Below are 144,179 nucleotides of genomic sequence, written 5' to 3' on the forward strand. Positions count from 1 at the left end.
ACTGCAGGATTTATTTGACATGCATGTGTGTATTCTAGATTATATATGAGGCAGGAATGAAATGGCAAACTGACAGTTACAGTCAGAGCTGCCGGACCTGGGATTAAGTGCTGCCCGGAGGACTTAAGCCTTACCAGTATCAGAGTTCTGAAGATTACTAGTTAACTGGTATTCTTCCAAGGGTAAAAACATTACTGACTTTCTTCCTAGCAAAAATCCATAGGCAGAATCACAGAGTAAACTGAAATTAAGCCAAAAAAGTGATGTTGCAGAGATAAATATCCCTGGATTATTTTCATTTTCTCTTCATTAAAGCTACAATACCAACCATGTTTGCAATTCATAGTTTTCTAGTAAATAAGGAAGGCAAGCAAACCGCAGTAGTGTGCTAAATAACACCCATGAATCCCAAAAGAGTATGATTTATGAAGACCAAAGGAGGCTTGATGGAGCTGTGAGCAAGGAGACAGTTACAGAAGGCTGCAAATAGAAAGACAACCCTCCTCTTCAGCCCAGACACAGAGACGTGGAGGCGGAAAGAGTCAGTCCTCTATACCAGTCACTACTCAAGCGCTTTATTTTTGCTTTTAAAATTTATTATTTACAAGATGTAATATTACAGCCATAAAACATACTCATCTGTGCAAGATTCTAGATAAACACTCTCAGTAGTACCATATACTAAACCAATTAAGGTATTCAAAAGGCCACCACTAGATGACTGCAAACGTCAGCATAAAGGTCACAGTTTTTTCAAATACTTTTGCAATGTGTATTAAAATATTTAATCTCATTTACTTTTAATTGCTGAGTTTTATTAAACCTTATAATTCTTTCACAAATAATTAATTACACACTATTACTGAAGAAGATATAGTATTAAAAGGGATAATTAGCATCTCAAACTTCAGTTTTCACTATCCAATCCAACCCATGAAGGAAAACATGTTGTTCATATTTTCCTGTAGGTTTTAATTCCAAATTTTGGAATTCAGCACTGAGCATTTTGGTCCCAGTATCTGCCACATATAAATTTGTTTCAGGACTTTTATGATGAACAGCAAAGAGCAGGTACAGGATGACAACATTTGCTTATTACAGTAACCATTCTGATAATTTAGATTTATAATAAAAGTTAACTTATTCTGCTTTTACTCTGTGTATATAGTTTCTATTTTAACCACTAATTATTTAAATTACTATAAATTCAATGATGAGAAAAAAATAAATGTGTATGGCATACATATGTATTAAATTTATTTCACACTTTATAGAAATAAAGTAGTACAAGGAGACACAGATATGTTCTAAATGTATAGTCCAACAAGAAGCACCAAGAGAAAAAGATGTGATGTTTAAATTACTAGAAAATGCAGTTTGTTATATGGTCTTTTAGAAATATAATAATATATTTGCATTTTAGACTTTTTGAAAAATTATGCTGTCAGGAAGCTTATTTCACTCAGTCTAACCAAATAAACTGCCAATTCACTTAACCATAAAACTCCATCCCTTTTAAAAATCTATCATCAAGACATTTTGTGTTTTTTTTTAAACTTCCTCAGGTGTCTCCTCTCTGATCACCCTTCTAACAAAAGCGATCTGTGTTTCATTGCACTCTGTACTTGCCCTAATTATTAAACTCTATTGTTACTACTCATGTGATTACTTAGACCGGGGATCAGCAAACTACAACCACCAGGCCAATCCAATCCACTGCCAGTTTGTGTAAATAAAGTTTTACTGGAACACAATCATGTTTATTTATTTACATATTGTCTATCACTGCTTCCACACTACAAGGGCAGAGTTAAGTAGTTGCAACAGAGAACTCACGGCCAGCAAAGCCTAAAATATTTACTCTCTAGCAGTTCAAGAAAAACTTTGCTGACTCCTGACAATAGTTATAGAAAGTTTCTTGACTGTCCATACCTACTAGTAAAATATATTGTGATCTTCCAACTTTTATTTTAGGTTAAGAGGGTACTTGTGCAGATTTGTTACATGGGTAAATTATGTGTCACTGAGGTTTGGTGTACAATTGCATCATCCAGGTATTGAGCACAGATCCAACAGGTGGTTTTTTAATCATCACCTTCCTCCCACCCACCATCCTCAAGTAAGCCCTGGTTTCTACTCTTCCCCTCTGTGTTCATGTGTACTCAATATTTTGCTCCCATTTATAAGCAAGAACGCACAGTATTTGGTTTTGTGTTCCTGCATTAATTCACTCCAGTTGCATCCATCTTGCTGTAAAGCACATGATTTCATTCTATTTTGTGGCTACATAGTATTCCGTGGTGTATATGTACCAAATATTCTTTATCCAGTCCACCATTGGTTAGCATCTGGGTTGATTCCATGTCTTTGCTATTGTAAAAAAAAAAAGTACTACAATGAACATAAGTGCACATGTATCTAGTGGAATGATTCATATTTCTTTTGGTATGTACCCAAAAATGAGATTGCTGGGTTGAATGGTAGCTCTGTTTAAAGTTAGTTGAGTAATCTCCACACTGCTTTCTACACTGGCTGAACTAATTTACACTCCCATAAGCAGTGTTTAAGTGTTCCCTTTTCTCCACAGCCTTGCCAGGCACCTGTTGTTTTCTCACTTTTTAATAATGGACATTCTGACTGATCTGAGATGGTATGTCATTGTGGTTTTGATTCGCATTTCTCTAATGATTAGTGATACTGGGCATTTTTAATATGCTTGTTGGCTGTATATATATCTTCTTTTGAGAAGTGTCTGTTCATATCCTTTGCCCATTTTCCAATGGGGTTGTTTGGTTTTTGCTTGTTATTTAAATTCTTTATAGATTCTACATATTAGGCCTTTAGCAGATGCACAGTTTTCAAATATTTTCTCCCATTCTGTAGGCTGTCTGTTTTCTCCACTGCTAGTTTCTTTTGCTGCACAGAAGCTCTTTTGTCTAATCAGGTTCCACTTGTCAATTTTTGTTTTCATCACAATTGCTTTTGGAGTCTTCATGAAATCTTTGCCAAAGCCTATGCCCAGAATAGTATTTCCTAGGTTTTCCTATAGGATTTTTATAGTTTTAGGTTTTATATTTAAGTCTTTAATCTGTCTTAAGTTGATTTTTGTATATGGTGAAAGGAAGGGGTCTAGTTTCAATCTTCTGCATATGGCTAGCCAGTTATCCCAGTACCATTTGTGGAATAGAAAGCCTTGTTATTGTCAACTTTGTTGAAGAACAGATTGTTGTAGATGTGTAGCTTAATTTCTGGGTTCTCTAACCCATTCCATTGGTCTATGTATCTATTTTTGTACCAGTACCAGGCTGGTTTTGTTACTGTAGTCTTTTAGTATAGTTTGAGTCAGGTAATGTGACGGCTTTGGCTTTGTTCTTTTTGCTGAGGATTGCTTTGGCTATTCGGGCTCTTTTTTGGTTCCATATGAATTTTAGAATACCTTTTTCTAATCCACTGAAAAATGACATTAGTATTTTGACAGGAATAGCATTGATTCTGTACATTTCTTTGGGCAGTATGACATTTTAACAATCTTAATTCTTCCTATCTATGAGCATGAAATGTTTTTCCATTTGCTGTGTTTCTGATTTCTTTCAGCAGTGTTTTCTAATCCTCATTGTAGAGCTCTTTCACCTCCCTGGTTAGCTGTATTCCTAGGTATTTTACTCTTTTTCTCTTTTTGTGGTTATTATGAACGGGATTGCATTCTTGATTTGGCTCTCAGCTTGAATATTCTTTTATTTTATTTTATTTTATTTTTTGAGATGGAGTTTCGCTCTTTTGCCCAGGCTGGAGTGAAGTGGCATGATCTCGGCTCACTGCAACCTCCGCCTTCCAAGTTCAAGCAATTCTCCTGTCTCAGCCTTCCAAGTAGCTGGGATTATAGGTGCCCACCACCACACCTGGCTAATTTTTGCATTTTTAGTAGAGACGGGGTTTTACCATCTTGGCTATGCTGGTCTCGAACTCCTGACCTTAGATGATCCACCTGCTTCAGCCTCCCAAAGTGCTAGGATTACAGGCATGAGCCACCGCTCCTGGCCTGGATGTTCTCAGTGTGTAGAAATGCTACTAATTTTTGTACATCGATTTTGTATCCTGAAACTTTATGGAAGTTGTTTATCAGTTCTAGAGGCCTTTGGGCAGAGACTACAGGGTTTTCTAGGTATGGAATTATACCATCTGTGAAGACAGATAACTTCATTTTTTCTTTTCCTGTTTAAATGCCTTTTATTTCTTTCTTTTGCCTGATTCCTCTGACTGGGACTTCCAGTGCTATGTGGAACAGGAGTAGTGAAAGTGGGCATCCTTGTCTGGTTTTGGTTCTCAAGAAGAATGTTTCCAAAATTTGCTCATTGGGTGTGATGTTAGCTGTGGATTTGTTATAGATGACTTATTATTTTGAGGTTCTTTTGATTCCTAGTTTTTTGAGGATTTTTAGCTGAAGGAATCTTGAATTTTGTCGAAAGCCTCTAACTGCATCGATTGAAATGATCATGTGGCTTGTGTTTTTAGTTCCAAATCACATTTACTGATTTTGTATGTTGAACAAACCTTGCATCACAGGAATAAAGCCTACTTGATCATGGTACATTAGCTTTTTGATGTGCTGCTGGATTTGATTTTCTAGTATTTTGTTGAGTATTGTTTTGTCTGTATTTATCAGAGATACTGGCCTGATGTTTTTTGTTGTTGTTGTTGTGTCTCTGCCAAGTTTTGGTGTTAGAATAATGCTGGTCTTACAGGATGAGTTGGAGAGGAGTTTTTTTGAAATGCATTCCATAGGATTGGTAGCAACTTTTATTTATTTATTTATCCTAGAATTTGGCTGTGAATCCGTGTGGCTCAGCACTTTTACTAGTGGGTAGATATTTTTATTACTGCTTTAATTTCAGAACTCATTATTAGTATGTTCAGGAATTTAATTTCTTTCTGGTTCAATCTTGGGAGGTTGTATGTTTCTAGGAATTTATCTATTTCTTGTAGGTTTTCTAGCTTGTGTGCATAGAAGTGTTTGTAATAGTTTCAGTGAGTTTCTTGTATTTTTGTAGGGTTGGTATAATTTTTTTGTGTAATTTTTCATTGTGTTTATTTGAATATTTTCTCTTTTTTTCTTTTTCTTTTCTTTTTTTGAGACAGAGTTTCACTCCCGTCACCCATGCTGGAGTGCAATGGCATGATCTTGGCTCACTGCAACCTCCACCTCTTGGGCTCAAGCAGTTCTTCTGCCTCAGCATTCCAAATAGCTGGGACACAAGCGCATACCACCACATTCAGCTAACTTTTGTACTTTTTGTAGAGACAGAGTTTCACCATGTTGCTCAGTCTGGTCTAGAACTCCTGAGCTCAAGTGATCCACCCACCTCGCCTCCCAAAGTGCTGGGGTTACAAGTGTGAGCCACTGCACTCAACTTATTTTTTTCTTTATTAGTCTACCAATCTTATTCTTTCAAAAAACAAATTTCTGATATTGTCAATATTTTGTATGGCTTTTTTGTGTCTCAGTTTTCATCAATTCACCTCTGATTTTGGTTTTGTTTTGTATTATGCTAGCTTTGGGGTTAGTTTGTCCTCATTTTTTTAGTTCCTTTAGGTGTAATGTTAAATTGTTAATTTGAGATCATGCTTTTTGATGTGAGTTTTTAGCATTATAAACTTTCTTCTTGATACTGCTTCAGCTCTATCCCAGAGACCCTGTCATGTTGTATCTCTGTTTTCCTTCATTTCAAAGAATTTCTTGATTTCTGCCTTAATTTCATTATTTAAGCAGAAGTCATTAAAGAGCAAGTTATTTAATTTCCAAGTAATTGTATAGTTTTTAGAAATCTTCTTGGTATTGATTTCTATTTCCATTGCACTGTAGTGTGGTTGGTATGATTTGAGTTTTTTTTTAATTTGTTGTGAATTGCTTTATTGCTAAGCGTGTGTTTGATCTTAGAGTATATGCGTGTGCAGATGAGGAAAATATATATTTTGTTGTTGGGTGGAGTGTTCTGTAGATGTCTGTTAAGTCCACTTTGTCAAGTGTTGAGTTTAGATTCTGAATATCTTTGTGAGTTTTCCACCTTAATGATCTCTCTAATACTCTCCATGTGGTGTTGAAGTCTATTGTGTGTAGTTATCTACTATTAGTGGTAGTAATATTGTGTGGCTATCTAAGTTTCTTCATAGGTCTCTAAGAACCTGTTCTATGAATTTAGGTGCTTCAGTGTTGAGTGCATATGTATTTAACATAGTTAAGTCTTCTTGTTGGACTGAACCCTTTATTATTGTGTAAGGCCCTTCTTTGTCCGTTTTCATTATTGTTGGTTTAGTTTGTTTTGTCTGAAATTAGAATAGCAACCCTGGCTCTTTTTTCTCTGTTTGCTTAATAGACCTTTTTTATTCCTTAGCTTTGAGCCTATGGGTCTCTTGAAGACAGCCTACAGGTGGATCTTGCTTCTTTATCCAACTTGCCACTCTGTGGCTTTTGATTGGGGCATTATCTGATTTACATTCAAGGTTAATATTGATATGTGAGGATTTTATCATGACGTTGTGTTGTTGGCTGGTTGTAATGAAGACTTGATTGTATAGTTTCTTTATTATGTCAGTGGGCTATGTACTTAAGTGTGTTTTTGTGGTGTCAGGTAATGATTTTTTGTTTTCATGTTTAGCACTCCCTTAAGGACCTCTTGTAAGGCAGGGCTGCTGGTAATAATTTGCATTATCATTTTCTTATCTGAAAAAGATCTTTATTTCTCCTTTGCTTATGAAACTTAATTTGGCTGAATATGGAATTCTTGGTTAGAATTTCTTTTCTTTAAGGATGCTGAACATAGGTCCCCAATAACTTCTGGTCTGTAAGGTTTCTGCTGAAAAGTCCATTGTTAGTCTGATGGGGTTCCTTTTGTACATGACCTGCCGCTTCTCTCAAACTGTCTTTAATATTTTTCCTTTCATGTTGACCTGGAAGAATCTGATGACTGTGTGTCTTGGATATGTTCATCTTTTATATTATCTTAATAGGGTTCTCTGAATTTCCTGAAGTTTCATGTCAACATCTATAGCAAGTTTAGTGAAATTTTCATGGACAAGATACTCAAATACGTTTTTCAAGTTGCTTACTCTCTCTCTCTCTCTTTCTGGGACACAAATGCATTATAGGTTTAGTCTCTTTACATAATACCATATTTCTTGGAGGTTTCCATCCTTTTTTAATTCTTTTTTCTTTATTTTTGTCTGAGTTGATTAAATGAGCCAGTCTTCAAGTCCTGAGATTCTTTCCTCAGCTTGACCTATTCTGCTGTTGATGCTTCTGATTGTATTATGAAATTATTATTATTATTTTAGCAAGTTAGGATTTTCATTTCTTTTTATTATTATTATTATACTTTAAGTTCTAGGGTACATGTGCAGAACGTGCAGGTTTGCCACATAGGTATACACATGCCATGGTGGCTTGCTACACCCATCAACCCATCATCTACATTAGGTATTTTTCCTAATGCTATCCCTCCCCTAGGCCCCACCCCCCGGCAGGACCCAGTGTGTGATGTTCCCCGCCCTGTGTCCATGTGTTCTCATGGATCAACATTGATCAACTCCCACTTATGAGTGAGAAGATGTGGTGTTTGGTTTTCTGTTCCTGTGTTAGTTTGCTGAGAATGATGGTTTCCAGCTTCATACATGTCCCTGCAAAGGACATGAACTCATCCATCTTTATGGCTGCATAGTATTCCATGGTGTATATGTGCCACATCTTCTTTATCCAGTCTATCACTATGGACATTTGAGTTGGTTCCAAGTCTTTGCTACTGTGAACAGTGCCACAATAAACATACATGTGCATGTGTTTTTATAGTAGAATGATTTATAATTCTTTGGGTATATACCCAGTAATGGGATTGCTGGGTCAAATGGTATTTCTGGTTCTAGATCTTTGTGGAATCACAACACTTTGTCTTCCACAATGGTTGAACTAATTTACACTCCCACCAATAGTGTAAAAATGTTCCTATTTCTCCATAGCCTCTCCAACATCTGCTGTTTACTGACTTTTTAATGATTGCCATTCTAACTGGTGTGAGATGGTGTCTCATTGTGGTTTGGATTTGCATTGCTCTAATGACCAGTGATAATAAACATTTTGTCATATGTTTGTTGGCTGCATAAATGGCTTATTTTGAGAAGTGTCTGTTCATATCCTTTGCCTACTTTTTGATGGGGTTATTTGGCTTCTTGTAAATTTGTTTAAGTTCTTTGTAGATTCTGGATATTAGCCCTTTGTCAGATGGATAGATTGCAAAAATTTTCTCCCATTCTGTAGGTTGCCTGTTCACTCTGATGGTGGTTTCTTTTGCTGTGCAGTTCTTTAGTTTAATCAGACCCATTTGTCAATTTTGGCTTTTGTTGCTATTGCTTTTGGTGTTTTAGTTATGAAGTCTTTGCCCATGCCTATGTCCCTAGTGCTTTGCCTAGGTTTCATCTAGAGTTTTTATGATTTTAGGTCTTATGTTTAAGTCTTTAATCCTTCTTCAGTTAATTTTTGTATAAGGTGTAAGGAAGGGATCCAGTTTCAGCTTTCTGCATATGGCTAGGCAGTTTTCCCAACACCATTTATTAAATAGGGAATCCTTTCCCCATTGCTTGTTTTTGTCAGGTTTGTCAAAGATCAGATGGTTGTAGATGTGAGGTGTTATTTCTGAGGCCTCTGTTCTGTTCCATTGGTCTACATGCTGTTTTGGTTACTGTAGCGTTGTAGTATAGATTGAAGTCAAGTAGCGTGATGTCTTCAGCTTTGTTCTTTTTGCTTAGGATTGTCTTGGCAATGCAGGCTCTTTTTTAGTTCCATATGAAATTTAAAGTATTTTTTTCCAATTCTGTGAAGAAAGTCAATGGTTGCTTGATGGGAATAGCATTGAATCTACAAATTACTTTGGGCAGTATGACCATTTTCATGATATTGATTCTTCCTATCCATGAGCATGGAATGTTTTTCTATTTGTTTGTGTTGTCTCTTATTTCCTCGAGCAGTGGTTTGTAGTTTTCCTTGAAGAGGTCCTTCACATCCCTTGTAAGTTGTATTCCTAGATATTTTATTCTCTTATTAGCAATTGTGAATGGGAGTTCACTCATGATTTGGCTCTCTGTCTGTTATTGGTATATAGGAATGCTTGTGATTTTTGCACATTGATTTTATATCCTGAGACTTAGCTGAAGTTGCCTATCACCTTAAGGAGATTTTGGGCTGAAATGATGGGGTTTTCTAAATATACAATCATGTCATCTGCAAACAGAGACAATTTGACTTCCTCTTTTCCTAACTGAATACCCTTTATTTCTTTCTCTTACCTGATTGCCTGGCAAGAACTTCCAACACTATATTGAATAGAAGTGGTGACAGAGGACATTCTTGTTTTGTGCCAGTTTTCAAAGGGAATGCTTCTAGTTTTTGTCCATTCAGTATGATATTGGCTATGGGTTTGTCATAAATAGCTCTTACTATTTTTATATACGTTCCATCAATGCCTAGCTTATTGAGAGTGTTTAGCATGAAAGGCTGTTGAATTTTGTCAAAGGCCTTTTCCACATCTATTGAGATAATCATGTGGTTTTTTCATTGGTTCTATTTATGTGATGGATTACATTTATTGATTTGCATATGTTGAACCAGCCTTGCATCCCAGGGATGAAGCTGACTTGATCATGGTGGATTATGAAATTCTTGCAGTGAGTTTTTCAGTTTTAGAAGATCAGTTTGGCTCTTTCTTAAAATGATTATTTTTGTCTTTCAGTTCTTGTATAATTTTACTGGATTTCTTAGATTCCTTGGATTCGGTTGCAACTTTCTCCTGAATCTTGATTATCTTTGTTGCCATCCAGATTCTGAATTCTATTTCTGTCATTTCAGCCATTTCAGTCTGGTTAAGAACAATTCTTGGGGAGCTATTGCAGTCATTTGGAGGTAAGAAGATACTCTAGCTTTTAGAGTTGAAGAGTTATTGTGCTGGTTCTTTCTTGTCTGTGTGAACTGATGTGCCTTTGATGTTTCAAATTGCTGTCCTTTGGATAGGGCTTTTTGATTTTATATTATTTGGTGCTCTTGAGGATTTTACTATGTTATAAGGTTGAGTTTAGTTGATTGGCTTTATTTCTGGATAATTTCAGATCTCAACTCTGAAGGCTCAGCTCAATACTCCTGTGCTGATGAGCTGAGTACTCTAACTCTGGGGACCAGGACTAGGCTCACAGTTTTTTTGTTTGTTTTTGGTTTGTTTTTGTTTTTGTTTTGCCCCATAAGGTTAAGCATCTGCCATGCTGGAGGGGACAAGGTGTTGCCAGTCTGCTGGCAACAATACTCTGATGGGGGGCTGCTGGCAAACGCACTTCAGTGGGTGGCAGCAGAGCAGTTGGGGTCCCCATGCACACGTGCAGCAGCAGTGGGTCAGTGGTGGAGTTAGTGTGTGCATGTGTCAGCAAAGCAGCAGGAGGAGGCTGTGGGAAAGCATGCATCAATAAAGCAGTGGGGGGGAAGCTGTGAGTGAGCACATGCCACAAAGCAGTCAGGGAAGCGCTGTGGGCAGGTGCATGAGGGAGGTAGACTGCAAAAGCTCTCTGATAGGCAGGGTCTTCCAGCAAAAAGGCTACGGCAGTGGCTGATGGCAAGTAACTCAGCTGAGCAGCCAAGGCCATGCTGCAAGTTCTTGTGCCCCGGCAGACTCTGGGATAAGCCGGAAGACAGGGGGCTACTCAGATCAGATTGGCCTGTCCCACGTGAAAAATACCTCTGTTTTGTCCAGTTCTGGCAGCCAAAAAAAGGCTAAAGCCAACAAGAGAAGTATAGTGAGTCTTGGGGCTTGGGCACTTATGGCTATGATCTACTGCAGCCATTCCCCGTGCCAAACCCTCTGGGCTCCATGCAGCCTGGAGTTCTGTCTCTGCCAACTCTCTCTGCATTTCTCCCTGCCAACTCAAATGTCTGTGGGGGTCATGGGGTCTCCTGCAGCTAGGATTCCGGAGGTCCATGATGAGAGTGGGCTACTCCACACCTCTTTCATTCATTCCTTCCCCAGAAACCGCTAGGGGCCAGGAGTGAGTCCTGATGCTCAGCAACTGTGGAGGGTTTCTAGCTTCCTCTCCTTTCAATGCGGGGTCTGTGTCTCCTCTCTACTCACTCTCAATGCCTCCTTTCCAAAGATCTGTTTGTAGTGCACCAGTCTTCTTGATGGTCCGGTCCTTCCATGGGAGAAGCTCTTCCTTTCCTTGTCTAGTCAGTTATCTTGCCTCCAAATCTGTAGCATCAAGACATTTTGAAATGTTCATCTAATTAATGGCACTTAAAATATTTATATTGACAGGGACCTCAAGAAAATGTTTAACAGAGAAAATGCTTATAGATTATTCAAACATATAATACACAGTCCTAAATGTTTTATTGGACTTATTTTGAGTCCATTGAAATACTTCTCTTTTGACTTAAGATGCTTATATAAAACCATACTTCACCTATACATAATCCCAAGTACCCGGTGTTAAAAAGAAACAATTCACAGAGACATCAATAGAGGAAAAATGGATAAAGGAACCACATTGAATAAACTTTTCCTTGATCACTGTTCTTTCAAACCATCAATTTATCTAGAGCAGGAAATACCACATAATTAGCAAGGCAACCAAAGCATATTTTGCTTATTGCCAGTAATGCCTCTTCCAGTTATAAGTGGAAAACATCTAATCACTATTTATATTCCACAAAATCCCATTCATACCTTAAGGAACTAATATAGTCTTCTATGCAACAGTACTCATAAATTACAATTCTTGTACTGAATTTTAATTTTGAAACTTATTTTAACCAAAATAGCTCACTTGCACTTTAAATTGTCTAATAATTAAGTTCTCAAAACACGACTCTAAAGAGTTCAGATATTATCTTCAGAAAACCTATACACCATCTGTGATTTTATGCAATTGTATATATATGACATATGAATATTTTTTGTAAGAGGGCTTACATTTTAATAGCATCGGAGTTTAAGAAGACCTAACAAATTACACTAGTATTCCATGTGTGCATATGTTCAGCAGCAACAGAGAGATACACAAGAAAGTCAGGCAAATTGACACTCCCAAATTATTACCGATGAAGTTGTCTGGAAAATGAGAAAGTTGGCAGTCACATGAGAATCAGAAGTCTAGGCTTTGAGACTGTGCAAAATGGTGCTCTGGAATTTGATTTCACTTATTGAAGGAGTAGATGGAAAAATTTCATCTAACAGTAAGGAGAAGAGGTAAGTAACACACTTTCCAGGGCTCTAGATAGAAAAGATTTATGATGATGATGGTAACAGTAAAAATACTAATGAAAAATCTCCTCTCGGTGTTTGCCATTAAAACCTACTCTCTCTAGAGTTTACCAACACCACAGTTGGTAAAAACTCAAAGTGACAAAAATAAAATGGTCTCAGATTCTTTACATACCCTGGTGCCCAGCAGAAGAAAATGCAAATTCTCATTGAAAATATATTAATATAATATATTAATATAATGTAATTAATATAATACCTTCAACCTAGACCCCAAATGACTACATATTAAGTAGAGCTCACAATCAAAACTTACCAAATACATAAGAGGCCACCATGTATAAAAGTAGGAAGAAACCATGAAAAACAGTTTTAGATTCCTCCAGTGACATCAGAAATTTTAAATATAAGATACAGAATGTAAAATAACCACCTATTGAATCTTTAAAGAATATTAATCTCCTCTGATTTTTCCACTCCTTTATGCCCCTCTTTTACCTAATAAAATTCATCACAGTATCTATAATGAGGTTCAGAGGTTGGCAAACTACAGCCCCATAAACCAAATCTGTCTGTGCCCATTTATCTACATATTGTCTATGACTTCATTAAAATGACAGATATATATATATATACACACACACTTTTTTTTTTTTAATTTCGTTGTTGTTTTTTAGGCAGAGTCTCGCTCTGTCACCCAGGCTGAAATGCAGTGGCGTGACCTTGGCTCACTGCAACCTCCACCTCCTGGGCTCAAACAATTCTCATGCCTCAGCTTCCCAAGTAGCTGGGATTACAGGCATGCACCACCATGCCTAGCTAATTTTTGTATTTTTAGTAGAGATAGGGTTTTGCCTTTTTGCTCAGGCTGGTCTCAAACTCCTGGCCTTAAGTGATCCTCCTGCCTCGGCCTCCCAAAATGTTGGGATTACAGGCATGGGCCACTGCGCCCAGCCTGAAATGACAGATTTGAGTAGATGTGACAAAGAATGCATTCTCTTCAAATCCTAAGATACTATTATCTGGCCCATTACAGGAAAAACAAAAGGCAAACTCTGGATTAAACAAATACTTAAAGAGAAGTAATAAAAATACTAAGAACAGAGAGATCCCCACATTTGATTATAAACCCCTCTATTATACCATACACCTCCAGAAAAATTATAATTCAAAGTGTAAAGTATCAAAGAAATCAAAACCTCCTAAAACCTTCCAGAATGTGTTTTGTCAGATACGGGCATAGCAAGTTTTTACATTGACTCTGCAGTTGCCTTCAATTATTGTTAATTCTATTATTTTATTAAAAAATAGATTATCCTTTCAAGAATTATTTTAAAGTAAAAAATATGTTTCATATATTTACCTACATATTTACAATTACTGGCACTCTTCATTCCTTTGTATAAATCTGAGTTATCCATCTGGCATCATTTTGTTTTTCCCTGAGGAATCTCCTTTAACATTTCTTGTTGTCCCGGTCTTCTGGTAATAAAGTAGATAACATTTTGCTTGACTTAAAACATTTTTATTTTGGTTTCATTTATTAAGGATATTTTCACTGGATATAGATTTCTAAATTGACAGTGTTTTGTTGGTCCCCTACCTGCACCGCCCAGTACTTTTTAAATGTTATTCTATTGCTTTCTGACTTGCATTGTTTCTGATGAAAAGTTGATAATTAATTCTTCGTTTTGATGTCTTTTTCTTTTTTTTTTTAGATGAAGTCTCACTCTGTTGCCAGGCTGGAGTGTAGTGGCGCCATCTCAACTCACTGCCACCTCCACCTCCCAGATTCAAGCGATTCTCCTTCCTGCCTCAGCCTCCCGAGTAGCTGAGACTACAGGCGCCCACCACCATGCCCGGCCAATTTTTGTATCTTTAGTGGAGATGGGGTTTCACCATATTGGCCAGGCTGGTCTCGAACTCTTGACCTTGTGATCCACCCACCTCGGCCTCCCAAAGTTCTGGGATTACAGGTGTGAGCCACGACGCCCAGCCTCGATGTCTTTAAGTGTTGAACTTTGTAGGTAGGCAGTCAAATAACTTGTGGTTCAGCTTTATCCTTCTGAGGCTTGTTTCTAACCTTTGTTGGGACAAGTTTAGTATATCCTTTTACTCCAGATTTTATCACTATGAGTGAGCTTCACTCTTCAAGGATCTTTATTGGACACTCCATATGTTCATTTATGTGTTTCCAATCTATCTGGTCAGAACTGGAACATCTCTCAGTCCTGTGTAAATTTGGGGAATATTCAAGTGGCAACTCCCAAGTAGTTTTTGCTTGGCCTCATACCATTTTACTTAGGCATTTCCAGATTAGTACAGATTAGCATTTTGCAATAGCATCAAGGAGAATCTTCTCCACATAGCTCCTTCCTCTCGAGTACTCTGCTCTGTAAATTCTCGTCGACTCAGTCATCTGAACTCCATCTCTATCTTCTCAACTCAGTAAGTGCACTATATTCTGCTTGGCTCTCACAACCTCCACCCCCAACCACACACACACACACACACACAACACACGGCACTTTCTAGAAAACTAAACTAAAGTTAGTTACCCATTAACTTTGAGTATATTTCTAAAAGTACTTTGAGGGTGGATTATAACTTTATGCCATAAAAGCAAATTAGGGTTACATGTGAATGTAACCAAGGTAAACTGTAAAGATAATCTGTGATCCTTCACCTTAAAAATTCTGTGACCTCTTCCTGGAAATGGAGTGAAGGAATAACGTTGGCAAATCTGCTGTGACAATTTGCTTTATGGGTAGGCACAATATGCAAACCAAAGAATTATTGGAAGGCAGGAGATGACTGAAAACAGCTACTAAAGGTAGATACTACAAGCAGACCTAGAACATCTATTGTTTGAACAAATCTTATTCATCTTCACCTTCTTCAGTATAATGGTGGTTAACTGCATGGACTGGAAGCCAGACCCCTCAGACTTCAGCCCTACAATGTACTATCTGCATTGCCTTGAACAAATTACTTAACTTCTCTGTGCCTCAACTTACGCAGTTATAAAATACAAACAATAACAGCATATCCGCCATGTAGGATTATTGTAAAGATTAAATGACTCAATATATAGAGAATGCTTAGAACAAGATCTGACACATAGTAGGCACTCGATAAGGACTGGCTATATTTATTGTAATCCTAGGCAGGAGGTGTTCTATCAGAATAACAGCTTACCCAGTCCTAGGCTCTATCTAATATAGTCTCACCATGCCCATTCCATATATCTCATCTTCACTGTATCTTCCCTTAGAACCTTTGTCCTCAAAGTGTGTTACCTGAACCAGCAGCATCAGCTTCAACTGAAACTTATTACAAATTTAAATCTTGGGACTCATCCCAGACCTACTGATTACAAACTCTGGGGCTGGGACCAACCAAGCTGTTTTAACCAGCCCTCCACATAATTCTGATGCATAGTCAAGTTTTAAAACCACTGCCTTAGATTCCTAATTCAATAAATCTCTGGACTATGTGAGCAAGCAGTAGCCCTGACTATAGTAATTTTATCACCTTGAAAAATATGCATTTTTAATCTTCTGTTTATTTTCCCAGTCTTCCGCTTTCAAATCTGTTCAGATTCTCTGAAACCACTTGGTTAGCTGTCACACCCTTCTATGAGGCAGTTTCCCAGTTACTCATTCTGACACTTGAATCCCACTTTAGAAATTATGAATTAATTGGTCTAAGTGTGCCTCGGCCATCAGAATTTTTAAAATGCAATCAAGGTTGGGAGAACTGATCTATATATCCTTGTTTAGGCACAAGTGATTCTAAATTTCCTTTTTCTAGATCTTAACACAAGAACAGTATTTTCTAGCCTCCACCGATAATTTAAATTATTTAGGTCCTTGGAAAAAATACAGATTCCAAGGCCTCATTTCAATCCCAGTAAATCAGAATCTTCAGAGAAAGCCCCAGGAAGCGGTATTTTTAACAAGTACCTCAGGTGATTCTTTTCATTATGGAAATTTAGAGAAGAGTGATACATAAAAAATAAATAAATATGTGTGATTCTTGCCACGTTTTATTAAGGGACAAGAATACTGTCTAGATTAGTGCACTGAACCCAGAATTACACCTCTTAGTTTTCCATTATTTTTATCTTTTTTCCATTAATTGTAATGTCCTAAACCAAAAAATTATTATAGTTAGAGTCTCAAGGGACCAAAGTATGTGACACGGACTTAAGTTTTAAAATGGCGATACAACTTCAGGGCAATTTTCAGAAAGAACAAAACCTAAATTCCTTGCTGATCTTGAAAGACAGTTACTTGCTTGCTCAGAGAGTAAACCAAGTTTACTATCTCGTGAAAAACTATCAATCACTGATACTAATCTGAAAAAAAATTTACATTAAAATGAGCATTTATTTTAAATGAAATGAAACTTCATATAGAGATTATAATCTCATTGGTTATATGATAATTAAATACCAATTAATTATTACAAAGCTAGCATTTGTGAAGTTAAATGATTATTTGATAAGAAAGATTATGAAATCCAAATTAAAAACACTAAGAAACTTAATTTGTCAAAATTACCATAAAACTTGCACAATGTCTCTTTAGAATTAATGAGACAGAACTCTGTGTGGTAGTCACATTACAGGGTAACTTTATGTATTTCTAATGTAATAAATGTGCTTTTATCAATTAAATACACAGCTTTTAGTATTTAGCTGGTAACAGTTATCTTGCTAAGTGACAAGAAATATATTCATTAGGTTATGTGATTCAATTTATTATCATAAAATTTATTCTGCATGGTAGATGTTCAAAATAGCTGAACTCATTTCACCACATTTAGTACTCATTCAGAGAATACAGCTCCTATGTTTCGCTTGAAACTTTAATCTTAATTGAGATCATTTGGTTCAGGAAAAATGCATGTGTAGCCAGGCTTAAAGATCGTGGCTACCTGAGGAATATCAGATATTTTCCCCTTGAATTATTCAGTAACTATGACTGTGTCAATCTGTACACATTTTCAAAACAGGGAGGGTTTAAAACTGTCTATCTGTTCTAGCAGTCAAATACTAAAGCACAATGAGTAGACCATAATAGCAATTTGTCAAAACTGCTTCATGCAGAATCCAAAGTATAAATGAATTACATGTATGTAATATTGTTATGTGCTTTAAGTTTATTGATATATAGTAGTTTCAATATTTGGGAGATACATGAAATATTTAATAAATATCTATGTACAATATATAATGGTCAAGTCAGGGTAATTAAGATATCTATCACCTCAAACATTTATCTTTTTTATGTTGGAAATATTCCAATTATCCTTTTCTATTTTGAAATATGCAATAAATTATTATTAACTGTATTCTCTCTGCTGTACTTCAAATACGAGGACTTTAAATAGAATATTTGTTGGTGGTTGTTGTTGTTGTTGTTGTTGTTGTTTGAGACAGGGTTTCTCTTCTGTTGCCCAAGGTTGTGCAATAGCGCAATCTCAGCTCACTGCAACCTCCACCTTCCGGGCTCAAGTGATTCTCCTGCCTCAGCCTCCTGAGTAGCTGAGACCACAGGTGCATGGCACTATGTCTAGCTAATTTTTTTTGTATTTTTCATAGAAATAGGGATTTGCTATGTTACCCAAGCTGGTCTTGAACTCCTGAGCTCAAGTGATCCACCTGTCTCGGCCTCCCGAAGTGCTGGAATTATCAGTGTGAGCCACACCTGGCCTAAATAAAATGTTTTCAAACTAAAGATAAGAAATACAGGATAGCACTTTTTAACACAGGGCTGAAGGGCCCCTGGAATCATTGTGAAATCTGCCTCACAAGGCTTAATTGCCAGTTCTGTTCCCATATTTTTTCCACCAAACCGCCTCAAGTCTTCCACCACCATCTTCCAAACCAATGCTCACCTTTCCATCCAAACTTACTCTTCTACCTCCTACTCTCCCTTCTCTAGCCAATGTAACAGCTAATCTAATTAACTATACAGCAGGAACTATATCCTATGTGTTTACTGAAGTGGTGCTTCTCACATTCTAATGTGTATAGGAATCACCTGTGGATCTTGTCAAAATGCAAATTCTGATTCTATACATGGTGTGAATCTGTGATTTTGCAGTTCTGTCATGCTCCTGGGAGACTCTAGAATTCTGCTTGTGCACAGTTTATACTGGAAATAGACAGAGGTTTTTATAGTTTGGTTTGTTTGACCCCTCAAATCTCATGTTGAAATTTGATTCCCAGTGTTGGAGGTGGTGCAAAGGGGAGGTGTTTCGGTCCTGAAGGTGGATCCCTCAAGAACGGCTTGGTGCTGTTCTCATGGTAATTAGTAAGTGAATTTTCACTGTAGCTCTATTAGTTCCTCAGTCCCTGTGAGATCCGGCTGTTAAAAAGAGCCTGACGTTTCCTCCAACCCCAATTCTCTCTTGCTTCCTCTCTTGCCGTGTGATCTCTGCACACACCAACTCCCCTTCACCTTTTGCTGTGAGTGGAAACACACCAAAGCCCAGAATAGAAGCAGAAGCTGGTGCCATGCTTCTTGTACAACCTACAGAACCATGAGACAAATAAACCTCTTTTCTTATAAGTTTCTCTGTCTCAAGTATTCCTTTATAACAACACCAATGGACTAAGGCAGAGGCTAAAAGATAGCTTTTTTCAAATTAGAGTGGTATCTTTCCTATCTGGTCCAAGGTCTCAGTGCTTCAGAAAAATGAAGATTGCTCTGCTTAATTCCAAACCTACTGAATTTGAATCTCTGAAGGCTGAGTCCAGGAATTTGTAATTTTAAGAGTCTCTATAGGTGATTCCTGTATACCCTGAAAGCTAAATTACAGGTTCATCTTCAACCCCATTCCTAGGTCTTTATCTCGTAGCTATGTGTTTTGAGAGTTACCCTCTATAGATAATATTGTCATCCAAAGGAGCAAACCAAATAGTGGAGGTAGTAAAATAAAATGACAAGTTAGGTAAGAAATAGTTTTGGAAGAGTAGGGCATTCAATCAATGATGTTATATCTTTGTTCCAAACAACAACAGCAACAAAGTAGCCGTTTTCTTTTCTCTGATGTAGGGCATTTTAAATATTACAAAAGCATTTCTTGTAAATAAAGTTCTCTTGTGCTGCTAGCAACGGTGAGAGTGTTTGCCAGAGTACGTGAGTCTCTGCGTTATCTCAGCATTTCCAACTTGCCAATCTTCTCTTTCTGACATTGCTTCCATTTACCATTACTTGGCACCACATGGCAGATGCAAAGTCATTGCTGGTAATTACATGCTCCAGTCGAAACTTAGATCCAGCATGCTCAGGAGAGTGTAAAAGCTGTCATGAAAATTTAAAAATAGAATCTCAAGCATGTGGCCTCTCAAAAGATCTACATGCAGCTTTCAACATCAACATTTCAAAAGAAATGCACAAGCTCCAAACTGAGCAGGGTTCTTCTGAAAATGTAAAGATTAAATGTATCCAGGTTATTTTGTGCAAAAACACCAAAAAAGCCATAAATGAAACGACTTTTGGAAGAACAGCTGCTGAAAATACCCCCAAACATATACAGACTTCATACAGCATTTACTCTGCATTTACACTGCCACCCTTCTTCCCACAGGCAAGTCACTGACTAGTATCAATTGTATTCACTTCCACAGCTTAGAAGTTTGCTGTTTTATAGATAGGTATGTTGAGTATACTGAGATATTTCTGAGGAAGTGATATGCCGAGTAGTATTTTTTGACATTACTTTGTGTTCTCCAGATGAACTCAATTTTAAGCATGGTATGTTTTGTTGCTCAAAGCAGAATCCAAGAGTAAGTCAAGATTTCATAAATTCTATACAGAGTTATGCAATTTAAAACTTTGACATTTGTAGAAATGTGTAAGGATTCATGTCAAATTTGGTTTATTCTAAATCACTCTGCCTAACCCTAGGGAAAAATCAAATAGAGAAAAAATCCTTTGATATCAGGGAAGAGAAATAGTCACACTGTGTCTACACGAATACATATATAGCAAAAATGAAAGAACGTAAGGGAGAGAAGGGTTAAAAGAGAAAAATAATCTAAATAAAATAGAACTCTGGTACATTAAAAACTAGAACAGCAAATTTTCTTAATATATTTGATCATAACTAAACACCTCTTTCACTCCTACTTATTTCAACTATATGCTTCATTTTATAAATGAAATGCTTTTTTTATTACCTGTCAAAAATAAAAATTCAATTTAGTTCTCACACACATATGAAAAACTAGTAAATAGCATTGTAAGATGCAAATTAGGCAATGTGGAGAATGAAATTATAAATAAGAAACTTTACTCTTGTCAAGAGAGTACAAGGTCATTCATAAGACAACCCTACAAATATGTACATTAATAATCAGGATATAAGTGATATGGAGGGGTAGAGAGTGCTAACAGGGCTCAGAGGAGTGACATCATCAGGTAGGAGAGATCAAGGATTGCTTCCTGAAGTCAATGCTTTGTGAATGGGACCCTGATCCTTGATGAATGGGACTCTGATGCTTGATGAATAAGACCCTGATATTTGTGTAAGGTTTTGAAAGAATGAATTTGAAAATGAAGATCTAGCAGAAACTACAACAAAAAAGACAAAGGCTGAAAAAGAAAGGATGTGTTTGGCTGTATTGTGGATTTGAGCTCCTTTTGGGTTCATGGAAAGAAGAAGTCGAGATGTTGCTATTCACATGGTAGGAAGCCACATTGCAGAAGCACTTTAGTAAGCAGAGGACCCTTTTCATAAATCAACAATGGAAAATATTTTAATGCTTTGAAGTAAAATGCACAATTAATCTTTATATGTGGGGCATTTAATTGAAGAGAAGACTTGTTAGGATAGTCCTATGAAGGGCTGTCTTGGAGAAAAAGACAAAGACAAAGCAAAGAAACAATTAGATGTATAGATACTGAGGAGACAGAAATTATAGAGCTTGGTAATGGGTTACATGGAAAGTTTAGTAGAGAGATAAGCATGGGCTATAGTAGAGGCAGCTCAAAACTGACTTTAGGGGTTACAGTTTAAATGACTAAAAAAATATTTTTCCAAAAATGACACAAAAGTTAAAAGTTATATACATAACTGTTTTTCATCTCAATTCAAATATAAAATGTTTTGCCTCAGATGATCACTTGCTCTGCTTTGCTCATCTAAATAATTGTTTTAATTACCTACTTTCTTTAGCTAACATATATGTAGCCTTTTTAAGTTAATATGGATGAATCAATTGTGAAGCACATACATAAACTGAACATAAAGATAGCTCCTGTGCTGGCAGATCATTCCTGACTGGTGGAGAGGTCCAGTGAGGCAGCCCCTACTGGTGCATCCCAGACTACCCGCCCCCTCCCAGCACATGTCACTTTGCTAGTGATTGTCTGCACAGATGGGTTTTCCTTACCTAGCCCAACAGTGCACACAAGTGAAGTCCAGCCACAACTCCACTTCTGTGACCACCATTGCAGACTGAGCCTTGCTGGGCACAAAGCCAGCAAATTCTGACTTTTCCTCGTGACCTGCCCTTGCACTAACACTACATAGAGAATTGCAGATCCTCCCCCTCTTTGAGCAATCACTCTCGCTTGCAGGGAACAGAGAAGGCATCCAGACCTGAGCCAGCCAGCACCCAGCCCCTGAGCCAACACCATCTCTAGCATGACCATGTACAGTCTCCAGAAGGGGCTCTCTGCTTACCCCTCCACAGCTTCGTCACCTCTGCCACTGTGGTGAATTCTCACAGGAAGGCAGGCACCCCAGCACCCACTAGCACTCTGCCACAGCTGCAGTACCTTGGATACCCAGCACAGGGAATTCCAAACCTCAAGGAACCAGAGAACAAAGTTGGGGCCCAATACAAGTCCCCCAGAGTTACAGCACATAGTCTAAGACTTTGTAGCTGAATGTTGGCCCCCTAAAATGTCCCAGAAATAAAGCCAGTCAGCTAAACCCACCTTATAGCAAAATCAAACCCTCAAGGTCATCAAATAGGATACAAGAAAAAAAAAAAACTTCCAAAGGTCAACAATCTCAAAGATTGAAAGTACATAAGCCCACAAAGATGAGAAAGAATCAGTGTAAGAACAATAAAAACTCAAAAAGCAGAGTGGCATCTTTCCTTCAAATGACTGCACCACCTCTCCAGCAAAGGTTATGAACCAAGCTAAGACGGCTGAAATGACAGAAATAGAATTCATAACATATATAGGAACAAAAATGATTGAGCTACAGGAGTATGTTGAAGCCCAGTGCAAGGAAGCTAAAAATCATGATAAAACAATTCATGAGCTGACAGACAAAATAGTCAGTATAGAAAAGAATGTAACCAACCTGACAGAGCTGAAAAACACACTACAAGAATTTCATGATGCAATCACAAGTACTAAAAGCAGAATAGAACAAGAGAGGAAAAATCTCAGAGCTTAAAGATTGGCTTTCTGAAATAAGACAGGCAGTCAAGAATAGAGAAAAAAAGAAAAGGAATGAACAAAATCTCCAGGAAACATGGATTATGTAAAGAGACCAAATCTATGATTCACTGATGTCCCTGAAAGAGATGGGAAGAATGGAACTGACTTGGAAAACATATTTCAGGATATCCTCCATGAGAACTTCCCCAAACTAGCTAGAGAGGCCAATATTCAAATTCAGGAAATGAAATGAACCCCAGTAAGATACTTAACAAAAAGATTATCCCCAAGACAAATAACCATTAGATTCTCCAATGTTAAAATGAAAGAAAAAATATTAAAGGCAGCTAGACAAAAAGGGCAGGTCACCTACAAAGGGAAGCCTATCAGACTAATAGCTGAAACCTTACAAGCCAGAAGAGATTTGGGGCCAATATTCAACATTCTTAAAGAAAATAAATTCCAACCCAGAATTTCATACCCTTCCAAACTAAGCTCCATAAGCAAAGAAGAAATAAGATCTTTTTCAGACAAGCAAATGCTGAAGGAATTCATTATGACTAGACCTGCCTTACAAGGTCTGAAAGAAGCACTAAATATGGAAAGAACAACCATTACCAGCCATTACAAAAACACAATGAAGTACAAAGACCAGTGACACTAGAAAGCAACCACATAAACAAGTCTGCAAAATAACCAGCTAGCATCATGATGATAGGATCAAATTCACACATATTAATACTAACCTTAAATGTAAATGAGCTAAATGCCCCAAATAAAAAATACAAAATGGCAAGCTGGATAAAGAACAAAGACCCAATTGCTAAGCTGTTTTCAGTAGACCCATCTCACATGCAATGATACACATAGGCTCAAAATAAAGGGATAGAGGAAAATCAACTAAGCATATGGAAAACAGAAAAATCAAGACTTACAATCCTAGTTTCAGACAAAACAGACTTTAAACCAACAAAGATCAAAAAAGCCAAAAAAGGGCATTACAGAATGGTAAATGGTTCAATTCAACAAGGAGATCTAACTATCCTAAATATGTATGCACCCAACACAGAAGCACTCAGATTTATAAAACAAGTTCTTAGAGACCTTCAAAGAGACTTAGACTCCCACACAATAATATTGGGAGACTTTAACAGCCACTGACAATATTGGACAGATCATTGAGGCAGAAAATTAATGAAGATATTCAGAATCTTAACTCAGAACTGGACCATATGGACCTCATAGTTATCTACAGAACTTTCCACCCAATAAGAACAGAATACACATTCTTCTCATCATCACATGGCAGATACTCTAAAATTGATCACATAATAGAAAGTAAAACATTCCTCAGAAAATGCAAAATAACGAAAATCATAACAATCTCTTGAAGCACAGCACAATCAAATTAGAAATCAAGACCAAGAAATTCACTCAAAACCCTGCAATCACATGAAAATTGAATAATCTGCTCCTGGATGACTTTTGGGTAAATAATGAAATTCAGGCAGAAATCAAGAAGTTCTTTGAAACTAATAAGGACAATGATACAACATACAAGAATCTCTGGGACACATCCAAGGCAATAATAAGAACAAAATTTATAGCACTAAATGCCCACATCAAAAAGTTAGAAAGACCTCAAGTTAACAACCTAACCACGCAACTAAAAGAACTAGAGAAATAAGAGCAAACAGAACTAAAGACAAAAACCACCTGATTCCTCAACAGATACAGATAAAAGCGTTCAATAAGAAACAAATCTCCATCATAGCAGAAGACAAAAAATAACCAAACTCAGAGCTAAACTGAAGGAAATCAAGACACAAAAAACTATTCAAAAGATCAATGTATTCAGGAAGTGGTTTTTTTGAAAAAATTAATAAAATAAATAGACTACTAGCTAGACTAACAAAAAGGAAGAGAGAGAAGATGCAAATAAACACAATCAGAAATGACAAGGAGAATGCTACCAGTGACCCCATATGAATACAAGCAACCATCAGAGACTATTATGAATACCTCTATGCACATAAACTAGAAAATCTAGAAAAAATGGATAAATTTCTGGACATGTGCACCCTCCCAAGACCAAACCAGGAAGAAACTGAATTCCTGAACAGACCAATAACAAGCTTTGAAATTGAGTCAGAAATAAATAGCCTACCAACCAAAAAAAGCCCAGGACCAGATGGGTTCACAACTGAATTTTACCAGATGTACAAATAAGAATTGGTACCATTCCTGCTTAAACTATTTCAACAAATTGAGGAGGAGGTACTCTAACTCATTCTATGAGTCCAGCATCATCCTAATGCCAAAACCTGGCAGAGATACAACAAAACAAGAAAATTTTAGGCCAATATCCTTGATATACCTCAATGCAAAAATCCCTAACAAAATACCGGCAAACTGAATTCAGGAGCACATCAAAAAGCTTATCTACCTCAATCAAGTAGACTTTATTTCTGAGATGTAAGATTGGTCCAACATATGCAAATTGATAAATGTGATGCAGTGCATAAACAGAACTAAAGACAAAATCACCTGATTACTCAATAGATGCAAATCAAAGCTTTCAATAATTTTAACATCCTTTCATATTAAAAACTCTCAATAAACTAGTTATTGAAGAAACCTATCTCAAAATAATGAGAGCCATCTATGATAAACCCACAGCCAACATCATACTAAATGAACAAAAGCCAGACATTCCCCTTGAAAACTGGTGCAGGAGAAGGATACGCTATCTCAACCTTCCTATTTAACATAGCATCGAAAGTCCTGGCCCGTGCAATCAGGCAAGAAAAAAAAATAAAGTGCACCCAAATAGACAGATAGGAAGTCAAACTATCCCTATTTGCAGATGATATGAACTTATATCTAGAAAACCCCATAGTCTCAGCCCAAAAGCTTCTTAAGCTGATAAGCAACTTCAGCAAAGTCTCAGGATAGAAAATCAATGCAAAAATCACAAGCATTCCTATACATCAACGATAGACAAGCAGAGAGCCAAATAATAAATAAACTCTCATTCACAATTACTACAAAGAGAATGAAATACCTAGGAATACAGCAAACAAGGGAAGTGAAGAACCTATTCAAGTAGAACTACAAACCATTGCTCAACAAAATCAGAGAGGACACAAACAAATAGAAAAACATTTCATGCTCATGGATAGGAAGAATCAATTTTGTGAAAATGGCCATATTGTCCAAAGTAATTTATAGATCCATTGCTATTCCCATTAAACTACCATTGAAATTCTTCACAGAATTAGAAAAAACTACTTTAAAATTCTTATGGAACCAAAAAACAAACCCTAATAGCCAGGGCAATCCTAAGCAAAAAGAGCAAAACTGGAGGCATCACACTACCAGACATGAAATCATACACAAGGCTACAGTAACCAAAACCACATGGTTCTGGTACAAAACAGACACATAGACCAATGGAAGAGAGTAAATAACCCAGAAATAAGGCCACACACCTTCAAATCTTTGACAGTCTTGATAAAAACAAGCAAGGGGGAAAATATTCCCTATTTAAGAAATGGTGCTGGAAAAACTGGCTAGCCATATACAAAACATTGAAACTCAACATCTTTCTTACACCTTATACAAAAATTAACTCGAGATGGATTAAAGACAAATGTAAAACACCAAACTATAAAAACCCTCGAAGAAAATATAGGCAATATCATTCAGGACATAGGCATGGGCAGACATTTCATGATGCAATTGCCAAAAGCAATCGCAACAAAAGCAAAAACTGACAAATGGATCTAATTAAAATAAAGAGCTTCTGCACAGCAAAAGAAACTATCATCAGAGTGAACAGACAACCTACAGAATGAAAGAGAATTTTTTTCAATCTATCCATCTAACAAAGGTGTAATATCCAGAATCTACAAGGAATTTAAATAAATTTACAGGAATAAAACAAAACTCCATTAAAAAGTGGGCAAATGATATTAACAGATACTTTTCAATAAAAGGCATTTATGTAGCAAACAACGTATTTTTAAGAAAGCTCAACATCACTGATCATTGGAGAAATGCAAATCAAAACTATAATAGGATACCATCTCATGTCAATCAGAATGATGATTATTAAAAAGTCAAGAAACAACAGATGCTGGGAGGACTATGGAGAAATAGGAACACTTTTACACTGTTGGTGGGAATGTAAATTAGATCAACCATTGTGGAAGATAGTTTGGAGATTCCTGAAAGACTTAGAACCAGTAATACCATTTGACCCAGCAATCTCATTACTGTGTATATACCCAAAGGAATATGAATCATTCTATTATAAAGAAACATGCACGTGTATGTTTATTGCAGCACTATTCACAATAGCAAAGACGTGGGATCAACCCAAATGTCCATCAATGATAGACTAGATAAAGAAAATGTGGTACATATATACCATGGAATACTATGCAGCCATAAAAAGGAACAAGATCAGGTCCTTTGCTGGGACATGGATGGAGCCGGAAGCCATTATCTTCAGCAAACTAATGCAGAAACAAAACCAAACACCACATGTTCTCACTTATAAGTGGGACCTGAAAAATGAGAACACATGGACACTGGGAGGGGAGAAACACACACCAGGGCCTTTCAGTGTTGGGGGTTGGGGGAGGCAGAGCATCAGGATAAATAGCTAATGCATTCAGGGCTTAATACCTAGGTGAGGGGTTGATAGGTGCAGCAAACCACCATGGCACACGTTTACTTATGTAACAAGCCTGCATTTCCTGCACAGGTATCCCAGAACTTCAAAATAAAATAAAATATGTTTATATTTGGAAAAAAAAAAAAACCCCTTTGTACATGGCTATCTTTTCTTCCTGTGTTCCTAAAGGATATTTGTAATAAAGGTTCTGATTCCATTTAAAATAAATACATAAATATTAAAATTAAATTTTAAAGACACCCCTAAGTGAAACAATTGGCTTTAAGAAATACAAGTAATGTTTTTCTTTATGGGAGGAAAAAAAATAAGGGATTCAAATTTTTTTCTTAGCCAAGAGATTAGTTTTCCATTGCTGTATAACAAATCATTACAAACATAGAGGTTCAGAATCATGCAAATGTATTATCACACAGATTTGATGAATCTGGGCACTGGTTAATTGCATCATCATCTCAGGGTCTAACCGAGTGAAGTCAAAGTGTTGGCTGGGACTGTGTTCTTATCTGAGACTCAGGGTCCTCTTTCAAGCTCACTGGTTATTGTCAAAATTCATTTCCTTGCAGCTGTAAAACTGAGATTGCTGCTTTATTGCCGGCTGTCAGCCATGTATTGTTCTAGCTTCTAAAAGCCACCTACTGTTCCTTCCATAGCACCCTCTCCACACAATGACAATTTGCTTCTTTAAGGTCAAGAAGGGAACATCACTGTTGCTTCAAATCTCTCTAACATCAGGAAGACCTCAGTCTCTTCTAATGGCTTGACTGATTAGATCAAGCCTACCCAGGATAATTTTCATGTGATTATCTGAAAATCGCCTTATTTGCAGGCTTAATTCTACCAGCGAAATTTCCTCACCTTTCTCATCTAATGGAACATAATCACAGGAGTGACATTCATTCTATTATCACTCAAGAGGAGTGAATAATACAGGACATGTACTCTAGGGTATGGGGGATTTTTGAGGGTCATATCAGAATTCTGCCTACCACATCAATAGAGAGATTGTTCTGAATTTAAATGTTTTTCTTTTCATTCCTAAAGGGAGATTTGTTTACTATTCACTCAATATGTGGGTTCCATCTCTCAAATAAAGAATAACAAAAAAAAGACAATTATTTAAACTCTCTTAGTCCATTTTGTGTTTCCATAACGAAATACCAGACACCAGGTAATTTATGAAAAAAGAATCTTAGTTGACTCATGGTCCTGGAGGCTAGGAGGTCCAAGATCAAGTGGCCATGTCTGATGAGGATCTTCTTGCTGCATCATCCCATGACAGAAGGTAGAAGGGCACGTGAGAGAGAAAGAGCAAGAGATTACACTTGCAGTCTCAAACCCTTTTATAATTAGCATTAATCCATTCATGAGAGTGGAGACCTCATGGCCTAAACACCTCCCATTAGTCCACCTCCCAACACTGTTGCATTGAGGATTAAGTTTCCAACACATGGTTTTGGAGGGACACATTTAAACCATAGCACTGTCTATGACAACTCTCCCCACTTTCCTTGAAGAAATAGTCTTTGGGAACTTTTGCTTCAGATTGACACCAACTGCTGTCCCACTTTTGGGCAGTGCAGGCCTAGTGCTTGAAGCAGTACTTTCACCATTCCCTAATGGTATGGTTTCCATAAGCTCACTTGCTTCTGAACGTTCTCAGAGCATTCAGCACCATCACAGAAAAGAAACAGCAAAGTGCTAGGGACTCTTTGCACTTTAAATTCTGGATCTCTTCCTGAAACTAGCAGAGATTAATCAGGTGAGAGTTAACCTAGTCAGGCTAGAGTTATGAATCTATTTATAATAGAAACTGATTCTACTCAGTATCAGCTCTCAAAAGAAAATTCATTTTGCTTTTGGTAGCAGACACCTGTAATCCCAGCTACTAGGAAGGCTGAGGCAAGAGGATCATTTGAGGCCAGGAGTTCTAGACTAGCCTGGGGAAATACATATTTTCTTCAATATTGTGGCACAAATTAATTGCTACTTCTTTCATTTTTCCAGTATTGTTCAAAATTAAACTATAATATGATTCAAATGCCAAAATGGAGAAATTATTCAATGAATGTGTCTTTTCTTGTATGCAATGTATACTGGAAATTACAATACTTGCAAAAAAAAAGAAAATACATAATATAGTATCTTCCTCAGCAAATTTATAAGATAATCAGATTCAAAGGCTATCTAAACATGGTAGCATACAGCACTATAATCAATTAACTTTGTCTTCCATGGACATAGAAAAAAAATGGCCATGGAGCTGCAAACAAAATTAAGAAATATTTGCCATACATTTCCAAGAAAAAAAAAGTAGGATAAACTGGATTAGAGAGAAGAGTAGCAACTATCAGTTATTGAATTCCCACTTCATTATAACCATTACAGTGGATATTCTATATAGATTATCACAGAATTTCACTCCTGTCTTGCAAAGTATCTATATCACCTTTTAGAAATCATACAGTACAGAGAGACAGAAAGGTTAGTAAACTTACCCAGGGACACTGAAGGGAGTGAATGAGCTGCAATGTGTCCCCAAATTGAGCTGAGCTGAAAGCCAGGTCATTTTCTCATATATCGTGTTGTCTCTGGTAGAGAGCAGTGTCACTGAGAAGTCTGATGTTATATGTCTCCACAGCACTGGAGTGGCACTTGCTCAAGCAATGTTAGACTCTTCTGGTTGCTCAGTGACAGGTTTTTTTAAAAAAAAAGAGTCACAAAAACATAAATAATAATGCCCACTACCCTGCATGTTATGATATTATGTCCTTTAAATTGTTTTATTTTCATAACAATTTTTAGTAACAGATTTTTTTTATCTTATCCATAAAAAAATTTTCAGCACAAATCTCATGGCTGATTAAATTCTTGGATTTGGTCATTTCTTTTCTTCTAGTTAAAAACAAACAAAAAACCCAGCTAATAATGCTCTACATTCAGAATATTCAGTTACTTAGTTTCTCAGGCTGCTTCCTGTGTTTCAGCTTGCACAAATCTGAACCAGTCTCCCTGAAAAAATAAATGATTGTTTGAGTGGGAAAGAGTCATACTACTTCAGTAACATACATATGAGTACGGGGAACAATTCTGTAGCTTTTGTATTATTATATATTGATCTAATTGCTGTTTCCTCTAGTGTTGCTCTCCTTCCCCATTGAGAAGCCAAAGTGAGAGACTTGTGCTTGCATGTCCAGAGCCAGAAACATATTACGATAGCAGCCCTGCAAGGCAGCGCTGGGAACCAAACTGTGAAATTGTGTTTCCTCCAGCGGAGTGTGAACAGCACTATGTTCTTCTAGTTTCAAATGGATTAAACCACACAATCATAGCAAATAATCAGAAAATCCTGAACGCTGATTTTGTGTGTGTGCGTTTATTTTAGCAGTGTTCAAGAGAAAACTAATCAAAGAGGAAAATTTATTCAAATAAACGTTTCCTTGGCTAAGCAATGTTTGAGCTAACATTTGCTTTTCATTGGTGTTTGGCATGTATTTTGACTAGTTCTTTAATTTTTTATTTCCTGAAGAATCCATTTTGACAGAGAATATGAGGGAAGAAAGATCAGTGGAATGATAATAATAATAATTTTATAATAACTAGAAAACAGATTTAGACACATATCTACAGCAAATTTTACATTCCAAAGACCATATCTATATTGTATAGAAATCTTGTACAAATTGGTGTTTAAAATAATACTAACATTTGAAGAAAGTATATGAGTAATTGGAATTAAAGTTAGTAAGATAGTATTTAATATATATGTATAAATGTTCAACTCTGCCAGTTATCAAAAGAACACATTGAAATAAGAGTAATGTGGCTTTTTAAAATAAGAATATTTGGTAATCAAGCAGACAGTGTCATATCTAACTAATAAAAGTTATGAAAAATACACAATCACTAATGAAACAAAATGACAAAATTGGAAGATTCTTTTTGGAATAATATTTTTTTCTTGTGTTTCAAGACATGCAAAATTATCATAGCCTTTGATCCAATTACCCTACTTTTGGTAGACACATAGATTAAGAAAATTATCCTAAACAAGGAAAAGTTAATATACATGAAAATGTTTATTGCAGCATCTCTAAAGCCCTTAAAATTATGAAGATTACATAACAACCTAGAATGCTACTTATAACACAAACTGAAAAAGAAACAATTATATCTGACTGCTAATTGTAACAATATAAAAATCATGCCTAGATAAGGATTTTATGATGGAAAACTATGAAAGCAGTTTAATCTGTTACGTGTTAGACTGCAGATCATTTTAATATATTTTATTTTAATTTCAGTAAATGTTACACTTTTATTTGTCTAGCAAAAATAATTTCTTTAAAGCAAAAGTCTTTGGCAAGGAAACTAACAAGAGCACTAGTAGTCCTCCAACATCCATTCCCTCATTCTTCCATTTCAGCTGGGCACATGGCCACCAGAATAAAGATGACAATATCCAATCTCCTGTGTAGCCAGGTGTGGGCATGTGACTAAACCCTGGCCAAATGTGCTATGAGTCAGAGTGCAATGTGGCAGCTTTCTAGATACCTCCCTTAAGAGGCAGCTGTCACATGACCATCTCCCTACTTCTATGTTCCTTCCTTTTGCTACTTAGGCTGTAGAAGCCAACTTGGACAAGGGCCACTTCCTAGAGTTGGCAAAGCAGTGTAACTGAAAGTAGTCTGGGATCCTTCCAGACAGCACTGAACAGAGGAGTCATACTCCCAGAGTGAGCAACAAACTCTTGTGGAAACCACTGTTTTTACTTTTCTCTTACTCGCAGAAGTATCTCAGTCTACTAAATGCAGAGGTATAACACCAATGCCAGTTAGTTGCAATCTTTAAGCCATAATCAGATTTTTTAAAAAAAGGCTGAAATCAAGGAAGGGAAAACAATGTGAGGCCACTCTGGCACAAAAAGGTTGCCAAAATTGACCCTAGGGGAATGAAGTTAGTTGACAAGATCTAGGCATGCTAGTACTACGATGTCAGGCATTCTCAGTGGGGGTCATACTGCCACAAACAGATAAAAACTGGTTGTTAGAGGATGAAAAAACTGTAGATATTAGAGAGGTTTGTAGCTCTTCAACAGACCACCATACATAAAGGGACATTCAATATATCTGTGGTATTGACATTTTATCGGGAGCAAGTGCTAGTGTTTAGAACAAGGCTCTGAAAAGTTTCCTTAGGTGGGTAATAATGAAAGAGAAAGAAAAAGAAAGAAAGAAAGAAAGAAAGAAAGAAAGAAAGAAAGAAAGAAAGAAAGAAAGAAAGAAAGAAAGAAAGAAAGAAAGAAAGAAAGAAAGAAAAGAAACTACTTCTCTGAGAAACACTGCTCAATTTGAAATGTCCTCTCCCTCCTGTTCTACCAAACATATCCTACGTATTCTTTTAGACTCTGGAATTTCCCTAATTAACCACTACTTGTCACATGGTTTTATTAGTAATTGTTTATTTTTATATCTCTCCCACTAGATTTTTTAGCTGATTATAGGAAAAAGATTATGGCTTTCAGTTCTGAATCCATAACACATTGCTTGGCATGTATTAACAGCACAAGAAATCTGAATGGCTGAATGGTTCAGAACCCCAGGGGCATTTTTTCTTTTAAGTCTTCATCTCTGGCAATTTCCACTTCTTAACAATGGACACAATTCTCCCTCTGCTTGAGTGGTGACACATTGAGACAACATGTGGCGATCTCACTTCATTGAGAACACATGCCCTTTCTCAAATAATACGTGGAATAAATTGTTAAAAGAACCCAGTTCACTGCAGTAACATCCTCCTCCTCCTTATTTTTACCAATTTAGATTTTCCTGTAGAAAAAAAACTAAAAGTAAAAATATTTAACCTTCTTTATATTCATTAATACTTAGCATTTTCCTTTTTAGTTTCAAACACTAAGTTGACTTGACGTCTGAAATAGTTTCACAATAGTGCAGAGTTTGATATTTGGAATTTGCACAAACGTTTCTGAAAAGGCTACTGCTAAAGAGAATCTAAGCTTTTCCAGTTTACAGGAAATATCACAAACATTAATTATGAACTGAAATCTGTTTACTAGTGGTTTGTTTTATCAGTGTGGCTCAACTGTGTAGAATAATTTAAACAATAGTTACTAAGCACCCACCTACTGCATGTGAAGTGTTGTGCAAGATCTATGGGGGATACAGAGTGAAAAGAAGTATAGTTCTTGTCTTCACAATTTTTACATTCTATTTGAGAAACTATCGTGCCAGGTAATATAGTTAAGTGTCATAAAGAATATACCTATAGATGGCCGGGCACGGTGGCTCACGCCTGTAATCCCAGCACTTTGGGAGGCCAAGGTGGGTGGATCACAGGGTCAGGAGTTCAAGACCAGCCTGGCCAACATGGTGAAACCCTGTCTCTACTAAATATACAAAAATTAGCCAGGTGTGGTGGCAGGCATCTGTAATCCCAGCTACTCGGGAGGCTGAGGCAGGAGAATCGCTTGAACCCGGGAGGTGGAGGTTGCGGTGAGCCAATATTGTGCCACTGCACTCCAGCCTGGGCGACAGAGTGAGACTCTGTCTCAAAAAAAAAAAAAAAAAAAAAAAAAAAAAGAATATACCTATAGATGTTTGGGAATTTGGAAAATAAAATTCATGCAAATAAGATTTGATGGATAGGTTGATTGTGAGATGTGTTTTGGTTTATAATCAAGGGAGACGTAACAGCAAGGCATTGCAAACAGTGAACAGCACAGAATCAAAAAAGCAAATAAAACTTTCCAAGGACAGTGAATGACCTACATTTGATTTGTATGCACCTTAAATCTGAGAAGCACTTATGTAGAGTATTTGTTGAAAAGTGAAAGAAAAAACAATGGCAATGTAGTTTGAAGCCATTTCCCACAAAATCTACTACGTTTTGATGAAAACCTTTATAAGTCAGTAGGGACCATTGGAAGCCTTTGAGCATGTGATCTGAGGCTGTGTTTTAAGCAGATTAACATCACATATGTTTACAGGGTAATTTGCTAAGACTTTCAAAAGCAGGGAAACCAACAGGTAACTCTTTTGGAAGTCTGTAAAGAGTTAATGAAGACATAAATGAAGATTTAAGAGAGCAATACGAGACTGAGGATAAATGGGAGAACATTTCAGTAGTAAAATCTGCCAAGATGAAAACGGTCTTAGTCCGTGCAGTCTGTCACAACAACATACCTTTGAGTAAGTAATTTGTAAACAACAGAAATCTATTGCTCGCAGTTCTGGAGGCTGGGAAGTCCGGGATCAAGGTGTCGGCAGGTTTCATGTCTGGCGAGGGCCTGTTTCTCATAGATGGCACCTTCTATGTATCCTCATATGGTGGAAACCAGCTCCTCATTTTTTTTTCATAAGGGCACTAATCCCATTCGTAAGGAATCTACCCTCATGAAATAATCACCTCCCAGAGGCACCACCTTGGAGATCAGGTTTCAATATAGGAATTCTGGGGGACATAAACATTCAGACCATAGAAACAACTCTTTTAAGGTCAGGGATAAGGAATTGATATAGGGAAAAATTATTCCTGGTGTTGAGCCTGAGCAACTAAAGAGAAGCAGCTGAGAGAAATGTGGTGTTACACAGAAAGAGGAGAATAAAGAGGGCAAGTGAATTGCAGGATGTTGAGCAGATAAGGAGTCCCCATATGGCCATATTGAACTTGCTATACCAGCAAACATCAAAGTGAAGATATTTAACAGGCAGTATCGGTAGTTGGAAAAATGCTGAAGCTGAAAGTATAGTACTTGAAATCACATAAACAGAGATGGCTATTGAAGTTGTGAAAATATTGGACAAAACAGAGTGTGTGGATAGCAATGAAAAGAAACAAGAGAAAACACTTGGAGTTTGCTAAATTTAAGAGATAAAAGCAAAATAGGAGGGAACAAAGGGGACAGAACGAAAGTCCCACAGGATATTTGGGGAAAACCATAGCAGCATATACCGTCAAGACAAGAAAAGTCAGCCAGACACAGTGGCTCACGTCTGTAATCCCAGAACTTTGGGAGGCTGAGAAAGAAAGATTACCTGAGGTCGGGAGTTCGAGACCAGCCTGACCAAAATGGAGAAACCCTGTCTCTACTAAAAATACAGAATTAGCCAGGTGTGGTTGCATATGCCTGTAATCCCAGTTACTCAGGAGGCTGAGGCAGGAGAATAGCTTGAACCCGGGAGGCAGAGGTTGTGGTGAGCTGAGATCACACCATTATACTCCAGCCTGGGCAACAAGAGCGAAACTACGTCTCAAAAAAGAAAAGAAATGTCGACCTTTCCAAGAAAGAATCTGTGAGCACAGCAAGGGTACCAAGAGACCAGGAAGAAAGATGATATTTTCTTATGATTAAAATCAATTTTGGTAATCAAGTGCTCATTACTATTTTAATTAAAGCTCTCTCTAAACTCTGTTTTTCAAGGATTTCTAAGTACATACAATACAAGTAGTGCAAAGCAAACACGAATGTATTATAGAATAAATATCAATGCAACAATATTGAAATGTTTCCATTTATTTAGCATTATATCCATGCTTCTAGAAAATCAATTATGCAAACAGCAATATGTATTTTCTGCATACAACTTTAGAGGATTTGTATTGCTAACTTAGTCTTTTTGAAGCCATTCATAAACTAGGGAATTATTTTCATTGTTGTCACAAGACTTACAATGTAAACTAATCCACAACATGAGTTGAGTTACAAAAAATATCAGCTGTGAACTTGCTTTGTGAACCTTGAAAAGTCCTAACTTCACTGATCTCCATTCTCTCTTCCTTCATATAAGCTGTAGGTGCTGAATAAATCTCCAATGCACCTTCCTCACTTTCTACATTTTCTAATATATTCCTGAAATGCCTTTTAACTAATTAGCTTGTTTAATATATAATGCTGGATCTGATGAAAGGAATGAAAACAGGAATATAAAAGAGAGGAATATGAAGAACTACAGGCCTTCCATACACAGAAAGAAAGTTGTATTAGGTTCAAAATACTATATTGAAGAGAAGCTTCAGTTATATGATAAGAGACAGGAAATGTAACATTGGATGCTCAGCCATGCTCTTTTGCTCCAGGGAGTGACAGATTAAAATAGCAAGGACTGTTGTTTTAAGAAAAATATTAGGCAAAAATTGAGCTCTTCTACTGGGGAATATCCGCAAAGATTAAAAAGAGACTATCGGATCTCAGCCTCTGTTAAAAATTGATATTTAATCCTTTTTAAAAAAATAAATACACACAGCTAGGTCCTTCAAGATCCCCTTGCTCCTAAGAGACTGGGGTGAATTCCACACTCAGGTACTTAGGAGTCACTTAAATGAATCTCTGCCAGGAAGATGAATTGTTGTCCGATCCCAGTGGCACCACAGCCATAAGACAAGGGACTCCATTTTAGAAATCTCCCATCCCACAGCAGGTTACAAAATCCACTTTAAGTATGTATCAAAGGGGCAATCTGCTATTTATTCTCAAATGTGTTCAGTAATTTTCAGAAAAATATTAAACCAAAGCTGGATTTTTTTTTCTTAACTTCTACCTCTTAATAGCACAAGCAGATATAGAGGCTAATTGGACCAGTTCATCAGAATAAATGTACAGCTACTTTTTTAAATGCAGTATCTGTCTCATTCATAGGAAAATTTGAAAAAGCTGATTTTCCTTAGTGACTGATAAATTATTTTTAGCAAATAAATGAGGCTAGATAAGATGATGTATTTTATTTAATTCCATATTCATTTTTTAAGTTTTCGTTTTACGAGCTTTTGCAGTATTTAAAATAGTGGAAAGTTTCATTAAGGTTTCATTAAAGGCATACAAACACAAACACCAAAGACTTACAGGGAAATAATAAACGTGTCATATTCTGATATAATAAGAAACATATATATTCATCTCTCCCCCGCCCTAGGTCTTCACATAAGAGCTCCTAACCCTCGTAGATAAGGGCACTAGGAGGATCTTTGGTTCCAATATTTAATCTTTAACTCAGTTCTTGAATGTGTGTGTTCCTCTGTGTGTGTGTGTGCATGTGTGTGTATGTGTGTAGTATTTTCAATATGTGGTTAGTTGAACCCAATTTGGAACCCACAAATACAGAGGGCAAACTGTACTTAAAGAAACAGCAGGCATATGGAGGACTGCACTCTACTGATGGACACGTAGGCTAATAAACTTTTCTGAAGGACAATTTGACAATTTGTGTCCAAATTGTTAAAAATATGTGGCCGGGCGCGGTGGCTCACGCTTGTAAACCCAGCACTTTGGGAGGCCGAGGCGGGCGAATCACGAGGTCAGGAGATCGAGACCACGGTGAAACCCCGTCTCTGCTAAAAAATATTAAAAAAAAATTAGCCGGGCGTGGTGGCGGGCGCCTGTAGTCCCAGCTACTCAGAAAGGCTGAGGCAGGAGAATGGCGTGAACCCGGGAGGCGGAGCTGGGAGCGGCGATAGTGCCCCACCAAACTCCAGCCGGGGGGAAAGAGAGAAACTCTTTTTCAAAAAAAAAAAAAAAAAAAAAAGTTTAACTAATAATTATACTTTGCTAAAAAATAACTATGATTACAAAAAAATTTTTACTACAAAAGGAGCTGAGGAAGCCATATGCATAATAGAAAATAAACACATAGGACAACAAAGTAAATTTTGAATAAAAATAGCCTGTTATTTAAATTATGAACCTGATATTATATACTCATACACTAGACTATTATATAGTCATTGTAAATGTTGTAATGTCTGCTAAATGGATGCTAAAAGAGGGAAAATGTTCATAATACCCTAATTTTTTTAAAAGATGAGAAGACAGCATGAAAGTCTTATTCCAGCATGTATATATTTCATACGTGCAGACAGACAGAGAAGAAAGTCCTGTCTGGTAAGCTGTGAGAGAAGCTACCAGTTCACTTCACATTCTGGGTAAAAATCATTCATGCTGGAGCATATTTTATGGTATAAAATGCTGATATTCTAATTTTATATTTTTTAATTAGCTGAAATAATGTTATACACAGATACTTCTCTTATCTAGCGTTTGGTTACCCAAGAGTACAGTTTATACAAGAAGGCAACATAAATGCCTATTCTTTCCTGTTGCATACTATTTTTCAAGATACCTATTAATCCCTTTACATTTTCAAAAGTTGACTAATTAATTTTTATATCATTTTAAACTCATGAATTTAAACATACTGTATGGGTTTCACAACGTTGTATCTCTCATTCTATTGACTTTCAAATTGTCCTACATTTGGTCAGCTGGAGATACTTCAAGATAGTACATAATTCTTTTTGACATCATCCTAAGGAGTCTCTGTTAGCTGTCTTGTCACCCAGTGTGACAAGATTTTCCAAATTTATCCTGTACATTTGTACCCCTATATGTAGAACCAGCCATTTCTCCATAAAGCCCCTGGCATTTCAAGGCAATTTGGTCACCAGAAACATGCACTGTTCCTGGTTAGTCATCGTTTCCAGCCACTTTCAGTGGGTATACTCAGTATATACATATAAATAATTAGCTTTAATTTTATATATAAATATACAATGTATAAATATATGCATATATTTATAACCGCATTGATATTATGTAATCTCCTCTATATTGTATTTGTATCTTTTGTCTTCCACACTATGAATCTTGGTTTTCAAATATAGAAAAGATACCCTTGCTTTATCTCACATTATACACAGAATGATCCTGGAATATTAATACTAACAAAGCTACCACCAGTAATAATTATTAGAACCTATTTTTAAAAATTTTACGTAAGCTAATCCTTTATTCCTACTGCATTTCTAAGCTTTTACTCCAGATATATTTTCTCCTTTTTAACTTCTTTATTTCTAGTTTTATAAGTACACATTCTCATCACCATTCCACATGTAATGTCATAGTAGTCATCTGAAGTTTGCTCTCCAGCAGATTGCTCTGAGAAGGGCTCACAACAGCAATTTTCTCTGAATTCCTGTATATTTAAGAGTTTGTAACTGTTTTACTGATAATTTTGCTGCATATAAGTTTCTCACTTTATGATTTCTCTCCTTGATGTATTAAACATATCTCTTCATTCTTTTTCTGGCATGAAGCATTACTGCTGAAAATTATGAAGATGATATAGTTTTTGCCTGTAAGTGATAACTTTTTTACCCACTCAGAAGTTTATGTTTTTTTCTCTCAAGCTCAGGAGTTTCTCTAATATATCTTAACATTAGCCTTCCTGGGTTGACATTCTTGAGCATATGAGTATATGATGTGTTCTTTCAATAAGTTTCAAATCTTTGTTTAACCGCATAAGCTTTCTGGAATTACGGTTTTGAGCATTTCTTCTTTTTTCTGGCTTTAGTTTTCTTCTTCAGACAATTCTGTTATTTGTGTTGCATATCTTTTTTTGTTTATCTCCAATGTTCCATTTTTTTTCCTTTGGCTTTAATTTTTAACCTTTCCTTTTCCTTAAGACATTATTAATTATGTTTATTTTCTCTTTTTAATATGATTTTTCCTTATATCTAATTCTTTCTTGAGTTCTGTCACTTAATTTCTGATTTTTCCTAATTCTCATGCGTGTTATTCATTTATACTTTGTATCACATTTGAATGATGCTGAAGTTGCTTTGAAATAGCAGGTTATAATTTTGATCTGTTTTACAGGCATATCGTTATGGCATACTTTCATTGTCAGTGCAGATGTTATTCTGCTCCTTATTCTCTTTGTATATTGGTAAGTTTTAATGGGATTTAACCTCGACACTTTTTTGTTGTTTATTTTTGTGTGAAATTGTATTCTTGAATTTTTAGAAGGGATCTTGGTTCAAATGACATTTTTTAACTGCACAGAGCTCCTTCTTGTAGTATTTCTGTGTAGCATTAAAATATATAATGCTTCTTACTGAGCTTTTCTCGTTGTTTCTTTCTCACTGTTACTGGGACACCATGTTTCCTTCCTTGCTATTGTCTCCAGCCTGATCAATTTTGATTTTATTCTTGGCAGTTTGGTACTCTGTCTTGGAAGGTTGATCAGTTTCAAGAGTTTATAAAGTCTAGACAGCTCCAGCTCCTTACGCCTTAGTGTAAGCCTTACATTCACTCATCATATAAATAGGTAAGAACTCTCACCATATAAATAGGTAAGAACTCTCACCATATAAATAGGTAAGAACTCTCATCATATAAATAGGTAAGAACTATTCACTCATCATATAAATAGGTAAGAATTCTCCTCCTTTGTAGCTGTTGTTCTCTGACAGTTTCATGTTGGCTAATTTGGAAGTTTGTATTCTCAAGTCTTTTAGTCATTCATTGCTTCCTTCTTGTTTTTTCTAATGAAGATATTGGTATAATGCAGAATTTGTGGCTATTGGTGAGATATTTCTATCTGCTTATATTTTGAGGCTTAAAAAAACACTTTGAGGCCGGGCGCGGTGGCTCACGCTTGTAATCCCAGCACTTTGGGAGGCCGAGGCGGGCGGATCACAAGGTCAGGAGATCGAGACCACGGTGAAACCCTGTCTCTACTAAAAATACAAAAAATTAGCCGGGCGAGGGGGCGGGCGCCTGTAGTCCCAGCTACTCGGAGAGGCTGAGGCAGGAGAATGGCGTGAACCCGGGAGGCGGAGCTTGCAGTGAGCCGAGATTGCACCACTGCACTCCAGCCTGGGCGACAGAGCGAGACTCCATCTCAAAAATAAAAAAATAAAAAAAAATATTTTGTTACCAAGTTTCATTATAAATATTAACTTCATGGATTTTTGATTTTTGTTTTCCAGCTGTCACTATATTCCTAGAATTTCCTAGGACATACTACTTTTCAATACAGATATAAGTACAGCTATAGCTACAGATGTAGCTGCAGATGCAAAATAGAATTTCAGGTGTAGGTAAAAATATGGATACAGCTACAGACATAGAAACAGACAGAAATGAACATGCATGGACAAAATGACTAGTAGAATGAGCATTGAAATATATATTATTGGGTAGAATTTTGAGTGATTTTTTTTTTGTTTTGATAATAGTGGTTTTTTTAAAGCACGTAATAAAAACAAAAACCAAAGCTGGTACTTACAGATCTATGAGAATAACTTTCAGCTGCTCAGGGACATGTGGCAATGGCCACTTTGAGGAATCCATCAGCATCTAAATCCCAGTCACATCAAATTCAATTATCTCCCTCAGTTCAACTAGTTGTACTTTTATTTTCCTTAGGGTAAAGAAAATAGTTCACTGTTTATTTCCTCCCAACCCTTGGGTTCTTGGTATAAAATCTATTTTGAGTGAGAATATTCAAGACCAACTTCTGCCATTCCATTACAAGCTTCTTATGTCTTAATAGTGTTTAGCTTTTACTATTTAAACATTCTCAGCTTTCAGACTAATATCTCAAATAGAATATTACAAAAGCCTACTTAGGAGCTATAAAGTCAAGAATTTGACACTCTTTGGAGTTCTTTTTTGTTTTCTTTTTCATTTTGTTTCCCCTCCCACCCCACCCAGGGCAATAGATCTCACATTCATTTCCTAGTTTAATCATGAAGGCTGCAGAGTTAAAAGACAATTATCAAGAAGGAAGACCAAAGTAGATAGTATTTCAAAATGTTATCCATTTTTATTTCTATATATAAGTCATTTTCTCTGGATAGTAGATTATCCTTGTTTACAATGTTGACTATAAATCTCTTGTGAAAATTAGTTAATTAATTAGTTATTTATTAATGATTAAAAATTGAACATTTGGTTATTATCAGACCTCTTCGTAGTAATTTAGAATCCTCATTACAGTATCTTTATACTTGTTGTTGTTAAATTTGGCTGTTTTTGCTCTGAAAGAGCAACTAAGAGAAGTAACAGTTACTGCTAAAATAAAGCTTGCATTTTAAGGTTCTCTCTTTTCTACTGACGTTTTGAAAGGAATTATACAGCATAAAATGCCCTGGAAAAAAAAAGTCCCTTTTTCCTCTTTGAGTTCTCCCGACACCACCACCCTTACCCCAATTTTCCTATAGGTTTAACCATGTAAGATTACTGATATGCACGATTAGATGGGTAATCGTAAGTGGATGTTCTGTAATTCTCAGCTGAAGGGATAGCAAGTGCAATGACACTTTTTTCTGGGCGGTACCTCCCATCATGCCTCCAGGGCCATGTTACCCCAAGTCTTTCAGAGACTGAAATAGATGAGAAAAACTCCATCCTAATCTTGCTCTGAAATTAAGTTTCTATAAATGAGTTCTCTTCTTTATGGCCACCCTTTAGCAAGTTTAGTTTTTGATTGATTTAGCTAATGACTGATAATAAAAACCACAGTACATCAAATGCTACTCCTACCCAGTGGCATGGTCTTTGAAGAAAGCTATCATGATAAAGTTGCTTTTTAAATAATCCGAATAGTTTATGGATAAAATGTATTTCCATATCACGGGAGAGAATAACAAGGTTAATAAAAAGATAGTAGGCCCAAAATGGAGTCACTCATGCTAAAGTTCCATATTACCTATCCAAGAACTAAATTATTTATTTGTATGACTCTGACCTTCTGAGAAATTAGAAGAAAGATGAGAACCAAATCCCCAAACAGGGTAGTTTTCAAAGAAAAAATAATAGAAGATTTTCAGCAACCAAACAAAATGGGATCAGTAAATCTGAGCAGGCAAAACAGGGAAGTCCTCTCGGCTTTAACCCATACAAGGAAAGTACCTGAGGACAACCAATCCACTTTCCACCCTTTTCGGTTTGTTTGTTTGTTTGTTTTCTACTAAATCTGCCTTACAAAAGCCAATCCTTCTGCCACTCCTGGCAGAGCTGCTTCTACTTTGTGGACTGAAAAATACTGCCTGGTTCATGAATTGCTAATAGAAGCCAATTAGAGCTTTAAAACTCAATTTATTGAAATTTTGTTCTTTGACAATAATAATGCTTGTATTTGTATAGTAATACACAATACTTTTACATACTTATTTCATTTTATTTTTAATTCTATATTTTACTAAATAAGTATTTACTGAATATCTGTCACATCTGGCACTGAGTTGGTCATAATGGGTACAATCAAGTATAAGAAAAAATCCCCAATAGCCCAGTGGAGATGGAGGCAGTATCATTGCTGTTTAAAGAAGGGAGAAACAGTCTCAGAAAGATTAAGCAATTTTCCAAGGTCACTGGTAGGTAAATTGATAGCTGAATCTAGTATTCTCTCACTGAGAATATGATTTTGTATCACCCACTAATAATCTCCATTGGATCATTTACACTAATAACCTGTATGTGTATATTTATATTTTCCTTAGTCACCATAAAATAAAAAGTAACACTTCTGGCTACAGAAAAAAAAAAAATCAGCTTTATTTGAAACCAAATTTTCATGCAGATTTGTGTCTCTAGCATAAAACATTTTACGCCGCAATCAAATGAACGCAAAATCCGAATTCTAAACTGTCAACCTTTTTCTGTGTAGAGTTCAGATATTCTGGAATGCAAGATAGTTGAGGGAAGAGAGAATTTTATCCCGGAACTAGATTTGTTAAGCCAAAACACTTCTAGGGCTTATTACCTATTCAGTGACTCACTAGCCTATCAGTCTACTGTAGAAATAAAAGCTGCATTTACTTTTCTTTCTTTAATCTCAACGTTCTTAATTGCCATATTGACAAAAAAGAAACAGTTGTTTACCTTCCAAATTCTCTGGAGCACCAGCCAAATTAATCCTTTTAAGCAGTGTTGCTTCAGCTCCAGAAACAAGTAGAATGCAAAGTAGCAAGAGGCTCCCTTAACAGGCAACAAACACGAGATGCCTAGACATTAACCTTCACTGGGAGACCCCTGAAGGCATTTACTTCTTACTTTGGAAACAGCCCTGAGGTTGGGGAGGGGCTGTATGCACAACTAGAGCTGGATGAAGCAGTAGGCCAGCTAGGCAACTCCCTATGATGTCAATCTGCAAGGGAAAGCCTGGTAAATACTGTTGATTGCCTCCCCTTAGGCCGTTTTCCCTTCTTTCTTGATAAGAGGATCCCAGTTATGTTCTCAACTATAATTTGTTTGGTCTGAGTGATGAATCGTGATCTGTTTGAACCAATGTTGCTATCTCATTTCCTTTGAAAGATACTTTTATTCCTAGCCTCCCTTGCCTCTACAGGTGGCTATTTGACCCCAATTCTGAAAAACACTGTGAAAGAAATAATATGTTAGAATAGTGCTGGCTGACATCACTCCTTCTTCCTTCTTGTTTCGGACACTGCTGTGATGCTGTGCCCACAACCCAGAGGTAGGAAGAAAGGCTCACTTCCAGAGGAAGTGAGACCTAAATATGGAGAAATGATCAGGTTAAAGAGGATGGTAAATAGGGCTCCAAGAAGAAAAAGTACGCTACATAAAAACCCAGGCAAGAAACAGCATGGAAACTTATAAAACATTTAATAGGACCATTATAAAGTATGAGGCTAGGAGTGGTAAGAAACAAATTAGAGAGATAATGATTATATGTCCGGAATTTATTCCTTCCGGTAGGTTCTTGGTCTCTCTGACTTCAAGAATGAAGCCGCGGACCCTCGAGGTGACTGTTACAGCTCTTAAAGATGGTGTGTCCAGAGTTTCTTCCTTGGTGGGTTCGTGGTCTGGTGAAGCCGCAGACCTTTGCAATGAGTGTTACAGCTCTTAAAGGTGGAGCGTCAGGAGTTGTTTGTTCCTCCCTGTGGGTTGGTGGCCTCACTGACTTCAGGAATGAAGCCGCAGACCCTTGCGGTGAGTTTTGCAGCTCATAAAGGTAGTTCGGACACAAAGAGTGAGCAGCAGCAAGATTTATTATGAAGAGCGAAAGAACAAAGCTTCCATGGTATGCAAGGGGACCCAAACGGGTTGCCGCTGCTGGCTCTGGTGGCCAGCTTTTAGTCCCTTATTTGGCCCCGCCCATGTCCTGTTGATTGGTCCATTTTACAGAGAGCTGATTAGTCCATTTTACAGAGTGCTGATTGGTCCATTTTACAGAGTGTTGATTGGTGCGTTTACAATCCTTTAGCTAGACACAGAGTGCTGATTGGTGCATTTTTACAGAGTGCTGATTGGTGTGTTTACAATCCTTTAGCTAGACACAGAGTGCTGATTGGTGCATTTTTACAGAGTGCTGATTGTGCATTTACAATCCTTTAGCCAGACACAGAGCACTGGTTGGTGCATTTTTACAGAGTGCTGATTGGTGCGTTTACAATCCTTTAGCTAGACACAAAAGTTCTCCAAGTCCCCACCCAATCCAGAAGCTCAGCTGGCTTCACCTCTCAATTATGCAGGACACTCTGAGCCACAGTAAAGGATTTATATTTTAAACTACAAGCAAACAAGAGCTATTGAAAGCTTGTAATTAAGGTGACAGAATTAAATTAGCACCTTAGAAGAAGAATGCATGGTATAACCAAAAGGCAGTTACAGTCACTCACCACTTGTTAACTCCCATTAACAAGAGTGACGTCTGTTATAAATGACTTTATTCCAAAGCTTAGCTTAGGGGAAGTAGTACAGGCTCCTGCCTTTAAGGGTACCACTTCATTTTGGGGGCAGAATGCAGCAGCTTTTAAAGGGGAACTTGGCATGAATGGCATGCAGGGGAGGAAGCAAGCAGATGCGGGGCCTACATGACTCACTTCAGTGCCTTATCTACCAGGTGGTCCAGCTGGCATCACCGCAGGTAGAGCTAGGTTTTAAAGTGGCCATAATCTGAGATACTCTCCAGGTGGGATGGAGTTCTATCATGGGCATGCTTGAGGATGTAAATCAACTGCTGTCAGCTGAGGCAATCTCCTGGGCAGAGAGAGTTTCAGTTCTGGAGCTTCTAAGTAAGCCCGTAATTAGGTAAGCTTGCCATGTAGCCAGTGTCTGGTGAAGGGAAAGTAAAGGTTATAATTGCATTTCTAAAGAGCTAAGTGGGAAGTGGAAAACAGGGGAGAACAAGGAAAGAGAGAAGAAATTAATTTAAAAAATAACTCACTCTCTTCCTCTTAGAAAAATGGGGGTACTCAGTTACAATAGGACTTTAATAGAGACAGGGGAAACGTGAAAATTACAGTTATAATAATTTCAATGAGAGATGATGTGGGCCAGACTAAGGCTAGTGACAGTGGTACTATTGAGAATTGAGTGGAATGTGGATATTTAGAAGGCAGAATAAACAGGAGCTCATGAGTGAATGAATACAGTGGGAAAGAACAGAAATGGGGGTTACCTCCCGGTTTCTGGTTCTGGCAGCTGTCAGGTGCAATGCCAATCATGGAAAGAGGAAAATCAGGAGGAAGAGTAGGCTCGAGAGGCTTTGAGGTATTTGTGAGTCCTCCAAGGGGAGATAAAAGTCAGAGAGTCAGGAATGAGATTGGAACTGACTCAAAACATAGAGACCAGAAGTTCAATGCCCCTTTCAACAGCAGGGATAAATTTGGTGTGTCTGAAACAGATGTGTGCAGGAACCCTGAAGTAGCTCATCATTTCAGGTAACAAATCTCAAACTGTACTGTGCATAAGGCTCACTCAGAGAAAATTTGCTACAAGGTAGATTCTTGGGTTCCTCACTAAGAGACTTCACTTTAAGAGGCCTGCCCTCAGTCTGACAAAAATTTTGTGTTTATTTAAATAGGAATCCTATTATGATTGTTATGCATGCAGAAGTTAAAGACAGAGAAGAGTTCAAAGAGATGGGAAAAGAATGGAGAACACTGAGCTCTAAGGAAGGAGTGGGAATTTCTTTTTTTTTTTTTTAACTCTGCTTACTTTTCAGCAAGTAGAGAAGACCAGCTGTGCCAAAATTAGGAGGAGCTATGCTAAATTTTACTTTAGTTCTTTAAGCAAGATTGGGAATACCATCAATGCAAAGAAGTCACCAAATAGAAGAGATACATGTTTTCTTGTTTGTTTTTCTGACATTTAGTTACAATTCACTAGTTACTATTAAATATTTAAGCCCACTTTCTCAAATGTCCTATATATAGGATTTTTTTCTTATAAATTTTTTTAAGTTTTGTTGATAATACTTCAGTTATTTTCCTTTAATTATAAAAAATAACAATTATAAATATCAAAACAAAAAGTTGCGATTAATATTACAGATAAGTAGCAACGAATTACATAATCCATTGTTGAGAAAAGGATATATAATTGACCAAAGGACATGCAAAGTGGTTATTAAATAAGTTTTTTGTTTGTTTTTAGAATCCCATAATTGAGAATGTTAGGACAAATGGATCATACATTTTTGTTTTAATAGGTATTGTCAGATTACTTTCCAAAAATGTTGTGGCGAACCTTTCTGTTCTAACAGGACATGAATTTCTCCATATACTTGGCACTCTTCAATCTTATCAATTTTCTAATTTTTGCCAATATGATAGCCTAAAAAATATTTCTTAGTTGGTGCTTTAATTTTCATTTCCCTAATGATCAGAAAGATTTCTATATTTTTATTGGCAATATGTATTTTCTTTCAATAGATATCCTGCTTATAATCATGGTTTTTCAATATTTTATTTTATTTTATTTTAGGTTCTGGAATACATGTGCAGAATGTGCATGTTTGTTACATAGGTAAACATGTGCCATGGTGGTTTGCTGCACCTATCAACCCATCACCTAGGTATTAAGCCCCGCATGCATTAGCTATTTATCCTGATGCTCTGCCTCCTCCCACCTGCCCCACAGGCCCGGATGTGTGTTTTTCCCCTTCCTGTGCCTATGTCCATGTGTTTTTATTGTTCAGTTCCCACTTATGAGTGAGAACATGCAGCGTTTGGTTTTATATTCCTTTGTTAGTTTGTTGAGGATGCTAGCTTCCAACTTCATCTATGTCCCTGCAAAGTGAGAGACAGGACTAGCTGGATTTCCTAGGCTGACTAAGAATTCCTAAGCCTAGCTGGGGAAGGTGACCACACCCACCTTTAAACACAGGGCTTGTAACTCAGCTCACACCCGGCCAATCAGATAGTAAAGAGGGCTCACTAAAATACCAATTAGGCTAAAGGCATGAGGTAAAGAAATAGTCAATCGTATATCACCTGAGAGCACAGGGTGAGGGACAGTGATTACGATATAAACCCCAGGCATTCAAGCCAGGGGTGGGCAACCCCATCTGGGTCCCCTCCCATTGTATGGGAGCCCTGTTTTCACTCTTAAATCTTGCAACTGCACACTCTTCTGGTCCGTGTTTTTCCGGCTCGCGTTGAGCTTTCACTTACCATCCACCACTGCTGTTCGCTGCCATCACAGACCCGCTGCTGACTTCCACCCCTCCGGATCCGACAGGGTGTCTGCTGTGCTTCTGATCCAGTGAGGTGCCCATCACAGTTCCCGATCACACTAAAGACTCGCCATTGTTCCTGCAGGGCTAAGTGCCCAAGTTTGTCCTAATCAAGCTGAACTCTAGTCGCTGGGTTCCACAGTTCTCGTCCATCACCCACGGCTTCCAATAGAGCTATAACACTCACTGCATGGCCCAAGGTTCCATTCCTTGGAATCCGTGAGGCCAAGAACCCCAGGTCAGAGAACAGAAGTCTTGCTGCCATCTTGGGAGCAGCTGACACCACCTTGGGAGCTCTAAGAACAAAGACCTACCCGTAACAAAAAGACATGATCTCATTTCTTTTTATGGCTTCATAGTATTCCATGGTGTATATGTACCCATTTTGTTTTTTCAGTCTATCCTTGATGGGCATTTGGGTTGGTTCCAAGTCTTTGCTATTGTGAACAGTGAACAGTGCTGCAGTAAACATCTATGTGCATGTATCTTTATAATAGAATGATTTGTAATCCTTTGGGTAAATTCCCAGTAATGGGAATGCTGGGTCAAATGGTATTTCTGGTTCTAGATCCCTGAGGAATTGCTACACTGTCTTCCACAGTGGTTGAACTAATGTACGTCCCCACCAACAGTGTCTTCTCCACAGTCTCACCAGCATATGTTGTTTTTTGGCTTTTTAATAATCGCTATTCTGACTGCTATGTGACGTTATCTCATTGTGGTTTTGATTTGCATTTTTCTAATGATCAATGATGTTGAGCTTTTTTGTCATGTTTGTTGGCCACATAAATATCTCCTTTTGAGAAGTGTCTGTTCATGTCCTTTGCCCACTTTTTTATGAGGTGTTTTTTTTTCTTGTGAATTTGTTTAAGTTCCTTGTAAATTCTTAATATTAGACCTTTGTCAGATGGGTAGATTGCAAAAATGTTCTCCCATTCTGTAGGTTGCCTGTTCACTCTGAGGATAGTTTCTTTTGCTGTGCAGAAGCTCTTTAGTTTGATTAGATCCTGTTTATCAATTTTAGCTTTTGTTGCAATTGCTTTTGGTGATTTCATCATAAAGTCTTGCCCATGAGTATTTCCCAAATGGTATTGCCTAGGTTTTCTCCTAGGGTTTTTATGGTTTTGGGTTTTACATTTAAGTTGAGTTAATTTTTATATAAAGTGTAAGTTTTCTGAATATGGCTAGCCGGTTTTCCCAGCACCATTTAGGTTATTTAATGAGTTTTGATAGAGAAAAAGATATACTTTAAATATGTCTGTTGGTTATAAAACAAAAACGTTATTCTTGTTATAAGGGGAAAATATCCAAGGCCATATAAGGATCACAAAATCAAAATCTATTCTCAATATACTCCCTATTCATGAGGTGAAATCCATGAACTAGAGCATTAAGATTATATCATATGTTAAATGGGGAAAAAAGAGGAGTTATGAGGAAGATTATGAGACTTTCTACTTCAAAATAATTGAGAAAATGCATAGAATGTCATTGAGCAAATTTTTAAGAAACAGAACTTTCTGGTCTCTTGTGGCTTATGGAATGAAAAAATGTGGGCAACAATGCATTAAAAAAATGTCAGAAAGGAGTTGTGGGATATAGTCTATTTCTTTTGGAGATTAAATACATCAAGTATATGTAAGTGTTAAATATAAATGACTGAAACCTGAAAGATAAAAGTAAAATCATAGAGCCCTGCTTGGGCGATTAAGCCAAATAATACTAGCCTCTATGATTTTCATGGTGTAGCAAAGGAAGGAAGGGTGGGAGAGAGGCAGGAAGGGAGGGAAGGAAGGAGGGAGAGAGTGAGGGCATATTATTCTGCTAGATTGTCATATAGTCTAGAAGCTGTGCAATTGCTTTTTTTCCACTACAGAAAATCTAACTTATGAACCCAATTGTCTTTGAAAAAGACATTTTGCCAATTTTTCTTTCTATTTCATAGTGTAGCCAAGCCAATTTGTTGGCCACACTGTTCTGATTATTTTACCATACTATATAACTGTAGTAAGAAACAGATCTTAATGTCGTTCAGTTTGATAATCAAATTGAGTACATTGTTCTTACATTCTACTTCCAGTTAGTGTTGCCATCATTTCTGAACGTCTCTAATAACAAATACCCTTTGGACAACTTTATTTTTAATGCCACCCCACAAGAAACTTCCATTATTTGGCTGAGAAACAGTAGTAGGTTATCATGACTTGACATCCACTGTATCATGACTCCAACATAACAGGGTCATTCAGATCAGAATGACATTACAACAGCAATTGTACTGGTCTCTCCCTTGTTACAGTCATTATCTTTGGTCATTCAATTTAAATGCATCATTTAGTTTGACAGCACATTGTATGACAGAATAAAAGAGACCTTAGAGGTGAAGAAAACATCCCTAAGTAAAACTGATTTAACATCAAATAACTTCAAGGTTAACTCTGTACAATCAGTTGCTACCTTGCCATATCTCCTTTACCAAGAAGAATGCTGTCATAGCGAAACTGGGCCATTTAACCTTGAGGGTTAGAGAAACAAAGGAATAGGCTACAAATGTCTTTAAAGACACATGTATAGAAAACTCAGCAATTATAAAACAAAACAAAACCTAAATGGTTTGCAAAAAATGTACTTCAAACACAGAAAGTAGGGTCAAGTAGTGGTTAGGATTTGAAACTTATTCTTAAGAGCACAGGCTTTAAAGTTATACAAGCTTGTGCTTCAGTCCTGGTTTTGTTGTTTACAAGTGATATAATTTTGAGGTGGGCAAATGATTAAATTCACTAGTACAACTACCCTCGCCTGTAATATTGAGACTGTAATATCTATTCACGGAGTGATTTGGGGGGATAGAGTAAAATAAAAAGCTCTACTTAACACTGAAAATAACAAATGAGGGAGGGTAGTTTTTATCTATGGTACAATTGTTACTTAACTCGTAAGAGAAATGACAACCTCTAATTAATTTTAAAGTTTAAGTTGAAGATTAAGTTTAAAGAATAGATGATTACTTCCATATTCCTTCCCAGTTGTCTTATAAATCCAGATGTGTCTTCAATTAACATAAAAAAATACGTTTTTTTAATGTCATAGCTCAAGGTTAAATGGCCCAATTTAGCTATGACATAAAAACATATTTTTATGTATTTCCACTTCCTCTCCTTTAAAATTGGAGTATGTAATGCAAATTTCAAAAAATAAAGCAAAATAGCACATATATATACATGTGCTTCCTTACAAATTGACCTATTGTGTTAACATGAATATACAGCTTAAATTCTGAAAGCATATAACTAAATATTATAGCTCCAGTTCTTCCATTAGGAATGTATCTCTTGCATTAATAAACCATTGTTTTCAAAAGTGAGACACAACACATCCATAACCATCAAACACTCATATTTCAATGTAAACAAATGAGGCATTTCCACTGTCTTGTGGAGAACAAGGGAGGAGAGCCCAGAGTGACACAAGACATCAATAAAGCAGCCTGAGTGAGGTTGGTACTTTAGCAAGCATGGGAATAGGGTTGCCAACAGACATGTAAGTAGAAAGAAAGGATATATATATATAATAGAAAGAATATATATATCTATTCTTTCTTATATTCTGTATTTGCTGTATTACAGTTTTGCCTAGAGGTTTCATAAGCTTGGGCTGTAGTAAAATCCTTATGTGCTGAAACTTGCTGTAAAATATTTTATTCACATAAGGTGTGAGTTAATCTGTGCTGTGTCTACTGAGGGCCAAGAGACTCCCACCATCTGGGATACCACATAACTGAGGATGTCCCATTGAGCCATTTAGAAACATATGGCAGAATTGGCATTATCTGCAATTTCTTCCTAATCCTAATTTTTGTCTAATCTAGTTAAATTTAGTGGATTCAATTATTCAAGTGTCTCTTTGCGGTTAACTCACTCATTTTCAGGTTATAGCTCCGTTCTTCAGATTCCTCTGTTTCTCCCTAGGCTACTTTCTAACGTGTTGTATTACGAGAGCGGGCAAACTTTTTCTATAAATACTCAGATACTATATTTTAGTCTTAATTGGCCATATGGTCTCTATTGCAACTATTCAATTCTGCCGTTGAAGCAGGAAAACAATCATAGATAAGATGTAAAGATGTAAATGAATGGGTGTGGCTATGATTTAATAAAACTTTATTTATGGATATCTCATATATAGTCTGATTTTCACACAACATTCAAGTGTTACAAAATATTTTTATTGTTTTTCAATCATTTAAAAAATGTAAAAAAAAAAAAAAAAAACCCACACGTTTTAGCTTCTAAGACACACAAAAAGAGTCAGCAGGCACTATTCAGCTTGTGGACTACAATTGGCTGACCCCTGGGTATATCGTGTTCTTGGTGTGGATATTTGAATGATCTTGGGACCTGCGAGAGGGAGACTCTGTAGCTTCAAGCTAATCTTTGGGTGTGTTAGCTGGTGATCATTCAGCCATTGTTAGCCTATTTATTGTGTGGTCATACCCCGTGATCCAAAATTTCTCAGCTTGGTCCATCCCCTTACCCCTCCAAGCCAATGCAGCTTCCTCTCTGCTCCCTGCTTCTGCAAACCCCTGAGTCTCTGCCACACCTTCCATCTCATCTTTATTCTCAGGTTGTTCCCACCATACCAATGTCCTTAAACTAATGCCCATGTCCAATGTCCATGCACTCTGGAATTGAAAGAGACACGCTTCCGGGCGCAGTGGCTCACGCTTGTAATCCCAGCACTTTGGGAGGCCGAGGCGGGAGGATCACGAGGTCAGGAGATCGAGACCACGGTGAAACCCCGTCTCTACTAAAAATACAAAAAAATTAGCCGGGCATGGTGGCGGGCGCCTGTAGTCCCAGCTACTCGGAGAGGCTGAGGCAGGAGAATGGCGTGAACCCGGGAGCTGGAGCTTGCAGTGAGCCGAGATTGCGCCACTGCACTCCAGCCTGGGCAACAGAAAGAGACTCCGTCTCAAAAAAAAAAAAAACAAAATGAAAGAGACATGCAGATGTAAATGAGATCCACTCTCCATCAGATCAAACCAGTTGCTCTCTTAATTGTGCTGGTCTGGTGCTTCAGGTTGGCCAGACAAGCTCGGAACATCACTTTCCTACTGGAGAGCCAAATGCTGAGCAAGGCTGCAGGCCCTCTGCCTTAGTTTTCTATCTAAATGTGCAAGGAACTTCCTCCTCACTCTGGGGCTTTGAAACATTAGAAGGGAGATTACAAATTCTATTACAGTATTCCCCAACATCATATTCTCCTCTCTTCAGGAAGAGCATTGTCATTTTCCCTTTCTTGATGCCAAAAGTGTGGAAAGCTAACTGATAAACAAATACTTTAGTAAGTATTAAAATTACTACACCTTATATGTTAAGTGTAGTAATTTTACACCTTAATATATAAGGTGTAGTAATTTTCGGAGCTATAACCTGAAAATGATTGAGCTAATATATAGGGTTTTCACGGGCAGAAATGAGAAGGTTAAAAATTCTAGTGAAAAAGAACATTATGACCAAAGAAGAAAGCAAACATAAGATTGTCTACAGACACATTGCTTTCACTCAAAATCATAATGCTTATTCTGTAATTTGGTTCTGAAACCATCCTAAGATTAAGAAACCATTTACAGTGAGGCAAAATAATCTTTATGCTAATTACTAACAGGAATTTTTACAGATAGCATTGTGTTTAGAAAGTGTATTTTCTAGGAGAAAAGTACTTTATCTTGTACTCTGGGTTGAAAAATATTTTATACTTTTATTGTATGCAAACTTGTATTACAGAAGCAATTTAATAATGGATTTTTTTCCATCTGCAGGATGATGGATGAGAAATACTAGATTTGGCATTGAAAAAGAATAGAATACATTCTAAACATTCTGTTAATGAATAGTTTTATTTCATATGACCATAAATTATTAAATAAAACTAGAAAATAATCTGCTGATAGTTTAGTAAATACTCATTTACTTACTCAATGACCATTCAACAAATATTTGTCGAGGACTTACCATATGTCAACCACTATTTTAGGACCAGACATAATATAGTGAACAAGACACTGTCAAGCACCATACAGACAATAAGCAAAATAAATAAAACATGTAACATGTAAATAAGTGATGTGTGCTAAAAAAAAAAAAGAGAGAAATTATTAAACAGGAAAGAGCTCTGTGAAATGCAAACTTAGGTATTGAAATTTTAGATAGAATGGACAGAAAAGTCCTTACAAAAATATAACTTTGGGCTGGGTGTGGTGGCTCACACCTGTAATCCCATCACTTTGGGAGGCTGAGGTGGGAGGATCACTTGAGCCGAGGAGTTTGAGACCAGCCTCGGCAACATAGTGACTCTGTCTCTACAAAAAATAAAAAATTAGTCGGGCACACCTATAGCCCCAGCTACTCAGAAGCTGAGGTTGGAGGATCGCTTGAGCTCAGCAGATCAAGGCTGCAGTGAACCTTGATCAAGCCACTGCACTTCAGCCTGGGTGGCAGAGTAACACCCTGTCACAAACAGAATTAATAAACAAACAAAGAAAAAAACCCATAGAACTTTGGAATAAAAATCAGAAGAAAGTGAGGGAAGTGAATATTAATAACTATGACAATATAATAGAGAAGAACATTCTATTGAATGTTCTTTGAGAGCAGCAAGTACAGAGCCCTTGTCTTGAGAGTATGTTGGATAGGCTGGGAAAACAGTAAGTAGACAGAGTTGCTGAGGTCCTCAGAGGAAGAAATGAGGGTTGAGAGGTAACAGCAGGCCAGATCACATGCAGAGAGGTTATAGTGTGGATCTTGACTTTTACTCTGAGTTTTAAAGCTACGGAAATAGTTGTCCAGAGGAGAGACCTGATCTGATTATAATTTAAAAGGCTCACTCTGGCCACTGTGTTAATAACAGGCTTGTCTTAATCTCTCAGGCTGCTATAACAAAATATTTTTTACTATTCTGGTTGCTGGGAAGTTCAAGATCAAGTAGACACCAGAAGATTCAGCTTCTAGCGAGGGCCCACTTTCTGGTTCATAGATGATACTTTCTTCTTGTTTCCTCACATGGTGAAAGGGGCAAACAAGCTTTCTTGGATCTCTTTTATAAAGGCATTAACAAAAAGCAGATTCACTCTTGTGACCTAATCATCTACCAGAGGCTTCACTTACTAATACCATCACCTATGGGTAAGAATTCCAACATGTGAATGTTGAGGGAACTAAACATTGAGTCCATTGCAAGGCTATAGAAGGGCAATGGTAAAAACAGAGGTCAGATAGGAGGCAAGAGAGGATGGTGGCTTAGACCTGGATGACAGCAGTAGATGTATTGAGAATGGTCAGATCCTAGATACAGTTAAAGATTCAGCTGCTAGGTTTCCCTGAGGACTTGGATGTGAGGTCCAAGAGAAAATCAGTAGTCCAAGATGACAACAGGGATTTTGGCCTAAGATACTGGAAATAGAAAATTGTCATTTACTAATATGGGAAAAAGCTGATAAAGGCATTGGCTTTGGGGAGAATATAGAGCTCAAGTTAGAACATGTTAAGTTTTAAAAGCCTGTTAGACACCTAGATACAGAGGTCGAGTAGGCAGCTGGAGCTAAAGAGAGAAGTGTGGAGCAGATAGATGTGCATATAAATGTGTGAGTCATTAGTGTGCAGAAGAATTTTATAGCCTAACGATTGAATAAGATCAAGGAAGGAGATGTCAGCAAAGAGATTGAGTAGGACTAGACAAATAGGAAGAAAACTAGATGAATAGAGTGTTTTAGAAACCAAGTGAAGATAGTACTTCAAGCAGTAGCAACAACAGTTGTTGAGACTGGTTCTGTATGTGCTCAAGCCATGATGGCCTTATGGTTTGCTTCTCTATTATGCCTTCTTTGTATTAGCTGATGTTCATTGTAGTTGGTTATATCAGATGACTCATTGAATGAGTAAAAGTACTTGAGCACCAGAGCTAATAATGATATATGAGTAAGGTGGTTACCAAGACAATTTACTAGTGGGAATGTTTTGGATTAAGCTATTCAATACAATTGAACAAATATATATTAAGTTCCTACTATTTTTAAGATGCCTGGAAATCAGAAAAAGAGAGGCAACCACTGTCCTATAGAAACTCACCATCTAATAGGATTTATTAAAGCTGGCACACAAATAACAAATACAAATTGATATGGTTTAAATGTCTCCTCCAAGACCAACACTGAAATTTAATTGCCATTGTGATGGTGTTAATAGGTAAAACTTTTAGAGAGTGATTAGATCATGAAGCCTCTGCCCTCGTAAATGGATTAATGCCATTATCTCAGAAGTTTGCCCCCCTTTTCCTCTATCTGTCTCAAGTACTTTGGCCTCTCTAGCCCTTTCTCACCATGTGATGTCTTTCATCATGTTATGAAACAGCAAGAAGGCCCTCACCAGATGCAGCCCCTTGATCTTGGACTTCCCAGTCCCAAAAACCATAAGCCAAATAAGTCTCTGTTATTTATAAATTACTGAGTGTGTGGTATTCTGTTATAACAGCAGAGAATGGACTAAGACATAAACTGTAGTGGGTATGAATGTCATTCCACAAAACTCAGGTGGGCAAAAAGTATTTGTTTGTTTTCCTATATCTTAAGTTAATTTTGTATTTTTGGTTCCCATTTGTTCAAAATGAAATCTTAAGTCAAGAGAATCACCTTTGTTCCAGGGGTTTTGTCATAAATCGAGGGTTCTTAGGTGATGCCTCAATATAAGGGAATGAGAAGATGGTATTGTTCCTTATTCAAGAGCTCCTCCTGCTGCATCCTCTGAGATAAACATGTTAGGACCTAATAGTTACCGATGTAAGTTGCCTTCAACTTTTCCCTTGCTTCCTCCTGTAGGAACCCTCCAGGTTTGGTGCACTCTCTGTCTCTATTTCTCTCTCTCTTTCTCTGTCTCTGATGTTTTCAACATCTCAGAGGGAGAGAAAACAACCAGCTGCTTTCCCTTGCCACTGTAAGTTGTGAGAAATTCTGTGAGTGTGTAGTCAGCTGCTCTACGCGCTCTCATTTCAGACACGACACTGAAGCCTTCCTTTTGCTCTCACATGATACTGGGCACCAGGGGGAGGTCTGGTCTTGGGATTTTCTTGGTTATTCACTGGGAAGAAGAGAATGGATCTTGCTTTCAAATCTGGGATTTGTCTGTGCCTCTCCAGTTTTCAAGCAACTATGGAGGGGCAGAGCACAGCAGCTCTATCACACATAAACGTTCTTGCTTATCTTTGATTACTTCTTTCTTCTCAGTCCAAGCAAATTTTATTGAGTCACTAGGGATGGGAAATACTAATTCTCTCTGATCATGTGTTTTTCCAACTTGATTGTTTGTTTATTTTAACTTTAAGCTTTAGAAATTCCAAAGTCTTTCACCCAACTAGGAGTTTGAAAAGTCTTTTCAAATGGCCTTTCAAAAGTTGGGATTTTTTTCTCTATCTCTCTCTGTTTCTGATTCTGGTCATATTTATTCCATGAAACATAGATGTGGAATATTTTAGCTACCTTCTCTACAAGAAAGATTATAAAGAACTACCGTCCATGTCTCAAAGTATTATCCTACTACATTTCTCCCACTGTCAAATACTTGCATTCTTTAACAAAAACCCTTATTCCAAAGCTCCCTCTGTGCTAAAAAGGTGAAGATTTACTTGAACTTGTTTCTACAGAATCTTAATTCCTTCATGCAAACAGCCATGGGTACTGTCTTAGTCTGTCATGTGCTGTTGTAACAAAATATCACAGACTGGTTAATTTACAATAAACAGAAATTTTTTCCTCATAGTTCTGGAGCCTGAGAAGTCTAAGATCAAAGTACCAGCATCTGATGAGGGACTTCTTGCTGTGTCATAACATAAGAGAAGGACAAAAAGATGGTGAGAGATAGAAAAGGGGGACAAAATTGTAGTTTTACAAAGAATCCACTTTCATAATAATGAGCCCACTTCCATGATAACAGCATGAATCCATTCTTTATGGTAGAGCCTTCATAGCCTAATCACCTTTTAAGAGTCCCATCATTTAATACTGTTACAATGGCAATTAAATTTCAACATGAGTTTGGAAGGAGACAAACATTCAAACCATAGCATCTATGGTTTTCACCACACCCTACCAGGTTGTGTTATAAGCTTAGAAGTTAGGAGAAGTTTTCACCTCACTGTATTGCATCTTCACTCACTGTCTCAGGTGTCTCTCCATTCTCAGAAACAACTTTATCTCCTTCCATCTACAGGAGCTGAGCCATGGGTATAGGTAGAGCTTCTGTATCCTCCTATCACCATAGTTACCTGAATCTAGCCCCTAAGAAACCTCACACATTCCATTCTGGTACAATGATGGTTCTCAGTTGTTTTTGTATAAAGTCATCAGTGATATAAACTGACTCCCTACTCAATCTCTACCCATGCCTTCTTTCTACCAGAGTTGCATCTAGCAACTGAACATCAGCTATCTGGCTCAAGAAAGAAAATAAATTCTGTCCATTTTCTTAAAGAACCATAGTGTTTCCGTAACTTTTCGACTCTGGTTTCCTCCTGCAAGTCCTCAAGACCACCTTAGTTTCCACCTAACCAGTGGTGAACAGGTTACAGATACAGTCCACCTGCAGATCGGTTTTCTTATAGGAAGACAAACAGAAGAAAGTCGATGTGTGTGAAGCTTTTAAATACTCTCCTTAAAATGTCTCCCGAGCTCTACTCTTCCACAATTATTGAAGATTAAAGAGTTTCTATAATTCACTTGCAAAATTATATGACATGTTGAAATAATTCAGTTAAAACTTTATTTCTGTAGTTGGTATGCTAAGTTTTCAATTTCTTAGCTATTTTCTCTTTTACTAAAAAAAAAAAGAGCATGGTAGCAGAAAGTTAAACGGGAGTAAAATAGCTAAAATAATGTACTTTAAAATCTATTAAAATCTATTTTGTTTATGCTAAAAATATCTTCTGAAAGGCCGTATTAATATTTACTTTATTTTACATGTCTAATCTTTTTTTTAATTCTGGGGTTATGGAATTTGAAAATTGTTTGATTCTAATTAATCGGAATTTTCTTTTATTTAGTTCTGAAAACCCATAAAAAGTTATTAGCTGTCAGCAGCTTTAATGCCAGTTTATTAGAGGCCCTGACTCAGTGCCTGCTGATAGTTATTGTGAAGGCTGAAAGGTTAACAAGAATGGGCTGCTACCAACCGCCTTGCCAGGTGTTTTTCCCTGCAGTTAATGGACTTGAGCCAATTGAAATTATTACTCTAGAACAAGTTGCAGACACTCTTAATCTTCCCATAGAAACATTGCTAGGGAAAAAAAAATCTGGGATTTGTATTGTTGCTTTTCACCATTGTAAAATTTGGAACAATTAAAATAAACTATAGTTAATCTTCTATTTGTAAATGAAGGCTTGACAACTCTAAAAAGAAAGAAATCTTTAAAAATAATGTGAGTGTGTAGCATGTTTCATTAAACTAATAACAGTCCCTTCGATGAAACAATGTCTTGTAAAATCTTTCCTAATTTTTCTTTTGAGGCATGGTGGTTAAGGGCTACATAAGTATTAACATGTCTAAGTTCTTTTAAGTGCTGGGTTTATAAATCTGAACAGCTGTAATGAAATAATCAGAAACAACCAGATGGAATTGGAGCCAGTCACCATGGGTATTTGAGAAGTGCATGCTGTTTGGGGAGACTGAATATGTACTGATCCAATCTAAAATGGAGCAGATGGCAAAGCAAACAGGTAAGCATTTGCTTTATCTTCCAGATATTGTGATTCACTGATTACCTCTATTTACTTTTGGAACTTTAGAACATCTGTAAAAATCAGATGAAAGACAAACAGAGGTGACTGTGAAATACTTGAATAACGTGTGGAGTTTTAGAGCTTTCTCATTGTCAGATGAAGATGGAGAGATTCTCACCACTTGCCAATCTTTAGGAATCACATAGAATTTTAGGTAGAAACACATGAAACTAACTGCTTAGTTACAGAAAATACAAAGGAAGGAAATGCTTTAGTTGCATAAAATCCAAAATTAGGTAAGTGGGAACAAGAGGAAGAGGAATGGAAATGGACCAGATATAGCAGAAGTGGAAATTGGTCATGCCCACCCTAACATTGATGTGCTCATCTGGTGCCAACATCTTAGTTTCTAAATACCATTCTCCCCATAAAGGAACTTGAGTTCCTTAGAAAAATGGCTGAGGGCAAGAAAAATCACTGATGAATTTAAATGTTCTTATAATGTCAGAAAACAAGAAGGTCCTCAGTGATTAATGGGGACATAACAAAAAGGCATAAGGACAAGCTTGAAAGATCTAGCTGACCAAATTTGAGACAATTTGAGCATTAAAGAAAAAAAATCATAACGTACTGCATTTTAAGTCAACAAAATGTAGAGGGGGTAGCCGGAAAAAAAAAAAAAAAAACCTCAAAAAAAGTATGCCAGCTACTATAAGTGGAAGAAATGATACAATTAGAAAATAACTATTTTGCAAACAATTTCAGAATTGATTTAGGCAACAATCATCAAATATTACTTAAAAACATGGAGTAAAATGACCTCCACATTGTCAGCATTTCACCCAACAGATTATTATGGATTATGAAGGAAAAAAAGGGAAATTTTGCAATAGTGAGAGCATCTTAGCCCAGGGATCAAAGTAAGCATCACCAATAATAGGACAAATTACCATTATGTACCTCCTGATATGATACAATGGGAAGCCACAATACCACCTTGCTGTCATATTCCTGAACAAAATGTTTAACCTGATGTGTTCCAAATTGTGGAACGTTTTCCAGAAAAGTTTACCTGAATTTGTCAAAACTGTCAAGATATGAAAGGCCAAACAAATTAACAAACAAAACAAAAGAGATGATTGTAGATTAAAGGAAACTGAGAAGACATGATAACCAAAGGCAAATTGTGAGCCCTGGTTAGATTCTAAAAAGTAAAAATATTAAAAACCACATTCACACAACTTATGGGGAAACACATAAAACAATTGGAGAACTTTGAATAGAACTGTATGTTGAATAATATTATTAATGTTCAGTTTCTCAGATATGAAAACTAATGTTCCTGTGGAAGCATGATGCTGTTCTTATAAGGCATGTGCTGAAGCATTTAGGGTAAAATAGCATGATGTCTGCAACTTACTTTCAAATGTTTTAGAAAAGAAAAAGGCAGCAGGGCGGGGTGGGGGGAACATAACAGTAAGTCTGAAGGCCCTGTGGAGGTAGTTTGGATGGAATGTAGCAGAACCTGCAAAATGACATGGCTGGTTGAAGTGGAATGAGGAAGAGAATTATGGAACCAGGGCCAGCTTTGGCATATGTGGTGCCTTTGTTGTATTTTTTAAAGGTTTGCCACAGGTGAGCATGGAATTGTGCAAAGAAGAAGGTATCTCTTCTCCAAGGGACATTCGTGCATTTGCCCAATTGCCCTCAGTTTAGCACCTTCTACAGACACAAACTGCACATTCATATGCAATGATCCCCAGTAGAATGCCAAGGAAAAAAACAGGAAGAAAAAGTCAATTCAAACATATAACGGAGATGAGTCTCATCTGAAGTGTTCATTGTCCAATGCTCTAGTAGGGAGAATAACATAAAGGTATGCACAGTAAACTTATCACTTGCAGTTAAGTCTCTACTCAAACATTTTTCCCCATTGGACATTATCTACTACAGCTCTTTAGTTCAACATGTTTGCCTACCAGTCTCTCAATGAGTATTAGCCTAAAATGCAAACGTAATACTAAGTACTTTAAAAAGATATTACATTTCTAGTAAAATATTATGATATTAATGAGAATGACATTGGAGATTACTTGAATCACAAGAACAATCACTAACAAACTAGGAAATGGCCAAGTCTAGACATTTAATAGTTGAAGATGAGATGTCTTCAAGAGTAATAATGCTATTTGCAATTTTAAAAGGAATAATCGATATCAAGAGAGTTAGAGAATGTTTAGGAAAATCGATGAATAGTTTTGCAAAGTTAAGAGGAAAATTCTTTGAACTTTTTTTGTTCATTCTAATAGAGTATAGTCAAATATTAATTATATTAAATGTAAGAAAAAATAAACTTACTTTCACATCCAAAGATAACCAAATTTTTAATAGCATTTACTTATGAAATTTTGGTCTTCTTTTACATTGAATTAACTTTAATTAGCCTTTCTAAAATACCAATTATTATCCTATTGAACCCTCTATTCTCTTATTCTTGTTCATCAGACCTAATTCCACAATTCCAAAACAGATCAATTTAACACTCCCCAGCATAGTCTCCTTCCAGAAGGATACGCTATTTCTCTTGCCCTCAAGGAACTTCCAAATGGCAAATATATAAATATTTACAGCAAAAATAGAACTTGGTTTATCTTGAACTTAGTATTATAAGAGAAGCACAAAGTATTAAGGGATTCAGAAGAAGAACAGATCATCTTTATTTGGAGTCATCAATCAGTACTTCATAAAGGAAGTTGCATCTTAGAAGAATAAGAAGGATTTCTACAAGCAGAGTTGAAGAACTGAAAATATAGCAAATATCCAGGAATCAATGTACAATCCATTTTGGTCTTGCATAACATACATATAGAAGAAGGTGGACTTAAGACTCAGAATCATATTGGGGCTAGCGCTTGGAAGACTTGAATACCAAACCAAGGTGTTTGGAATTTAGACAATGAGAAACAGGTATGGTAATCAGTCTTGTATTCATTTTCTTCAAAGAATGTGATACTATATACTAAAGTTTTGTCCATTCACTTTCTCCAAATCTCAAAGAGAAAGCAGTTTAATTTTTTACAGCCCTTATTTTTATTGATTACCCTAAAGGAAAAATATATATTCTCATTATTTGTAAAACCTGGGAGCACTGGTCCCAAATCCTTGCAAAAGACGCACTGTTGAATTGGGACCACAACCTGATTTCCTAAAGAAAAATTGCCATGACAGCAGGTTCTAAAGTTGTTCTTCCAGACAGCAAGCAGAGAAGATGACTGCCTCTTGAAGGAGTTATCCTGCTGCCCAGGTGAATGTTTGTTTCTGCTCAGTCAGCTCAGGGCTTTGATTCCATGCCCTTTAACTAGTTTATCTGTCAAGAGGATGTGAATGAAACCAAAGGTGGCATAAACATGTTTTTAATAGAAAAAAATAACATGGAACATGGATGATCCATGTACTAACAGGCAACAATGCAAATCATTAAAATCAGACTCTGTAGATAAGCAAATATCCGCATGGCAATGCTTTAATATAATTGAAGACAATAAGGAAATACAATTATCCTAAATGACTCAAGCACGAGCACTTCCTCTGTATTTTATTATTGGTTCATTTCTTCATTCATCAAACATTTACTGGAGCACCAGCTAAGTAAAAGGCATTGCAATGAATTCAGAAGCAATGGCCATAATCACTCCCACTTTCTCATCAGAAAATTATTATAATTAAATGTCATTTGATAATTTTAAAATTAAAATTCTAAATTCTAGGTTAGCTGCACAATCTCTAGCATCGTTATTATATATGGAGCCTCTGGACTCAGGTGAGTTTTCCACTTATAAGCTGTGCATTCCTGGACAAGTTATTTATCTCTCTGGGAATCATTTGTTCATCTATGAAATAAAGATAACAAGAGCACATGTTCTATAAGATTGCTGAGAGGATTAAGAAAGTTAGGCTAATACTTCTTTTTTTTTTTTGAGATTGAGTCTTGCTCTGTCACCCAGGCTGGATTGTAGTGGTGCGATTTCGGCTCACTGCAACCTCTGTTCCCCGGGTTCAAGCAATTCTCCTGCCTCAGCCTCCCAAGTAGCTGGGATTACAGGTGCCTGCCACTGTGCCCAGCTAATTTTCGTAATTTTTGTTTTTAGAAGAGATGGGGTTTCACCATCTTGGCCAGGCTGGTCTTGAACTCCAGACCTCGTGATCCACCTGCCTCGGCCTCCCAAGGCTAATAAAATATTTAGAGTCTAGTACTTAACAATAACTCAATAAATGTTAGTTATGACTACTATTTGTAATTATTATCATTAGACTAAAGAGGCCACACCGTTATTGAAAGTATTATTGTTAGAATCTCAGAGTGAAGTTCTATATATTTGAATTATTCTGAAAAACACAAAGATTCAATATCTATGTGTTTGTCTTATAGTAACAAGGGAAAAAACTGTTACACTGCAATGTAATGTCATGCATTTATAGCTTCAAGCTACAGAAAGGAATGGTTGTTAAATGAAGGGAACCAGAAGGACTCAAAACGCCTAATCACCTCCTCTTTGGGATTAGTGTTGCATCAAGTCACTTTTCCTGATCATTAGAGGGGACAGTTCACCCATAAGGACTGACCAAATCAACAACAATCAGATCAATGGACAGACACCTTGAGATATAAGGTTATTCAGATGTTTAGGCTGGATACCTATGACAGAGAATATATTTTGTAAACTCATCATAGTTGTGCTGGCAATAAAATCTCATTCTTTTTTTTGTTTTATTATTTTTTCCTTTGGAAGTTGTGGTCAGCTATGGTATGTGCTCTTTTTTCCTGTGTATTTGATGCCCTCAAGGCAAATGTTTTTAGTCTGCACAGTGGAAGATGTTGAAACATTTCTTTTGGAAACGCTTTATGACTGCCTGTAAAGCAGTTTAGGACTTCAAGGAACCATTAAATAAAGTCAATTTACGGGCTGGGCATAGTGGCTAATGCCTGTAATCCTGGCACTTTGGGAGGCCAGGCGGGAGGATCCCTTGAGCCCAGGAGTACATGACCCAGTCTGGGCAACATAGGGAGAACCCATCTCTCCAAAAAAAAAAAAAAATTATCCGGATATGGTGGCATGTGCCTGTGGCCCTAGCTACTCAAGAGGCTGAGGTGAGAGGATGGCTTGAGCCTGGGAGGTTGAGACTGCAGTGAGTTGTGATTGTGCCACTGACCTCCAGCCTAGGTGACAGAGTGAGAGCTTATCTCAAAATAAATAAATAAATAAAGTCAATTTATACAGGAAAAAAACATCATTTTTATCCTTTCACCTCCACAGAGTGACCAGTCTAAACATCCTGATAAGCATATGCAACTATTATCACATCGTCAGCAAAGGCAATGTCTCATCATTGGCTTTTCTCATTTCTATATAGCTGCTAGTACTGGAATGTTCTAACACACCAAAGAGAATGATAAGTTTGACCTTTTGAGAAACATTGATGTTAAGGTGCTGGGGGTTTCTGGTGTGTTTTTATTCCTACTGTCTTATTTGTATTTAAAAAGCTCTAAATGAAAACTGTCATCAGAGTGAACAGGCAACCTACAGAATGGGAGAAAATTTTTGCAATCTGTCCATCTGACAAAGGGCTAATATCCAGAATTTACAAAAAAACTTAAACAAATTTACAAGAAAAAACAACCCCATCAAAAAGTGGGCAAAGGATATTAACAGACACTTCTCAAAAGAAGACATTTATATGGCCAACAAACATGAAAAAAAGTTCATCATCACTGGTCATTAAAGCAATGCAAATCCAAACCACAATGAGATACCATCTCACACCAGTTAGAATGGTGATCATTAAAAAGCCAGAAAACAACAGATGCTGGAGAGGATGTGGAGAAATAGGAACTCTTTTACACTGTTGGTGGGAGTGTAAATTAGTTCAACCACTGGGGAAGACAGTGTGGCGATCCCTCAAGGACCTAGAACCAGAAATACCATTTGGCCCAGCAATCCCATTACTGGGTATATACACAAAGGATTATAATCATTCTACTATAAAGACACATGGACACATATGTTTATTGCAGCACTCTTCACAATACTAAAGACTTGGAACCAACCCAAATGCCCAACAATAGACTGGATAAAGAAAATGTGGCACATATACACCATGGAATACTATGCAGCCATAAAAAAGGATGAGTTTGTGTCCTTTGTAGGGACATGGATGAAGCTGGAAACCATCATTCTCTGCAAACTAACACAAGAACAGAAAACCAAACACCGCATGTTCTCACTCATAAGTGGGAGTTGAACAATAAAAACACATGGACGCAGGGAGGGGAACATCACACACTGGGGCCTGTTGGTCGGCGGAGGGCTAGGGGAGGGAAAGCATTAGGAGAAATACCTAATGTAGATGACGGATTGATAGGTGCAGCAAACCACCATGGCACGTGTATACCTATGTAACAAACCTGCACGTTCTGCACATGTACCCCAGAACTTAAAGTATAATTAAAAAAAGCTTTAAATGAAGACTATATGACACTGTTTATAGGAGTAGAACAAGTTGTTTCATCACAACTTCCTCTGTTTAACTGTCTTTTATAATCTCAAGGCTATTCCAGATCATCAGTAAGATAGAGTACCTATGCCAGAATTCACTGGAATTAGGTACATCCATTTTCCTTCTCCTGAGACCATTTGCCTGGGACTTTATCCTGACATATGTAGCAGTTAAGTGGGGAAACATCCAGCTGGACATTTCCAACACCTACATAGTTATATGTGTATACTTTTAGAATCATCATGTTAAGATGGCAGGGTAGACAACTCTCATAAGTATAGATGAAAAGTGGAAAATTGTTTTCATCGTTGGGAACAAATTGCTTGGATTTAGACAAAACCTGGATACTAACTCCAGCCTTAAAGTTTTAGCTGAGTTACCTTGGACAAGTTAGCCAACTTCTTTAGACTCCATTTATCCATCTATAAAATGGGGGTATGAATACCTCACAGGATTGCTGTCATAAGGATAAACGTGGCAATTTGATTCTAAATGTGTTAGAACGTGTTAGAATGTTAGATTCTAAATGTGTTTTTGGTGATGCCTGACATTTAGTAAGCATTCACTAACTGGTGGCTGTTATTCTACAGCTTTCTTCATTGTTTGATGTTTCAATTTAAACACAGACTTTCAAGTTGGTCAGATCTCGGTTCAAAGAATATTATGTATAAAATCTTTGTAAGGGACTTCATCTTCCTGAATCGCGGTTTATTTATTTTCTCAAAGGGTATTTTGGGGAATAAATAAAGTAATGGCCATAAAGTGCCTAACATACAGTGTTGAAGTTAATCGTTACTCTGCAAGTGGCAGTTTCTTTACCCATTTCCAGTAATATATACCCTAGCTTCTGTATAAATGTGGCCTAAATATAATAAGCATTAAACAAAATAATACTGTTGACTAGCCAAAGTCCATTTACAACTCGCTCTCCACTGCCTGTCTACCCTAGAAAACCACGTAGACAAGATGGTGACCCTGGATCTGGCAAATGAGATATTCACATGTGTGTGCTGAGGTTTTCTAGAAATGCTTTTGCTTTTCCTGATAAAAGGGACAGAAGAGGTTAACACCATTCCCTTCCTCCTTCTTCCTGCCTTGACCGAGGTCATAATTTCTGGTCCTCCGATAACCATCTTGAGACCATGAGAGAAAGGGCAATAAAATTTCAGAGACAGCAACCTTGGCATGATTAAATAGATAAACCAATGCCAACAGCTGCTTATTAAGTATTTTTTCTTAACCAAGGTAATAACTGCTTAGTTTGGAGAGTCAAATGTTGATAGAGTTTTCTGTTACTTTTTAAGTGGTGTACTCTGATAGATAGTAAACCTCCTGTCTATAAATTAGTCCCAAGAAACCAAAAGAAAATATAACCCATACTCCTGCTGATGATTTGAATTTGTCTTTTGATTTTGCTCTTTATGCTCCTGGCCAGATGCTTCCTTATTGTCTATTCTAATATCCCTAAGAATTAGAAAATAAAGTGACATGTGTAAGTAATATTTTATTTAGTCATTCCTTCTAACTCTTATACTGAACGAATTCCTTTGTTCCTATATATACAAACATTAAAATGGGTGAAGCTAGATACATGTATTATAGATGACATTGAATCCTGGAATGACCCTTTAAGGTAGGTTCTATTACCATCCCCATTTTACAGGTGAGAAAACAGAAGAATCAAGAGGCCCAAATTTTCATAGTTTGTAAGAGGTGAACTCAGGCAATCTGGGTTCTACATCATATTCTTTGGGCCTCATGTTCTTTATCAGTAAAAGGAGATGGTTTAACTAGATGGCTTCTAAATTTTCTTTCACCTCAAATTTTATACTTCTTTCAGAATATTAACCCCCAAATTTCTGCTAGTTCTGCTGTCCCCACCCAGTACTATAATTATAATTCCCTTGATGCACCATAAGTGGGAAACAGTTTAACATAGACTGGATTTGAAGAATATTGCCTTGGTTTCAATCCTGTCTTAGTCATTTTTATTACCTGTGTGACCATGGGAAAATTACTTAACTTCTGTAAGCCAAGTTCCCTCATTTGTGAAGTTGTGTACCATACCACATAGATAGTAATTTGATCTAAGGATTTCAAAAGATTATCCATATAAAGCACTTAATGCACAGGGCTTAGTGTATAATTCTCAGCAAACGTTAGTTATCTTTTTGTTGTTATTGCTGTTATGTTTACCTCTGAAAACTTGATTTCCAGCAAGGTGGTAAAGATTTTCCTGTGACCTTAAATCTATTGTCCTGAGAAAACCATCTCTCACAAGTTTGGTAAATTTTATTAATCTGTATTTATAATATCATAGTATTAAGTGTTTTTCTTAATATGCATGTTCTTTCTTCCCAGAAATAAAAAATTTATAAATTTAAAATCCACTTTTATTTTACTAGTCTTTTAGCGAAAGAAAAAATAGGATACTTTAAAAAGCAATTTTCTTTTGTCAACACCTACCAATCATCAGATCCTGATAACATGTATCTCAAAGTAGTTAAGGAATTGACTAAAGTAATTACTGAGCCACTAAATATTATTTATCTTTCCTGGAGGACACAGTGCCTCTGATAGTAGTAACTCATCACCTTTCTTTCTGAATGATTAAGGGCAATTCTACAAGTGATATGCCAATCATTTTGACCAGTGGATTTCCAATCATGTGCCTTAATTTCTTCCTCATGCTTATTCACATTCCTCTTTTAACTTTCATTAAATTATACATAAACACACACACACACACACACGTTGAGTATCCCTAATCCAAAAATTTGATATCTGAAATGCTCCAAAATCCCGAACCTTTTGAGTGCTGACATGACATCACAAGTGGAAAATTCCATGCCTGACCTCATGTGAAGAGTTGCAGTCAAAATGCAGACACACAACAAAGTTTGTTCAGCATCCCTAAGGGAAAAAAGACCATCCCAGCCCTCTTCAGCTGTGATATATCTTTTTTGTGCATGCACAGATTCCCCTACACAAGCACACCCACAAAGGGTAATAAAATGGCACATGTGCAGGTGGGATGTGCCAACCGCAGCTTCCCCAGGGTACCCCAGATGAGGCCAACACCTACAGCAATACTCACAAAATAGAACACAAAATACTATGTTTCTTTGCTTGTTCTCTGTTCTGTGGTGTAAAAGTATTATTGAAAATTTCAGAAAGACCTGTAGATACCCCTATGGATAACAGTGATAAGAAAAAGAGGAAGCACAGAAAGTCAAGCTGTTGGAGAAACTAGATGCTGGTGTAAGTGTGAAACATATTACAGAAGAGCATAATGTCAGAATGACCAGCCTAAATCACCTGAAGAAACAGAAGGATAAATTGCTGAAGTTCTGTGCTGAAGGTGATGAACAGAAGTTAATAAAAAGTAGAAAAACACCACATGAAGCTACAAATGGAGATCCTGATTGTGTATTGAAAGAGTTGATCTATCAGCTTTGCAGTGAACACAAGCCACTTAATGGTATGCTGACTATGAAACAGCAAAGATCATGATGAACTGAAAATTGAAAGAAGCTGTGACTATTCAACAGTCTGGTTGTGGAAATTTTAAAAAGGACACGACATTAAATTTTTTAAGATTTGTGGTAGTAATGCATCTGCTGATCATAGGGAAATTCAATTAAGAAATTCATTAACGGCCGGGCACATTGGCTTACGCCTGTAAGCCCAGCACTTTGGGAGGCCAAGGGGGGTGGATCATGAGGTCAGGAGATCGAGACCATCCTGGCTAACATGGTGAAACCCTGTCTCAACTAAAAATACAAAAAAATTAGCCAGGCATGGTGGCGGGCGCCTGTAGTCCCAGCTACTTGGAAGGCTGAGGCAGGAGAATGGCATGAACTCGGAAGGTGGAGCTTGCAGTGAGCAGAGATCCTGCCACTGCACTCCAGCCTGGGCGACAGAGAAAGACTCCGTCTCAAAAGAAAAAAAAAAATAATAATAATAATGTGTGACTTCCTTACATACACACAAAAAAATCTACTTTCAGAGTCCATCAGTAAGCTGGAAGAAGTGAAGCTTGAAAAAAATTGTAACATAGATATTGAGGCTCCCATTGTTCATTCATTGACTAATGGTGAAATAGCCAAAATGGTGACAAATCAAAGTGACCATAATAATAATGATGATGAAGATAACATTGTTAACACTGCAAAAAATGTGCCTATAGACAACATGTTGAAAATATATGATGGGCTTATTGAAGGACAAAAGCAATGTATTTTCATAATACAACAAGAAATTATATCCGTTTATAAAATCACAGAGAGACTTCTAAGAAAAAAACATGGTTAATGAGGTGAATGACTCTGAAGGAAACACTTACAAAGCCATCCAGCAGAATGCCTCCTTATCCCTAGAAGACCCACTTCCTGGTCTCTTAACTTTTCTGATGTTTCTTCTCACATAAAAAAATAAAATACAGTGTCCAGTAACCTTTTAATCAAATTGCAGCATCATGTATGGAGACTGAAAGCCTGTTGCTGTTTGTTGTTGCTGTTGTTTCACAGCTGATACAAGTATTCTGGAGATGCTACTGTGTTGCTTAGTTGCCTTGAACATATTATTTTTTCATTGTATTAATGGTATGTCATATTTTTACACTTATGTACTTATGTGTAAGTGTAAGAAAAGGATTGCTTTTCCAGAGTCAGGAATGAGGGTGATGCCAAACAACCAGGTTGTTCACATGAGTGCTTTAGATAGTGACATCTTTGTTTTCTGATGGTTAGATGTAGGCAAACTTTGTTTTATGCAAAAATTATTTAAAATATTTTATATAATTACCTTCAAGCTATTTGTATAAGGTTTATATAAAACATAAACAAAGTTCGTGTTTAGACTTGGGTCCCATCCACAAGATATCTCATTACATACATACAAATATTCCAAAATCTGAAAAAAAAAATCTGAAACACTTCTGGTCCCAAGCATTTCAGATAAGGAATACTCAGTCTTTGTGTGTGTGTGTATGTGTGTGTGTGTATGAAAAGATTGAGTATCCCTTTATATATATGAATATTGCAAAGTATATACACACACACACACATATATACACACTTTATATACATATATATACTTTGCAATTTACATATATACACTAAGAATACTCACTCGTGTGTGTGTTTACACTTTGTTTTTAAGAAAGGTTTTAAAGGCTCAAAAGCAAAAACAAACAAAATTTTGAATTATTATGACTGAAAAGACACAAGAAGAAAATCACCAAATTATTTAAAATCAATAAAATTATTTTTTATTTTCAAGGCTTTTGACTCACAAAAGGGTGTTGCATATTGGAAGTGGGATTTTAATCTCTGCTCTTTAAATTTCCCATTCAGACAGAGTATAAATGGTTAGCTAATATTGAAATCCACAAAGTAAAAAGTTGGGATTATCTAGTTAACGAGAATGAGCTAAGGGGCATTCACACCATGATCTCCAGCCTACAGAGGGTACCTACCACAGAGCTGTTCAAGGACACTAATGACCCTTCACCAAGGTATTTTTAAACGCCTGATTAAGAGAGTTTCTCTCTCCCTCTGGACAGGTATGGTTAGAGAAGTATCTGAACAGTTTGCAATATTAAATGAATTCAACACAGCTATCTCCCTGGACCTTTTAACTCCTTCTACATTATGCCATGGAAGTTGCAGTATTTCTGCCTTATTGATGGTAGGCCACCAATGACTCACCTATAATTGGACAACCTAATTGATTAAATCGTTTGTAGATGCATAAGCCAGCACATTAAATTCTGTGATCTTTTTGGGCATATCAATCATTTTATCCAACATCGTCCAATCAAACAATGTTTTTCATCTTCCTTGGTCTAACACCCATAGAATCCAATCTTATACGTATTCCTGATTTCTGCTAACACAAACTGGGGTGGTCCTACAAGCCTTTGGGCATACAACCTATATTTTTCCAGAGTAGACCTTGAATGTCTCCATCTGTGCCATGTTGAGATCCAACTTCCATTACAGGCATGAGAGCCATGAAGGATAGTGAAGGTGGGTAACACAGAGAATTGGCGTTTCTTTGCGAGACAATTCACACCAATAGCAGTCATTAAAAGTTTCATTCAAGGGAATTCTTATTCACTCAGCTGAGGTTGGGAGGTAAGATTCTTCTATGCCCAGGAGATTAAGCTTTGAATTGATACTGTAACTCTGCAACCCTTACAATCAGATCCTAGGTGTGGTTTTCGGCCATATCTGTCATGTGACTACAGGAAATGAGAGGCTTCCTCAAAGACGCCCTTGAACATTTCTGATTTCCTCTTTGTGTTCTGGATTGTATTTTCATTATCTAAAATTGTCCCTTTTACCATGTATGATTTCTAGAGCCTATGGAAATAGCCAGGTGATCCACAATCATTATAATCAATATTGTTACTACAGAACCAAATGCCACAGCACTGGATTTTCCAGTCCCTCACCTTCTAACTGCTCTTTAGCCTGTGCCACACAAGTGAAAATTTGAGGAATTATAAAAACTCTGTAAGTTATGGGTTACTAGTGTCCTATCCCTACTTCTAAGAAGACTATCTACGTGCTCATCAAATGTGTGGAGCTATTCAATTCAAGAAACAATTTCTTAGGTCACTCCTACCACCAGATACTTTATTAGTCAATTTCCTTGCAGAAAAGAGATTGCACATGCAATCTGGCTAACTTGTGAAAAGTTTAATTAAGGCTACTTAAGAAGAAGTGGACATGAAGTTCAAAGAAAAAATAAATGAAGATTTCATAACTCCAGAGCTAGCAACAGCTGGAAACTACTATTGTTCCTGGGCCTAAAGGAGAGTGAGCAGTATAAGAATGTGAAGTTACTAGTTGTCCACCGAAAAGAAGCTAGGGCAACCAACTGTAGGAAGAGAATTACGTGGGTAATGCCCCGAAATCGCTCTACTCCTAGATTTCTGGATCAGCAGACACAAATCAAAATTGTTCATCATACATAGTCTTAGTAGGGAAAACATTTCCACTGAGGCCTTGTAGCCAAAAATTAAAAGTTTAGACATCATTCTAAATGTCATGTAAAACCACTTAAAGTTTTTAAGCTGGGAAATAACGTTGGATTCAAATGATGATTTAAACATAATTCTCTGGCTGTTCTGTAGAAAACAGATTGGAAAGAGTCAAGAGAGAAAATGAGAAGATGAATTTGGAGGTTACTACAATGGTTCAGACAAGAGATGATGTTGGCTTGCATTAGAAAGGTGGCAGCAGAGATGGATATAAAAGGTATGGATTGAGGTACATTTTGGAAGTAAATTAGGAGGACTTAGTGGCAAATACAATATGGAAAATGTGGTGAAAAAAATATGTCAAATATGAATCCCAGTTTTCTGAACTCACTAACAAGCTACCACGTGTTATAATTTACCAAGATTTGTTCAGTATTAGGTAGCTGAGAATTAATTTTGAGAAAAATCCCTGAAGGGAGAAGGAAAAAAAAATGTAGTGCATAAAGAGTCACAAAAGCTGCATAGTTTTCTCGGAACAAAACACACTTTCTTATAGTCTATTTCAGCATTTTGGACTCTAACCACAAATAGAAAAGTCAGCTTTATGGCTGTCTTCTGTCACTGGTAAGTGGGAGCTTTCAGCGATGTCTGCTCACCTCTTTGAGATAAATGAGATTAGTAACTGAAGACAATAAAGTTATTTGTGACAAGCGAATTGAATATTGATTTTATTCTATTTTCTTCTGGTAACTTTGTAAGAAATATTCATAAGAAGTGAGGTTTCAATCCTAATCAATTAAAAATAACAATAGGATCAATTTATTGTTAAGTAACCCATTCCCAATATTTCCAGCTTCTGCATTTATTTGGCTTTAGTTTATATATCCTCCATTAGTCAAAATTTTATTAACTCTTTCCAGAATTGTGCACTCCACAGACACTCTAAGGGATGAAATGGAATTTAGTTTCAGTGTCTGCTTTATCCTCTTCCCAAAATATCTGAATAACTTATTAGCTTTCCTAATAGGGAGCTAATCATACCTGCAATGAGAGAATCTTGAAAGAATTCTTGGGGGAGCTTTTTTCCTTTTTCATGCTAGTAAAAGTAACTCATTCTGTCAGACTGGGCAGCATGGCAAAACCCTGTCTCTACAAAAAATACAAAAATAAGCCAAGCATAGTGGAGTGTTCCTATAGTCCCAGTTACTCAGGAGGCTGAGATGGGAGGATTGCTTGAACCCAGGAGGTCAAGGCTGCTGTGAGCTGTGACTGTACCACTGCACTCCATCCTAGGTGACAGAGGAAAACCCTGTTTCAGAAAAAAAATTACATATCTCAAAAAAAAATCACACTGGGATATCAGAGGAGTTTAGAGACCCTCAAGCCTCACAATCCAGCTGCTTCCTATAGGGGATCCTTCCGGTACCCACGAGTAGGTAATTTTGTAAGGACTTTTGCAGGGCCTTAGCAGAGAATCTGGGTGATTGTAGTGCCACCTGGGATGGGTCTTAGTTCAGGTTTACAATGGTGTCTCTCAGTGATACCCAGAAACAGTGTGTAGAGTCTACTGTAGGCGGCTATGATAAGCCACTCCAACAAAGACTACTGCCTAGAACTGCTTGGCAAAAAATGTCCATAAATTCGTAGGTCCGGAAAATACACAACATAATAACATTTTGCTTCCTTAGAGGTTAGAAGGATATAGGACAGTTTAATTCCCTCTATTTAAAGTTTCAGTACTGAATAGTCCATGATGCTTTGACAGCTAACCCCACCAAAAGCCACCATCTGAGAACAGAGCTAAGGGCTGGTCCTTTAGAAGTGATGGTCATGATTTTCTTATGTGATCCGAAATACTGGCAATCACCGAATAGACGAGGAGTGGATGCCGGTCCCTAGAGCCTTACCAATAAAGGCACTCTGTGGGGTTTTTACTACTACATCAAATCAGAGCCTCTTTCAGAGTTTGTGAGACACAAAGAGGAATTCAGACAATAAAGTAGACAAATCACTGAATCAGCTGTTGTTGGTAACAGCATAGAGGTAGACAGAATCACAATAGATAAGACAGAAAGCAATTAGTCCAAAGCAGGACAGTCTTCTAGAGCTGCCTTTGGGACATTATAACTATTCTTGTGGGCTGAAAAAGAATCTATTTATCCAGAATACTAGTTCTAAAACTCTAGAGCCTGGTTCCTGTTCTTCCTTATTTTCCAGTACATCTTTCCTATGATTTATTACCCAAAGTTTTCCAAGCATATCTGGATTCCTGACACCTAACTCCTTAACATAAATCCTCATTTTGAGAATTATTTTTGAAAACTTATCAACAAGCGATCGCTTTTAATGTAGTAAGTGGGTGAATTACCTTTGAAATAGAATGTCTGTAATTCAAATTTCGGCTTTTCTATTAACATGTGTGACTTTCACGAAGTTATTTAACCTCTCTGATCTTCAGGTTTCTTATCTGTAAACTGGAGATGAAGCCAGTGTCACAGTTGTAAAGTTTAAACAAAATGTTGCATTTATAGTATTTAACAAAAGATAATTGTCCATTGTATAATATAATGTTGTAGAAAATTATATTTTCTACAGATGGATAGGCTATATATATCTTCTAAAAATGACTAGAAAATGTATGCTATATATAAAGTTTCATACCACGTCGTCTTCTTATAGTTCTTATAGTTGGTATTCCTCTATCAAACGGTTGATTCTACTTCCCCTTGAAACTGAGTAAATTTTTGTAACTGCTTCAACCCAATGAATGTAATAGTGACACTACTTGACTTCTGTCAAGATCATAAAGACTAAAATGGAAGGGGCTTAATATAAAATAAAATAATAAAGATCATAAAAGACAATATGGCTTGTGCCAGCTTTTTACTCTCTTAAAACTCTCACCCTTTGAACCCAGCCACCATGTTGTGGGAAAGCTTAGGACACTCGGAGAGCCCAAGTGTAGGTGTTGGCTGTGATCTAAATGTTTTATGTTCCTCAAAAATATTTGTGATGAAATCGAATCTTCAATGTGTTGGTATTAAGAGGTGGGGCATTTGGGACACGCCTAAGTTATGAGGGCAGAACCCATAAAACAAAATGGGATTTGTTCCCTTATAAAAGATGCCTGAAGGAGATATTTTACCCCTTCTGCCATGTCAGGACATAGAACAGGTGCTGTCTAGAAGGTGCTGCTTTTGACTAATCACTTTCTGTCATGTCCATTGTGATTCTGTCTACCTCTATGCTGTTACCAACCCACATCAGACTTTCCAGCCTCCAAAACTGTGAGCAATACATTTCGTTTTTATTTTTATTTTTTTCTGAGATGGAGTCTTGCTCTGTTGCCCAGACTGGAGTGCAATGGCACCATCTCAACCCACTGCAACCTCCACCTCCCAGGTTCAAGCGAGTCTGTGGCCCACCTCAGCCTCCCAAGTAGCTGGGATTACAGGCATGCAACACCACACTCGGCTAATTTTTGTATTTTTAATAGTGTTGGGTTTTCACCATGTTGGCCAGGCTGGACTCAAACTCCTGACCTCAGGTGATATTTGAATGGTTGAAAATTGTGTTCCAGCTGAAAGTGCTAAGGCCTTAGTTATAGCCATCATTAACCACTAGATATGTGAGTGAACAAGTCTTCAGATCATACCACCTCTCAGTCTTGGAGTCTTCCAGTTGAGACCCCATACATTACAAAACAGTGAAAAGTCATCTCTACTGTGCCCTTTCCAAATTCCTGATCCAGAGAATCCATAACATAATAAATGGTTGTTTTATACCATTAAATACTGGAGTTATATATTACACAGCATTGTAACCAGAATTTTTGATAAATGATAGGTCTTGTAATGTCAGAACTCCTCAAATATAATGGAATAATATTACAATTACCAAGAACTTCATTATTAACATTATCATCATACTCATCACCATTATTAAAATGACAGTATTTCATAGGTGTCCTAAATATTTTCTCTAGGAAAATACAAAGTCAAGGGAAAAGCATTGCTCAATTTATTCAAAGATTCTCTAAACTTAACTTTCCCGTAGTACATATTTCTTGAAATGAAGAGTGCCTATAATGTTTATAATGTGTCCTTGCCACTGAAGGACTGAGTCAGGAGAAACTTTCAGAAGTGTTTGACAAGCTGTATGTGTTTGTGTTTATTTTAATTATGCTGAACAATCAAGAGAATTGAAATAGAGTACTGTGAAGACAAGCATTTTTTTGCAAGTTCCCAAACACAATGCATGTTTAATGTGCCCAGCTTCTTATACTAGCTATAGGGGAAAAATGACCTAAACAAGCCCTTTCAATAGGAAGTTGATGCTTTTTTTTATGGTAATTGGCAGCAAGATAATTTGCTCTTGTTTATTTCTAGTGAATTTATAGAATTGATTTTAAAAAGTATACCTTTCACTCTCAGTAGAACCTGTACACAATACTATTGTCATATGGGTACCAGGGAGTGACAGATGCTGGTAATGTGGTTGGCTGCCTGGCTGGTTCTCAGCAATTCCTTGGGTTAATGAGACTTTTATGGTTATATTTTATTCTTCCATCTTCTACCCTCACTTATCTCTAATTTCCACCTTCTTTCTGAAACTTATAAAGGCAAAATACCTTTTGAAATATGTGAAAGAGCCCTGTGTCTTCAACGGAAAAGTGCCAGTGTCAAAAAGGAAGGATAAAAAACAGCAGTAAAACTAGAAACTATGGAAGTTTCTTTATACCTTAAATTACACAATATATGCAGTTCTTAGAAGTTAAATATAACTTGGACTTTGGTAAATTATACTTTAGATATACTATTAGAGTTTTAAACTGAAAAAAATTTTGTTAAATCTCTGTTTTGTAAATGTAAATGTTCTAAGATTATTATTTAAGATAAATAGTGCCTAGACTTGAAAATATCATATACAAATTGAGTTAGAGATGAATAAAAAGTCTTAATGCAAAAGATAAAATAAAAACCACAAAAGTATATTTCAATATAAAAAATATCAATCTGATTTTGATTTTTTAATCTAAAAAAACCAGAATTTTTTAAACTCTGCAACTGTGAAGAGATCTTTAAAAATGAATTTATAAATTTAGTTTCATAAGTATTTGAAACTTAGATCTATAAAATATAATTCAAATTAATTTAAAAGGCAAATGAAAAGTATAAAAATAACTGTGATATGTACCATAAATAATTTCATATATGCATACATGTAAATATACATACATTTGTAGAGAGAGACATAGAGCTCCTGAAAATCAAACACAGTAATGAAGAGGTGTGTCAAGATGTAAAGAGGCAATTCAATTAAATAAACCAATAGCCCAATTAAATTATGTATAAATATATATATATCACAAAATACACAAATAACAAATCAAAACAATTAGTTTTTAAAAATCTAACCAATTGTCAGTCACTGAAATGGGGAAACCAAAATACTCATACACAATATCATCCATTGTTTTTAAAAGTGTAAGTGGGTACCACCATTTTGAAGGGCAATTTTGCAATATCTACCAAAAAATGTATGATGGTTCACATCATTTGACTCATCAGCTTCACTTAGGGAATTCTATAAAACTGAGATATTCTCACAAGTGAGTGAAGGTGTATGCATAAGATATTCATTAGAAAAATGTAATAGAGAAAAACTAAGGAAATACCAACAACAGAAGATCAGAGGTATACATATATATATATATATATAAAAAATATATATATAGCCATTAAAAAATTAAAGTTGACCTGTACAAACAACTATGCTTAAATAGGATATAAGTAAAAATGCAAGTTACAAATTAGTATTTATACCATGATTTAATTTTTTACAAAGTAATATTAAAAATTATAGAAAAATTGAAAACTGCACTGTTTAAAAATGGTTATCTCTAGGGATGAGATTATAGGAACTTTCTTTAATACTTATTTCTATAGTGATCAGACTTTTAAATAACAAACATGTACTGTTTCCTAATTAAAAATTTGAAAATGCAGGCTGGGCACGGTGGCTCACACCTGGAATCCCAGCACTTTGGGAGGCCAAGGTGGGTGGATGACTTGAGGTCAGTAGTTCGAGACCAGCCTGGTCAACATGGTGAAATCCTGTCCCTACTAAAAACACAAAAACTAGCTGGGCATGGTGGCAGGTGCCTGTAATCTCAGCTACTTGGGAGGCTGAGGCAGGAGAATCACTTTAACCCGGAAGCAGAGGTTGCAGTGAGCCGAGATCACACCACTGTACTCCAGTGTGGGTGACAGAGCAAGACTCCATCTAAAAAAAAAAAAAAGAAAAAAAATCAAAAATGCAATAAATTGCAATAAGAAAGAAGTAAAACTTAACAGAAGACTCAATTTTATCTGTTTTTGTCCAACCTACAGAACAAATCCATTTAAAACTCCAAAGGCTCAACTAGCATTAAGGCTCACATGTAATAACCTTGTCACTGATAAGAACTTGTTATATTAGGATTTAATCCATGTGTGATGTAAATATATGATCTTCAGCAGAACTCTGTCATGTACTTCATAACTATGAATATATAAGTGAAAGAAAAAACTAAAGTAAAGATACATTTTGAAAGTGTGTTAAAACAGTCTTTAATACAGATTCCATAGGCTCAGATTCTTGGCACTTAGAACAAATCTTTTCCTTGACAGCTCTAAAAATAAAAGGATTGACTAATCAAATTCACAACATTTAAAAATTTAAATTACTTCAGAGGGAAGCTTTCTGAGCATATTTAAATAATTCATTTACAGATAAAGTAAATTTTAATGAAACAAGAACTTCAAAATGTTGTAAATGTACTCTGCATATATTCAGTACTTAGAACTTGCTGCTAGTTTGTCTGGCCTCCTTAATCAAAGTCAACTCTTGCTTGTTTGTGTTTTTTAAGAGCACTGGTCATTCAAACACTGTATCTAAAGGCAGATCCCAGTTTTATGTGGTTTATACAATTTAAAGAGCCCTCTCAAAGAATAAGAATAAAAAGGCACGTGTCTGTGAAAATGTACTGCTAGTGTCCCTCTCCGGAGCATCATTATCTTCATGGGATGCCTGCTTCTCACTGTCCCTCATTTTATAATCAAGGAAAAGTAATTTTCCTCTGCCTTGATTGTAGATGTACCCTCTTTGAAGAATTAAGAATGCTTTCCTTTTCCAACAGAACTTAGTTTACTTTCCAGACTTTTCTTTTTCCCCAACAGAGGTTTGTTGGCCTTCTTTCAGCAGCCTACTGAACCCCTTTCCACTTTGTACTTTCAAGAACAAAGACCACAATTCACTTTTCCTCACAAAGATTTGTTCTAATGACTGCAGAGATTCCCTTCGTATTGTATCATCGTTTTCTCCCAATTTTATAAAATGAAGATCATAAGGAAAGAATAAATCAAATGTTTCTATTCATTCTTTCCCAAGGAGAAACAAGTTCAGCTTTTTCTGAGATGATTACAAGGGGAGAAAATAGCCTTTCACTGTGTTAACATGTCAGGATCAAGAACTTTACTACCTTGTTAAAATACTGTTAGTAATCAGGATACAAAAATGGATCAGATTTATATTTCTTCTTGAATAGCTATAAATGGCAGTAGGCTATGCACAATAATTACTCAAATAATCTGAAACACAAGGGAGGGTATAAAATCAAGAGAATATAAAAGCAAGTGCAACCAGATTACTGCTTGCAACTTGCCTTCAGACTCTAGTTGTAATATCATAAAAAAGGGAGATATAAACAACAAAGAATGGAAAGAAATAGAAAGGATTAGAAAAATACTAGCAAATATTGTTGATAATTCCTTTCATTTAAATACAAATTATTATTACATTTAAGCAAGAGAACCACATACAATACATTCTGAATACTCAAATCCATGAAAAATGAATATAAACTCTCCTTCTTTACCCAGCATTTTTTTGTAAGACAGCTTTCATGGGAAGTCTGGCTACATATTTCCAATTACTTAGCATCTCACCTAGCAATAAGGAGATATACTCATTAATTTTAAACCATTTATTCCAGACTAACAATGAGCTGACATACTGTTTGTGCTGGAAAGGTTGACATGGAAAGAGCTTTATTCAATATTTGTTTTTATTATTATCTTCATACCGTCTTACTAAATAGATTACTTATGCATATGGTAATGAATAATTTGGACTCATAGTTTTCTTTGTTAAACAAAGCATCAGCATCTGCCTCAGGAGAATCTCTTACTTGAGTCTTAGCTTAAAACATTCCTGCCACTTGGTGTTAGACACCAAGTTACCTCCAAGCCCCTGAAATGAAACCTCATCCAAAGCTTTGTCATTTTCTTCAGAGACAAAGAGGCCACCTTCTGAGAAATCAACTGTAAACAGTTGATCAAACTATTGCTACCTTGTAATACTACATCATGATTCATGATCTTAGGGCTTATGTTTTGAAGATAACATCTGAACTGATGTATCAGCCCAAATTCATAAAATCCAGAGGAAAAAACATAATGTGTACCATCTACTTCCTAGGAAAAAATAAAATAATTAAAAATAGAAATAAATACTGCCTCTGTCACTCTAAAAATGTACATGAAAGCCCAAATGCAGATCCCATAGCATATGCATGGGAGCCATTTGGGACTATCTGATGCAAACAGACAGCGACCTCTCCCTGGAGTAACCCAATAGGAATAATAAACTAATTACTTATTTCAAACCAGAGGCCACTGAACATCCCTTCTTATTTCTTTTCCTCTCATTCCTTCTCCCACAAAGAAAAAGAGTACAACTTTTAAATCAATATCTGGATTCCACCAAGAAGTCAATAAATTCTAGTCTTTTAAGTGTAGTGTCAATTTATATTTTGATTCCTCCTAGTCAATCTTTGGAAAATCAAGTCAGTTTTTCTCCATGTCTTAGTGAGTTTGGACTACTATAACAAGATACCATGAACTGGGTAACTTATAAACAGCAGAAATTTATTTCTCACGCTTCTGGAGCTTGGGAAGTCCAAGATCAATAAACCAGCAGATTTGGCATGTGGTGGGTCTGGTGAGGGCTTGCTTCCTCATAGACAGTACCTTCTCATTAGGTCCTCACATGGTGGGAAGGAAAAGGCAGCTCTCTGGGGTCTGTTTTACAACAGCACTAAACTCGTTCATGAAGGCTCTGGCCCCAGGACCTAATAGCTTCCCACATTTTCCACCTCTTAATACCATCACCTTGGGGGTTAGAATTTCAACATACGAATTTTAGCAGCACACAAACATTCAGGCCATAAACTAGAATAATTATGAAAAAGATTTTTCAGGGTTAAGAGGATCTACTTCCTTGGACTCTTCCTTCTTCAAGAAGTATTTGTGACTTCTTGTGCTCTATGCTACGATATGAGAAACTTTGTCCACCATGGTTCACACTGTATTGTGTAAGGAGGCAACTTCATGTGGTATTTGAGAGTGTGGGCTCTTCACACTGATCTCAGCTGTGGTGCATGCTGTGTTATAGTCAATAAGCTACATTACTTCCCATACCTCAGTCTTCTCATCTATGAAATGGGAATAATAATAGAACAAAACTCAGGCTGTGATGCTGGGAGGATTAAATGGGTTAGTTCAGGTAAAATATTTAGGATAGTGGCTTCTGCAGTGTAAATGCTCAATAAATGCTAGCTGTTGTTCTTAGAGATTTTTCTAGGAAAAGTGTATGGCCTATGAAGTTTCTCTGCACATTCAAAAAACCCCACTATGTGCCCATCCCTCTCACTGTGATATTCAAATTCTTGCCCAATTTTTCAAATTATCAAATTCACCATGTGTTCTTCTCTGAATTCCCAAAACCCCTTGATATCCAAAGACATCCAGTAGTTAAACAAAAGCTTTAGGCTAGGTGATTTTAAATTCTTTTATTTATTTGTTCCTAGAGAAAACAATTTTTAACACAGACTTTGTGCATGCAATGTGCTAGCCATTAGAATAGTGTAACAAAAGAATTGAAAGATGTGTCTCAAGTCTCCTAATTGGGTGGGAGGGGCAGTAAGGAGGAAAGAAACAGGTAAATAAGTAAATGAATAACTACCAGTTTTCTGCATTACTTTTCCTTTAATGTACAAATTATAGTAGTCCAAGTCATTATCCAATCTGTGTCTATTCAATTTTGTTGTTTATGATGTTGGGGATTCCCAGTAAGTTCTGATGCACTTCACAGTTTATTTCTGACTGCCACCGTTTGTCTTTAAGAGTGACAACCTGCCCTGGCTTCTATCCCGCTAGGCTAGGATCTCCTGGGATTCTCTCTGAAACACTTAACTTTCTATGGCCTGTTCTCTAATTTTCTTCACCCCCAAGCATGGATAGAGGTAAAACTAAAGGGTCTAAGAAGGCATGGGTCATATCCGGGGGATTGAACCTTATTATAACCTCAGAACATAACACAGTGCCTGGCATACAGGAGAGGCACTATAAATACCTGTCGAATGGATGAATGAATATTTGAAAGAATTCATAAGCAAACACATAAAATAAGATTTTTTTTCTTCTCTTCTCCCCCAAGTCCTAGGCCTCTTCCTCCATATAAGGACAATCAATATGACTCTTTAAAATTTCTACAATGATACCTTCAATGATAGAATGAAAAAAAAACTTTATATTTTGTTTCAGAAAACTCTCAAACCATTTTTTTCTATGTGTTCACACTACAACAACTACAATCAACACAGAAGAAGACTTCTGTGACCAAATGTGTGGGAGGTTTTCCCCACACACTAAGCGATGGACACCACGTGGGTGGCCTCCAATTTAAGTCCATCACTGTCTACTGGGAGATTGGCCAGATACCACAGGTTGAGATCTTAGTCCCCATTGCCACCTCCCTACACACACACCAGTCACAAGTCCAGGCCTCCAGAACTTCTGACTAACCAGTTTCAAGTTGGGGTTCTCATAACCCCATCTTTGGGGTTTGATTTGCTGGAATGGCTCACAGAACTCAGGGAAACACTTATGTCTATTGGTTTATTATAAAAGATATTGCAAAGGCTACAGACAAAGAGATGTGTAGCGCAAGGTATGGAGGGAAGGGGGCAGAACTTCCATACCCTCCCTGGGCACACCACCTTCTAGGAACCTCCATGTGGTCAGTTATCTGGAAGCTTCCTGAACCCAGTCGTCACTGGTTTTTAATGGAAGCTTCATCATATCAATATTCCTTCTACCAGGGTATGGGGCAGGACCCTCTTTGAGTCTTAAAACCTTCAATCATAAAGGCGGGGAAGATTTGATTCCTGCCTTGAGGCAGGTGAAAGGAGGATAGGAGAAGGTCAGAGAAATTCTATTTCCTGAGGCCTTCCCCTGAAGCCTAACACACCCAACTTTATAACAAAAGACTGTAACAAGGGTTATAAGAGTTATGAACCAGGAACTGTGCATGAAAATCAATATATATAACACCACATTTTCTTACATTATTCTAATATTAAACATCTCAGTGGCCTCATATCTGCATAATTCAAAAGGCTCCCCAAGCAGTCCTTCTCAAAATTAAGAGAGCACTCTCCTCCCCTCCTTGTTTTGCCCAGGTAAGACATGAAAATTCCATAACTTTTACTTTTATATGTAATACTTTTCCTCACATCCCTCTCTTTTGCTCATTGTTTATACTCTTATTTATTTTTGAACCTATCTCTATAATCTCCATACTCTGTAACGCAGTAAATTGCAAGATGAGATCTAGGCAAAATTATCCTGTGGGCTTTTGGACATAGGAAGTGCACCAGGTCTACACTTATAAAATAAAACAACACAAAATTTGAGAATTGCTTGCTGTAAAAAAAAAAATCCACAGAAATATTATATGCATCTGTATTTAGATATATCTTGGGGTAAAATGCAAAAATGACATAATCCTTCACTCCATTCTGAATCCACATGCCTTGTGATTGAATTTGCACCTTCTTCCATCAAAAATGAGACCAGGTGGATGTGGTGGCTCACTCCTGTAATCCCGGCAATTTGGGAGGCCAAGGCAGGTGGATCATTTGAGGTCAGCAGTTTCAGACCAGCCTGGCCAACATGGTGAAAACCAGTCTCTACTAAAAGTACCAAACAGCTAGCCTGTAATCCCAGCTACTCGGGAGGCCGAGGCAGGAGAGTCATTTGAACCCAGAAGATGGAGGTTGCAGTGAGCTGAGATCGCCTGAGCAACAGAGCAAGACAGAACCTCAAAAAAAAAAAAAAAAAAAAAAAAAGAATGGAACCAGTTTCTCCTCTTCTTGTATTTGTACCAGACTATGGATCTGCTTTGGCCAATAGCATGCAGCAGAAGTAATGATGTGTCAATTCCAAGCCTAGGCCTCAAGAAGTCTTGCATACTTCCTCAATTTCTTTCGGAATCCTAACTAGACACCATGGAAAAAAAAAAAAAAAAAAAAACACTGGTAAGCTCATTGGAGAATGAGAGACCATCTGGAGCAGAAATGAACCACAGCAGCAGAAGTTATCCCAGATGAGTCGGTCCCCAGATAACCCAGCAGCTGATCACATACACATGCATGCACTCAGCTAATACTAGAAGAACCTCCCTGCTGAGCCAACCCAAGTTGTTGACCTGCAAAAAAACCATGAGTAAATACTTTTTGTTTAAAACATAAATTTCAGGCTGGTTTGTTATGTAGCAAAAGCTAACAGACTCGTGGAAGCTACCGATTGTCTACGTTCTTTAAGCAGTCTTGGATCTATTTCCTGTGAACTAAGGAAATGTATCTTTGTCACCACTGGTCTCTTCCCTCAAGTCTGAATTGTCAGGAGGCCAAAAACTACAAGGCAGTGGCTAATAGACCTAGGTTGAGAGGACAAGATTTACAGTTTTCTTCCGCTATCCTGAAACCTCAAATGTTACAAAGACAACTATTGATAATGTCTTTGTAACATTGACAACCAATAATAATGAGTTCTGCCTGTACTAGAAGATTCTGGTTTTCCTTTCATTTGGGTTTTCATGGCCTGGAATTTCATATTTGTTTTCTGTCAAGTCTCAACTTCTGTGGCCCAAAACCCCACTGGGCAAAGCCAAGAGGGGTCTTGGAAGAAGCAGGAGCCTCTTTCCCAAGAGAAACGATGACAAATCTGGTTTCAACAGGGGCTTTGTGAAACATGGGCCAACGTGCTGACTGTGTCCCCAGCACCAAAGTTTGGTTCAAAATAAGGAGAAAAAGACATTCTCCCGACTTTGGATAGGACAGACCAATGTGTAAATCAAGGCCAATGCCTGGAAGCAGTGACAGAACACGAGGCTGACACTGATGTCCCACTAAGGAGGCAAAGGCTCTGCAGAAAAGGTGGGCACCGTGGTGTTCAGCTGTGATGGAGTCTGTTAGTGAGCATGTGTAACGAACTTCCTGAGAACACCAAGAAATAACCAAAGGCAACAGTTGCAGAAGTTCAAAGACCTGGGGGTTTTGAGCAGTAAACCCTGAATAGAACAATTAAAATGCATAGGCTGGAGGTAAGTTGTGAAATTTGCATGACTTTAAATATTATGACATGTTTCATTTGGTGAATTTCTCTCAAAATAATTTTAAATATTAACAAAGTCTGGAAAATAGGTTGTGATGAGGTTTCTCATTTTCAAGATCAACAACTTGCCAGCAACAGTGAGAAAAAGAGTAATTTCTTGCCTCTTGAGGAAACATGAACTCTGTCTCCATTTCCTCCCAGCCACTGCAACCCCTCCCGGCTGCCCCTGTCAGTCTCACTAATAACACCACAGTCGGTAAAGTAAGCCGATGTCCCCCACGGTGAATGCTTTCTTCAGTTTTTAATTGGGCCACTGGCTAGCTCGTCAGTGCTCCTTTCGCGCTAAAGCAATGGTTGAGCAGTCCAAGACTCCCACTTTTCACATTGCGTGACTTGACACCCAACAGCAAGAAAGCAACCCTCACAGATGCCTAACAAATGCTCTCAACCTGAAAGAGACACGAGTGTTTTCAGTGGCCTCTGCAATCCGCTTGTCAAGTTAGAGGAGGAGAAGCGGAAGAAAAAGAGAAAGGCTGCCAGAGCACGGTCCTCCCTACCCTCTTGTCAAAAGAATTATAACCACTCCGTTTGTTTACTAACAAAGATGTCAAAGTCCTTTTCAAGCCTAGGGTTTTACATACTGATCATATCAAATAAAAAAGCAAAGGAAAAAAGACTGGGACTTTTTTTTCCACCTCCCCCGCCCCCCAGCTTGTTTGTCAAACAGAATATCATCAAAGAACTCCCGGACTCTGGAAGATGAAGGCATTGCCACCATGGCCTGAGGAGATTTTACTCTTGTCAGTAATCACACCTAAGAGATGTCCAGGGTCTGCTTGGGTGTGACATATGCCACTTTCAAAACATGGGTAGAAATGCTCTTTTAAAAATACACAAACGTTGGCAGCTGAAAAGATTTGGGGTTTCTCTGCTTTTGCAATACATAATCATATTTTTCAACATTCTTCAACATTGGACTCCAGAGTGATTTAAAACACACTATGTTCACGGATTCCTTTGGCCAGTACTGAAATGCACAAATAGGACAGACACGCATGTATAGAAAGATTATTACAGTTTCCGATCAAGAAGTAGGATAGGTGGATTTAAATGTTGTCACAGTCAATGTGGTTGCAAATGCACAGAGGATTCCTGGCTTGGTTTAAGATTCGGTTGACCTACACCTTTCAAAATTACTGAGTTCAAGGAGGGACAGGATAAAATGCAGATTCTCAGGCCCAGTGTAAATCCGCATTCCCATGGATGGGTTATAGTTATCACTATTTTAAGCAAGTCTCCTAGAAGTGTCTTACTTAATAAGCCAGATGCAGTCTGCTGTATCTGCAACTGGGACTAGTGCCTAAGGATTCTTCAGATGCCAAGATGTTATAATTAGGAGTTTCTTTCTGTTTGTTTGTTTTGCATTTTTAAAAATAAATTGCCTACATTTGCAAGACCTACATGAGCTGGAGAAAACAGCATCCTCGCCTTCTAGAAGCCTTATAGTAGATACCTCTAATGTACATGAAGACAAAGTAAAGCGCATTTGCCCACATGCAATAGTGAAACTCCGAGACACTGCAACTGAAAAGAATTGGCAGTTGGTAGAGGAAAAAAATGAACTGTGATTTCGCTTTCCCTAGTGAGGGACTAATTCCCCCAAGAGTACTTCAGTGTCCTTTCCAAGGTAATGTGAAAGTGTGCTTGACAGGCTTAGCCATTAAAAGGCCTGCAAGATGTGATGGACACAAGGACAGTAGGCTCACAGAAAGAGTCTCAAAAGGTGGACAAAGGGCGGTAATCTCCAGAGAATACAGCAGCTCTTCCCTGTCTGGGACACGAAGCGCTGCAGGGAAACATCCCACAGTGGAGCGGGATCGCAGGAAGGGTCAGAAGACTGAGATCCTGTGGCAATTCCCAGGGCAGCCTGAGGGAGTATTAGTGCTTCTACCCAATTTCTACCACCCTGTTAAGCTGCCCAAAGTGTTTTTAATAATAACAACATCCTTTAATATGAACAATTAGTATTTCTCTACCTTTCAGAGTAATAAGTTATCTTAAGAAAACTTTGCTATTTATATGGGTCTGTAACATAAAGGTAATTTTGAATATATTTTTGCTGGGCACACAAACCAAGCTTCTTCATTCACCTTCCCACTGGCTAAATCCTCCCTAAATAGGAATAACGGAGCAACTACTGCTTTTGCTCTGGTCCTGGCTTGGAAAAATTATTCATTCTCTTTGGAACTTTTTTTGCAGCATTCAGGATCAGCCTATGTGATTTCTATGTTCACGTAGCTAAAACACTATATTTGTTACTATTCTCCAGCTATAAAATATTAGAAATATTAGAACACTGTTTTCATCATACCAAAACCCCAAATCATCTTGTGCTTTTCCTTAATTTGGCATGAGGCTCTGCTTGTTCTGATTTGATCTCTTGAAACTTGCTAATCTTCTGATGGAGGAAAAAATTAATTCCGTAAATGGCCCTCTGGTGATCAGGGGATCTTAGATGCTAAGCTTTGTTTGTAGCAACTTCATTCTTAGCATGAGTCCTTTTCTCCCTTTGCACATACCACAAATTCCATCTCTGCATCTGTGCCAGCTCCTGGCAAGCACTCACACCCCCCTCGCTCACTACAATCAAGTTGGAGTGTGTACCAAAATAAACCCTAAACATTGTAAAGCCTAATAGAAAATTTAATCCATCTCTATTTTTATGAGTTCTGCTAATACTATAAATTTTGTTTTTAACTGATGGATGCCATCCTGTGGGGAAATTTGGTAATACCGAGCCATTGCTAACTTGCCTCTGGTTAGCTCTGATGCAATTAGCAGCAGGTAAATGTGCATTTTGCACCTCACAAGCCCTGAGATTGAGCTAAAATAAGCCCAGGATGGTCCCTACCAAAACCTCCAGCTCCCATTAGTGATAGCTGCCTAAATCATTTATTGAAAGGCTGCTAGCAAACTCAATAAGGGAGACAGTTTTGTTCCACAGATGATTATGTCTCCTGCTACACATATAAAACCTCGTTGCGTCTTCACAGCGTCCTCCTGAAAAGTCTGCGTGACTACCTCTTTCCTTCAAAAAGCAGAAAGAAAAAAAATGTGTGGTGTTATATCTCAGTGAGGTAAGAACTCAATTCTGCTTTATAACTGAGCTTACTGCCCACCTCACCAAATGAATCAACCTGATTAGCTGTCGAGTACAAACTGCTGAGAGCCCACCACAGAGCGGCCAGCTTTACACTTAACAGCACAGGAAAATTACAATTTCAAAACAAAACAAAAAAAAATTTAGTCACTTACTTTAAAATAGCAAATCCAGTCATTGTCATGAATGTTGCTTAACACAATTTCATGCCCTCTCGGCCTTGCTGAGCAGCGTTTTTCTCCTCGCTCTCTTTGCACAGGGAAAGGTGAATGATTAAAGCTGGCAGCCTCACCACAGGCAGTTGCCTGTGAGCTTCTAAAAGCACTGAAGAAGTCTGTGGTCCTAGGGATGCCACCAGAGGAAAATGGCAAGCTGAGAGTGGCCTTAGAGATTGGCCGTATTTGTCCAGCAGTGTTCATTCACCCCAGGAGTAGCTGACATTAGGGCAAGAGAATTCTCTCCTCTATGGAGGTTCAGTATTTGAGAAATAAACGGACAGTAGATAGATTAACAGGAGAAAAGGCATATCAATACATTACATGCATGGGAACAACTCAGGAGAGTGAGGACCCAATAACACAATGGGACTTCGAAGCTTATATGCCTTCTTCATAGGGGAAAGAGAAGTGGGAAATGTAGGCGATTGTAGAGGAAGAATAAAAAATTTTTAGGGGAGATGAACGGGCCCAAAGAACCAACCACAGCATGGGACAAAGTCTATCTGGGCTCTGGTGTGGTGTGTCAGCTCTGCTCTTTCTTCCTGTGATATGCGCCATCTTCCCTCCTGGTCGATGGGCTCTCTGGGAAAGGGATTCACAACAGTTGAACTTCTGGAGGACCCAGCCTTTAACGCAGATAGAGCAACTTCACAGAGAGAGCCCTTTCCTAAATGCGATGCTGCCCAGACGCTCTCAGTTTGAAGTACAAAGCAGCACATTTGGGGGTAATATTTTTCTGGGCCCCAACAGTAACTTATTATACATGAGAGGTACTCCCTTGTACTGAAGTAACTTGAATGTTTTTCCCATTTCCGCTACTAGATTGTGAGCTCCTGCAAAGCAGGAAAAATCTTACACAGTGTTGAATCTTTAAAACATAATAATAATAAAAAATAACTGAACAGCACCTTGTAAACATTAATTACAGTACTTAGAAACTTACTTTAAAAGCAGTGGGGGTGCAGCTAAATAAAACCTGCTCCCACTTACTTAGGTAATAGTCCTTTTAAATTACCTAACTGCACCATAGAAAAAATATTATGCCAATTTTCAAACTTATCTGTTTCTCCCAATAACAAAGAATAACGAAAACCTTAGCTAGAATAATTGTAAACACCCAGCTTACCCAGCACACATGAGAGAGAAAATAGAAGACTGAGACAGAGTGTAACACATGATTGCAGCTAGACCACCAGTGTTTTACTACCTTATTTAAGCTTGGTATTATTAACATTTAGGGCTAGAAAATTCATTGTTATGGGTTATCCTGTGTATTGTATTTTGTTGGTGCAATAGTAATTGTGGTTTTTGCCATTGAATGTAACGGCAAAACCGCAATAATTTTTGCACCAACCTAATAGGTTATTTAGTAGCATCTCAGCCTCTCTACCCACTAAATGCTGGTAGCATCTCCCCCTAGTTGTGACAACCGAAAAACAGCTTCCTCCAGATACTGTCAAGTGTCCCGGCTAAGGCACAGTTGACCATGTGTGAATCATTGATTTGAAGTTAACTTGAGTACTTAGGATGAATTTCCCAAAAGAAACAAAATGTGCAATAGATTTTACCTAGCATATTTTTATGTCTGGGTCATATATTATTCAGCCAATCACTTAGAAACAGTAGTTAGAAACCTATCCTTAATGATTGGCTCTACAGTTGACTCTACAGCTAAAGCAATTGGGACCCAACACATTTCCCTAGAACAGTCATTCCCTAGATCTTTTTGAGTTTCACCCTGATTTTTGCGATGAAATTAAGAATGTAAAGCAGAGGCCGGGCACGGTGGCTCACGCTTGTAATCCTAGCACTTTGGGAGGCCCAGGCGGGCGGATCACGAGGTCAGGAGATCGAGACCACGGTGAAACCCCGTCTCTACTAAAAATACAAAAAATTAGCCGGGCGTGGTGGCGGGCGCCTGTAGTCCCAGCTACTCGGAGAGGCTGAGGCAGGAGAATGGCGTGAACCCATGAGGCGGAGCTTGCAGTGAGCCGAGATTGCGCCACTGCACTCCAGCCTGGGTGACAGAGCGAGACTCCCTCTCAAAAAAAGAATGTAAAGCAGAGGACTGGTCTGACCCAAGATATTGGATCCTCAATATCACAACCTCTTAAGCCCGTTAAACCATTCCTAAGAACTGGGGACAACCCTACTCAGCTCAGACCTCTGACTCACCAGGAAACTTGGACCAGATGGAGCTGCAGTGGGTGGCAATCATTAGATTGAATCAGGGCATTCAAAAACTGAGAGAGGCCTCTGCCCTTCAAGATTTTGAGGACCTCTGGATATTAAAAAGGTAAAAAATTACATATAAGGATAATAGAAAAAACATTAAGACTGTTTATGCGATAAATAATAGAAAATTTAATTCAAAATTTGATTTGATTTCAAAAGAGGGGAGAACTTTTTATCATAAACATGAAAGTTCCTCAGCTACATCAGACCTCAAATTGGCAGATCTATAATGATATTGTTGGAGTCAAAATAAAAATGTAGAGATGACTCTCTAAATTTAACATTTTAGTTGGGAAGAAACAGTTGCAATTTGGACATACAGGCAGATCAGGTGGTCTTCAGTATGTCTGAAGTACAAAGAGAAGGTTGGGGAATTTATACAAAAGAAGAATGTTATGTGTGGTGCTAAGAGAAGGTTCTTTTTCATTATTAAAGTTTTGGGGAGCTGGCAAGATCTGCTGGGTGGGCGATGGCAGTGGGCAAAACTAGTTCTAGAGTTGCAGCAAGTTATCTCAGCAGCTATAGATCAAACTGGTCTCAGGTTACAACAGGCAGTTTCAGCAGCCAGACTTGCATAGCACTTGCGGAGAATTATATTTCTACAGCAGTGTTATGTACCTGAGTGCTATTTCTCCTGGTCCTTCCGATTGGGGTCAAACTTTCACATTTCTCTTCCTTTTTTTTCCTTCAGACGGTGTCTGGCTCTTTCACCCAGACCGAAGTGCAGTGACGCCATCACGGCTCACTGCAGCCTTGACCTCCTTAGCTCAAGTGGTCCTCCTGCCTCAGCCTCCTGAATATCTAGGACTACAGGTACATGCCTCCATGCCAGACTAATTTTTTATTTTTATTTTTTGTGGAGACAGGGTCTTAGTATGTTCCCAGGCTGATCTCAGATTCCTAACCTCAAGAGATCTTCCTGCATCAGCCTCCCAAAATTCTGGGATTACAAGTGTGAACCACTGTATTTGGCCCATTTCTCCCTTTTGTTCAAGATCTTTCTTTGCAGATATTACTAATCAACTATTTTGCAATTAAGCTTAACTGTCCTTCCGTGCCAAGATGGACCTGTCCCAGTTTTCTCTTTCCCACATCAGTGAAAAAGAATAGGGATCTATGTCAGAGACACAGGCCACGTTGAGTAACAAAGAAGCCAGACTGACATATGTCCTCAGGAAAGTCTTTTTGGAGTCTGGTATCAAGCTCTATCTTATCAGTCCTATAGGCATCAGCAATCATCTTCAGGTGTTGAGCTAACATTATCCTGTTGGAAGAGTTGGCTTTATAAAGATTAGACAGGCAATAAGGACAAAGCTTTAAAAATCATAATACAAAAAAAAAATCAGCAACAGTGTAATAAATCCAGTTTGAATAATAGTTTTAAACCGTGATCTAATCTTGAAAGTAACCAACTAAACAGATCAAAAAGTCCAGAAGTATCTGGTGAAAATTGTTGAAGCCATTTTTTTATCTTCTGTAATTGTGTTTCTACTTCATTAAGTTAGCTATTGCACAAACACTAGCTTAGCTACTAAGTAATCTAGAGCAATTCTGTTAGCTAATACTACTTTAGCAAGAAAATCTAGGGAAATTTGTTGGGTCACAATGACCTTAGCTCTAGAGTCAGCTCCAATTGTTAAGCATAGGTTTCCAACCATTGTTACTAAGTGACTGATACAAGGCAGAAAAGCTCTGGCAACTGAGACCCATCTGGCTGGATGTATGCCTTCTAGGAGGGTATCTCTGTTAATATTAAAGCATAAGGTAATAGGTGTCAACAGTGTTCAAAGTTTGTTAACTTAATTTGAATCCAGAAATATCCTAAACCACATTGTCCTTTTCCTTTCCATTTATTGAGGTGTGATGTTGCATATACATATGATTGATTACCAAATCCCCCATAAATAAGAATGTATCCTATTGGGGCACGACAGGTAATCCCATGTAGAGTACCATATGTACCAATAGTTATTCATAGGGAAGTGTCAGCAATATTTATTCAAGGTCTTACTATCATGTTATTACATTGTTGGAAACCATCAACAATTAAAGAATTTGTATCATAAATATTTTTACAAGTTTTTAAGTTCTGATTTTTATAATTTTTAAATCTATTTTCAAAGTATTTTCTACAGATTGTCAGCTCTGTTAGGGTGAAACAGGGAATCTGAACATGTGAGTCTGAAAGTTTGACTTTATAAAAAGGGCCAGATGCACAATTTGAACAAACAGTTACATTAGTAACATGAGTGAAATCTGTTATGTAGCAAACTAAAAGATCGTTTGCATCATGAACAGATTAGAGTTTTGAGTGACAGATCCAACAGTTATATTTCCACTTTGGCATTAGACTAGAAAATGTGCACTAGGGCATTATCTTTCCAGGAAAATGTAGACATGTAAGAAGAGACCAAAATTTTTTTTAATGGTTTACTGACCTAATCCACAGTCCACTACAGATATTATCTGCTTTATCTCATCGATGAAGGGAATTTAGTTTTAAATTCCTTGTTTGGGTGCTGGTTCAGTGAGAAGTAGAAATCTTTTAAAATGAGAGATGTGGATCCAGGAGTCAATGCCCTTTAGTTTGGCAGCACAGGGACTGGTGAGAAGGACTGGTTATGGGCCTTCCGGTGAGGCTGGAGAGAATTCTTATGTAGGTGTCTTTTCCAGTAAACCAAGTTGCCAGGCTGCAGATCATGATGTTTTAGGTCTTTGTTTCCTGGGACTGTGCTGTGGAAAGATGTTCTACCAAAGTATGATTGCCATTCATTACTTTAGTAATGCCTTTATAATATTGAAGTGTGTCTCCTTTCATTGAGCGTCAAAAGCAGAAGGAGCCAAGTGCATAGGATGGCCTGTGACAGTTTAAAAAGGTGAAAGTTTATGAGCTCCCAAAAAAAGTGGCCTTTAGATTTAATAATACCAAAGAAAGAACTTTAGGCCAAGGAAGGTGTAGAGTGTCCATAAATATTTCAACTGGGTTTGTAGAGTTCCATTTGTTCGTCCTACTAGGCCAGAACACTGGGGATAGTAGGCACAATGGAAATGCTATGAAGTTGTCCAAACTGAACATACTTGTTTTATTACATGGCCAGGAAAATGGGATTCCCAATCATTTTTTAGTTCAAGAGGAGTTCCCTGGGTGGGATAATTTGTTCTGGAGGAATTTTGGCCATACCTGAAGCACTGGCTTATCTGCAGGAAAAAGCCTCTACCCAATGGGAGAACACGCAAGCCATTACTAGTGCATATAAACATATACCCATGGGAAGAGGTAGTTGGGTGAAATCCATTTGCCAAACCTTGAAAGGCCCACTAGGTCAACTAAAATGTCCAGGATTGGTACATATGGGTTTTCCTAGATTAAACTTAGGGCAGGTGGTGCAAGTCAAATAGGCATGTTTTGCAGCTTTTTAAATGTCACCCCACCAATATTGTTTTCTAAAAGAAATTAATTTGTTAATCGCCAAGTGAGTCAAATAATGTTCTTTGGTTAACAATGAATATTTTACTAAATTTGGGAAAACTGATTTGCTATCAGGTTCAAACCATAGTTCTTTTTTGCCATCAAACCAGCAGCCATGGACTTTCCTTTTCAGCTTCTGGGGCTCATTTTGTGAGTCTTTGGTAATTATTTTTCAGTCATCTTTTGAGGGCTCTTTTAGTGGGGCCACCGTAGAGATTTGATTAAGTGAGCCTTTAATAGCATTCTTTGCAGCATTATTAGCAAGGTTGTTTCTTCTAGCTTCCGTAGAGTCTACCTTGGAATGTCTGGAGTTCTGGTAATAGCCCAGGCAGCTGGTAGCTAGATGGTATTCAGGAAGTCCTGTACATTTTTAATTTGATCCCTTGTGGAAGTGAGGAAACCCCTTTGTTTCCAGAGCATTCCACAATCCTGAGCAACCCCAAAAGCCTATCTGCTGTCTGTATACACACACACACACACACACATACACACACACACATATACACACACACACACATATACATATATATACACATATATACATATATATGGGGCAGCATATTAACAGCCTTGTACAATAAGCCAAAAATCCCTTCTCTCGATAATACTCTCAGAAGAATCAACAAGAGCAATGCAGGTTTGGGAGACGTAACAATGAACCTTCATTATTTTATTTAACATTCCCAGAGAAAAAGTATCAGGCATTATTCTGCTTTCTCTGTGGGTTAGCTAAGTACCAAGGCATTCAGAAAAAATATCTCACTGTGCTTCCAATCAGAGTTGAAAGGAAGTAGATGACTCAATTAAATCTGTATGTGTAAAATATATGTGTGTGTGTGTATATATATATGTATATGTGTGTATGTATATACACACACACATATACATATGCACATTTTCTTTTAGCAAGGGAGCAAAGCTGAGCAAGAGCAAATGTTCGGTCTGTTGGGCAGAAGTAGCCATAGGTAAGGGAGCATCTTCAATGACTTCAAAGGAAGTAGTAACTACATAACCTGCACAGTATTTACCACTGTTCTCTTTTAAATATCATTCATCTGTAAACCATAGTAGTCCAGAATTATCTAGAGGAGTTTCTTCTAAATCTTTCTGAGGAGTCAGAAAGTTTCCAATAGTCATGTGGTAGGGGTCAGGGGTTCTCACCAAAAGGAGGGGGCAAAAGGGTAGCCGGGTTGAGATTATTACATTGAAAATGTGTCGTGTGAGGAGAAGCTTGTAAAAGTAGTTCATAAGAGGGAAGGAGACTGGTAGAGAAATGCTAGGTGTGATGTGAATTTAGAAGAGATTCCTTAGTGTGGGGAACAAAAATGCTTAAGGGAGATTCCATGATAATTTCTTCAGTGGAAGTTAATTAATAGGGTGGTAGCTAGAACTGCTTGCAAACAAGAGGGTAATTCTCAAGCTACTATTGCCTCTAGTTGCTGGCTGTAATCTCCAGTGGGGTGGTGCTGAAATCTATGTTTCTGGGTTAGGATGTCCAAGGCATTTCCTTTCTATTCATAAACAAAAAGAGGAAAAGAAGCTGATAATTAGGGTGTCTAGGGCAAGGGTATTTAAAAGCCCTTCATTTAAGCTTAAAAAACCAGTATCTCCAGACTTTTTCCATATAATGGTATCAGGTTTAGAAGTTTTTAAGTAGGACATGCAGGGATCAGACAGTCAAAGAGAAGTTTGGTATCCATTTAATGGCAGTATCCCATCCAGTGAATCCAAAAAGCCCTCAAAGTTGTCATTTTCTTTTGAGCTTACAGAATTGTAGAACACCTTGTAGTTGTTCAGGATCCAAATGCAGGTCTGCTTCTGAAATCAGATGACCCAGATATTTAACTTGGGACTTAACTAGTTGTAGTTTTTCTTTAGAAACCATGTTACCTTTGGTGGCTAGGAGTTTTATTTATTTATTTATTTATTTATTTTTTTATACTTTAGGTTTTAGGGCACATGTGCACAATGTGCAGGTTTGTTACATATGTATCCATGTGCCATGTTGATTTCCTGCACCCATTAACTCGTCATTTAGCATTAGGTATATCTCCTAATGCTGTCCCTCCCCCCTCCCCCAACCCCACAACAGTCCCCGGAGTGTGATGTTCCCCTTCCTGTGTCCATGTGTTCTCATTGTTCAATTCCCACCTATGAGTGAGAACATGCAGTGTTTGGTTTTTTGTCCTTGCGATAGTTTACTGAGAGTGATGGTTTCCAGTTTCATCCATGTCCCTACAAAGGACATGAACTCATCCTTTTTTATGGCTGCATAGTATTCCATGGTGTATATGTGCCACATTTTCTTAATCCAGTCTATCGTTGTTGGACATTTGGGTTGGTTCCAATTCTTTGCTATTGTGAATAGTGCCACAATAAACATACGTGTGCATGTGTCTTTATAGCAGCATGATTTATAGTCCTTTGGGTATATACCCAGTAATGGGATGGCTGGGTCAAATGGTATTTCTAGTTCTAGATCCCTGAGGAATCGCCACACTGACTTCCACAATGGTTAAACTAGTTTACAGTCCCACCAACAGTGTAAAAGTGTTCCTATTTCTCCACATCCTCTCCAGCACCTGTTGTTTCCTGATTTTTTAATGATGGCCATTCTAACTGGTGTGAGATGGTATCTCACTGTGGTTTTGATTTGCATTTCTCTGATGGCCAGTGATGATGAGCATTTCTTTATGTGTTTTTTGGCTGCATAAATGTCTTCTTTTGAGAAGTGTCTGTTCATGTCCTTTGCCCACTTTTTGATGGGGTTGTTTTTTTCTTGTAAATTTGTTTGAGTTCATTGTAGATTCTGGATATTAGCCCTTTGTCAGATGAGTAGGTTGCAAAAATTTTCTCCCATTCTGTAGGTTGCCTGTTCACTCTGATGGTAGTTTCTTTTGCTGTGCAGAAGCTCTTTAGTTTAATTAGATCCCATTTGTCAATTTTGGCTTTTGTTGCCATTGCTTTTGGTGTTTTAGACATGAAGTCCTTGCCCACGCCTATGTCCTGAATGGTATTGCCTAGGTTTTCTTGTAGGATTTTAATGGTTTTAGGTCTAACATTTAAGTCTTTAATCCATCTTGAATTAATTTTTGTATAAGGTGTAAGGAAGGGATCCAGTTTCAGCTTTCTGCATATAGCTAGGCAGTTTTCCCAACACCATTTATTAAATAGGGAATCCTTTCCCCATTTCTTGTTTTTGTCAGGTTGTCAAAGATCAGATGGTTGTAGATGTGAGGTGTTATTTCTGAGGGCTCTGTTCTGTTCCACTGATCTATGTCTCTGTTGTGGTACCAGTACCATGCTGTTTTGGTTACTGTAGCCTTGTAGTATAGTTTGAAGTCAGGTAGCATGATGCTTCCAGCTTTGTTCTTTTGGCTTAGGATTGACTTAGGAGTTTTAATAAATGTACATTGTCTTCCTTGCAGTCTTGCCTATAAGGAAGAACAAACAAATAACTTATCTACATAATGTAATAAAGACAAGTTTTAGGAAAAAGCCACATCTCCTAAATCAGCATTCAGAATTTGGGAGACGTAAAAAGGATTTTCAGTATATCCCTAAGGCATAACCACCCAGGTATATTATAGTTTTACCCAGGTGAAGGCAAATATGTATTGATGGCCTTAATCAACAAGAAGCTAAAGAAGGAACTGCAGAGTTTAATTACAGTGAAAAATTTACTATCCGTTGGTATTCATGTCAGCAAAGTGTGCAAATTTGGAACTATGGGATGATGGGGTATGATGATATTATTTATCTTGAACACATCTTCATCCTTGGCTGTTAGGTTTTCTTATTGGGATAATGAGAGTATTACAGAGATTAGTACAAGGAATTATTAAACCTTGAGGCTTGTATTTTCCAGTTATGGGTTTTATGCATTGTCAGGCAAATTGACTAAAGAGATACTTTTTGATATTAGGCAAGGGGGTCAATTTGGATTTTTATTAGGAGTGTACTCTGTTGATTATATGGCCCATAAAGACACAGGTATCTGTTCCCATAAGGAATTTTAGAAGGCAACAGAGATGTCTTTGGCACATGAAACAGCATAACAAATAACTGAGATATCATTGGTAGAGTCCTGTGAACTCGAGGCTAAAATAAGAGTCAATATAAACTTAATTTTATTTTGAGCCAAATTTGAGGATTGCAATCCAGAAATGCAGAATTAGCACAAACCAAGAATATGTCCTAGTGTGGGCTACATGAGCTCAAAATTTTTACATTTTGCTATCTAGAAAATGAAAGAAGGGAGACAGTGAAGCAAAGGTGACATTCTTACAATTCTGATTACTGCTCAGTGACCTTATGTATAAGACAAAGCAAATAGGTGGTTAACATACACAGAGTAAAATGTTAACTAGTATATAGGTGTCTTAAGGTCTGGAGAGAGGTACCTGCTTTTATCCTGTCTTTGTGTTTTATCTGATAGGAAAGGTTGTAATTAGTACATGTCAGTTAAATATTTGACAGACCTCATCCTTGTGAGTGAGAGATTAACTTTAGTTTATAGGCCTAGTTTTTATTACCCACATGTCCAAACTGAAGCAATCTTGGGTCACTTTAAAAACATACTTTTTTTGACAGTCCAGTCAACTATGGGGGTCATCAAATTCTAGAATTATTTCCCTCTTTTGGGAGAAGGAGATGCCAGCATGGCTTTTCTCTTTAAAAAATCATATCTCCTTAAATGAGCTGGAGCAGGCTCCACCAGTAAGAAAAGATGAGTATCCTGTAAAAATCCCAAGCAGAAAGTAATAGACTGGGACAGAAAGGCTACCAATGGCTTATTAGAGACTCCAACCCTTTGAATGTTTTATCACTCTGAGGTAGGGGCTGATTGAGGCTGCTGGGGTTGAACTGATAGGGTTGTTCCTGTGTCTCTGAGAACAGTTAGAATCTTATTGCCAATTTGAAGAGTAATCTCCTCACAGTGATTAAGACAGAGGATTGAAGAAAACAAAACACTGAGTCCTCACATCCCCTACATTGTGGGGGGGATAATGGAAGTTCATTTGAAGAAGGATGTTCTAATTCATTTAAGCTTAGGATAGTTCTTATTCCAGTGGTTTGGCTATTTACAGTAGTGACAATTACCAGGATATAGCCCTTGTGGATTCAAGTTGTACCATTTAGGGTCTCAATTATGGGGTTTTTTGTTTGTCTGTTTTCTGTTTGTTTGTTTTGTTTTTGAGAAAGAGTCTCACTCTGTTACTCAGGCTGGAGTGCAGTGGTGTCATCATGGCTCACTGCAGCCTTGACCTCCCAGGCTCAGGTGATCCTCCAACCTCAGCCTCCCAGGTAGCTGGGCTACAGGCATGCACCACCACACTCTGTTGATTTTTGTATTTTTTGGGTTAGAGATGGGATTTTACCATGTTCCCCAGGCTGGCCTCGACCTGTTGGGCTCAAGTGATCCAACTGCCTTGGCCTCCCAAATTGCTGGGATTACAGACATGAGTCACTGCACCCAACCCCCAGTTGTTTTTTCTGGAAGCATTCATCTGTGTAGTTGGACATTTAAAATTTTAGTGGCTTTCTTTTTATTGGTATTATCTAAGGTTTCAGGCCATTAATTTGCCAGATTAACAAGATTAGTAGTTGATATGGTCTGCTATTTTAGGCAGGCTCTTTTTATTAGTTAAGGAAGCTCTTAGGAGAGACCATTAGCAAACATAGAGTTAAAGGTGACTCTAGTGGAGTCAACATCCATGGGAAAACTAGAATTTTCTCTAAGTATAGCTTGGAACCTGATATAATATTTGTGAACCTATTCTTTTGGCTGTTGAGTACAAGCTTGAATTTTATTCCAGTCTGTGGCTTTGGGAAATGCTTTGACAATGGCCCCATGTAAATTTCTTGCAAGTTGCTGAGTCTGTTCCCAATATTGCAGACCATGTGCTGAGGAAGTAGGGACAGGTCTCACTAAATCCTTTTGGAGATGTGTCCAATTTGCTTTTGCATTTGGTGATGGGCCTGGCTTTCTACAAGCATACAAACAAGTCAGTAAAGACCAGAGAAGCCAAGCTCTTTTAAACCTGAACTGTAATGTAAAATTCATGGACAAAATAATGGGAGTCTTCAGTAACTAGGAAATTCCTTGGCTATAGCATGAAGTTCAAATTTAGTCCAAGGGTCATAAGAAATATAGGGAACCTCAGGATTGTTAGAAAGCCTGATCTTAAAGGAACAAGTTTTCATAGGTTGAGACTGAAAAGCAGGAGGTGGGGTGTTAGCACAGGAAGATGTATTAAAAAGGAGGAAAGTTTGGAAAGTGAAAGATTGAGAGGAGAGGCAGTAGATGGCACCTGAGAGACAGAAGGATTTGGGACTTTTAAAGTCTTTTTTTTCTGCTTTTAATTTTTTATTTGTCTTTGTTAATTAATATTTTGGAGCAAGAAAAATTTTGATTCTCAATTGCATTTAGATGCCTCAATGTACCAATTAAGGTACACATTTCATTCAGATTGCTTAGTTTTAGAGCCTTTGCTTTCTAGTTTATTCCTGAGACAAACTAATTTAGAGAAGTCAAAAGAACCTCAGGTAGGCCATTGTAATTCCAGGTCATCTTTAGTATGTTTGGCCCATCAAGACAAGAAAACATGTGAAGATGGACCATAATGCTTAAGTGTATATCCAGCTTCTATTGAGTACCCAGTGGGGGTTGTTTTGGCATGTCTTTGAATTTTAAGAACCCATTGTGATCCAGCTTAATGCCGAATACACAAAAGCCAATGCAATGTAAGCTCCAGTTCCCAAAAGCGAAATTAAAATGCAAGCACCAATTGAAGATAAAGTACATACCAGGAAGGATAGTAAGCCTTCTCCAAATGAAAGGAAAAATCCCCTCATCCAAACCCGGAGGTCAAAACCTCACAGCTGAGGTCAACACAAGGAAAATAACCCTCCTCAACAAAAGATATCCCAGACAAGAAAGAGAAAGACTTCTCTTTAAACAGGAAGGAGAAAGACCTCTCCCAATCAAATCCGAAATAAAGTGGAACTCAAACCAAATTCAGGAGCTCTGTCCAAGAGAGACTCATCGGGGGGAAAGGGGCACTCAAAGATCTCCATTATAGGTACCTCACATCATAATCCCAAGGGCCAGTGATTCTCCTCAAGGTCAATCAGCTTCGGAGCCCACTTCTGACACCATGTATTTCAAAGTCAAAATTAAAATGTAGAGATTAACGTTTTATTTGGGAAGCAAGAATTGTAATTCAGGGCATATATGTGGATTAGATGGTCTTCAGTATATCTTAAGAACAAAGAGAAGGTTGGGGGTTTTATAAAAAAGAGGAATGTTATGTGTGGTCTTGAGAAAAAATTCATTGGCATTAGTAAAGCTTTGGGGAGCTGGCAAGTTTCAAGAGTGGGTGATATCAGTGGGCAACATTAGTCCTAGAATTGCAGCAAGTTATCTCAGCAGGAGCTATAGATAAAACTGGTCTCAGGTTACAATTGTGTATTTGGTCTCAGGTTTATTGTGGCTACAAAAATGAAATGTATTGACTACCAAGAAAACCAGAACCATTCTGTATTGAAGGTAGAGTGAATACGTGAGAGATGAATGGAGCAAAAGTAAAATCTGAGTAATATTTGCTGAACTCTGCAAGTTCAGCAGCTGGACCTGCAAAGAATTACATTTCTAGAGCAATGTTATGTATCTCAAGTGCTTTTTTCCCCTGGCTCCTTGGCTCTGATTTAGCTGGATATGACAAGAATGACCTAATTAGTATGATCAACTTTCACAGTATAATGGAGGGACCCAATTCTTCCTCTCTAACATCATAAGGTTCATTCTTCTCATAGTATAAAGTCCACATTTCTTCATTCAAATCTATTGAGAGCAGAAATATAACAGCTCTCCAAGAAAGAGTCCCAGAACTCAACCAAGTTAGACCACAAAAGTCACATCTATCCCTGAACAAGTGGTTGTGGCTACAAGAATGAAACATGCTGACTGTCAAGAAAACCAGAACCATTCTGTATTGAAGGCAGAGTGAACAGATGAGAGATAAATAGAGCTGAAAGAAAATCTGGGTAATATTTGGAAGTGGGAAGGCAGGAAATGAATTCCAGAAATGCTACTAAAACTATCTACAACTGTGTTTAGATCTTCAATATTTACCTTTAAAAATTACATATTTTAAGCAAAAATTATAATGCTACTATTTTGCTATTTGCCGGATACATATAGAATAGATATTTCAAAATACATATCAATAAATTAACAAACTAATTAAAAGACATATCAATAAACTAATTGATATCTGTATCAACTCATAGTGTGTTATGTTGATGTGGTTTGGGAACAGCAAGTTTGAAATGTACAATGATCATCTTTCAATACATTATGTATGTATCCGCATGTTATTTTCTTATTTTAAGATTATAGGAAGTCTAAATTTGAGACCTTTTCTGAATGCAAAGCTCTGGCCAAATAACTCTACTAGGCAGCTCTCACCACCACAACCACCACTACTGTGACTATAGACACAGTTTCCACTTCTTTGAGTCTTCCAGTTTGATTAGCAAGCTTTCAAAGATAGTCACTAAATTAGAAATAGGGTTCACATTCAAATGCTCAAATCAAATATAAATATTTCTGCCTAGAGTGTATTCAGGAAATTAAACTCCCTGTTAGGGAGAATTACTTAACAGACAATTTTCATGAAGGTGAGTACACACTGCAGTAAAGAGCTTTAGAGATTGGGAAAAGGCTGAAGTTAAGCTGAGTTCCCTGGAGGATTGTTAAAGCAGTTTATTTTAAATATGCTAAAATGTTAGAGTATTATCTTTCTAATAAGATGAGATCAAAGAAGAGTCAACAAACAGAACTAAGAAAATAGATGCTGTTTCAGAGTTCAAAAGTTCAATAGCATATGCCTTCAGGCTTCCTGCTGACTTTTGCTGGGATTGTTAGAATGTTCATGATTTTCAGGAGAGCTTGGAGAAAAACCAATAAAGATTTATTTGATATTTCTAAGCATAAAGATACCCTCTAACTTCCACATGGACATGTTGCAAGAGTTCAGGTTGCAAGTTTATTAAAACTCAATTTGCATTTTTCTGAGACACAACCAGATAGCGAAAGTGGCAGGAACAAAGTTCTGTCCTGAGAGTTTTGTGAAGAATCAATGCCATGTTACAATACTCCTGTGAGAAAATGCATTCAGCATGTCAACTTGGAATGGCAGGGGCATATTTCCCATCAGAGTAGGAATACTTCAGTTTCAAGTCCCTGGGCCAGGAGCCTGAGCTCCAAAACAGAAGAAGATAAGATATGAGAATTAAAGGAAACTTAAAGTGAAAACTTATAAAACCCAGGGACACCAACCAGGGAGTGGGAAGTATCCTCTCCTCACACCCCCATAACATCCTTTACCTCCATAGGCCTAGGCCATCTTGAACTGGAATTTGAGAAGTCTGCTTTCTACCTGACATTTTGTAATGTAATGCTTAACTCATTTTCGTTCATTTTCTTTCATCGTAAAATAAGCTCACCACCGTTCTGAGGTTTTATAAAGAGTTATATTTTAGGCAAAAGTAGAGAGTAGCTAATACCTCTTTTGACTTTTTTAACCTTTTTAAAAATTTTGACCTATGTGTAGATCAATAAAACGACCATAAATTTAAACATACCAACTTTTTACAACATTTAAGATAATAATTGACTGTAAGAAGCATCTTATAGCCTTATAGACAAGAGAGGACTAATGAGTCTTCCAAAGGTGTTCAGCCTTTGAGAAGTAGTTAAAATCATAGGAGAATATAGATTAAGAATATATTACCTATTCTTGTTACTGGGTTTTAAGAAGTTAAAATTCTTTTGATGTTACATAATTCAGAGCTGAAATAAAAGTTCAAAATTGGGTATTTTGAAAGAAAATACATGGTTCTACCAAAAAGACACCTGTACTTGCATGTTTATTACAGCACTATTCCCAATAGCAAAGACATGGATTCAACCTAGGTGCCCATCAACAGTGGATTGGATAAAGAAAATATGAGATATATATCTCCTATAGAATACTATGAGATATATATCTCCTATAGAACAAAATCATGTCCTCTGCAGCAACATGAATGCAACTGGAGGCCATTACTCTAAGCAAATTAATGCTGGAACAGAAAACCAAATACCATATATATTCTCACTTACAAGTGGGAGTTACAAACTGTATACTCAAGGACGTAAAGATAGCAACAATAGACACTGGAGACTACTAAAGCAGGGAGGATGGGAGGGGCGTAAGAGTTGATAAACTAATAGGCACTATGCTCACTACCTTGATGATGGAATCATTTGTATTCCAAACCTCGGCATCATGAAATATACCCATGTAACAAACCTGCACATGTACCCCCTGGAAAAACAAAAACTGAAATTATTAAAATAAATAAATGAATGAATGAATGAATTAAATACGATTGGATGCTGGATGCAACTGCAAATTGAAACAAACCCAGAGCTGATTATGCTAGAGCAAGAGAGAAAATTTGCCAGTGGGGTGGAGGAAATAGCCAAATGAGACAAGAAATGACCATCAGGTACAGAAGAAAAGCCAAAAACAAGGACAATCATGTTGTATAGAGAAAGAGGGAAAAAAAAAGATGACTAAGAAAAACATTTGTTTTACACAAATAAAGAAAAGGTGAGTACGAGAGAAGGTAATAATTCCTGTCTTTCCTTTTCTAAAATCAGAATGATATTTGGCAAGCAGCGTATGGATTTCAGGATTGTCAGGATGTAAGAACTGACTAACTTGGCTGTCACTCCTGGAATTAAGGGCAAATGTGACTCGAATTATAGGAACATTAAGGATCATGCCAACATCATCATATATCCAATCCACTGTGAGCAGTGTTTTGGCTGGCCAATCTCAAAAATCTAGGCTTTGATGTCTTAGGGAAAGCAATGATTACATACCAATCACTGAATTACTGTTATCAGTTGTTTCACATTAATAAGCATCAGTGTTTTTTTCAGAAAAGTGTTAATCTGCTGGTCTTAAGGATTAAGGAAATTCTCCTCTAGAAAAAGGACACACACCAGGATTGATAGTCCCTGACACTAATCTCCTGGGAAAATCATGTAAGAGAAGACACTAATGCATGCATATGATACTCATCTAGTAAAGCTAAGACTCCCTTTCTACACTAAAAGTGCTCCCCAGATAAAGTGCATACAGATTATTTCAAGACAAAAAAAAAAAAAAAAACGCTTGGCACATTTTTTTTACTCTGAAACAGCCAATTACCTTGAAATTTTTTGTAACATACAGAACTTTTTAATTAAGAACAACTGATTAAGCTGGCTTCCCATAGTCAACAAGAAAAGAGGTTAAACTGGGATGAGAAAGGGTATATAAGCATACCTTGGAGACATTGTGGGTTGGGTTCCAAACCTTGCAGTAAAGCAAATATCACAGTAAAGCAAGTCACACAAATTTTTTGGTTTCTCTGTGCATATCAAAGTTATGCTTACATTATACTATCCTCTATTAAGTATGCAATAGCATTATGTCTAAGAAGCAATGCACGCTCCTTAATTAAAAATACTTTATTGCTCAAAATTAGTAACAATCTTCTGAGTCTTCAGCAAGTCATAAGTCTTTTTGCTGGCCAAGTGGTCTTGCCTCAGCGTTAATGGCTGAATGACAGATCAGTGTGGTGTTTGCTGAAGGTTGGGATGGCTGTGGCAATTTCTTAAAATAAGAGAACAATGAGGTTTGCCACATTCATTGACTCTTCTTTTCATGAAAAATTTCTCTGTAGCATGTGATGCAGTTTGATAGCATTTTACTTACAGTAGAAGTTCTTTTAAGACGGGAGTTGATCCCCTCGAACGCTGCCACTGCTTTCTCAGTTACGTTTAAAGTAATATTCTAAATCCTTTGTTGTTATTTCACCAATGTTCGCAGCATCTTCACCAGGAGTACATTCCATCTCAAGAAACCATTTTCTTTGCTCACTCATAAGAAATAATTTCTCATCCACTCAAGTTTTATTATGAGATTATAGCAATTCAGTCTCATCTTCAGGCTCTACTTTAATTCTCACACTGTTACCACCACAGCTTCAGTTACTTCCTCATCTGAAGTCTTGAATCCCTCAAAGTCATCCATGAAAGTTGGAATCAACTTCTTCCAAACTCCTTTTAATGTTGGTATTTTGACCTCCTTTCATGAATCACTAATGTTCTTATTGGAATCTAGAATGGTGAATCTTGTTCAGAAGCCTTTTGATTTACTTTTCCCAGAACCATCAGAGGAATCACTGTCTATGGCAGCTACAGCCTCAAAATTTTATTTCTTAAATAATAATACTTAACAGTCAAAATTCCTCTTTAATCCATGACTGTAGAATGGATATTGAATTATACAGACAGGAAAATAACATTAATCTTGTACATCTTTATCAGAGTTCTTGGGTGACAAGGTGTACTGTCAATGAACAGTAATATTTTGAAAGCAATCTTTTTTTCTAAGCAGTAGGTCTCAACAGTGGGTTTCAAATACTCAGTTAACCATACTATAAACAGAAGTGCTGTCATCCGAGCTTTGTTGTTCCATTTATACAGCACAGGCCAAGTAGATTTAGCATAATTCTTAAGGACCCTAGGATTTTCAGAATGGTAAATAAGCGTTGGCTTCAACTTAAAGCCACCAGCTATATTAGCCCCCTAACAAGAGAATCAGCCTGCCCTTTGAAGCTTTAAAGCTAGGCATTGACTTTTTTTTCTAGCTATGATAGTCTACGATGGGATCTTCTTCCAATGTAAGGCTATTTTGTCTACTTTAAAAATCTGTTGTGTAGTGTAGACTTCTTCATCTATTATCTAAGCTAGATTTCCAGAATAACTTGCTGCAGCTTCTACATCAGGATTTGCTGCATCATCTTGTACTTTTATGTTATGGAGAAGGCTTCTTTCCTTCCACCTCATGCACCAACCTCTGCCAGCTTCAGACTTTTCTTCTGCAGCTTCCTCGCTTCTCTCAGTCTTCACGGAACCTCACAGAACATGAAGAGAGCTAAGGCTTTGCTCTGGATTAGGCTTTAGCTAAAGGGAATGTTATGGCTGGTGTGATCTTCCATCCAGACCACTCAAATGTCTCCATATAAATGATAAAGATGTTTTGCTTTCTTATTATTCATGTGTTCACTGGAGCAGCACTTTTAATTTCCTTCAAGAGCTTTTCCTTTGCATTCACAACCTGGCTAAATGTTTGTGGTACAAAAGGCCTGGCTCTTGGCCTATCTCAACTTTCAACACGCCTTCCTCACTAACCTTAATCATTTCTAGCTTTTGATTTCAAGGGAGATACCTGCAATTCTTCCTTTCACTTAAACACTGAGAGGCCATTGTAGGGTTATTAACTAGACTAATTTCAATATTGTGTGTCTCAGGGAATGGGAAGGCCTGAGGAGAGGTAGCGAGATGAGGGAACGACTCGTCGGTGAAGGAGTCAGGACACGCAGGCTATTTATCAGTTAGGTTTGCAGTCTTCTTTGGGCATAATTTGTGGCACTCCAAAACAATTACAATAGTAACATCAAAGGTTGTTAATCACAGATCACCCTAATACACAAGATAATAATTTAAAACTTTCAAATATTGCAAGAATTAACAAAATGTGACACTTACATAAAGTGAGCACATGCTATTGCTTGATGCAGGGTTGCCACAAACTTTCCATTTGTAAGAAACACATTATCTGTGAAGCACAACAATAAAATGAGGTTTGCCTGTATATTTACCTTATTATCAGATAGAAACCACCAGATGACATTGTGTTAGGTGTATCCTGGTAATTTTCATAATGCATTAGTGTGCTTGTGGCTGGACCTTAGGGAAAAGCAAGATGGCACTTAGTGTATCTCATAGGAAGTAATTAAACATGCCAGTAAAGCTTGCTCTATTGCTGAATTTGTGGCTATGATCATTTCTTTACTCTCTGCTACCCACTGTGTAGAAATACACCAACCACAACAGTCCGTGCTACTAACTGCTTAACTAGAGAAGGAAAGAACCACTTTGAGCGGGTGAAAGGGAGTGTTTTGTGGTTGTTGGACTTCTGCACTGTGGGCTGATAGCAAGAAATGATCTCAGTCACAAATGTAACAGCGACTTGGGTGTCTTGCAGTTTACTAAATAATGCTTAGTGTTTCATATTGTGTACCTTACAGACAATATTTCATTGATCCTGAAAAACATCTCAGTGAAATAAACAAGTGGAGATATTGCAATTATCTGTTACAGAGAAATTTTTACCACACAATAATTTCATAAGAACTCAAGTATTGACTAAACATAAATTCAGAAATATATCTCTAATATTTAACTATCTAGATTATGGCTTGGTAATTATTTGGGATGTAGGGCCTCTATGTGGAATTAAAAATCTGTGCAGCACTATGATGTGTAGAGAATTACAGTCATTCAACATAGTACCTAAAGGCCTAACTAATTAGCTTTGTGACCGTGGGAAGGTCATACAACGTCTGAGCCTAAACTACTCCATCATAAAATTAGTGGAGTTGAACTATATCTCCATCATATCTGCAGTGTAGTAAAGTGTTTGCATGTGTAGAGTTTACAGTCAGAAAGATTCCAGTTTGAATTCCTGCTCTGTCACTTAGCTGTATGAACTTGAATAAGTTATTTAACTTCTTGAGCCTTGGTTTCAATATCTTTAAAATGAGGATCATAATGATAGCTATTTCTTTAATTGCTTGAGAAAATCATGTGTGATTATAAACATAGAGTGCTCAGTATAGTGCCTGGTGCACACAAAGCATTCAGTAAATATTAAGTATTATTACTTACAGATACAGACTTAACATTGTGCTTCTTATTGGGCTTTACTTACCAGGTTGAATATGCTCTAGGATCTACAGCTGATTCAGGCTGTGCCAGCTCATCATTTGCTGCTACTTAGTTTTTAGTAAATGTAGTAAGTAATAGCTTGCTTTTTCAGCTCTATCTCTTCTGCTCTGTAGTGGGGATGAGCAGGTCTGGCAAAAAGTTAAGGCAAATATTTAAGAATGCAGGAAGAGTGATTTAATCAAAATCACAGCTGCTATGAATGTCAGAGCTTTATCTACTGTTCCAGAAAGTTTTTGGCTTTACAGTAATGTCCTTAGTCCAGGCTGCATCTTGCCAACCCAAGTAATATTTCAAAGGTTGATTTAGATTTGGCTCTTCAAAGCATAGATCACTACTCGAATCTTCCTAACATTTCCAGCCCATGGCCAAGATTCTACCATCCTTAAAAGTTATTGCCACAAACAAAGCAATGATACACTGTGAAATTAAAATGGGGAAGAAATTATCCACAAGGAAGTGTATTTTAATTATTTCACCAAGTTTAGGTCAATCTAAGTGGATTTGGTAGTATTTCCTGATGAGATCCATGTTCTGGCATTAGGAAAAGGATTCAAAAGTGGCCCACCATGGTCTAAACCATCTCTAAGAGTACAATATCCAGCATCTGTAATGTTCCCACTAAAATACATAAGAAGATTCCGTGAGAACAAATAATAAGAAACATAAAAACTTACAGCCATTCCTTGAATCAGAAGCTAAGAATTTTTACTCTGCGTCGGAGTAGGGGATAAAAATGAAAATAACTAGCCCTTAAAAATTCAGAGTGATAGATACACGTTCTAAAGAAGGTCATTCCAACATATCCCATCCCATGTGATCTTACAACACTGACACTCCTTCATGAACATGGGCCTCCTTAGTTGTGTACTATTAACAATATACAGAGGAAATCACTGCGTGACTTCTACGGCTAGGTTAGAAAAGTCAGTACTACTTCCACCTCTCTGTCCCTCTCTCTGTACCTTGCCCTTGGTACTCAGACACTGTATACAGGGAAACCCAAGACACCAAGTCCACTATTAGGTTTTCTAGCCAACAATCCCAGCTAAGGTCTAAACCAGCAGCCAGGGCTGCTGGCAATGTAACAGTAACTACTAGATGTGTAAATGAGGAGGACTTCTGACGATTCCAGCTCTCAGACTTTGAGATGCCCCAGCTGGTGCTGAGTGGAGCAGAAATGAGCTACCCCAATGCGACTTATCCAAATTGCAGATTTGTAAGGAAAATAAATGTTGTTGTTTTAAGCCACTAAATTTTGGGTTGTTTTGTTACACACCAATAGATAACCAAAAGACCCTGATACGCATTTTTTCACATAAATGAAAGTGATCCTTTTGTTGTTAAATTGGAATTGGAAATATTGTATTCTTCTCTCTCTGCTTGTCCCGCCATTCAGAAAAACAGTTTCAACTGCAAAATTGGACTCTTCTTCCTTTATATGCACTGTTACTATCGTTAGAGTTTAGCAGGATATTACCAATAAAAACAATATTATTCACTAATATTTACTGAGTGATTATGATTAAGCATGGTGTTAAGTATTTTGCCTACAATTTCTCATTTATTACCTTCAATAACTACATAAAATAAATAAGAGAAATTCCAAAAAGTTAAGAAATATTCAAAATTTCTCAGCTATAAGCAGAAGAACACTATTTAAAACCAGTACGTTGAACCACATGGAAATATACAATCATTCTCACAAACTCTTACATCAATGAGAAAATAAAAATTCCACTGGGAGCCCTTTGGAAAATAATAACAAAGACACCATAATAAAATAAAATAATATGTCAAAATGCATGGGATGTGGCCACAGCTGTACTCAGAGAACCAGAGTAAAATATATTCAGAATAAAACTAATAGGTTTAAATGTTTTCACTGTAAACAAACAAACAGAATAAAAACGAATGAACCAAGAATTCAATTCAGTAATTTATGAAATCAATATAAGGAAGCCAGAATGGATTATCAATATGAAGTGAAGCTTAGATCAAATAGAAAAGGTAGAGGTATCAAAACAAAACAAAACAAAATAAACCCAAGAGCACTGTCTTCATGAAAAAATAAAACCTGCAAATATTGAATGTAGTAGTTAGGGAAGGCTAACTGTTGCAGAAAAAAATAAATAAATTTTCAGTTACATAATAAAAACTGATTGGTTGTTTATGCCATAATCTAATAATATGGTGATGGGGTCAGGAGGGCTCTGCTTCATAAACTTGGCTTCTTCCATTTTATGTAGCCATCATCTTAAACATAGAAACTCCAAGGATGCCCTGAAAGAGGAAGGGAATAAATTATCGTTAAGGGATGATGTTTACTGACTAGACCTAGAAGCTGTGTAGAACACTTCTGCCTATGTTCCATTCACAAGAATCCCATCACAACCTTATCTATCTCAAGTTGGCTAGGAAGTTTAGTCCACCAATATTCCTCAAAGGAAAAAGAAGTGGATTTGGTAGACACATATCATTGTCTCTGCCACATTACTCTTTTGTGGAGGAAATGTTCATTTCACTTTTCATCCCACATATGGAACACACTCATCCATACCCCAAGGAAAGTCCCAAGCATTCACTGCAATCAGTTGAAAGGTCAAAAACTCCTGATGATATAAAGTCCTTTTTAACTTGCCTCATGTTGCTTCTCACGGTCTTGTGACTAATGAACCAGAAAGAGAAATTATCTGCCTCCCCCTAACACTGACTACATAATGGTGGAGCAGGAACAGTAAAACTGCAATAACCATACCCATTCAAAAAGGGGAAGAATGGAAAACACAAAACAGTTAGTGGTACATAGCAATTCTAAAATCCTGTGGGACAGATATTACAAACCTGATTCTGTGCTTTGGAAAGGACATCATATATTCATCACTCCTTTGGTCCCTGGCCTTCTCAGTTGAGAGAGTTTGTTCTTCCATGCCAAAATTCTCCATTGGCACAATTAAAATAAATTTTTGGAAATTATGCCCTCTCTGGGGGCAGAAAAGCTTTGGGAACCTACTTTCTGCTCATTGAAGGCTGAAGTTCCAATAATTGTTTTAGGGTTTAGCAGGAGAGTTTTAGTCCCAGTTTACTACCTTTTTTAGGCTTCTGAATTATTTGTTTCCAATTAGCGTGATGTACAGCAAGCATACCCAAATTCCTTTCATGGCCATAGTTCCCAAATCTAATTTATTTATTTTATTTTTTATCAACAGATCATTCCAAAATTAATGGCTGCTTTCTTGAGGAGTCAGAATTCCTTGAGGAAACAGGCTTAACTAAAAAGGTTTTTAAAAATATATTTAAAATATTATTATAATTATTATACATAATATGTTTGATAATGTTAAAATATTATTATATTATTAAGCATTAACTTCTCACAAGCTTTCTCAGTCATATTTGGTATCAAATCTTATTTCTAATTGTTTCAGAGCTAGAAACAATCAACTTCTCCAACTCTTCAAAGACCAGTTTTCTAGATTCATATATTCCTATGCATTTTGCTTTCAAGTTGGTAAATTCCTTCCCGAAGCTACCTTTATCTTTAACAATCCCAATTAATATTAGCCAACATGTGTTAACAATTTTATTCTTTCAGTTGACTCCCTTAGGCCTGTCAGCTGAGCAAGCCTGTGGTCTGCCTCCCAATATGGCAGGTTATAGCTTTACCAATTGTGTTGTCAGTGCATTATACAGGTTGCCATATTTCCAGCCTCCAATATCTGTTTCCTTGAACTCTGACACCCAAATGCTAACTCACTCCCATGTGTTTTAGATTTTTATTATAGCCACAGCCCACTTGTGAATAAATTAAGGAAGACTAGCTACTTTTGGGGAAAAAAAATGCTCAGAGTCTCAGAGGCTTAGCATATCATAATCCAAGGCAGATTGACGACAGAGTTTCTACTGCATGTAGTGATGCTGGAATGAAAAGAACCTTATTACCATACGCAGTGGTTCATGCCTGTAATCCCAGCACTCTGGGAGGCCGAGGCAGGTGGATCATGAGATCAAGAGTTCGAGACCAGCGTGGACAACATGGTGAAACCCCATCTCTACTAAGAATACAAAAATTACCCGGGCATGGTGGTGCATGCCTTTAATCCCAGCTACTCGGAAGGCTGAGGCAACAGAATCACTTGAACCCGGAGGTGGAGGTTGCAATGAGCCAAGATCACGTCACTCCACTCCAGCCTGGGCGACAGAGCAAGACTCCATCTTGGGGGAAAAAAAGAAAGAAAATAACCTTGTTTTAGTTTCACTCTCTTCAACATATATTTTCACAATCCATATAGCATCATTCAGCCTGTGTGGAGAGAGGGAGAAAGAGAGCATCGAGAGAATGCACATCCTGCTCTTAATTGCCTCAAACTGAATATGCACCTAACTTTTCTTAAATTTTATCAGCTGGAGCTAGACTTATGTACCAGTGACTGTGTCACTCTTTTAGATGTGAAGACCTGGGAAGCATAGTTTAGTTGTGCACCCAGGTAGAGGAAATGGTTCTGGCCGATATTTCCCAGTTCAGTAGAGCCTTTGCATCTGTTGTAGGCAAACTCTTAGAAAGAGTTTACAGCCTAGACAGGAAAGAAAAGATAAAGCAAGGAAACCACTCTGCTTAAAATAGGATAGGGATTAATACCAGCAAAGAGATGCGAACATGTACTTAATACTATGATCTGGCCTCCTGAGACAACTGGATTCAAGGCCTTGATACCTAGTGACAGAAACAGAAGATAAGGCAGAGCGTGGTGGCTCAAGCCTGTAATACCAGCACTTTGGAGGCCGAGGCAGGAGAATCATCTGAGATCAGGAGTTTGAGACCAGCCAACATGGAGAAACCTCGTCTCTACTAAAAATACAAAAATTAGCCAGGCATGGTGGCGCATGCCTGTAAATCCAGCTACTTGGGAGGCTAGGAAGGAGAATCACTTGAACCTGGGAGGCACAGATTGCAGTGAGCTGAGATTGTGCCATTGCACTCTAGCCTGGGCAATGAGTGAAAATCCATCTAAAAAAAAAAAAGAAAGAAAGAAACAGAAGATAAAATTGCTGCCTCCAGAAGAATGGAAATTAGGAAGAAGTTTCAAGTTCCAGAAAACTAGGTCACCCCAGAGAAGACCACAGTAATGTTTCACCTTGAGGCATGTAGACCTTTAAGTAGAGTCCTTTATTACCACTTTTCCATTCCACTCTTATATCACTCCTAAAATCAAGACTGGTTCTAAAGTGTGAGGAGCAGTTGAACCTATATGTGAGGGTTAACCTGCCAAGTCTGGATGGATGTAGAGACAGAAACCAAATCACCACACTACTAAGCCTAAAGGAAAAAAAATCAGAGACAAAGTTAGAGGGAAGAAAATCCATGGAAGACGGAACAGGTACTAAAATTTCTCCAATTTATATTTTTGAGAATGTACTGATGCTGAAGACACAAAGATGTGTAAGGGACATGATGTGATCCTCAAAGGACAGCTTATACTCAAGAGCAAGGCAAAGACTAATTGAGGAGGCATTAGTCAACCCAGTGGAATTAGCCCACTTCATTTCCCCTTTGGATGTTCTCCTGAAAATAATTCATTAAAATCAAAGTCTCAGAAGTTTTGACAAGAACAGTCAAAGAGCACTAGATTGTCACATTTTAAAGGATACTAGCTTTTATCTGGGAGGAGGGGTAATATAATTTTTAATGCTTCGAATCCCCAGTTTAGCTCTCTGTAGAATGGATATTTTTTTCTCATCTGAGCATCCAGGCTTTTTGCCATTATCACTTGTTCTACTAATTAGAAAATAACATACATAAAAATAACAACTTGAAGTAAATGTGTCTATTTTATTTAGTACTATATGAATGATAGTACATTCTCATATGCTGTGACTTGCAATAATCATGTAATTCATTCTGCATCAATAAATAGTGATTTATTCTTTGAAGCTTTAATATGATTCATTTTGCCAGTAGTGTACTTACCTATTAGTTAATGCTTTGCTGCTGCTGACCTCAGTAGATTTTTTAGTAAAGCTTCATACAGCTTTCATATAGGTCACAAAAATGCCAACGATGTTCATTATGGTCATTTTCTAAACCACCCAACAGCAAAATGTTTTCCCTCAACTCATTTGTATGTATGTTCCTTAATTAATGCTCCACCTTATGCCAGATTATAGTGAAATTCTTGTCACTTTACATGCAGCATGACATTTACACAGATACCTTCTGAATTTATCATGAGCAATGCACATAGAATTTGCATCGTGTGCTTTGAAGGCAGACAAACCAGAAACCTAGACCCATATACCTGCAGAATGAAAAGCATTAGGGAAATTAGAAAAGTGAGAGTCCTTGTAAAAGTTGAAAATGTGTGTGCCTTCTTCATCATCCTCAAAGGCATCATGACTACAAATTGCTGTTAACAAATAGATCTTCCAAAACCAGTGTAGAATTTTATGAATGTTTTTAGGAGGAGATTGTATATATAAGAAATATTCCTTATCTGAAAGATAGATGAGTTTTTTTAAAAAGTCAAAAAAGGTATTTGAAAGACTCTTAAAGCTTAAAAAATGGAACCAAACATCAATCCATTATGGAGAAAGTCCTGCCTGGAGATGATGGGGATTGAAATGGTGCCATTTGACTGTGCGAGGCATAAACATGTCGTTGGGAGCATAAAAGAGTTCAGTGAACAGAATTCAAAATTTTTAGATCCAAACTAGTTTCTGGTATGGGAACAGTGAAGAACTTTCTGTTGTAAGGTTGATTTACATGAGGTGTACCTAATATAAGAATGTTCCAATAGTCCCATTTTATTTGATGTCTTAAGCACAGCAAGCACAATAGTAACAGTGTTTAACGTAGCCTCTGAAGCTAGGCCATTTGGGCTTGCATCTCTGCTCTGCCCCTAAGTCACTGTGACACCTTAGGTAAATGTTCTAACCTTTATGTTACTTAAGTTTCCTCATTTAGGAAATTTAAATGAAGGGAGGGCTTATAATAATAATGACTTCATGGGTTTTTATGAAGATTAAATGAGTTAATACAGGTAAAGCAATTTAGAATATTGCCTGGCTCATAATAACCATTCATTAAAAGTTGCTATTCCTAGTATATATATATTTACGTGCAGGACAGGACTAGCGAGTGGTGGTTTGAATACAAATAGAATTAAAAATTACGATGTTGCTGAAACCTAGATTTTTTTTTATTACAGTTTGTGTGGGAAGTTTTGGGAGAGGACTGACAGAGAGAAAGGAAATGGAATTAAGGGGACAATGGTGGTCATCAAGCATCTGTGCCACCTTGGGAGTCACTTGGGATGTAATCTCCCTTGTAAGTTAATTCCTGCTTGGAGAGCCATATACATATATATATTGCTTTCTTAGCAATAACATGGATGAAATATTTGCTATTTATCACAATTATTAAGATGAAGTTATCAACCTTATGACAGTTTAACAACTATTCTCTTTACCTTTTAATATCTATATTAAAAGGTACAGTAACATATATATGTATATGGCTCTCCAAGCAGGAATTAACTTACAAGGGAGATTACATCCCAAGTGACTCCCAAGGTGGCACAGATGCTTCATGACCACCATTGTCCCCTTAATTCCATTTCCTTTCTCTCTGTCAGTCCTCTCCCGAAACTTCCCACACAAACTGTAATAAAAAAAAAATCTAGGTTTCAGCAACATCGTAATTTTTAATTCTATTTGTATTCAAACCACCACTCGCTAGTCCTGTCCTGCAAGCAAATTGCAGTAATCTCCCAACTCACACATTTTTTTCCAGCTTTCTTTTTCCTTTAGGGTCCTTCAAGCCCTAAAATGTTTGAAAACATTTTTTTGATTGAAATAACAATCAATCAGGACTTGAACAGGGCTCCCCATCACATTTTTCTTGGATTTCCTCTAAGTAAGGGTCAGCACTTACTCAGAGAGGGGCTAAGCCTTTCAGGCTATAGCTGCGTGAGCTATTTTTGTGGTCCAATCTTAATCACCAGATGACATTTTAGGGATTTAAATGCCAAACTCGACCGCTTTGCGTTGCAGGCAAACAAAACCAGGACAAGATGTTAATAGGCCATTTGCCCTGAAAATATCTGACTCCAAAATGTCTGACTCTACAGATACCATACAGCTCCAGACACAGTACAAGTCATGCAAAAATGACTCTAAGACCCGGCTTTTGTCTTAGCGCTACCTCCAATCAGCTTCTCGTCAAATTAAAAAGTAGGACTAAGTGGTATATAAGTCTTTAAAGGTTAAGACTCTAGTACAATAGTTTTTTTTTTAATTATGTGTCTAATTTAAGACTCTCTGTTGCCACTTGATGATCTCACTTATCTTTCTCAAATATTTTAAACATAATGATTTTCTCTAAGAAAGCAATATATATATGTATATGGCTCTCCAAGCAGGAATTAAATCAAAAATAATCATCTAATAAAACATAATATTATGTACAATACTCATTAGCTGAGATTTTCACACAGGAATCTTTTTTTTTTTTTTTTGAGACAGAGTCTTGCTGTGTTGTCCAGGCTGGAGTGCAGTGGCACAATTTTCCACCTCCTGGGTTCAAGCGATCCCAGGAATCTTTAAAATACCAACCTAGATAAAAGAAAAAAATTAATTTTGCTGACAAAATTAGATCAGTTCATCAGTTAGCTATGCAATGGATATATTTCATACATGAGGGGATATCAGCTAAATGATCTTAAAGGTTTTCTCTGAAACAGGAGGTCTTGATAGATTTTTTAGAGAGAAAAAAGGCAAAGCAATTTTAAGGTGTTTAAAATTTGTTGTGTCTTTGTAACATGGACGAAATATTTGCTACTTATCACAATTATTAAGATGAAGTTATCAACCTTATGACAGTTTAACAACTATTCTCTTTACCTTTTAAAAAATGACAGGCTTCTTTCACAAACTAGAGTTCCCTTTTGTGGGCAGTGTGTGCCGTATGTTACAACAACCAAACAACTGTATTTCAAATAACTTTTTAAGAAGCCCCTAGAATGGTATATGTTGCTAACTCTGTGCATATCCTTTTCTGCAATGATACAATATTGCTAGGATAAGTCCATTAAAACCACATCCAAAAGGAACTGAAAATAAGAAGATAATAAAATTGAAGAATTTTCATAGTCTACATATATAGGAATGTCCTGCTGCAGTTTATATGCTGATGGCAAGAATAAGCAAAGGTACAGTAACATATGCCTTCTGACTCACTCCAGGAAGAAGAGAAAAATACAAATTACGAAGAACAAAACATGAGATCGCTAAATTCCCCCATTAACATGTGTTAATATAGATTAAAGGAGAGATGATTAAACCTGGTAGGACTTGAGAAGTAGATGAGATTAAAATATTCCAAATAATTAATTCTTCTTTGCAAGCCCAGATATTTATAGCATACTTCTAAATATTTATAACCTTTGTGCTAGCAAATAATAAAGATTTGTACTATCAAGCCCCGAGATTTATTTGAGTGCTAATTTTTTCTAAACCTGGTATAGACTAGGAAGTTAAGCATCCTTGCTAGGAATTGCTCTAATATCTTACCCAGGGAAACAAAAAGGATTTACCCATGCTTGTAATGTTTGATATATTCTTAAATATTTTTAAAAGAATTCTGAAATGATTATAGATTCAGTGATACAGCATTTGTGATGGGTGAAAAACAGGGTGCACAGAGAAATATCAAGATTTCTGTCATCCTTACCTTGTAGGTACAAAGCAGGGAATAAATATGATGAATGCTGAACAGTCACTTCTCAACATTATATTTAGTTATTTTCTGAATCAAATTTCAGAATTTTGGCTGGACGTGGTGGCTCAAGCCTGTAATCTCAGCACTTTGGGAAGTCGAGGCAGGTGGGTCACCTGAGATCAGGAGTTTGAGACCAGTCAAGCCAACATGGCAAAACCCTGCCTCTACTAAATACAAAAATTAGCTGGGCATGGTGGCGGGTGCCTATAATCCCAGATACAGGGGAGGCTGAGGCAGGAGAGTCACTTGAACCTGGGAAGCAGCAGTCGCAGTGAGCCGAGATCGCGCCACTGCACTCCAGCCCGGTAAGAGAGCAAGACTCCGTCTCAAAAAAAAAAAAAAAAAAAAAAGTTTTAAATACCACGTATTTTAATAGTCATACACACGTACACTCACACTTTCTAAGCAATAGCACCTTAGAGTACATTTCTACCTGGTCCCTCAAGCCTAGCCAAAAAACAAAAATCAAAAAAATGAAGAACAAAAGGAAGAAAGAAAGAAAACAGACTTGATAACATTTAAAAGAGAACCATGTGAAAACTTCTGTCAGATACTGCTTGAAAGTGGATGTCAGACTGCTGCAAAACCAACTCCTAAAGAGCTCACACCACAAAATTGACATTTCATTCTTAATTGAGCTTTCAAGAAACAGAACATTTTCAAAGTCTGACTTCTATTTTATGCACTTATTTTTCCTCTGCCTTTTTTAACACATCAAGATACACTGAAGTTAATGAGGTCAACAATATCAACGACTGTGATCAAACTACTAACCAATTAGTGTTTAAACTAGAGAATGAATGTTTAAACTACATTTTCCGTGTACTCTTGACTACTAGAAATTGTCAGCCGGTGAAGATATTTCTTCTATGACTAGATTTTATGCCAGCTACTAAGTTATCTATAAAGATTCTGCCAGGTTTTCAAGTTTATATGATTAATCCTGCAATGCTGGGCAATGATTAGCAATATGGATCTTGAATTTATTTTTAATAAATTACAGGTTAGTGAGAGAAGTAAAGATTACATCCAGCCTTGTAGAATACTTGATTTCATTGATTAGGTTATTGCTATAAAATGAGCCAGATTCTCTCACTGCATAAATCTATATATTTTTCTATAGCAACCAAGGGCACTGAGAATAATTTAATTGATAATTCTTTCCAAATATAACCTTTGTAGTACAGTCATGTGCCACATAATGACTTTTTGGTCAACAATAGACAACATATATGACAGTGATCCCATACGATTATAATGGAACTGAAAAATTTGTATCACCTACTGATGTTGTAGCCATCCTAACATCACAGCACAATGCATTACTCATGTGTTTGTGGTGATACTGGTTTAAACAAACCTGGTGCACTGCCAGTCACATAAAAGTATAGTACATACAATTATGTACAGTACATTATACTTGAAATGATAATAAATGACTACATTACTGGTTTATATATTTACTATACTACACTTTTTATATTTAAAAATAGAAAAAGGCTTTTAGAGTAAGAGTATAGAGAAAGAAACCTATTTTGTACAGCTGTACAATGCATTTGTGTTTTAAGCTAAGTGTTATTACAAAAGAGCCAAAAGTTTAAAAACACCAAAAAATTTGTAAGGTAAGGCCAGACGCGGTTGCTCATGCCTGTAATCCCAGCACTTTAGGAGGCAGAGGCGGGCAGATTACGAGATCAGGAGATCAAGACCATCCTGGCCAACATGGTGAAACCTCGTCTCTCCTAAAATAATACAAAAATTAGCTGAGTGTGGTAGCACACACTTGTAGTCCCAGCTACTCAGGAGGCTGAGGCAGGAGAATTGCTTGAACCTGGGAGGCAGAGGTTGCAGTGAGCCAAGATTGTGCCACTGCACTCCAGCCTGGTGATAGAGAAAGACTCCATCTCAAAACAAAAAAAAAGAAAAAGAAAAAAAAAGTGTAAGGTAAAAAAGCTCCAGTAAGCAAAGGCTAATTTATTATTAAAGAAAAAAATCTAAATAAATTTAGTGTAGCCTAAATGTGCAGTGTTTATAAAGTCCACAGTAGTGTACAGGAATGTCCTCAGCCTTCATATTCACCCACTGACCCACCAAGAGCAACTTCCAATCCTACAAGCTCCATTTACAGTAATTGCGCTATACAGGTGCACCATTCTTTATCTTGTATACTTTTGCTATACATTTCCTATGTTTAGATACCCAAATATTTGCCATTGTGTTATAATTTCCTACCGAATTCAGTACAGTAACATACTGTACAGGTTCATAGCCTAGGAGCAATAGGCTATACCATATAGCCTAGGTGTGTAGTACGTTATACCATCTAAGTTTGTGTAAATACTCTCTATGATGTTCACCGAATGACAAAATCACCTAATTGTGCATTTCTCAGAAAGTATCTCCATCATTAGTGAAACAAGGCTGTAGTTTAACAATTTTGATACTTGAAGTCATCACTAAACTCTTTCTTGTAAACCTCTTGTTCACTTTTTTTTTTTTCTGATATCCCCCCTCCTTTCCTCACTCAATTTCCTTCTGTTTGAACGGTCTTCACAGGGTAAGGAAGACTCAAAATTGTGGTCTACAGGATGGAGAAAGCATGATGCTATGCATAGTTAAAAGCATCTGAAGACTTCAGGATCAATGTTTCTCAGGCTCAGTCAGAGGCTTCAGAACCTCTATATGGAAACAGAATAAGCAAGATGGTGGGAAGAGGGCAGTTGAAGACGGACTAGAGGATTTGCCTTAAGGCTGTATTTATATAGCCATTAAATATGTATTTGGGCAGTCTTGAGGTTGATGTTTTAATTGACTCAACTGATAACTGATGGAGATTTCAGGACTCTCCATTGGTCAAAACCACCGCTATTGACACCTCTACCACCCAACTCTGAGAATCATATGTCACTGAAAATCTGTGACAGAGATTGCCAAATGACAGAGTAAATGCACAGTAAAGTGTCTGTTTTAGCAACAAATGAACAAAGCAGGACAGGGAATCAATGAAGTGGGACAATGATAATTACAACCGTAATTGGTGCTTCCATAGAAAAGTCCAGGATATAGTGAATATATAACAAGAAGGCTTAAGATAGACTAGGCAGTTAGGGAAGGACTTTGTAAGGAAATTAAAACTTAAGCAGCTTTATTTGTATATTCCACACATATGAACCAAATGCAAATAAATTTATTTGTTGATTGAACAAAAATTTCCCAAACTTCTAACATGTGGCAGGAACTCATCTGAGTGCTAGAGGTACAACAGTAAATGAAACAGACAAAATCCCTGCCTCCATGTAATTTAAATTCTGTACTAAAAGACAAAAAATTCACCAGTATGGTATGGGGTTTGGTGCTCATCACTAAGGAAGCAAATAACTGAGATGAGTCAGATGCATTCTATGAATACTCTGCAGCAGTTAGAAGCAATAAACATGTTTTATTTACACATAGATAGATTTCTTAAAACATGGTATTGAATAAAAAGAGTAAGATATAAACTAGGCTTTAAAACATAATACCATCAAAGAAAATTAAAAATAACTCCCACATAAAACAACACTATCTATATTACAAGGATTTAAACATATCCATCTCAAACAGATTAGAGTTGATTACTATGTGTCTTAGTCCATTTTATGCTACTATAATAGAATATCTGAGACTAATTTATAAAGGACAGATTTATTTCTTACATTTCTTACAGTTTTAGAGGCTTGAGAAGTTCAAAGTCAAAGGGTCCACATCTGACAAAGGCCTTCTTGCAGAAAGTGAAGGGCAAGAGAGCAAGATAATGGCATTAACCCATTTGTAAAGACAGAGTTCTCATGACTTAATCACCTCTTAAAGGTCCCACCTCCCAACACTCTTGCACTGGGGATTAGGTTTCTATCACTAACTTTGGGGAACACATTCAAACCATAACACTCTGAGAGGAGGAGAATGAGAAAGAGAATCAAAGATGAGCCTGGGTGCAGTGGCTCACACCTGTAATCCCACCAGTTTGGAGGTGAAGCTAGGCAAATCCCTTGAGTCCAGGAGTTCAAGACCAGCCTGGACAACATGTTGAAGCCCCATTTCTACAAAAAATACAAAAATGAGCCAGGCTTAATGGTGAGTACCTGTAATCCCAGCTATTCGGGAGGCTGAGGTGGGAGGATCACTTGAGCCTGGGAGGCAGAGGTTGCAGTGTGCCAAGACTGTGCCACGCACTCCAGCCAGGGCAACAAAGTGAGAGCCTGTCTCAAAAAAAAGAGAGAGAGAATCAAAGATGAAGAGGGAAACAATAAAACCAAACAAAAGGTAGACTTTACAAAACCTGATAATAGGATGTCAAGGACTTAGGAATCTGATTATCTATTTTTGAATTCCGGGTCTCAAGAACAAAAGGAAAGGAAAGGCATCTTTTTCTATTTCACATCACATTTTCACTTTTGTTACTTAACAAGAAACGTACATTTCAAATATTCAATAACATAATCATGTATTTTCAGTTTTCCCTTTTTTTAAAAAAAAGTGAGAAACTGGCCAAAAATTAAATTCAAAGCTACCATTGCATAGAGCAGGCCTTCCATGTTCCATGCAGATAGAATAGAGGGATAGAAAATGAGTCCACTTCTTAGAGGTGGGCATTAACTATTTCCACAATTATGGTGCACATTTATTGTGCAGACACCTCTTTCCAAAGTGACCTAAATAAATTATTGCCCTCTCACCTATGAAAGGTCCCAGTTACTCCCCAAGGAGAAGAGAGACCTATTATCTAAATTACTCAAAAACTATTGGCTGAGAGTCTTAATTACCTTTCTAATTCATAAAATTCAATTGTGTGGGTCCTTCCAAATAGAGATAAGTCTGTGTGTATGTATTATTGGAATGATTGCTCAGTATTTGTTGATCTTTTTATTGTGAACAGGAGTATAATTCAGGATATAGAGTTTTTAGCAGTGACATCTTAAAACTGGGTCATTCAAAACTTGGGTCATTTTGAATTACTTTTCCTGGCTATCATTATTTTTTCTGGAGTTCATAGACTCAACCACAGGGATCTTCACAGCTTTGTAGAATTTGCACAACTCTTAACAAGAGATAGGGGAATCAGTCTGCCCTTGATTCATTGGAAGATTGGGATTCTTGTAACCTTCCTATAAATTAGACATAAATATGTATTGCCTGTTAGCTAGTTCCTCATCCTCTTCTGTAGCAAAAACTAATTAAAGATGCAGAAGATTAATGTTGTAAAAGGCTGATTCTGCTGTGGAAAAATCCATTTCCTCTCATTTGATTTTATATTTAAAAGCCTTTAAATGATATAAAATAGTCTAACAAGATGTTCCCTTCCTTTTCCAGTGAGATCTAATCCTATGAGTTCTGAAATAAAGAAAGGGAAACTAGCAGAAATGAAAACAAAAAGTCCTCAGGAAACTCATCTTAGAGCTATTCCAACTAGTTTTAGAAGCAGCTGTCCAAAATTAACAGTTCTCAACTTTTTTGGTACCAGAGTCACTTCACATTCTTAATTATTGAAAACTAAAAGAGATTTTATTTATGTGGGGTATATCTCTCCAAAATTAAAAGTGAGAAGTTATTAAAATACCTGAATGCACAAACACACATTCCATTAGCTGTCTGAGTAATGATATCATCACATACCATGTAGTCTCTGGAAATCTCTACTGTGGCCTGGTGTGAGAATGAGGGTGAAAAAGGCAACTAGTGCTCTAATATTGTTAGAATGATAATTTTGGTATTGCAAACTCTCTGAAAGTGTTTTAAGGACCCCTAGGAGTCTACAGACCACTTTAAGATCCACTTTTCTGAATGAATGAATGCTAAAATATATTTCTATAAGATTACATAGCTTTCATATAAGAATGTGCTGAACCTCATTTTTCCCCAAAGTGATGGGGCCAGGCCAGAGAAAAGCCAATAGTGAAATCTCAGGACACCCTACTAGTGATGGTATTCAGTCCTTCCGTGCAGACACGGAGCCCATTCCATTCTTCCACCATTAACCGCCTGCCAGAAGAGCCACCCGCTCTGATCTCCTCCCTTTCCCTTTCCCTTTCCCGTTTCGCCTTTTAAACCTACCTTTCATTTGCCCTATTACCTCCCAGACTTCCTCCCAGCTGAATAAATATAATAAACTAATTGCCTTTAAATGTTCATGGATATATGAGAATAGTGTGTATTTACATTTTAAATTGAGAGCTATTAAAATGACCTTAAGGAATCAACTTCTAGTGATAAAAATTTCTGAGGCAAGAAATTGGTGGAAAATTTCACCTGGCAAGAAATTTCAGTTGTCAACAAATCACACCAATAGCAACCACCTATAGATGCAAGAACAACTCTAATTTGAAAGCTGCTTTTACACTTTTAAATATCTACAAATCCAGCTCAACCCTTGACACATTGCAAGTCCTCATTAATGTCAAAGTGAGTTCCACTGAATTTACCATTAGTCTCTGCATAAAAACAGAAACATCTGAAAGCAGATGGAATTTCCTCAAGTTATTAAAATGCAATCTACTGTGTTTTCTACGCACAAAAATGCACTTCCAGTACATTTGCAAAGTTAAGGCAATTTCCAAAGGTCCTGAATTTTAGGATTTAGAGAAACAAATACAACTTCTTACTCAATTCTTCCTTTCTAAATTCCTTCTTTTTTTTCTCAACTAATAGTTACAGGGCACATACTGTTGTGCCAGTCACTATTCTCAATGGTTTGGACTTATGATTGAATAAATATCAATCCATATCCAGGCGGATTTCTCACCTGTTTTCCTGTTGTTGCAAATGCTTTTCCTGTTCTAAAGCCTGATGTAGGGAGAGAAGTATGACATATTGTAATAAGCACATTTGAGGACCACACAATCTGCGTTCTAGTCCTGTTACTACCATGCAATAGTGCTACCCTACTGTAAGGGTTTTCACCTTTGGCAATATTGACATTTTGGTCTGGGTAGTTTATTGTTGTGGGGGCTGTGTGTGTTTAGCAGCATCCCTGACCTCTACCCACCAAATGCAAGTAGCACCCCCTTCTCCAGCTACGACAACCAGACATGTGTCCAAACACTGCAAATGTCTCCTGGAGGACAAAATCACCTACGGTTGAGAACCACTGTGTTCACGAGACAGTCACTGTGTTCATGAGATGGTTCCGCTTTTCCTCTTTTGTAAAATGAAGAGATCATATCTCTGTCAAAATGTTGTTAATTAAACGAGATATTTATTGTTAATAAATATCTTCTACAGATATTTATTCATATTGACCAATTCATTTTTAATTAATGGGTTTTGCCTTTATGTAACCACTTGCTTGGGGTTTTTCTAACTCACCTAATCATAGGCACTAATTAAGCATTTTATCAAATACAGATAGTTACCATTCAATCTTCTTTTTTTAACAAAGTAAGGTAAATATTCTTGGTCTGTGCCTATTTACCAGGAACAGAAGCACATTTGCCATTCAACTCAACAGTTCTCTCTCTGATTGCAACACAATTTTTGATTCAAAAATTCATATTCAGTTTTAGAAACACTCACAGGGTAGACAACTGCCACTACATTTGACAGCGCCTTTTACATTTCGGCAGCTTTCCCCCCTAATCTGCATTACAATTCAGTAGACGATGATCTACTATAGCAAGAAATGGTCTGGACAAGCTTCTGATTAGCAGGAGGTTCCAAACAGCAGTGTCTCTGCCAGACAGATGTCAGCAGAATCCAACCTCCCAACCTTGTTGCAACTGTGCACAGGAGCTGCCTAACCACGGTGCTTTGACATGACCCTCATTAGTTACGATTTCATACAAAGATGTTCAATAATAAATCCATTTTTTTCAGAGGTCAATATGTATTGGCCCTTCCACAACCATCCTGGCATCAATCCCAGGACATAATTTATTGCCTAATAAGCAAGCAAACTTTTCAATGATCTGCTGTCCCCCAAATCCCATTCTCTATGATTTGGCTGTCCTGCTGCCAACTCCCAGAAACCTGAGGCTAGGTGGGAAGGGGAGGGGGTCCTTAAAGAGACTGTCAATGCTACATAAAAATTTGGAAAAAATGGAAGCACCTTTACCTGATTTGGTAGTTGTCACTGATTGATTCACACTGCATTCTTCTAACTCCCGTTTCCAGAAGTCTGAGTCTATGTTAGTATTATAGTTTCCTGTCAACAGCTGTCCTTTCATTTCTCCTCCACACTTTCATTTTGCCCAGAAATCTGCTATTTAATTCCACCCACATGCTCCAGTCTAGCCACCCTGGAGAAGTTTCTGAGTTAATCAGCAAGCTTTAGCTTTTCCTGGCTAAAGCAAAGGGGCAGCTCAGAATAAAAGACATCTTTGGCCCTTTGCATTGGGGCTTCCACCTAATTGCCTTGCCCTGCCTTCTCTCTTTGCACATCTCTTACACATTTGCAAGAGCTGGAGTCCTTTCTCCAGCAGCTGTGTCTAGCTTATGGACTGCTCATTCCTCATTCTGACACCTGCTTCTCACCAATACTTCAAGTCATCTTCCCTGGCAATGGTCCTTCAGCCGACGTCATTGACAGTCTAGTGTTAGAACACCTGAGGTGTCAGGTAATGCTGAAGTAGACTACATTTGACAAGATAATGTAGCTTCAGAACTTTTGTACAATTATGGGCCAAAATCATTGCCTATAAGGAGAAAAATAACTCCTACATCAATGCAATTCATCCTTTAAAAAGTAAGCTGTTTTACTAGTATTTTCCTTCTAGCATTTTGTTAAGTTTAATAGCTTACTGAAAACCACAAGAGGAAGAAAGCTGGAAAATGTGGAAGAATTTCTAGCCTAATACATTGTTATTCACATTTTTTCTAAATAATCTACTTCTGGAAAAGAGGATTTGTAAAAGGTGATGAGGGATTAGTATTGGTTCATCAACACTCTTTTCTCTCTTCCACCCGATCACATGCCCTGCTTGAAATCACTGACAGGGGTATAATATCAACCTGTCAATACAATCAAGTTCAACCTATTACATTTAGGTTAAATCTGAATTTTCTTACAAGAGTACCAAGTCTAGAAGCTTTAGAAGATGAAACCAATGTCCTCATATGAGATTGAGACAGTGCTGTGTGGCTCTAGTAAGACCATCTATGTCAACATATCTAGCAAAGTGTTTCTACAGCTATATCTGTATACAATTTTTGGATATTTGGCTTACTACAGAAGTTTGATAGAAAAAGTATAAGGGTAAATGATGGAAGAACTCTTTTGATAATTAGCAGAGCAGAATGGAAAGGTAGAGACAGAAAACCTGTTATTCTCACTTTCTGTTTCTGGACATCAAAAAGAAAAAACAAAATCACTGCCCATGGTAACCTCTGAGGTGGCAATTTGAGACATTCCAAGTATTGAAATTCTAAAAGAAAGAGAATATTACCAGGCCAATGCTAGAATAATGATGAGAGATTGCTTGGGCAATGCCCAAGGGGATGAAGTAGGCTGTGGGATAAGAGACCGCACAGACAGGGTGTCATGCATTAGCTTTGCAGGATAAACTTCTCTCCAGGCTCTGGCCCTCAGCCAGGTCCCTTATTTTGTCAGGACATCAAGAGTAAATCCATCTTTCAGGGCTAAATTCTTATTAGCAAGTTTATAAAAGGAATTTATAAGTCCAGAATTGGATAACACATTGGATAGCAATGTGTTTTTTTATGCAGGATTTGAACCATAGCAATTTAGCTAACTTAGAACTACATTTCCCGTAATTAACTTCCCTGTGGTTCAGGAGAGCCCTGTTGCATGAGTTTTGGAAGTTAGAGTGAAGCAGTGGCCATATTGTTTTCATCCTCAGGCTAGTGCAGGGGCACCAGGCACTGTTCCAGCCCATGCTCATTGACACCTCAGCTGACACTGGATTAACATGGGGCAACACCTAGCCCTGCAGCTGCCTCAACCTACCCTCAATTGTCCTTCAGGTTCTCTGTCTTCTTGGCCCATGTGTGTGTTAAGCTCTGTGGCAAAGGGCATCAGTTTCTCCTGCAGGCCACCAGCACCATTGAAGTTGGAGGCAGAATGAGACCAGGGTTTCAATCCATCCTCTCGGACTGCAGCTTGAGCCAATGAGTTACAGTTTTCCTTGCTCTCCCCACTCCAAATCTGTCTTCTTTTCTTGAAAGTCCTGCAGACTTTAAGCTCCAGAAAAGATGCAAAGGCAACAGCTTTGCAGAGGCTGATTAACCATCTCCCATGATTGCATAAGGTACAATCTGTATAAAAAAATCTTAGTGGTTCTGTTTCTCTGATCTTACCCTGACTGTTAAAAAAAAAAAAAAAAAAAAAAACCTAGTTAAAAGATAGCTAGTATGGGTCTCAAGTTCTTCAAGCCCATGTGACAAGCATACTTCTCTGTAGACAGAACTAACTGAGAATGAAATAATAACCAGAAATTATTTCTAAGTTAAAAAACTTAGAAACAGAATGGAACATTAATTAAATCAATGAAACATTTAATGTAAAATAGATGTCTTCATATAGCATCTTCTTGCCAGTTTACTGTAATCTAAGGCTCTCTTCTCTGAACTATGTTAAGATAAACTTTTCCAAAGTGTGCCTCTATGTCCTTTTCAGTATGGCCAAGAGTGAATGACCAATGTCTGATTGATATTTTTTTCCTTTGATGCATTAATCATTCAATCATAGTTCAATCTACATTGTTTTTTGTTTTGTTTTCTTTTTGTTTTGGTCAGCATAAGATGACCTTTTGTATCTCTTTTCTCATGTCTTATAACCCAAATACTGACCAAAAAATACAAGAGATCACATTTCTTCCCCACAGTTGAGATGCTTTACTTCATTTCTTAGGTTCTGCAAGTTAGAGATAAACTTAACTTCTCAAGCAATCTTTTTTATGAGGCAAATCCCTGTAGAGGCCAGCAGACTTTTTCATCTTAGTATGAATTAACTCCATCTGCTTGCTTTCTTCTTGCTGTGGTCAGCTGTGCTAAAAGAATCAGTTTTTTAGCAGAGGGTTAGGAAGGGAGAAAATTGTTTTAGAATGCAGGGATCTTTGAGGGAAGAGGAACCCAGTTGAATCATCACAGGAGAAAGTGAGCAGACTCATGCGGTCTAATGGTTCAGGGCTTCTGAGAAGCAGGAGAGGGAACATGCTCAGGATACGCTTTCTGACTCTAAATTCTGAAGTCATAAGTACTTCGGTAGATGATCTAGATTCTTCCATAGATTGTTTCAAGTCTCAGACCTTGACTGAGAAAATTACATGGTGAGTTGTAGTTCAAAGGCTAAGTACATGAACAGCTCTCTCCCCAGTCAGACATCAAAGCCATCTCCATCTATGGTTCTCATTAGATGTCCTTTGAAAGGCTTTGGCACATATGTGTGGCATCAGAGATCTTGATAATTGCAAAATAATCAAGCTTCGAGCAGTAATTATTGACAATATAGAAGAATCATTGTATTTTTGCTGTTGTTGTTGTTAACTTGAATACAACCTCCAAATTAAGTGCCAAATGCAAGCCAAATGTGAAGTTCTTCTCTCTATCAGAACTCCAAATATTGGAGTTTATTTGATTCTTAAAAATAGTATTTTCAGCCTTAAAAGGAAAGCTTGGAATTATTGGAATAAAAATGAAAGAGTGTATATAACCGTATTTTATAAAATTTCACTTTCAAGCAAACTTTATGAGGCATTTTATTTTGTATAGAAACTTTGAAATAGCCTAAAGGCTTTCTTTGACCAGCTGCACATTCTATCTGTTAAATGTCTTCAGAGTGAAAAGATTCCCTCAGCAGAGGCACCTGCAGGATGTGCAACGATTCATTTTTACTCTGAATATCAGTTCTGTGGAAGCATCAGCTCTACTGGCTCATCATTTACATTCACAATGGACATCTGGAGCCAGAAAAATGAAACATTAGACTTGTTTGTGTTGTCAAATTAAAAGGGAAAAAGAGAATGGTTTAAAGTTCTGAGAGTCTCTGTAACATTTAATTATGCTTTCAACTGCAGTCCAATCAAAAATATGCTTTTGCAGGAAAATGGGCACCAAGAAAAAACATGCTTTGCTATTCAGATTGTTGCTAGGTCAACCTCTCAAATCAAAAGCTTGGAGAAAAGCAGCCACCACAACGGGTATAGAGTCTTTCCTCTGAAGAAGCCGAACAGCTCCACCAGTATCCTCAATAGGACTGTTTCCTTACATTCCCAGGGGATGACATTGTTCATTTTTTCCTGACTGAAGCACTGTGAAGCCAATTGCATTTAAGAAGTTAACAGGAACTGGAAGATTGTGCTGTCAATATATGTATCATCCAGCTCCCATAAGATAAATTCAAATCCAAAATATATGACTGGATACCTAGTTGATAGGGGAATGGTATACAGTGAAAAGAATAATATTTTGATGATTTTCTTATGGAAATTTTTGTTTTAGAAATTTTTGACATAAGAATTTCAGTAATTTTCAAAATCACTGCTCAGAAAGAAAAGGGCTTTGCTGTTGTTTAAAAAAAAAAAGTAGGGGCAGGCCAAGTGTGGTGGCTCACACATATAATCACAGCACTTTGGGAGGCCAAGGTGGGAGGGATCACATATGGCCAGGATTTTGAGCTCAGCCTGGGCAACATAGTGAGTCCCTGTCATTATTGTAAAAGAAAAAACAAATGGGGGCATTAATAACAACTGCTGCTTTCTAATGACTCTTATACGATTATTCCTGGTGAAATTGTTTCAGATATTGGGCTATTTCTAACCTAATTCAATCTGATTCAAATTAATTTAATCATTTCCTGAAGGTCTGACAGGAAAAACTTCAATAGGCAGATGATGGCATTGGCGAAAAAAAAAATGTTTTTCTTTTCTATTTTATCCAGCCATTACATCAACATTTATTGAGCCTTTACTGTGTTTACTGCACCATATTAAATAACAGGGAAAATTCAAAATGGAGCTTACAACCTCACTGGAAAGAAGGAACACGATAAATGGAAACAAGAAGTCAATAATTTCTAAAACTTGTATTTCAAAGAGAAGTTTTGTGCAAATTAGTGATATCCCTTTGTTAAACTTTCCTTCTCTACACACACACTGATCCAATGGGACAATTTAAAACATTGTATCTCTGAAAGAAAATTGTACTTGAAGAATAAAACAAACCCCTTAAAACTCAGATTTTCTGAAAGAAAATTGTACTTGAAGAATAAAACAAACCCCTTAAAACTCAGATTTTCTAAAAAAAAATTGAAACAAATTAATAACTATGAAGTTGGATACCAAATTCCTAAGATGAGTATGCTGTAAGAGAACATATGAACAGTATGCAAAACTTTTGTCATATTATGGTTACCACATGTTGTTTATATTCAAAGTATTCTTTAAAATACTAGTACTTTTGAATAAATTTTTTATTGTTCTGAGAGACTTTACTTATGAATTGACATTTACTTCTAAGTCATTTTAATATTACGCTAAACCTCATTTTTTAAGAGTTTAGGATTGTTTGGTTTTGGTTTTCACATTTCTACAAACGTTATAATTCACATCACCTGGTAATACCTCTGAGCAGCACCATGTATTTTTATTTAGCAAACGACATGGGATTGGCACAGTGTTCAGGCTTGAAAATCTGTTCCTCACTTATTCATATTTTTTAACATACTAACAGAAGCTAGTCCTTATTTTTTCTAATTCACAAAAGTATTTAGATTCTATTCTTAAAATTGCCTTTACTTAAGTTTTGTTCCCTATACGAGATGGAGATATTAAAATAGCAAGATGTCTTTACCTCACTAGGATATTGCTTGTGGTTAACCTGTTCATGACTAAATGTCCAACATAGTTTAAGGAACCCATCAAGTCATGGTCGTCGCAGGTGTGGGAGGATTCTCCTCTACTTTGAGCTCCCAGTTTCAGTACAGTTGCACATCCTGCCAAGCCAAGCGGTGATCAGACCACCCCAGCTTGATTGTTTGCCACCCAGAAAATCCAAGCAGATGTCCTGTTAGAGAAACACGTTTGAGAGCCAAAATATATCATGAAAAACTATTGCTTTAATTCCTCCTGTAACCCTCAAGTGATTATATCATGAAGTGTAGATTGCATTTCTCTACAATTTTTCCTATAGCTTATCACTAGCAGGACAGCAGAAGCACCGATAAAACTGGAGCTTTCTCTTCTTTAGCTCAGAGTTTGGTTCTCAAACTTTTCCTACACAGCAGAAGAACTTGGAGGGCTTGCAGGGCTCCACCCCTGGAGTTTCTGATATGGGAGGTCTGGGTGGCACCTGAGAGTTTGCATTTCTAATGTGTTTCCAGGTATTGCTGCTGCTGCTACCCCAGAAATCAGGCTTTGAGAACCACTGCTGGCCTCACGGCTTTTCTGCTTATTCTAAGATTATACACATATACACAAAACACATTCTCCATACAAAGATTAAAGGTATCCAGGCCAAACCATTAATCTCAGTTCAATATAAGAGCTCTCCAGTGTTCTCTCATTAAAGTTTGGTGCTGTGGTGGGCTGTCTGCCTTCTGAGAAGTGGGTGTTGCCAGTCTCTGCTCTTTCCCTCCACTCATGTCCTGCCTCACTTGCAAACTGTTCATGCATAGGCTACTAGCTGGAAATAAGATTAGAAAGTTCTTAATTGGCTGTTACCTGTCACTGTCTTAAGCTGGCTTTGCACACTCTAAGCCTGGCAAATGTGGAAAGCCAACTCTTAGTCCTGGGTAATTTTGTGGGTCCTTTTGGTGTCCCCCTCCACCCCAGCATCCCAACACCCTGAACCTGTCTGACCAAAGCCCCAGTGATCAGGGCAGTGTCCCTTCTTTGCCTGGTGGCTGTTCTCTAAGCCTCTGCTTCTCTGGAAGTCTACTCGCTCACAATTTCTTGCCATGGGAATGTGCTTACCCTCCCTGTGAGGCAGGATTGTCTTCTTGGTCACTTTGCAAGCCAAGGAACTCCAGCCAGTGATGCCCCACCTGGGCCTCACATGGCCACACTACCTGTTGCAGGAGATGACCCATCCGGGCCGATTTGGCTCATGCGCTGCTTCCCAATTTCTTGTCCTGCACCCAAGAAGAATGAGGATGCACTGACAATCAAAGAGTGAGCAAGGCAGGAAGTTTTATTGATTGATTAAACAGCTTTCAGCAGAGAGGAGACTCAGGTATGGCCCTCCTACCCAAAGGCAAGAAAGTCCCCCTAATATGGCTGAGTCCAGGGCTTTTATAGGCTCAGAATGGGGAAGCGTCAGGTATTGGAAAAGGCAACATTTGATTGGTTAAAAGGCAGTACTGAGAAAGAATCAGTCAAGAAAGGGCAGTCAAACAGGAACAGAAGTTCTCACTCTGGGTGGAGGAGTTTCAGGAATCAGCAGTCCGGTCTTTCAGCCTTCAGGCTATTTTTGCCTCAAAGGTGGGATTTCACCAGGGACCCACTCCTGTTTGCCTAGGCATTTGGCTGCCTCCTGTTGTTACCACCTCAGGGTTCTCTCGGGCAGCCTTTGAAACAGTTCCAGGCCAAGTCTCTGCTTCTAGACCTTGGCCCTGGAAAATGTTCACACGGTTCTTGCCCCAGCGTCATTGGGATGTTTTTTACTTCCCAAATCCAGCTGTCAGTGAGCACAAGCTCGCTCTCTGCTCTGCTACAGACCACACTGACTACCTAGGCACCAGTGCAAAGTATATCCCACCTGTAAAGTGTGGAGTCCTGATAAGATAAGTTAGCAACCTTGAGGGAGGGGCCCCAGGTGGGGGAGAACAATTGTTCTGAGAGACAGTTAACCACAAACAATCAGCTTGCACAACACCCTGTTCCCAAATACCTCACTCTGCAGTTAGCCCCTCCAACATGATCCTATAAAACTTCCCTCCAGCCCCTGCCTCCTGGAAGACACCTCCTTCTCTGCTGTGCTGCCCATTGGCCCCCTTGCAATGTATTTTCTCTCTAATAAACTTGCTTTAACTCACTGTTGTTTCAGTAAATTCTTTTACCAACCATGACACCAGCCTCAGTCAGTCACAACCATGACATAAAGAATGCATGTCAGGTTCTGGCTGTTCTGTGGTGCCACCTCCTCACAAGGCCTCAAGCTGAGGGAATCACTACCATCTCTAGTCCCCCTTAGGAGTAGTAATATAGGAAAGGGCTCACAGCACAACTTTGTCCTGAAAGATCCCCTCCACAGAAGGAATCTTCCACATCCTTGTCCTCTTTCTTTGCTCCACTTCTTCCTTTCACTTCCTTCTCACAAGCTAAGAGCCTTCCTACATGCAATCATACCCTTTGAATGGCTGCATTTTGTCTGGCATCTCACTAGGAATTTTCTATGTTTTTTCTCTCTGGGCACCACAGCCAAAATTTTCAATGTAAACATCCTATAACAATTAGAATCTTGCATCCTCTTGAACCAAACTAATTGCAATACCCAGCATCAAGGCTTTATGTTCTCCAGACCACTCACTTATGCAAATGCCTTGTGAACAGTGTAGATTTTAGTGCATCTGTCACCTGCACCTACGCATCACATGATAACCTCTTTCACCCATTTCTCTTTTCCTAAGTCTCTGTCAGCTTAGAAGGCCCCATCTCTTACCATTCTCCTACCACTGGGTTCAACATCTTTCCCCTCCCTCAATCTTCTGGATCCAAATCCCTCTCTCCATTATCATGCTGAGTAATTTTCTTCAGGCAACCTGAACTTGCTAGAAGACATCAAGTTCCTGGAGGTTCAGTTTCTTCCTAACAATTGTCTCTCAATAAAATTGAATAGAAGCCCGTACATGCTCATTAATTCTGCTCCTTATTGTTGTAATTACAATATCTCATATAGCCTTCAAGAAAAACACTGTGAATGGAATATTAGAAAAGATAATGTTATAGATGATTAAATTGGGGTGCAAGATCTTAAGCTACTTGGGCAACATCACAAAGTAGAGGAGTGGCTACATTTACTTTTTATGTCGTCGAGGTGCATTTTATTATAAAACAATAAAACTCAGGTAATAGCCTGACCCGCAGCCTTCCTTCCTACTTCACCCAGGTGTGTCCTGACAGGCTAGTGTCGGAAAAAGAAATGAGCACAAGCAAATCAGCCTGGCCCAGGAACAGTGAAGACTTACTGTCAATCGATCAGAATTAACACTCCAAGGAGAAATGGCATTGCTTTTTAGCCAGTAGCTGCTGTCACCAAGAACTGTGCTGGCCACCATTTTAAAGGATTAGTTTCAAATTGCTTGTATTCCAAATTCCCACCAATTAACTCAGACTGACACAGGTTTGTGACATATTGAAACAAGAGGGGGCAGCCGTCCTCTCCTGTGGAGAAACAAGGGATTTACTTCTGAAGCTGCTATTAGCATTAATGGCAGTTGTGAATTTACTTTGTCTCATTTCAGTGGGAGGAGAGAGTTGGCTGGATGATGAATGTAGATAAGATTGTTCTATTCAAAGGATTGTTTGCAATTTCTATTAGTAGCCATGGTTTATCTCCTTGTATGTCTTTATGAACCAAATTTTGCTCAAAAGTCATCATGCTTTAGATTATCAACCGTATCAGGTAATGTCACCAATGATAAGTGCCTGCTGTTAAAATAAATGCTGTGTTCTGTTCTGCATCTCAACTTGTTTTTAATGCAGACTCCTAGGGGCTGGGGCAACAGTGGGAATCCATTTATCGGCACAAAACAGCCTTTTGTTTACATAAGATCACTTGGTAATCATGCCGCCTGTGCACCAGAAGTCAAGAAAAATAGTAAGTGTGGCTCAATTTGCAAGGCTAGAACAAGGGGGCTGTCTTTTGACAATCGAGCAGTATTTATCAGCATTAATGTGGCTTTTGATAAGCTGCCAACCAGAGAGGCCACATTTAGAACAAGGCCCACTGAAGACCTTTCGGCCTCTCCATTTTCATAAAGACTCTTCACAGGGCATGTTGAGCAATTTCTCAGTAATTGGAAATAAAATGTACTAAAAGAAAGCATAACTAGGTATTCTCCCTGAAAGCTCAAATAATCCCATTTATCATATTCTTCATACCAAAGAAATTGTGTTCTGCAATCATAAAAGGCAAAGATATTGTCTCCTTTTTCCCACAAACCCCACTGTCCCCACACTTTTTCTGAAATTTTAATATATGCACCTGGTATAAGAAGGCAATTGCTTATGTGACATGGCTTCAGAAATGCTACAAAGCCCTGCAAACTCCCAAATTTTCTTTTCACCTGCTTGCCTGGATGAAATGGAATTAAAATAATATTTTCAAGCTAAGTGTTGAGAGATAGTCTTTCATGTATCTCTTATGCTTCTATACATCCTGCTGGGTGTGCCATGAATGAAAGGCCATGACTACTCCTTACACTTGGCCTTTCATGAGGGCTGTGTTTGACTGAGCAACCTTGAGAAATGAGGTAACACCTCTCTCCAGACAAAAGGCAGGCTTGCTTACTACTTGCTATAAAAGTATTGAATTGCCCAAGTTATTGTTCCTCCGATGCGATGTGAACCCACTGCATGTGAGGCATCCATCTGCCCCCCTAGCATATGGGACTTGAAGCAAGGAGAACTGATGCAAACATACTGATAGTCATGCTGCTTGCTGTGTCATGAGTATTGAAGTCCTTTGTCTCTGACAAAGCAGTCTCATGTCTTCTGCCAACATCCATGAAATACTAACAGGATAACTTATTAGCTTGTAAGAGAGTCAAATCAAATTCCAACCCTGACACTAAGATGTATTATCTGTTCATGTTATAGATACCCAGAAAACCATTGGCAAAATAAGGAAAGAAAAATCTATTAGCATATTAGCACAGGTTTCTTTATTGGATTTTCTTTCTTTTTCTTTCTTTTCTTCCTTCCTTTCTTATTTCCTTCCTTTCCATTTCTTTCTTTTCCTTTCTCTCCTCCACTCCCAGTTCATGTGGTTCAGGTGGGTCGAATCTCTTTTCTTCTTAACTCTATAACTAGAAACATGGTCTAGTATAGCTATTTGGAGCACTCCATCCTCCCGTTCACAGCAGTTGGTTCAAGCTCAAGCTAAGCAAATGAGACTCAATTTATTGAACACCAACCACAAATAGGGACTGTTCTAGCAGCTGCAAATATATTTGGAAGCAAAACAAAAAAAAAAAGATTCTTTTTTGGAAGAGTTTATATACAAGTGGAATTTTTCTGTACTATCAGGAAAGAACTGCTGTCCTTGAGCTGTAGTTGATAAACTTGTTCAATGTAAGACTAAAGTGGCAGTGGCCATCCTTGGCTCCTCACTGTAAAGTTCTATTTGATAATAAACTCATTCCAGAGGGAAGATGAACATTGATCCCCAAATGACCCATTTGCATTTAGTTTTTAAATTGACAAATAAAAATGTTATATATTTATGATGCATAACATGTTTTAAAATATGTATACATTGTGTTATGGCTAAATCAAGCTAATTGAAATATGTGTTACTTCACATGCTTAATCATATTTTGTGGTGAGAACACTTAAAATCTACTCTCTTGGTGATTTAGAAGTATATAATACATTATTATTAACTATAGTTACGTGCTGTACAATAGATCAATTGAACTTATTTCTCCTGTCCAGCTGAAATTTTGTCTTGATGCCCCATTTGAGCACCTCTATGTAGCTATGCATGCCTGAAGCCAAGCTGCCCCTGGATATTTCAGTCATACAAGTAGGTGAATTTCATTTTTAAGTAAGTCATTTCGAGTTGTGTTTTTGTCACTTAAAGCCAAGAGTCCTATTAATACTTGGGTTAGGTAAATTTGGATAATAGCACATACTATACCAGAGAAGACTTGTGTCGATTAGCCTATTAGAGCCAAAAGAAGCCCTGCTGAAAAAAAAAAAAGAGAGAGAGACAAAGAGAGAAAAGTTTAATTTTGTTTAGGTTGGCATTCGTCATACTATTTCTTATTTTCTTATTTTCTTTTTTTTTCTTTTTTGAGACGGAGTCTTGCTCTGTCACCCAAGCTGGAGTGCAGTGGCGTGACCTCTGCTCACTGCAACCTCCACCTCCCAGGTTCAAGTGATTCTCCTGCCTCAGCCTCCTGAGCAGCTGGGATTACAGGTGCACAACACCACGCCCAGCTAATTTTTGTATTTTTAGTAGAGACGGGCTTTCATCATATTGGCCAGACTGGTCTCAAACTTCTGACCTCAAGTGATCCACCCGTCTCAGCCTCCCAAAGTGCTGGGATTACAGGCGTGAGCCCCAGTGCCTGGACTATTTCTTTTTTCCCATGAACCTTTTCACCTTGTTTGTTTGTTTTAGTAACTCCTATCAATTTCTTATAAAATCAATATTCCACAAATCTTGCTAAAAAATGTTGGTATATTCTTTTCCCTACATGTTCATGTTAAACTCATGATCAGAGAACCAAGCAGAATAAACAGAAAATGAGTACACACGTGAAAGCTTTCATCTACATAGTCTTTTACTTATTCCACAAGCATTTAATGGGAACTTACTATGTGTCAGACAGGGTGGAAGGCACTGAATACATAAACTCAGAAGGAAAAGTCGAGCAGAGAGTTTTACACAAAACCAGTGCCCTCCCCCGACCATGGAAACAGTCTATATCTAAAAGTAATGCAGTGTTTCATTTCCATAAGGAAAGTTGATATTAAACTCTATCATACTAAAACCATATTAGAACATGGAAAAGTCCATTCATTTTTCTGATTTTTGTTAGGAATTACAAAGTAAATTTCTCAGATTGTATACAGTAGCAATCTCTCAGAAGACAGCTAGAATTGTTGAAATAGCTAACCTATTTAAGACATGAGAATAATGTAATTTTTGGAATAGGAAACTTAATAATATCAGATTTACAACCCAATTTATAGTCCAAAGGGTTTCAATTTGATCAGGAAATAAAACCAAAGTCAATAAACTGCTGTGTTAAATATTCCGAACAATGAATGAAAACTGCTTTGTAATGTGATAAGATGGAGGAACATATAAAAGAAGATATCTGTGGAGAATAAGGTAATCTTGAAAGTCAGACTCACCAGGAAAGGAGTGATGTGAATCTATTCAACAAGTTTTGGGGGTGGCGGAGATTTATAGTTTTTTGTTTTTGTTTTTGTTAGTTTTCTTGTTTCTAGCATTTGCGTAGTTCTATGCTAGACACTCTGGGAGACAATTTTAAAAACAACAAATAATAATGCAGCATTCTACAATCATATTACTCCGTTTGCATAATCAGCTCGGAAGTTAGATATCATTTTTGGCTTGCCCTCTAACTGCCCATGAAAAATCAGAAAACAGAAATAGATATGCGGGCTCTAAACATAAGAAATTGAAGAAGAGAAAGGTAAATTAGATCAGAATAGCTGTGGAAAACTTCTAAGAGAATCTCAAGACAAGAAATTCATCTGAACAAAGATATGGGGGTTATTTTTGTTCTCATTTGCTTGTTTTTAAACTACAGAGTGTTCATTGTGTCACCAATTTGGCTGAGGCAGAGGAGTAACATTGACAAGTAGCTAAAATGTGGGCAGAAAGACAGGCTCAATGGTGACAGGTGATGGAAAGAAAAGGGAAATATCCTTCTCATTTATTTCAATAGGCATTTCTTGAATAACTACTATATGCAAAACATTGTGGTAGCCTTTGTAAGTATATAAAGATTACTAATCTCTCAGATTTTTCACCAGGAAGTATCAATAAATCAGATACAGAACACAGTGCAGTGAAGGAAACAGGTAGCAAGGGTCATCTAACTGATACAATTAAGGGCTATTGGAGGCTCAACACGGGGTGGATCCCCTCTGGTGGGAAGTTAGAAAAAGCAGAATATACTCTGAGTCCCGAGGAATGAAAAAACTTTGACAGGTAGAAAAGCACATGAGGAAAAAGAGATAAAACTTGATAATTCATTGCAAAGAAAGAATGTAGAAGTTTGTCTCAAATGAGATAATGTATCTAAAATTGTTATCAAGAAGTGCGAGAATCTTCAGTTCTTAGTCTTACTTGGAGAATCCTGCCAAGTGACTGATTAAGCCAAATTAAAAAAGAGAATTTATTGAAGGAAAATAGTAGAGTGTTTATAGAGAGAAAGAGTACTCTCTGAAAGATGAGGAAGAGCAGGCTGAAAGGGAGTGAGCCAGCAGCAGCCTGAGAATTCTGCGTTGGGTTTTTATGATGTCGGATTTTTCTTGAAGTTCTCGCCTTTGTCTTAAGTCTCCACTTTTTTCCTTTGTTTAGCTTTCCCACTCTTGCCTTAAGTCCATCCTTTTCCCCTTCCTGGTTCCCTCCCAATGCATGTGGGACCCTCCCTTACTATTAGTTGGTGCACATGTGTGGGCCCAGTGTTGGATAGGCATTGCCCCTGGCATCTCTTAGGAATTTTCCTTTACCCTCTTCTCCTTATCAGCATGCAGCTCGTTACATTCTAACAGGTTAAGTGCAGAGTGCATGACTTCTGGGCATCTTAACGGGTATTCCTTTCTGCTTAGATATTTCCCCTTCTCTCTGCTTATATCTAGTATGTAAGTTCGGGCGGCCTTTGGCATTTGGGTTTTTCCAGATCTCCCTTTTCTAAGGGGCTCCCCCTTTTTGTTTCTGTCTAGCTATCTGCCTACTCTAACTAAATCATTTTGAAAATGGCTAAACACAATGCCACTGCAGAGGAGTAGACGGAGGCCTGGATCAATGTGCTTAATGCCTCTGAGCCTTGGTTCTTTGACTCTAGAATGGGAATAGTTGTGCTTTCTCTGCCCTTTCCACATGACTTTTGTAGCAGTTGTGTAAGAAAATGTAGCAACTTATTTTTTAGCCATACATATCTTTAACAGCTTTATTGAGGTATAACTGATATGTAAAGAATGGCATATATATAATGTATACAATTCTATGAGTATAGACCCATGAAACTGTCACCACAATGAAGGTAATAAGCATATGTATCACCTCCAAAAGTTTCCTCATGCT

The sequence above is a fragment of the Hylobates moloch genome, unplaced genomic scaffold (assembly GCF_009828535.3).
Source record: "Hylobates moloch isolate HMO894 unplaced genomic scaffold, HMol_V3 SCAFFOLD_4, whole genome shotgun sequence".
NCBI classification, from domain to species: Eukaryota; Metazoa; Chordata; class Mammalia; order Primates; family Hylobatidae; genus Hylobates; species Hylobates moloch.